Source organism: Cricetulus griseus, chromosome 4 (assembly GCF_003668045.3).
Source record: "Cricetulus griseus strain 17A/GY chromosome 4, alternate assembly CriGri-PICRH-1.0, whole genome shotgun sequence".
Classification (NCBI taxonomy): domain Eukaryota; kingdom Metazoa; phylum Chordata; class Mammalia; order Rodentia; family Cricetidae; genus Cricetulus; species Cricetulus griseus.
The window spans coordinates 93,122,474-93,244,369 of NC_048597.1; the positions used below are offsets into that span (position 1 = coordinate 93,122,474).

At 49.2% G+C, this 121,896-nt stretch overlaps 1 protein-coding gene across 1 annotated transcript; it reads left to right on the top strand.

The window, feature by feature from the left end:
- Positions 1-45,943: 45,943 nt before the first annotated feature.
- On the top strand, positions 45,944-97,910 carry Wscd2 (WSC domain containing 2). The gene is made up of 8 exons (XM_035443545.1): positions 45,944-46,343; positions 55,284-55,398; positions 57,641-57,825; positions 66,260-66,381; positions 67,827-68,001; positions 81,918-82,082; positions 87,229-87,429; positions 97,558-97,910. Exons 1-8 carry the CDS (start codon positions 45,944-45,946, stop codon positions 97,908-97,910), a joined length of 1,716 nt encoding a protein of 571 aa, XP_035299436.1.
- The last annotated feature ends 23,986 nt before the right edge of the window (positions 97,911-121,896 follow it).

The window sequence follows — 121,896 nt, forward strand, 5'->3', positions numbered from 1 at the left end:
GCAGCAGCCGCGGGTCTCCAGCGAGCCCCGCGCTGCGGAGAGGTGACAGGAAGCTCCGGGGAGATGACAAACTTTCCTCCGGCCGCGGACGCGCTTGGGGACATCCCTGGGGCCGTGGGGCTGCTGGAACAGCGGGGGGCCTTGGATCAGACTCACGCACCCCGCTGCCGGGCCAGCTCCCAGCCTGGGGAGAAGGGGCCAGCGGTACCTATGAACCGGCCTTGGGGTGGCGCCCGCACTGGGGAACCAAGCGGCAGCCAGGGTCCCCCGCAGCGAGGGCACTAGAAGCCCACTTTGCAGACTGGCTTCTGTGAGTCCTGAGGGGCGTGTGGAGAGAGAGAGCCACTTGTCCCTCTCAAACCCCAGCAGGCCCAAGTACCCTCCCAGAAGCTCCTCGACTCCTTCTAAGGCTCCCAAAGGGCACACCCCACTCCTTGAGGGGCTACTCCTTTAGGCAGAGAAAGAAAGAAAAAAGAAAGCAAATAGAGAGAGCTGCCAATACTCCTTAATGAGACGTTAAGAGGGGGTCCATGGCCGGGCTGCTGGCCACTTCCTACCCAGCCCGTGTCTGCCCACTTCAGGTCCCTGAGGCTGTCCCAAACCAGATCACCGCTCTGAGTGTGGTCACACACCTTTCTCCCTAGGGAATACACACTTCCAAGAAGCCAGCCCTGTGTGCACATTCTGGACATCACTGTCCTCCATTCCCGCCTGGGGCTGGGGTCACTGGCATACTGATTGGTCGTTGGTAGACTTGATGCTCCCTAGATACAGAGACTGGGCGCTCTTCTGGCCGTGAGCTGTGTTTGGAAATGATCCCTTGGTGGTGGATCAGCCTCCTACTGGGGCTGGGTGCCTGCCTTTGTGGAATGGCATTGCCAGGAGTTCTTGGACAGCTCTTGAGGGGTTAGGTGAGATTTTAAGGACATCCTTAGCTTAGGATTCTAATCTCAGACCAGAAGCCACTTTCCCAGGCTGCCCAAACCCAGGCAATCCTCAGATGTGTCAGAGTCTGTGCCTGAGCTCTTCGGGGGAAACCCAGCCCTGATTCAGGAGGTAGCTTCAAACCTGCCTTTGACTTGCTGTGTGACTTAGGGCAAACTACCAGGCCTCTCTGAGCTCAGCTACCATTTCTCTAAGAATGAAGATATGCCACATATCCTCAGAGATCCCAGTTTGGGTCACTATGCAGCCCTGAGCAATGTGACAGGTGGGGATTTTCAAGATCTCAGTGTGTGTATGTGTGGTGCAGGTTAGTGTTTAGGAACCCAGGTCTCACAGTAGATCTGAGTGGCCCCTGGCCACTCCTCCACTGTAAAGTAAGAGTTTACGGTTTCTACTTCAGAAGGTGCTGGGATCATTGACTGGGATGATGCTGGGAGCACACATCGTAGTCTGGCAGAGTAAGGGAGCAATGGGGATGCCCATTTGGAGGTCTTGTGCATGGATCCTGGGAACCATTCTCCCAGGGAGGCTTTCACAGAGCCCCAAGGATCCTTAGCTGGGGCCAGGGTCCTAGGTGTCTCCAATCACCAGGGACCTACAGTCCCTACCCCTTCTTGCTTCCTTTTAAAACCACTGCTGGACCAGCTGCTCCCAGTGGGGAGCCCAGGGCAGTCTGGGAGGGCTGGATGCACCCAGCTGCTGCGTCGTCATGACAACAGGAGATGGAGGTAAGCTGTCTCCATGGCTTCAACTTTGCAGCTGTCTAGGGACCCAGGGCAGGGACATTCTGTCTGTTCCGGGTCAGGCATCCAGTCTGCCTCGGGGCTGGGCATGGCAGGCTGCTGTTCCCGGCAGGAACAACCAATGCTGGGAGAAACATGCTTTCTGGATTTGTGTTGGGGGTGGGGCAAAGCCAGAGACTGCAGGGAGAGGGGCAGTGGATGGTTTCGTCGTTCCTTTCTGACTGGTTGTGAAGCCTCCCAGGGGATGGCTTGGGATCTTGCTGAGACCAGGGAGGGGGTGGGGCGGGCAGCGTTTGTCCTGTGTAGACTGATGTAGTGGGCACAGATGGGCAGCTTATGGATGGATCCACTATGTACTGGTAGAGTTGGCACAGCTGACTTGCAGGACATTAAGGAATGAACAGTTTGCCCTCCTGGTGGACTGGGGTGCATGGGGCATGTGTGTGCCGGAAGCCTAGTGCAGTCACCGCAGCCGTATGCCTATGTACTCATGAGTGCACCAACCATGTGTGTGTGCACGCGTCTGAATAGCCAGGGGGAACTTGACATCTATTGAGCGTGTGTGCTCATGTGTTTGTGGATGTGCAGGCTGTGTCTGTGTGCCTCTGAGAGGACAACTACCTGTATGGGTGAATGAGGAATGTGAGGTGAGTTGTTGCTGTGCACTTGGGGACACACATATGTGTGGCTCTCAGTACATTTCAGGCCTATCTATACATGCTTAGAGGTGCAGCCTGACATACAGGTTCAACCTTCTCCAGGCACGTGTGCACCCCTGCATTCACGTATCAGCAGGCCTCTGCAAATGAATTCTGAAGCTTGTGAGCTTCATGTATCTGCACAAATGTGTGTTCCTATAGGTCTGTGCCTCTGTGTTGCTGTGCACACTGGTGTGGACACACACACACACATAAGTGAGTGTATGTATGGAACATTGCATGCTTAGTTGTAACATGCCGGTGCATGTGTGTTTCCTAGCGTGGGCATTTACGGTGTCCATTTGAGTGTGCCTGTGTCTAACTTTCACACATATCTCCTACGGTTGAGTGAACCGCTGGGTGTATGTACCCTGGTATCAGCTTGCAACATCTTATATATTACTGTAGTGTGTTCCTGTGTATGGCCGTGTGGCTACTACATGTGCCTCATGTGTGTGATTGGAGGTGTGCACATGTGATGGGGAACAGGGTGAACACACAGCATCGGCCAGCCTGAGCTGCCGTACTTCTTTAGTGTGCTTTGAGCTGGGCACCCTGAGAACGCCCGTCTACCTGTACCACCTCCAAGCTCGTTGGGATAGTGTGTGTGTCCCAGGCACTCCAGAGCACTGTGCGTTCCCAGCCTCCCTCATCGCCCACAAGCACGCCCAAATCTCTCTTGCCAGAAGCCCCACCTAGGACAGTTGCTGCACGCACCCACAGATGCTGGGAGCACAGGTATACATTCAGACAGAATGTCTGAAAGTGGGTAGCTCCGATGTGCCGAGTGTCTCCACGGCGCTTCTAATTAGGAGCAACTTGTTTTCCTTAAATAAACAACTCAAGTGAGGGAAGAAATTGCTGGAGATTAATGGCTCCCCGGAGCAGGTCCAGATGTTTGGAAGGTGGGAACTGGGGTGACGCACGAATTGGGTCTTTGGTCCTGGGGACTGAAAGGGCACATGCTCGGGGTCCTCCTGGTATGGAGGTGGGGTGAAGGTGAGATGCCAGTGAGGGGGGCACAGACCCTTCCCCAGCCTTGCTGATGCAGAGCTGTGGGACACGTGTTTCCGGCCCCTCCTTCTGTATCCATAGCCTTGGCCCTGAGACCTCATTTTGCTGTTTCACTCAAGGGGCAGGCAGTGTTTGCACTCTTGACACATGGTTGGGTTCAGCCCTGTGACTGTCACTGCTCGTTAGAAGAGGTAGGAGTGACAAAGCACATAGGCGTCGTGTGTGTGTGTGTGTGTGTGTGTGTGTGTGTGTGTGTGTGTGTGTGTGTACCTGACTTACTGACAGGGCTTATCTCAGACCACTGCTGCCCCCCAACCCTGGAGCTAGCCTCAGAGAGGAGCAGAGTTCAGCCTGGCCACAAACAGGTAAGCTAGAGAAGCCCCAGGGGCCTGTTTAATATGCACCATCACCGTGGTCCTAGCTGAGGGACACAGTAGCCACTAGGTAGGTTTGCCTTCCTGACTCTGTCTGACCCTGGTGTTCTACGCAGAGCCACACAGTGTGCTGATCATGGTGGCTACCCCAGCCCCACCTGCTCTCTGCTCAGCTCAACTCAATGACACTAGCAGATAACAGAAAGTACGTACTTGACACACATGCCACCTGTCACTCATGGGAGCCCTGTGAGGCAATCTCTATTACAGACCCAGAGAGGTCTGTTGATTTATCTGGGTCACACAGCCCAGAAAAAGGCCTTCCTGGGAATTCACAGAGGCCACCTGATGTCACAGAGTACATTTTAAATATGATATCATATTGCCTCCCCAGTGCCAGAAAGCAAGCCTGACATAATAGATGTCAGAGCTCATGAGACCTTTTCGGATGAGTTTGCCTAAAGGATACATTGATGGGAATGGGTCAAGGCACAGAACAAGCCAGTGTCTGTATGGATGTGGGGGAAATTTCCCAACCATCCATCATCAGTCAGCCCATCCCCCACCCACCTACTAATCTATCCATCTATCCCCATCCATCTGTTGACGCAGCTGTTCATCTACCCATCCATCCATCCACCCATCTGTCTGTCTGTTTACCTGTCTGTCCATCCATAGATACATGTGTTCATCCATCTACCCATTAATCATTCACTCATGTATTCATCCATCTATTTGGTGTCAGGATCCGCTAATCCCAGTGTTTGTTGGGATTCCTCTGGGTGACATGCTCTGTGCTGGTCACAGAAGTTACAGTGATGAGATTCCCAGCTCTGTCCTCAAGGAGCTCATAGTCAGGAGAGGCAGAAGGGCCTGGGCTCTGGGGGCACTTGAGGTACCTGAGGCAGGACTGTTCAGTCCCTCACCCCTCCTGGGCAGAGCTCTGGTCTCACAACACTGGGCTTTTATGATGGAGGTAATGTTCACCAAACCCTTTGCAAGTACCTGGCACACTTCATGCCACACTAAATGTCATCCTCCCCCCCACACACACTTTGTAGAGCAGATAGCCAAATGGCACAGAGCAAAACTGTCCTGGGAGGGTAAACCTTTGTCCTGCTCTGAACTCACTCTTCCTGGATCAGGACTTTCCATACTAAGTCTGAAAAAGCCCCTTCACCTCAGGACACTTTCCTCAGCCCAGTCCCAGAGGAGGGGCCAGACTTTGCTCAGCCAGACCTAAAAGAACAGGGAACTGGTAACTTAGCTCATGACTGTTTTTGTAAATAAAGTTTTATTAGCACACAGCTATGTCCACTCATTTGCATGCCCTCTATGGGGGTTCTGAGCAGTGCCAGGCAGGGCTGGTAGTTGGGGCAGAGAGCAGATAAGCTTCACAGCCCATAGTGTTTACTGTTTGGACCCTGCCAGAAAAAAAAATAAATAAATCACTGATGTCTAAACTCCTTCAGGGCCCCAAGCTATGGCCGGAGAGAGGAGATGAGGTTGGCATTAATGAACTTGGCTGTGTCACTGTGGATCAGGTACTGTGTGAGGTTCCTGCCCTGTACTGGTGAGTCATCCAGAGGCCAGGAAAGGCTGGCCTCTCTTGAAACTATGAGCTACGAGCTTATCAGTTACAGATGGGATCAGGCTTCTCAAGGCCACATGGACAGTGGGAGGCTGTGGCTGTGATGCAGTCATCTGGATATCTGGGAGGGCCTCTGTGTCTCCTCCAGTCCTGGCTCCAACAAATACAACTGGAAACCAAGGGCAGTGGGGTACCCTAGCCTGAAGCTTCCAGGTCTGAATGTCCACATTGCTAGCTCGGCTGTTGAATACTATATCATACTCTGATTCCTGCCCATGCTCGGTGTGGTCCTGTGAGTGAGGGAGCTTTGTCAGGGCAGATGCAGCCACTCTGTGCAGACCCTTTCCTCTGTGTGGGCCCCAGTCACCCCATCTGGAGAAATGGAAGAAGAGAGGGGTGCAGGTACCCAGGAATGGTTCTACAGTTTGCCCTCACAGGGCCCCAGCTCTCTTTCTTCTCAGAATAGCTCTGAAGCCCCCTCTCCTGGAAGCCTTGGATGATGCGGAACACCCTGATAGTTGTATATCAGGATGGAGACACCTCGGAAATCATGGTCACCATTGCCTCTGTGGAAGGGGTTGACAGTGCCTGGTGCCAAAATCCCCTTTCTCCACTTAGCCAACGGGACAGTAAGACTCAGAGAGTGTCTTTCCCTCACTCAGGGTCACAAGTCAGTACTTGAGAGAGCTGAGGCTTAAGTCCATATATATGTCTGAGCCCAGAGTCTCAGCCACTGTTCTTGCTGGAAGGCCCTGTTTTTACAAGTGGAGGTGATGATCATTTAAAGAACCCGTAAGAAGTCTATCTCCCTCCTGTTGTGTGTGTGTGTGTGTGTGTGTGAGTGTATGTGAGAAAGAGTGTGTATGAGTGTGAATGTATATGAGAGAGTTATGTGAGTGTGTGTGAGTGAGTGTGTGTTTGAATGTATGTGAGTTATGTGAGTGTATGTGAGTGAGTGAGTGTGTGTGTGTATGTGAAAGAGTGTGTGTGAGTGTGTGTGTATGTGTGGGGTTGGTGATATAGAAATGACTTGGCCTGACTTGTGTCCCTATAGCTGTCAGCAAAGCTGAAGGCTGGGGAATCATGGGTGACCACAAAGTACACAGAGACCCCAAGGACAGAAAAGAGCAGCATCAAGGGCAGGGCTGGGGCTGGGATGTGCAGCAAGATGTTCAAAGCCAGTGGGGTTCTCCAGATGCCTCCCGGTGGCCTCCACTTTGCTAGAGTGGCCTCAGTGCCCCCATTCAGTGTAGCTTTTTGCAAGACAGCAACCTGGCTCTGTATTTCTGATGCCTGCCTTGGGGGACAAATAATAATAATAATAATAATAATAATAATAATAATAATAATAATAATAACACATACATATGAGAACACATACATGCCTGCATATATACATGCACATATGCACAAATATGTCTGCACACACACATGCACACACTCACCTATGTAATTCAGAACAGACTCCTTCTCCTTTTCACTCTTCATGTGTCCCCATTTGTCCTGGACACTCAACCACACATAGAACAGGGACGATGTCCTGTGTAACTTTGCCAGCACTGTGTGGGAGCAGAGCCTCTATGCACTGTGCTGTGTCTGCTTACTTTCTTTGGCCACCATTTCTAATAAGCTTGGTGACCTGGTTCTCAAGATGACCACGTCTAGAAGGAACAAATGAGGAGTGTGTGGGTTGGTGGAGGAGGCACAGCTGGGCATGACAGCCGGTAGCTCTGGGACATGGGTGGGTGAGGACTTTGAAAAATAAGACACAAGAAAATAAGGCACAATGCCAGAGAAGGCCTCGGGTGGAGAGCAACAGACCCTCCTCAGCAGCCGTTTGTTCTTAGCTTGATATTACTGGACAAGGCTGGTGGCCCTGGTGATGGCCCTGGACACAGCCAAGCCCTGTTTAGCTGTCAGAACAAAGGGCAAAGAATCTGCATGGATGAAGTCACGAAACTGCGGGATTCTGACACCTGGGAAGACACGTCTATACGTGATGCTTTGCTGCCCACCGGGGTAGCTTGGTGACATCTGCCTGTATGTACCCAGAAGAGGAGGGGCTCACACTCCAGCCTCAAGACACCAGCATCCTGTGGCATCAGACATAGTCAGGCTTGGATCTCAGCCCCATCAGAGAAACAAGCAGGTGGCTGTCCAGTCTTTGTGCCCTTCTCTGGACACGAAGTGCAGTTTCAGGGCTGAGCCTGGGGCTCAGTGGTGAAACACTCGCCTAACATGTGCAAAGGCCCTGGGTTCCATCTCAATCATGAAAAGAAACAGAGCAGAGAGAGAGAGAAGAGGAAGGAAGAGAAGAGCATATTTGCTGGTATAGTGATGTTGGCCTCTAATCCTACCTGCTCAGGAGACTAAGGCAGGAAAAATCGCTTCAAGTTCAAGGCCAGCCTGGGCTATAGAGAGTAACAGCAAATAAGCCATAGCTCAAGCCCTGCTATGTCCTGACAAACATTCAGGGAGCAATGCACCATGGGACAGAGGCAGGTGAGCCACTAGCCAGAGAGACCTTGAAGAAAGATGGCAGTATCTCCATGCATGTCCAGCAGCTCAGCGACGAGCAGCTGGGTGCCCACAGCCCCATCCAGCTCTGATCGATTTCAAGGCTGGAGGCCAACTGCCAGGATTCACTATCAACAGCCCTGCCCATAGGCAAGGTGACCTGGACAAGGTGTGTTTAACTGGGGGTGGCTAATGCTGGAGGAACAGTGGCCTGTGACATCTACAGATGTTCTACTCATTTCTCTCTCTAGTTTTTGTTCCTGGAGACCCGAAGCAGGTCTGGAGCCTGCACATAGACTGTCATCCCCACTCAGCTAGGAGTGAGAATGGAGTCCTCCCCAGAGTGAGGGAAAGGGGAGTGTGGACTACGTGGCCCTGCAGAGAGGGAAGTGTAGCCCATTGCACAGCCCGACCATCTCTTGCTAGCTGGCCAGTGTCAGAACGCTGTAACTCAGTCCTGTCTCCTGTAAGTGGGGTGTGCCTTCTCCTGGGGCCACAGGGACACTTAGTAAATCAGTTCTCACAAAACCCCAGCACAATGCTTGGTTCTGATCAAAAGCCCACATAAAGCTCCCAGACTGCCCAAACCGGACACAGCTGGTTTAAAATAGCAGAGATTCATACTGATCGTGGAGAGAAGAAACTTAGATAGCCAGGAAAAAGCTGTGGAGGACACTAGGCTCGGGGTGAGATGACAGCTTGTCAACTGTCCATGACCTTGGACCGGTTTCAGCCTGTTGCCATGTTACCGAGAGGGAGATAATAAGATGTACTTCTCCAAGTGCTCATCACCCCCACCTAGTGTCACAGCAGAGGCAAAGAGGGGTCACATAGCCTGGGCTCAAACCTCTCTTGGATGTGTGACTTTGGGCCCTCTGAGTCTCAGCATTCTCATTCATGAAGTGGAAGAGAAACTTTGATGACAGTCATATGGACACTATGATCCCCATTCCACACCTCAGTTTCCCCATTGTGTTGCTAGGTAATGTCCCCTCTAGGCTGGAAGATGTCCAGCTCAAAGTGCAAGGGCAGAGAAGGGCAGCTTCCCAGCAGCCAGCCCTGGCTCTCTGCTGCCTGTGGGTGACTGTGACGAAGCTACTCTGTGCCTCAGTTTCCTCTTTTGTAAAACAGAGATGATAATGATCAAATCTGCCCAGAGGGCTGGGTGAGAGTTCAGTGTTGAGAGCAGATCTCCCACTGTGTCCCTAGAGCTCAGGAAGTGTGCCCCTGTCACTAGGCCCTAGCATTTTTGCCCATCCCCTGCACTGGGCAGCAGAGGGTACAGAGGACAGGAGAGGGAGGGACTAGGAACTCTTAGTTGGAGGGCTATTCACAGTCATCTGCCTCCAGAAGCTAAGAGGGACTGTGGTTTGTCCCGTGTGTCCCTGTCTTTCATGTCAGCTCTGCCTATCCCCTGCTTTAGGGACCTGGCTCAAGGCTAAGCTGTGGCTTCCTTCTGAATGCCCTGGGAGTAAACAACTGCCTGCCCAGCTCTCAGTACCTACCTGCAGGATCTGCTTTTCAAGGCCACTGCACCTTCAAATTTGAACTTGAGCAGAGCAGTGGAAAAGGAACCTGAGGGCTTCCAGGGTTCACAGGAGTGGCTGCTCAGCCGAGCCATCCCAAAGCATGGGGACACTGGGACTGCCTGTGGTCTTGCAGAGTTGATGACAGGACTGGCACCAGAACTTGGGCCTTCCACAACCTCATCTACAAGGTTTCCTCCAACTGTACACAAACATACGTTTTTCCTGGAGCTTTATAACTAGTGACCGCAGGTGCACAAGCTTACTCAATACTGACTTAGCCTCATCGTCTACAGGCCAAAGTTACAAGCACGCCAGGAGGATGTCACCCTTCTAGAGGCTCCTAAGCAGAGTTCACTTGCCCTGTCCACGTGCCCTTCTTTTCTAGCATGTGGAAACCACCCACATCCCGAGCCTCACAGCCCCACACAGTCCCACTTCCATTTTCCGTCTCCATCTGAATTTCATGCCTCTTCCATGAGAGGATCCTGTGAGAACAGTGCCCGCCTGTGTGACCTAAGCTAAGCTTGCTATCAAGATCCTTGCTCCCAATTTCAGAACCCCTGACGCTGCAGACGTTGGGTACATCCGTTCCACATGATGCCCATGGGGACTCCTCGTCTGCTTTCTGTGATAACCAAGGAAGGTGGCCCCCAGATGGCCTCCTCGGGCACACACTTGTTTACTGTGCACAGGGCATGCTAACTGCGCAGCCTCCATTCTGTTGAGAGCTGTCTGCAGCTGATGGTGGAGCAGGGAACATGCCACGCCTGTGTCCTAGGGAAGGCTCTGAGCTCAGGGCCTGCCCAGAAGCACCCAACAGGGCAGTGACTGGCAGCTCCCAGCCTGCGTCCCTCTCCTTCAGGGCCTTTTCTGCATCCTGAGAACTCCACCATCCTGTCCTGTTTGGCCAAGACAAGGTGATCAACTCCCCCACTGTGGGTGGTCCAGCCAAAGTCAGCACTCAAAGCAACTGTGCTCACAGTATCTGTGGGTGACAGAAAAGCTAAATAAAGTGGGATTGTTGATAAGATCACACACACACACACACACACACACACACACACACACAGAGAGAGAGAGAGAGAGAGAGAGAGAGAGAGAGAGAGAGAGACAGCATGCATACTGTCAAATACATGTATGCAGTCATGATGAAATTTTGACACAGCCAACAACAGACCATGGTTGTGCATTCAACATCCACGAAACACTCTTGGAGTCCACAATGATGACACCTTACTTGGTTTTGTCAGTGGTTCCTATTGGCTTTTCTGTAGCTGTTCTGAGAGGGGCCCAAGGCCTCAAGCCTGCTGGGTAGGTGCTCTGCCTCCCAGCCACACCCCAACCTTCTGGGTATCCATCACAAACAAACTGAAGACATGGCCCGATGGCCAAGGCCCTAGAGGCAGAGCTGGCATTCCAACCTCGATCCACCCCTGTGTTGTGTTCTAATGCAATAAGATCTCACACACACCTACAGGGAAAAACATCTCCAGGAGGTCTGCAGTGGGGACCAGGGGCTCAGGCAGAGCCCATGGAGAGCCCATAAATTTGTGTTGTGGTGTGCCAGACCCTGTAGAGTCCTGCAAGGAAAAACAAGACAGAGCCCTTCATATTATTGTAACTTAAAAGGAGTCTGGGAACATAAACTCCAAGGCAGAAAGTGTGCTCAGCCGGGGGAGTATGTGATGGGGCTGCCAACTTGAAAAGGGAGGTGTGGGAACTGAGACTGGTGGCCAGATAGTGGAAGCAGCAGGTGCAGAGACCCTGAGGTCCTGGTGACTGGCCCACAGACATAGGCTTTAGAGCTATGATTTGGGGGTCAGCTGAAACCTCAGCAGAGTCATCAGGGGCCCTTGGGGGAGAAGGGGGTCTCCACTCTTTATCATCTGGCAGAGGGACAGATCCTGAAGGGTTTGATTAAAGGGGATGAGATGAGTTACTGGCCAGAGCAGCCCTAAGCAAGCTGCCCGGCATGAGGGGAGACCACAGAAATCCCTGTACCAGGGTGCCAGGGTACAGCGGTGACTTCTGCTCATGTTGTGGCCTTGGCCTTGGGGTGGGGGCAGCAGGAGAAAGAGTCCAAACAGTTTCCTAAGCTATTGTCAGTCCCCTGAGCGCCTGCCTGCCATCATTCCCTTGCCAGACAGTGGCCTGTGGGCTGCTCTAACTTCTACTAACGAGGTTTTCTTTTTATGAAAGGAGAGCCCCACCCTCCCGAAAGGCAACCCCCAGCTGTGTTTTGATGGAATTAAAAACAGCAGTGGGGAAGTGCCACTAAGAGCTTTGATTCTTCATGGGGACAGATTCAAAGAAGAACCACGAATCTCATTTCCGAGCAGCCCCCTACCCCCAGCCCGCCTTTCCGCCCACCCTCGCACAGCACAGGGCCCAGTGAACCCTGAACACACACGAATTCTAAGGGCACCATGCCTCTGCTCCTGGAGGCAGAGGACAGCCCCGCCCCACCCCCCAGAAGCCTCAGGTTTCTAACCTAGCTGCCTCTGAGGAAAGTGAGGGAGGGCAGGTCCGGCTCTGCAAGTCAGCTCCCAGCTGGGTGGCAGCCTACCTCAGCCCTCTCCCGTGCAGTGTGGAAATAACTGTGGTATTCACCAGTGATGCACTCTTTGGGTCCTAAGAGATACAAATCTCAACTTCAATATGATTACATTCTTTGACTCTCAGGCAGAATGGGGACTGTATCAGCTTTGTATTAGTCTAGAGCTTCAGACTTGGCTGGATCCAGGAGCTTGAGAGAGCCCCACCCCCACCCCCTTGTCAGCTCCCACAGCTCCCACAGTTCTCTTGCCCTTTGGTTCGTGTTTTCTGTGATGGACTTTCTTCTCAGCCCAGCTCTTCCTTCTGGCACTGAGTCCCGAGCATACCCGTAACCACATCACTGAACCACTTTTAGTAATTCTCAAATTACAGCCAAATTCTCGATCGCCAAATCCCAGGGGACTGAGCGGGGCGGGGATGGGGGCTTGGTGGCGGGGGATCACCAGTCGGGGAGTCACCCTCTGTGGTTTCCTAAGCCACAGGCACTGGCAGATGGGAAGAGTCAAGGCCTCTTCAGCACTGGTCGTATTGAAGTGACAGGCAGGCAAGCTGAGAGCTTTACAGATGAAAGGAGGCCCAGCACACATGGGCTTCCCCTGCCTCGGGCACAAGACAGCTTCAGGCACAGGGCCTGTCACTGGCAGGGTGTCACACAGGCCAGACAGGCAGGCTCTCAGCAAGGACTCAAGAGCAGGGAGAAGAGCCCTCAATCTAGGAGTTTAGCCTGGACTTCACAGCTACCCCATGGCGCCCTGGACTAGTCCTGCCCCTCCACTGTCTGCATACTATTAGGCTGTGTGTGTGTGTGTGTGCATGTGTGCAGGTATGTGTACATGCATGTGAGTGTGTGTGTGTGTGTGTGTGCACGTGTGTGCTCAAGTGTGTGTGCGCACACATATGTGTACCCGGGTGCTGAACACTGGCCTCCACACTGGGAAGTCAGCTAGCTGTACCTCCTCTTGTTAAGAAGGGTCTTGCCAATGTGGTGACTGGGGAGCCCCCCCACCCATGCTGGGAAGGGCCCCAGAAGCTCTCCACTTTCTGAGAGCAGAATCAGACAGTGGTTTCAGGCACCTTTGGAAGCAGCCAGTGTCCACTCAGTTGAGAAGAAGCTGTTTGTTTTGCTGTCTGAGATTATTAATGCTCTCCCTGATTTCCCAGGATAAAACTGCAAAGACCAAGAAGGAAATTGGGCTGCCAAGCCCCCAGGGAAGGGAGGACTCCCTCTTGACTGCTCCACTTTGAGCTATATGCCCAATGGGGTCTCAGTTCTCTCCCCACAGCATGGGGATGCCAGCACATAGTAAGTACTCAATAAAGCAGGTCCTTGCACACCACAGTCCTAGAAGCCCAAGAGAAAAAAGTCAAGCCCAGCCTAGCCCCCTCCATGTGTGTCTCTTGTCCTTTCTCCCCCCACCTTTTATCTCTCCCCCTCTCTTTCTGGCTCTTGTTCTCCCTCTGCCCATCCCCAGGCCCTGAAGTCACAAGCAGCACTTGCAGAACTGAGATTTTAACTCCAGCCTCCCTGAACAGAGAGGCCTTACCTCTTGTGAGGACACCCATGTCCACCTGTGCCCAGTCTCTATGCTGTGAGTGCCAGAAACAGATGGACACAGCTGTGTTTCCACAGTGTCAGGTTTAGAGTCTCGATGATCACAATTTGTCATGTAATCTGCCTGGCTTGGTGGCCTGGCCTGAGTGAATTCAGGCTGTTTTATTGCAATCTTAATTACTAATATTAGTTCTCACAGCACAAGGTAAATGTGGGGGGGTCACATGTACATGTGTGAATGCACATGTGTGTGAATGCATATGTGTGTGCATGCATCTGTGAACACATGTGTGGTTTGTATGTATGTATATTTATGCTCATATGTGTACCTATATGTGTGAATGTATGTGGGTATACTGTATGGGCATGTGTGTGTGAACATATGTGTGTGTAACTGCATGCATAGGAAGGGATACAAGTTGCAGAGGCTGCCACAGAGGTTGCGAGGCTCAGAAGGCTGAGGGATCTGTACAGCCGAGATAATGAGCCAAGGGAGCTACACAGCCATGAAGTACAGAGTCAAGCATCACAGGAAACAGTGGGGTGGGTCCAGGTCCTGATAGACAGACAGGTGGATGGATGGGCAGATGACAGTCTGCATCAATATTGAGGGGCCGAGCTGGGGAGTCCTGGGTCCTTGACACACACAGCAGATATCAGATGACAGATTCCCATGGACCATGCCATCACAGGGGTAGGCATCCATCACTTTATGAGGTCCAGGTGAGGGATTTATTCCTTTTACTTGGTGTCCCATAAGTTCTGGACCCTGTTTCTCTGATAAGATTTTAACACACCCATGTGTCCCCACAGCTTCAGCTTTCCCCCAATAAACTGAGAGGCAGCCCCCTTGCAACCCCTAGGAATAAGTCATTTATCAGCTTTGCTGGCTGGGTGGAGACTGACAGATGTGTGGTTTCTGGCTCAACCCAGGGGCTGGACTTATCCTCCTCCCTCAGAATGGAGTCAAGTCTGCTTGTAAAATGGAGTCTCCTGGGCCGCATGCAGCCTGAAAGACTGTTAGACAATACAGAGTGAATGGGAGTAGGTACAACCTGATGTTAGCATTGTCTTCTCCACTTTCCTAGGTACAGCTGATGTTAGCATTGTCATCTCCACTCTCCCGACCTTTCCAGTTCTGTTTGCTGAGCTTTTTAAACTCAGGCTCCCCTGCCCCAGGACCCTTACACATGCTTTGATATCAGGCCACGGGCTTTCATTTTGTCCAGTTAGTTGCAGTTCCCCCCTTCAGGGTGAAGGGCTCCTTCCAGGCAGTCCAAGGCCCTCCCTGGATCTGGTCACATCTCCTTGGAGATGTCAGTCCCTTAGGGTTCATGTTCATGAGAGCAGTGACTGACTTGTGACCTGGGTCACCTCTTCTGGACTGTCTACCCAGGTTCTAAGAACTGGCTGCCACTGTGTGTAGTCTCCTTCCAGGCTCACACTGGTGCACACAGTTCGGTAGAATGGAAGTTCACAGATAAAGCTGAATGGAGGCCTCAGGACACCCACATGCTGGGGAGTGTGAATCTGAGTGTCCGTGTGAGCAAATGGCAGCATTGGCTAACGCAGCTCAGGCATCTCTACTCCACTGTATCAAGATACACAGTGGACAGGGATGAAATCCTCACCTGTAATAACGACGACAGTGGAACAGACACCATTTAAACATCTCTGGCTCCAGACTGAACAGGAACACAGGACTTGAATAATATGCAGCCACAACAAAGGGCAGACTCCAGCTACACACCACAATCAGATGCCTTGTGCTAAAACAATACCAGCCAGAAAAAGCCCAATTAGCAAAAAGCACACGCTGCAAAATTCTGAGTATAAAAAGCTCAGGATGGAAGCTAAACTACAGTCCTGGGGATGTGTGTTTGCTCAGGTGAAGAGACCATCAATCAAAGAGTCAGGAAGGGATGGCCGTCAGCTGGGAGGGAGAGGGACTAGGTCGGGTGTAGAAGGGTGTTACCTGGCGACAATGTCCAAGCCGCGCTGGTGCCTGCACGGATGTGTGTTCACAGTGCTTGACAGGCTGTCCATGCTGGTTTTCTGTTGTATGTGTATGTGGGTCTCATTTTCCATAGAGGTGCCCGCCCCCCACATTCCCAGATAATTCTCTCTGGGGACAGCTGGCCAGGAAACACCTAAGCCCTAGGCACAGACCCTGGACTCCTGGTTGCTGTGCTGCTAGGGATGGGCTGGGGTGGGAGAGGTTGTATTTTCTGACAAGGTCTCAATAGGTAGTCTATTCTGGCCTTGGTCTAGCTATTCTCCTGACTCAGCCTCCCAGAGCTGAGCGACAGAGGTATAGACACAGATGCCACACCCAGTTCTATACCCTGTTCCAAACCAAGTCATTGTCTTCTGTAGAAAAGTTCCAAGGGTCCGACTTGCATGAAACAATGGCTCTGTGAGCACCCTGCCGTGGCTCAAAAGCCACTAGTCAACTCTCATGCCTAGTCCAGTCCCTTTCCCAAAGTGTGATAAGGCTGAGGGGTGTAGGGGCTACCCTAGAAACAAGTACTATAAAAGAAAGAGAAAAAAATAAAACACTGTGACGTCCCTAGCTTTGGAGGACACCAACACAGGCAAGGAAATAAATACCCTGTGTGGTTCAGGTGATAGCCCCTGCAGAATTGGGGTACAGACAAGGTGCTCCAGGGTGATGTGCCAGGGGCCAGCCCAGAGTGAGGGACCTAAGCAAAGAGCTGCCAATCAGATTTAGGGCAGTCAAATCTCTGCAGCCACTGCTCATCTGGGAACCCCTTCCTTCTGTCCAGGTGGGAGAGTGTAGTACCACACACCTGTAACCCCTGCACTCAGGAAACTGAGGCAGGAAGATGCCATAAGTTCCATGGCAGCCTGAAACAGGAAGCAGTGCCGGAGTTGGTAGCCTGGGAAGAAACAGAGCGGATGGAGAATGACCAGCTCTGTGGCAGAGATGGCAGAGGTGGGCTGAGAACATCTGGAACACCCACCACCACCACCACCACCACCACCAGCATGCCCCATCATTTTACATTTGGGGAAACCGGGGCCAAGAAAGAAGAGGATTAATCCAAGGTGCAAAGCCACTTGGGATCAAAGTCGGGTGCAGATATAGCCTGTGCTGCCTCCTGCCTGCAGCCCTCCCAAGACACCTTATACACCACAGAACCACTAAAACATTGACTGAGCACACAAGCTCAGCGGGTTGCCTCCCTGTAAGTGCGCTCTCAGTCTCTGTCTCTGTCTCTGTCTCTGTCTCTGTCTCTCTCTGTCTCTCTCTCTCTCTCTCTCTCTCTCTCTCTCTCTCTCTCTCTCTCTCTCTCTCTGAGAGCTTTTAGACAAGAAAAACTCCTCCACAGGGGAATGGCCAATTAATTGTTCTCTTTGGTGAGATAACACTCCTCTTTTTCGAGACTGTTTGCCTCCCCTGAGGTCCAACCAGTTCTTTCCAGCAAATCCCTGCCCTCTCTCCTCCCTCCCTCCCTCGCTTGGGCCAAAGGAAAACTGTGCTTGATAAGAAGGCCATGGATCCCTGGAGGACATCACCGCCCTCCTCTGGGGCCTATCTCAAGGCGGCAGGGCTGCTTCGGTTCCTCACAATGAGGGCATTTAGCACAGCTCTCCTCCCCTGGGACCTCGGAGGAAACTGAGGAAGAGGAGAAAGAAGAAACAGAAACCAGACCCAGCAAGCCTCCCCTTTCAAGGGAGACAGACTGGCAACCCAGACCCAGACAGCTCCAGTTTCAGAGCACTTCAGCAAATGTCCCCCATGACTTGGTTTCCCCATGGGCAGCTGATAGGAATGTGGCCAAGAAATGACAAAATTGGAGCCCTGTTTAGCTCCAGGCAAGGCTCCAGCCTGAGTGGGGCAGGGTGGAGAAGCAGGAGAACAAGAGCCTGGAGTGCTCCTGGCACAGGGACATGAGAACCCAAGTGCCAAGCTCCGCAGGCTCCAGCCAGGCTCCAGGAGTCAGCAGAAAGCCACTGAGTGGCCAGAGCCTGAGGCGTGGCAGCCACCAGTGCTGCAGAATACGCCTGGACAGATCATGTGCAGGACAGGCCAACAAGCAAGAATGACATGACCTGTGGCTGATGCCCCAGGGCAAAGAGGACACCAAGAATTAGCCAGGCTCACCATGGAAACCCAACCACAGGGACTTGAGTTTCCTTTGCCTGACAGGGAAAGGTTGCAACCATGAATGGCCCTGGGAACAGCTGAGGTGTATGACATGGGTGGCTGGAAGTGTAAATAGGAGCATCTAGTGGTGTAAGTTGAGGGGCACCAGCATCTGTGTAAAGGGGGGCTCCTGACAGACCTGGACAGTGTCACAGCCTGTACCACTTTCAGGTTTGCAGTCAGACCCCAGTAGTGAGTGCCTCTGACAAGCGACTTAATTCCCACACCTCAGTTTCCCCCTACTGTAAAGGGAATCTGTGCCAATGCTCGACCTGGGGGGTTACCCTGAGGATCAGAAACGAACACACAATGACACACCTAGAGCAGAACTGACTCCACTAGGGTCCAAGAAAAGCAGGTGCTCTACATTTGTGTTGAGAAGCTCTGTCTTGGTATGGGTCAGCAAGGCATTCTAGTGGAAAACCTGAGCTATGCCCCAGATAGCCGCAGCCCACCAGTTCCTGGGCATCTCTAGCTGAGTGTTCCAGGAGAAATTGAGGCAGCAATGGCTCTGTCCCTTCATGCTCTTGATCTTGCACAAGTGACTGAGTGTTGATGTGGTCCCCATGGGCCACCCTGGGGCAGACAGCAGGGCAGAGGACAAGAAAGAGTTCAGGGAAGCAGGACACAGTTGGGTCTGAGAAAGTGTGAGTTTTCTCTCAGCCCGTGCCCTTCTGGAGGCTTCCCTTGTCCCCATACAGCCTGGACATGGAAGGCAGGCTGGCTAGAAACCTGAGAGGAAGGCTGGAGGCATGAGTGTCCCAGAGCATAACCCTGGGTGTCCCCAGAGGGTGTTGGCAGGTATGTCCCTCTCAGTAACATTCACACATTCTGACTTAAAACACCCACACAGACCTGAGGGCCCCAAGGCCAAGATGGATCTTGCTCAGCAAGTCAAGAGCTGGGTCTTCTGGAGACACTAAAAGAAACTGGGCTTCTCCAGCCTCTAGAAGCTGCCCACATCCCTAGGCCTGTTGCCCCTTCCTCGTCCAAAGCTGGCAGTCACCACACCCAGGTCTCAGCTAGTCCTAACACTCTGACGTTCTTGCCTCTCTCTTTCCCTTGTGATGCCACCATGCCCCTGAGTGACCCAGACCAACCTTCCCATCACATCCAGTCATGTAAGGTGACATGTCACCATTCTGGGAAGGAGGACGTGGGAGTGTTTGAAGGTATGGGAAACTCTTGGAAGCTCCCTGAGGGAGACATATTCCACTGTGTGGCCCCAGCACCCCGGCTCCTCTCTGAGGGCATCTGTTTTTGCTATCCTTGATCTGTCTCCCAGGGTGACCCCCCAGACTTCATGCTTTTTAAAAAACGGATCTTTAGTCAAGTCCCATTTCACTCAGTCTCCTCCTGAGTGGTGAATCATGGGAAATGGGGGTGTAGTGTTCACTTGGGGTGTTTCTGAGAATTCCTGTCCCTGTTGTGATAGCCACTGACATAGACACTGACATGATTGAGAAAAGTGGGTTTGGACACCCCCTACATGGCCTTCGGGGAACAGAGAAAATACATCCCTGTGGTAGGGGGAGGCCGTTGCAGCATTGCAGGGGGGGGGGAGTCCTGCATGGGTCCTGAGGGGTGGAGAAACCTTTTTGACCTCTCCAACTACTCAGTCTCTGCTAAGGCTCATTCTTTTCCAGGCCTCAGTCTCCCCACTAGCACAGGTGTGAGGTGACTTTGCTGGTAGCTTATTAGTGTGTCAGTCACAGGGTACCAGGACCAGCCTGAGTGGTGACAATAGCCTTGGAAGAGAGCCAACATGCATGGTGTGCCTCACTCCCAAACCACAAAAGATCCTGGCTCTTAGGAGGAAGCTGGGTTTGTTTTGTTTTTTTATTCAGCCTTGTAGCCACATGCCAACCTTACAGCAAGGATTTAGTTATGATCTGCTTGCTGAATGACTGATGACTGACCAAAGAAAGGGCAGTCTGATTCCCGTGATAGTCTAAGAGATCGATGTTCAGCAATAGCTCCAGCCCTCTTCACACTGGATATCCCAGAGGACTTTAGTGAACGTGCTGGCTCTGTGAGCCTGACAGAACTGGATTCGAATCTCAGCCCTACCCGTTTGCGAGCTGTGTGATCTTGATCGTGTTACCTCACTTCTCTAAGCCTCAGTTGTCCTACTGCCCAATGTAGATAAAAAAAAATACTGAATAGGAGTGTGTGATTTTGCCTAAATGATATGATGCATGCAAAGCCCAGGGTCTGGTGTGAAGCTGCACAGACATTCATAGTTAGAGGCACTTTTATTGTTGATATTGGTCCACCACACTCATTGGCCGAGAAGGCCATTCTGGAGGTGTGAGGAACTGCCAGGGACGCCCTTTGAAGTGGCCCCCACACTCATGCTCCGTTCTGTCCCAGCGGAATATCTGTAGCATCTCTACTGCTCAGATGCTCTGCGTTCAAAGTATTTTCCCCGATGCTTGCCAGAACTAAAAATTTCATGTGAGCAGAAAATAGTCTTTTTTAATTTGGTTTTGTGTCGTGTGGTAGAGTCAGATGGGGAGAAAATGAAGCCAAGCATGTTGGTTTGTCACAGAGAGGAGGGGGCTGGGAAGTCGGGAGTGACACCTCCCCCTCCCACATTCTTCTTATCCACAGGTCGCACTGGGAGGCCGCACCTCTGAGGGATCCCCTGGGTTACAGCAAAGGCTCAACCTGGCCAATGGTGTCAGTCCAGCAGCCAGGAAGCAGGTGTCCAGCCAAGAACAGCTGCCAGTGATTCTAAGGAGGCTTGGGAAGGCAGGGACCCAGTCCCATCCTCAATCTGTTAACTTTCCTGTGAGCTGAACCCTGTACTTTCAGGAATGGCGAGTGGTGGCAGGATTTAAAAAGAGGAACCTTTTGAAGAATGGGTTGGAACCTGGCCCGGTCTCTGTATGAGGGAGCCAGCATTCTGAAGAATAGGGTTAGACAGGCTGAGGAATTGCACAGAAGCAGACGGATGTGGTTGTGCATGGTGTGTGGAATCCATCTCAACCTCCAGACCCAGCTGTCCCAGAGACCCCAGATTTCCTGAACCCACTTGAGTCAAACCTAACATGGAATCCCCACAAAATGCTAGATACTTCGTTCTCCCTCCCACAAGCATGAAGAGTTACCCATAGGGACACACCTGCCCCCAGGGTACTCAGCACCCTCCTTTGGCCATTTCAGCCCAGCCCCCATCTCTGCTATTTCTACACCAAGCTTGGAACAGGGGACCTTCTGCATAGCTAGTGTTTGAGGGGGAAGCACTAAGTATCTGATGTCCCTCCAGGCACTGTAGGGGTTTGAAAACCCATGCCTCCTCCTTGTCTCTCACACCCTGACCCCCTGACCACCTCATCCTAGAGATACCCCCCCAGAAGCCCACCATAAAGTTCTGAGCAGGGTTAACAAATGGAGAAGAGGTAGGTGTCCTGGTTGGTTTGTGTCAACATGACACAAACTAGGGTCACCTGGGAAGAGACGCATCAATAGAGAAAATGCCTCCATCAGATTGGCTCTGTAGGGAAGTCTGTGGAACATCTCATCGATTGATGATTGACAGCTAATGGAGGAGGGTCCAGCCCATTGTGGGTGGGGCCATCCCTGGGCTGGTGGTCCTGGGTGCTATCAGGAAACAGACTGAGCAAGCCATTTGGAGCAAGCCAGTAAGCAGCACCTTCCATGGCCTCTGCATCAGCTCCTGCCTCCAGGCTCCTGCCCCTTCTGAGTTCCCGTCCTGACTTCCCTGGATGATGGATTGTGATTGTGATCTGCCACACCTAAGCCAAGCAAGCCCTTTCGTCCCCAATTTGCTTTTGGTCACAGTGTTCATCACAGCAATAGACTGAGTGAAGCCACATGGTGGGCGGCTCCTTTCTGTTCACTGTGGGTATTTGTTTGCTTTCTACGTGCTGGGCTGGACTTGAGTTAGGGGTAAGTTTTGAGCAGCAAGTGGAGTTCCTTCTGGTCTCCAGGTCCTGTCATCCATCATCCTATCACAATGTCCCTTTTACTCAGGCCCATGGCGTGGCCGAGAGCTCCCTCTTCTTATGCCATATGCAACGGTGACAACTGTTTAGTGAACCTCCACTGGGACACCATGCAGAACTGACTCTGCTGGCCAGATCCTATGTCTCTATTGTTTATTCCCTTCCCTTCCGAGCCCCTGGCAACCACTGAGATTTCTCCCATCTATATGTTGTATCTTTTCTGAATTTTTAAACATTAATTAGCTGGATATATGACTATTATATCCTCAGTCCAAAAACAGACACAGGAGGATCGAAACTTTGAGGTCAGCCCGGGCTACCTAGCAATACACTATCTCAAAAAGATTTTCTTTAAAAAATTAAAGTTAATTTAGTTTCAAAGATTTAAAAACCGGACCATGTCATGAACAAATCCAGAGGCATGGAATCCCTGAGCACATGCTAATGTCCCAGAGGACCCTGGGATGGGACTACCACCCTTCCCCAGGCAGGGTGATGGCTCTCTCCTTTTTCTGCCTATCTGAGATTCCACCCATGCTTCCAGCAGGCTTCTTTTGAAGGTCATTCATGTTCCTGCCCAAATGTCAGAAAGTCTGGCCACCTGCCTGACATTATAAGGAGTAACAGATACAGGGACATCACAGGAATGAGTACCCTGGAATTCAGGGGTGGCGCATCTGAGGCCATTCAACCACACAGCCATGGGGCTGTCCTGGGCTCCCTGTGTTCCCTGACCGATTGTGCTCCAGCTTCCAAGGCAAGTGCCCCACAAAACCCTCCAGCGGCTGCCTGCTGCAGTCTGGGTCAATAATTTATGCTAACGCTGCAACTCACCCCACTGACCCCCTCCCTGGAGTGAGGCAGAGAACCAGACACCCAGAGATTAAATTGCAGGGCTTAGGGGCTACTGCCACAGGGGAGTGAATAGGAGGTTCAGAGCCAGAGTACAAAGGTGGCAGCCCAGTCTATTGCTGCTCAGTCACTGGTATTTTCTCTCTCTTGTTCAGTAACCCACATAGTTACCGAACATCCAAGAGCCAAGTGTTGGAGCTACAGGAAGGAAGGAGACAGGACCCACCCTGCCTGTGGAAACACAAGGCATCAGGAGTCATTCCTTCCTTTCATTTTTGTGTCTATGATGCCTGGACCCTTACCCACAAGCTGCCCTGACCCAATCACCTCTGCTTGCTGCACCAGGCTGTAGCTACCGCCCCCTCTGCTGTTTCTGGAACAAATGAAGCTCTTCTGATTGAATGTTGTCCTCACCCTTGCACCATCCAGCGTGCTTTGCCCATTAGGCTCTCTTCTCTGAACTCCTCCGGTCGGTCCCCTGAGGACTCTTCTACATCCTGGCTCTCCACGTCCCTGGCTCTGTGCTGAGAGCCTGGATCATATTAACTCATTTGGTTGATCACACCACTGTTGGGGAAACCCCCTGCCTGTCTCCATTCTACAGTTGGGAATGGCTAAGCTCGAACTCCCCAGACCTGTGCAGCCCCATGGAGGGTGTACCTATTATAGGTCCCTGCCTCCCCAGCCCACAGGAGAGGAAGCACTCAGCAAACACTGAGCCACAAGGCTGCCCTCCTCAGATCATGTGAGCAGGAGGGGTTGTTCCTACATAGGGAGGACTCCATCTCCAGATCTGGAGGGTCCCTGAAGCATCTTTGCTGGGAAGGCAGCTGTGGGAGCAGGCCTGTTGATGGTGCTGGCTTTTCTCCCTGGTGACATTTTCCATCATAAAATTGCTCAAGGCTAGAAACACAGTCCAAGGGCTGGGCATCACTGGGTGTCACTGGGAGTGTCACAGGCAGGGAGTCCTCCTGTGCTCAGATAAAGACATTTGCCCAGCTAGGCACAGCTGTGTGAGAGTTGAGGCCCCCTCCTTACAGCTTCACTGTTAACATAGGAGTTTGGCCCGTCTGGGTTACTCGCTTGGCCTTTGGAGGCTTTCGTTTGGGGGCCTCTGAGTGTCAGCTGCTTCTGGGACCCAAAATGAAAGTGAGTTATGATGGTGTGTATTGTGGAGGTGGGAACAGGTTGCTGGGCTGGGCTGGCTGCAGGACAGCAGACCCCAGTGGCTAGATGGACAGAGATACTGCTGAATCCCTGCCCTCCAGGGTTATGTATGGCATGATATAAGACATATATGCGGTGTGTTATGACTGACATGTAGCATGATCTGATAAGTATGATGTGCTTTGATTGGTGTCACATGGCACAGTGTGATGTGACATGAATGTGGTAAATGCTTTGGTCTATAATACAAGGCAGTTCCAACACTCCTCAGCTTATGAGGGGGCCACATCCCAATTAACCTCGGCATACGCCAAAATCACAACCGTGGCAACACTTTGAATGCCTAATTTAACAGGACACCCCCAGCTCAGATACATCATTCTTCGTAGCCTGTGGGTTCCCTCTCAGCATCATGGGGCAGACTGGAGTTGTGTCTCACTGACACTGCCCAGTAGCAGGCGAGAAGCCTGTACTACAGGATAGCCACAGCCTAGGGAAAGATCCCCATTAAGAATGCATGGTTTCTATGGATTACATGTAGGTCCTGTCACACCTTCTTAAATCTGCACATTGTCAGTCAAACCACCATGAAGCCACAGCCCTCGGCAGACTACTCTCTGACTCTTCCCATCACAGTGTAAAGTAGCGGCTGGTTCCTTTGGTGCAGACTGAGAGACCTGGGAGATGGTTCAGAGGCCATCCCTGGGAGATACCGGGATGCCCCTCAGCAGCTTGTCCCTTGTCTGAGCTTCAGTTTCCCCATTCATAAAGTGGAAAGAGTAACTCGGGAAGGTGGGGAACCATGCATACCGGGGCAGGCAGTTAGATGGAGTGGAGAATTGCGAAGCCTGACAGCCGGCCTTGGTGAAATCGTGATGTGCGCTGTGTCTGTAGCTTTGGATGAGCTCTTCCCCTCTCTGACCCTCAGTTTATTCACCTGATAAACAGCATAAATGCCAACCTACTTTCCAGAGCCACCATAAAGAAAATGTCACAGTGCTTTTAGGGCTTGTGACAGTTTGGGTCTGTAGTGTTCCCATCCCAGAAAACTTAGAAGTTCTAAGACTGAAGGAACACAGGAAAAGGCATCATAAGGGCCAGAGTTTGGGAGATGTGCACTAAATTGTGTCTCTTGGGCATGACAGACAGAGACTTTTACTTACTGCAGTTGTAGTTACTGCAGAATACCTGCCTGTGTAGACGCCCCGTGTAGACAATTCATAGATGGGAGATGCCATGAGACCTGTCTTAGAGTTTCCATTTACTGCTACAAAACACTACAACCACAAAGCGAGTTGGAGAGGAAAGGGTTTATTTGGCTTCTACTTCCAGATCATAGTCCATTATTGGAGGAAGTCAGAAAAGGAAGTCAAGCAGAGCAAGAACCTGGAGGCAGGAGCGGGTGCAGAGGCCATGGAGGGTGCTGCTTACTGGCTTATTCCTCATGGCTTGTTCAGCCTGCTTTCTTATAGAACCCAGGACCTCCAGCCCAGAGATGGCCCCACCCATAATGTTCTGGGCCCGCCCCTACTGATCACTAATTGAGACAATGCCCTACGGCTGGATCTCATGGAGGCATTTCCTCAACTGAGGCTCCTTCCTCTCTGATGACCCTAGCTTGTGTCACGTTGACACACAAAACCAGCCAGGACACAAGACCCCACCTGTCCTGAGAGACTATTGACAGTTCATGGTTGCTGGGGGAGAAGTGTGGCCATTGGTAAGTTTCCCTACTCTGGTAAAATAACCTCTACTCAAACCTATTCAACCAACCCTGCTTAAAGTCATGGGTATCACCCAAAAAGAAGGCACAGGAAGTAGGATAGACATATTGGGGAAAAAGGGTCCATGGGAGAAGGGGTGGGATGAGCGGGAATGGGGCATGGGAATGACTAAGGTTATATACATGTATGAAACTGTCAATTAAAAAGTTAATTTAAGATGATGGGCAAACAGACAAGGGAGACCAGCATGCATAGATGAAGGCAGGTGTGAGGGGAGAGACTACCAGTCTTCTGATAACACTTGCAAAGTCAGGGCAAGCCTGGCATAGACCCTTCCTCATGCCCTCAGAGGGAACCAACCCCACTGACAGAGCTCATCGATAATAGACTGTAAGCCACTCCGTTTGTGGTGGTTTGTTATCAGCCATAGGGAACAGGCACAGTTTAAGCCTTAACATGGAGCCTGGGATAGAGTGAGGGAAAAGGGGGCAGTCTTCTTGCTGCACCAGCTCCATCATCTCTATGATGGACCCTTCATTGATGAGTTGATGAGACAATAGTTTGGGGATTCTGCTGGGCATGGGATGGAGGGTGGGTTACAGCTTCCCCAGATGAAAGCCGTGAGCACACCACCTTCATGCTTCCTCCCACAGTTGCCTATTTCTCTTCCCACTGATTTACATTTTTTAAACAAACAAATTGTTTATTTGAGAGTTAAGTTGCCTGAAAATATGAAGCCATTACGCCTTTCCCTAAAGAGGCCAATCACCATATATATTCAAAGGCAGCAGAGTGCATCAGCTCCAGCAAACTCTTCGGGCTGGGGCTCTGAGCCTGAGCCTGCGGAGTGTTAAAGATCTGTAGGCAATAAGTCAGGGCTCTCCTGATTAATGGAGGAGATGCAAAGGGAATAATAGTTCCCTGGCTTTGTGAACAGAGGTTTATTCACACTGGGATCAGCCCTACACAGTGACGTCTGTACTTTCTATTGCCCTCTTGCAATCTTTGGCTCTGTGTAGGGTCTGTACTGGAATGCTTGCCTAGCATTTATCTCTAGATTTACCTCTCAGAACCTTGACCCCCATGTTTATACAACAGGGTTGTCCTGGCACCTGCCTCAAGGACACCCAAGGAGTGGCTCTGCCTTGATGTATTTTCAAGTTGCCGTCTCTCATGAGTCCCGTGTCAGGGGTGGATACAGGAGGAGGGTTGAACTCTTGAGCAGGCAGTGTAGCTGTGGCTCTGTCTGTCAAGGCCCCTCCCAGGGGAGTCTTGGCCAAAGTAATTCCCAGGAGTGTTTACTGCCCTTGGGATCCTGCCAAGGTTAGATGAAAGACTGGTGCTGGTGACACTCATACACCTTGCACCTTGCTTGCTGACAGGGCTGTTAAACCTGCGGTGACTGGCAAAACATGATGGAGGTAGGTAATGGCCAAAAAGAGTTGTTGTGATAGTCCTCTCTTGAGGAAGCCATGAGCTGACATAATGCTCTGCAGAGCTGATGTTACCTCTTGGGTATGTGACAATCCTAAATCTTTGTCTCAGAAGGCTCAGAATCAATCCTCAAATTCCATTCTCTCCCATGTCCTGGGTGCTACCCACAGCCCAGACCCAGAGTGTTGAGAAGCCTGGAGGCCGTCTCCAGCACCCCTCACTCAGGCAGGATTTTATGTGCTGAAAGTGGTCTGAAAACAGCTTTCTGAAAAGCAAATCACTTATTTTGACTCATAGACACCAAAATCTACCCAGATCTTGCTTCAGTTGTGACGTGATCCAGGCTCAAATGAAGTCCATCAAGTCTCAGTCTCTCATATTGCCACCATACTTCTCCTAGGCTCTGGCTGCCTGCAGGGAGCCTAGACTCACCTCTCCCAGGTGCCCAAATCCACAAGAAGTTAAAATTCCCAGTCTCCCAGCCCAAGTCTCTAATGGCCATGGTGGCCAGAGGAGATGGGCCATGCTGATTGGCTCAGTCCAGGCAGGGCTCTTTTCCTTGACCCAATTGTAAAGTCAAGTCCTCTTAAGCTCCACTGGCTGGAGATGGTGGGAAGAGAAGAAGGGCAAGAGAGGGGGTCTTGGAGGGCTCCAATCTGAGGTTCTTGAAAAAACCCAGCAACACACACACACACACACACACACACACACACACACACACACTCACACACATACACACACACACATACACACACACACACACACACACACACTCACACACACACACTCACATACACTCCTCATATACACACAGAAACACACATACACGACACACATGGACGTATTCACACACAATGCATACACACACTCACACACATACACACACACACACACACATACACACACACACACATACACACACACACACTCACACACACACACTCACATACACTCCTCATATACACACAGAAACACACATACACGACACACATGGACGTATTCACACACAATGCATACACACACACACACACACACACACACACACACACACACACACACATACACATTCCTCATCCCCAGTGCCGTGTTGCCTGAAAATAACAAGATAGAAGTCAAAGTGATGAATGGGGCAGTGTTCTGCACTAATTTCACCAGGAAGCTGTAACTATTTTGGGTTCTGTTGGAGCCCTGGTTTAGCTCAACTGGCTACAGCGTGCCAGGCTCCTGAGGTAAAGGAATCAGGGATGAGGGATGAGCAGAGGGATGAGGGACATGGACTGGAGGCAGGTGAGACCTCACTCTATGCTACTGAGCTGGAGACCGGTGACATGAAGGTCCCCTTCATAGTCACACCTCTGCATGGGCTCCCACTCCGTCTTGTCCTGCTACACATCTGCCAGGTGTCTCTGTGCATCTCTCAGGTCTCAGCATCCCAGGATGCCAGGAACTCCTTCTATGTGATTCTACATCCTCAGACTCAGTACCCATCTGCCTTCCCCATGTGTTCCTTGAGCAACTCTGAGCCTCTCCTTCCTTGTCTGTCCAATGGGATAACAGGACTAGAATCCATCTTGGGCGGTCTGTGTTAGATAACCATGTAATTGATTGACATGGGGCTGTGCTCAGCACAGGAAGAAATCCGGGCAGCTTAACAAACAGCGAGGCCAGACATCACTGTGTGGGAAAGATGGGCTGTCGGCATGGTGGTGAATGCCAGTAATCCCCCAGCCTGGGAGGATGAGGCAAGAGGATTGCTGGATTACAAAGCAAAACCCCCGTATCAAAAGAAATAACAACAACAAAGACGTGGGGCTAGAGTTTGACTCACACTATCCTTCAGCTCAGTGCCCAGCCTCTGCCTGCCCTGCAGCTTAATACTAGTTGAATAAGGCATCACCAGCTCCACACATGCTGGTGTCCTCAGAGCTGCTGGACACAGACCCAAACAATCTAGTTGTCCACAGGTCTCAGCAGAAAGGTCAAGTTTAGTAGACCAGTGTGAACTGGGAGGAAGCAGCTCCCTGGATGTTGATTCTAGTGTCGCTGGGATTATTTCCCTCTGTGAAAGCCATTTCTCCCAGCCCAAAGCCTTGGGGTGCAGGTAGATCTCTCTCTCTCTCTCTCTCTCTCTCTCTCTCTCTCTCTCTCTCTCATACACACACACACACACACACACACACACACACACACACACCCCTGCTTGTGAACTGTTGCTGGCTCCTGTTGTTGGCTTAAGGAGCTTTATCATGTAAAGGAACAGGACAAGGTAAGGGACTGAGGATGTCATGGAGAGGCAGCCTCCCTGGAAGACAGAACAGGAAGCCAGAGAGCACACCTACGCCTCTGTCCAGAGCTTACCTGCTTCACAGAGACAATTGCACTTGCTATCGGGATGGCTAGAGTGCCATAAACAAGATGCCTCTATGGGAGCCCATTCTACACCCAAGAGAGGTTATTTTAGTCAGAAACTTCTCCAAAGGGGAGCCAATAAGCTAAGGACACAGCACCCCTATGACAGGAAGGGGAAAGCAAACTCCACAGAGCATGTGGGACAGCGTGTTTCCTTGCCCCCAGGGCATTCTCTGTGCTGTGTACCAACTGTTTTTTTCCATCCGAAGAAAACGTGCTGTGTGGGAGGTGTGAGAGTGTCTGTGTGGCTTTCTACCACCTTTCTACCTGGCCTTCATTCCATGTGTGTTAGTGGTTGGGTCAGACACAAAGTTTTGCTTAGTGCTGACAAGCAGCCCTGTGTTTGAGACACACAGGGAGGCAGAAGATGATGGTGATGACAAGGACAATAGACAGGATGAGGGGTGATGAACATGTCAGCATCAATGTTGACAATGACAAGGACAGTGATGGTATGCTAACCGTGATAATAGTGACAGTTGACAATGGCTATGATGGTGTAGACAACATGGTGATGGTGTTGACAGTGACAATAATATTGACAATGACAACAATGGTGGTGGTGATGATGTTGACATTGATGATGGTGTTGACAATGACTATGGTGGTGTTGACAGTGGTGATAATAGTGACAGTTGACAGTGATTATGGTGGCATTAACAATAATGGTGATTGTGCCGACAGAGGTGATGATGTTGTCAATGATGACATTGACAGTGATGATGATGTTGACAATGACTAGGATGGTGTGTACACTGATGTTGATGTTGACAGTGGCACTGATGATGGTGTCAACAGTGATGGTGACAGTGATGGTCAATGATGATGACAGTGATGACAGTGACAATGATGAAATGATGGTAACGACAGTGAAAATGATGATGGTGATGTTAACAATGGTAATGATGTTGACAGTGGTGACAATGATGACATTGGTGATGATGATATCAACAATCATGATGATGATAACAGTAACATCGGTGGTAGTTATAATGATGTCAACAATGATGATGGTGGCAGTTGATGATGATGATGGTTGCGGTTGATGATGATGGTGGCGGTTGACAGTGGTGGCAGTAACAGAGATGTTGACAGTGATGGGGAGAAAGAGCTACTGCCCCTAATTGCTCTAAATGTTTTGGACAAGGTCTACGGTCACTGAATCTATCACTTGCTACTTGCAAGATATTGAATGAGTAGTTTTGCTTCCCAGAGCCTCAGTGTCCCTGTCTGTGAAATGAAGATGAAACAGCAGCTCTGGGCTGCACGTTTTGTTGGTGTCTGACTGTGCAGGCGTTCAGGAGATGCAATGGCTCTTACAGACCTGTGTTGATATTCCTGTTCACCCATGAAAAGGGAGTCTTCATGATTTCATACCCAGGAGACCAGTCCCATGCTGGCCATAGCTAAGCTGGACCTCACCACCATAGCGTCTCTATGGAGCTGTTCCTGACCCACAGGACTTTCTGAACCCAGGCTGGGCTCGCAGCTTCACGCAAGCCCAGAAGGCTTAGTCAGCCCAGCCAAGCCCTGAACTACCACAGGGAGATCAGTTAAAGGTGGGTGGTGGGGATTTGTGCTGGTGAGATGTCACCCAGGTCCTGTGCTAGTCAGGCCAGCAGACACAAGTGGAAGCCTATGATTAGTACCCTCAGTGCTTCTAGACTTGGAGGTAGAAGAATCTAGATCTTCTCCCACTCCACAGACAGCATCCATGTCTCTCAAAGCAGAGAGAGATGGATGCTGGTACAAAATTGGCTTTCTTCTTTTTATATGACCCAGGATCCCACAGGGTGGTTCCACTGTGGCACAATCCAGACTGGTGCCCAGTTGGCTTCATCCAAGGGATTCAGATCCTGCCCATTAACAACTGAGATTAACCATAGCACACAGCTGCTCACATGTGGAGCCAGGCATCCAGTCCAGCTGATGGCTGTCCTAGGGTGCTGGGGGCACTGAAACTGAGCTGAGCTCACAGGAGCCTTCATGGTGAGAGTCATGCATGACTCATAAGGGGAGACCCCCATGGGGAAGATGAGACTCTGGGTCCTCCTGACTAGGGGTGGGAGAGGCTCCTCGAAGGCATCAGGCAAACAGCTTGCTGAACATCCTTCAAGCAAGATGTAGAACGTGCCAGCCCCTCTTTCTCAATGCCTGTGCATGCACACACCACATATAAGCACGCCAGCTCTTGTGCCCTCTACATAGAAGCCCAGGGTTCCTAAACTTCCACTAAGAGCTTACCTGGGCTGCCCCAGTCCAGCAGCCTTCTCCCATCAGCTGCTTCCAGCAGGGTAATCAGGCTGCCCCAGGCTTCATAGGATCCTGGCTGCTGAGGCAAATGGTAAAAACAAAACCCTGTGCAAATGTGTTTTCATGTAAACACGGCAGGGGGTGGAGGCTGCCTGCCGAGAAACAGCTCAGTGACTGGTGCCTTTCGCAGCAAAATAACCCTGAGCATTGCAGCTCTGGAGAAGAGAAGGCAGGAGCTGGGGTCACGTGGGAATCCAGGTGCTCCCTGAAGCACCCCAACCCTCCAGATGAGGCTCTCCGGGGCCCAGATAAGTGAGAAGGCAGATGTTAATCCTGCTTCCTTAGGGAGGCAGCTGGCCAAGTGGGAAACACTCACGGTGGCTTGTTATTGCATTAGGGTTTTTATCAAGTATAATTTGCCTTACAGTAACATCCACCTGGTTTAGTTTGCAGTTCTGAGAGCTTTGGCAAATTCGTGTAACTTAGCACCCTGAGCCAGAATCAAGAAACACAAGAGTTCAGTCCCTTCTGACACTCCACACACTGGCAATCACTAATCTTCACCTTTTCCAGAAATGCCACAGAAACAGGACCCTACAGTCCTCAGACTCCAGTTTCTTTCCTTCTGGGTCATTTTAGCCTGTATGACTCACCAGAGTTGGCTGCTCTGTGTAGCCACAGTTTCTTCAAGGGATGAGTTGTGCTCTCCTGAGGCATGGACTCACCACCTTGGGTCCACTTGCCTGCAGTGAGAGAGTGGCAGGGGGTGAGGAGGGGGGACAAGAACTGCTCTCTGTGTCTGAATTTGGGTTTTGCTGTAAGCATGGCTATCCCTTCTTTCAGGTTAGCAACCAAGGAGGGCGACAGATACCACAGTAAGTGGCCATGTCTAACATCATAAGGAACAAGCTAGCTATGTTCCAGAGGGCCTCTGTTCCCTTAGTTTCCGCCATCGTGATTGGGAGTCCCACTCATTCCACAGCCTCCCCTCACTGAGTTTATTGTGTATGTTTTAGCCATCCAATGTTCTCTCATCATGGTCTTAATTAAAAAACTGACTGCTGCATCCTGCCACCCTGGCATCATTCAGGGAACCTGGTGAGGACAGTAGTCAAGGGCACCTTCCCTGGAGCAGCTGGGCTCCATCTCAGCCCAGTCCTCGATGGTCTCAGGCTTTCCCTGTGCGCCTACTGTCAAAGGGTTCCCATAGGGATGCACTTCTGACCACACAGTGTGGGATCTGCAGTGTCCTCTCTCTGTGTGGCATCCCAAAGGCTTGCTAGGCTTGAGAATCCCCATTCTGCACCTTCCCTGAAGATTCTAAGGGAACTTCATTGGGTTGATTCAAAAGACTAGTTAGAGCCAGGTGAGGTAACATACCCTGTGACCCCTGCCCTTAGAGGCCTAAGCAGCAGGATGAAGAATTCAAGACTAGCTCGGGTCATATAAAGAGACCCTGTCTAAAAAAAAAAAAAAAAGAAGAAGAAGAAGAAGGAAAATCACTAAGTAAGCTCACTCACAAATGGAACCCTGCACTTAGCTAAGACATCTTCCCCTGACAGGGGGCTTTAGGGATCACCTCACTGTGTCAGGCTTCCACTTGGGGACTAGAACTGACACCAGGCTTCCTTTAAGAGATGGTATGTTCACACAGCCCACCAGGATTCCCTAGAGATGTGGCTTCAGGAGTGGGGCCCACCCTGAAGAGTCAAGGGGAGAGGCTTACCTCTGAAGTGCTATTCCTATGGAAATGGGGAGACTGGGTGCTAGGAGACAGAGAAGGTCACACACATGCACATACAACATGCACAGATACCCTCACACAATACACACACACACACACATCATATGCACGCACACTCACACACAAAGACACAGGCTGAAGTCTTGGCTCTGCACTGATGAGCTACATGACCTTGAGCAAGTCCCTTGACCTTTGGGAGCCTCAGTTTCTCACCCGTGCGATGGGGGCAGTACCTGCATTACAGATTCATCTGATGGTTGGAAGTTGTGTGTTTTGAGGCTCTGAAAGCTGAATCATGGTGAGACTAAACCAACACCCACCCCAAGTCTGAAACTATAAAGCCACCAGCTTCTTGGAGGCAGAAGTCATACCCTCTTGAGCTCTGGGTACACAACCTGATGCGAAGCAGGCTCTCAGTCAGTGCTGTGAGGACAAGCCAGTGCATGCTGCACCTGACCAGAGTCGGTGGGAAGGATCCGGGTCTCTGAGTGGACAATAAACTCCCCAGAAGTGAACCAGGTGTTCGGGCCATGAAGTGATGCATGATGAATCCTCCCTGCTGGTAAATCCTCCAGTTCAGGCCCACTTGAGAGGCTGGTACTGAAGGACGTCTATTGGTTGCATGAATGAGAGAGCTGTAGTTTTTTGACTATTGGAGGGGAACAGTAGGTAAGAACTAGAAATATATATGGCAGCTTTTTGTTGTTTGCTAAGAAGGGCCCAGAAGAGCAGAGAAGCCCGTCTACCTGGCCAAAGCCTCAGTCGTAGAATGACCTTGAAGGGGGGCATAGGAAGAGAAGAGGTAGAGGAGGCTACAGCTTGAGGTCCTGCGTGCCCTGCACAGAACCTCCAGCCACCCTTACCACCATTTGTGGGCAGCTGGTATTCCTCAGGAGACGGTGTGAGATGACAATACCCACCCCTTCTTGTAATAAACATTACAAGAAGCTGCAACAGGGAACTGAACCAGACAAGGCTTTTCTGGGTGTGAGCTGGGTAACTGCAAGTTGTGGGCAAGCCTACAGATGTATGTCTGAGACCACTTCCTTTGTAGACAGGAAGTAACTCAGAGATGTAAGCAGCTTCTGCAGCAGAAAATCAGTTCCACCCACTAGCCTTGGCCCATTGGTCTTCCCTTCCATTAGCCCAGCCCTGCAGGGCAGACTCCCGGTCCAGTGCTCCTGGCAGGAACCTTTAGTGCCACCAAAGACCAAGAGGCACTTCCCTGTCCCCAGGTGCCTCCTGCACACTCTGGTTCTCCCTATTCCCTCACCTCCTGGGATGTAACCACACAGACATCTCCCCTTCACCGGGTGGATTTATTCTTGGGGGTGTGTGGGTGGTGAGCATTTATGTGGGGAGATGTGTTTCTAAATTTAAATTTAAAACGTGTTCAGCAGCGGCCTATTAATGCTGGGACTGGAAATGGATGGCTTTTTAAAAAAAATTCAAATAAACTGAGAGATAAGTAGAAGTCACCTCTAGCTTTCACTTCTGACCCAGCCCTACCTCTCTCTGTGCCCATGAGCTATCTGGCCATGGGGTGGCCATGGGCTATATCAAGCTTGGAAAATGGAGGCTCAGAGAGACAAGAGTTCTTGCAGCTGTCTTGCCTTTCTGCCGCAGCTGTCTAGGCTACTTCCTGCAATCCAGGCATAGCATCCAAGTACCTACCAGTCAGTGGTAGTGCCTTGATGTGCCTGTGTAGGGAGACACTGTAGCCCCACCTCCTAGTAGCCCCTACAGGTGTGCCTGGACATGCCCGTGAGGGCGTGGTCAGGAGAGGTCGAAGATGACTCGGAGAGAATTCTTAAGAGGCCTTCTTAAGAGGCCACAAACACGTGGAGGCCCCTTCTCTCTGACCACGCTAGCTTTCGGCCTCTGGGCACGCTCTGGCTTGCATTTGGGCTGGTGTTTATCTGAATAAAGAAATCTTAGCCTTACGGACTACGGATCATCTTTGAGCGCACGCAATAGTTGGCGCCCTGACACCCACGACCCACAGCTACATTGCTCTGAACGGGCCCTTGATCATCTTTGAACTCATGCATTATGCCTGGCCCCTGCTAAGCATTTTGCACCCACTAAGTCAGCTAACCCTCTCAACGACCAGGCTGGTGGGGTGGGGCCAGCATTCTCATCCCATAGCACACACATGAGACCCTGCAGCCCTAGTGCTTTAAACAACCTCCATGTTCTTTGTGCTGCTGAGTATCACAGCCAAGATTCAAACTCCGTTCTAACTGGCAGCAGAGCTCACACAATGGCTGACAAGATGGACTAGCTGCTAAGGGCACTTGATGTCAAACCTCAAGACCTGACTTTGATCCCCAGAGCCCACATGGTGGAAGGAGAGGACTGACTCCTTCAAGATGTCCTGTGACTTCCACTTCTGTGTGTGCTATGACACATACATATACACTAAGTAAATAGATAATATCAAACCACTTTAAAGAGCCCTCACACAGCTCCCCTGTATTTTTCAGAGGACAACTTGGTGTGGAAAAGAAAAACACAACTATAAATTCACTCCTAACCCAGCCTGGCTGGTGAGGTCCCTTCTGTCCAGCTGCGTCTCAACCCTCAGGCCCCCTGTGACTGCTTGTGGTGTTCTGTAATTGCTGAGCAATTTGGAGACGACTGGAAATATATAATTCATGGGTGTGTCTTTCTCCCCAGTCCCTGGAAGGCACTGAGGTGTGACTGTCTCCCAGGGAGCTTCAACCTCCACACAGAAGGACCCAGGATCTAAATGTCCCAATCAGAGAGCCCACTGCCAGTTGGTAGACCCCGGCCACCTCAGAACAAGGTTCTGCAAATATGGACCCTCGAATCGAACCCCAAGATAGAGTCAGTGATCGAAGGCTGCATAAAACCTGAGGTGAAATCTGATCTACAAGCTGTGTGCATTGAGCCCAGGCTCGTTCTCCAGGCCAGGTCACTGTGGACCAGGGTGTGGGTAACATCCTCTAGTGCCTAGAACAGCTCAGAGAACAGCTCAGGTCCTCACCAGCTGCCTCAGAGGAGCAGGAACCTGGCCTGGGGGCTTCAGGCTGCAGCTGGCGTTTCGCTTTCAACTCCCAAGAGCTGGGCAATCTAGTTTGAGGCTTCCAGCACTAACCAGGTTTCTGGGGCAAATGGCAGCAGCTGCTGCTCCTCGTTTGTGAAATAGGGTTCAGGACCCACTGTCTGTGCTGGGAATGAGGAGGTGACAATCCAGGATAGAGTGGCATAGGTCTGTGCTGGGGTGGGGGAAGGGCAGGCATGGAATGTACCATGTGTCTAGGTGATTGACAGAGGAGCCCCTGGACATTCTCTTTCTGCCTGTGGTTGTCATGGGGTGAGGTTAGGAAACTGGAAGAGATACCTTTTCTTTAGGTATCCCAGAGCCCTTCCAGCCACTGAAGGTTATGATGAAGATGTCCACGGGCCTCTATACCTTCTGGGAAGTCCTCATTCCCTTTATGGGCTCTGAACACACGAAGGAGAAAGGCCCCAAGTCTGAGGCACCATGTTCCTCCCTCAGACTGGAAGCCCCAGGTCAGCCCTGGACAGAAGGTTCTGGAGTAGGGCAAACCTGGGTCTGAGAGGCAGCTTGATGCTTATTGGCTCCACCTCCATCAAGTATACTGGCGTTCTCATCTAACAAGGGAGCATAAAACCACTGTGGAGTCCCATAGAGAGGCCATGTTTAGAAAGATGAAGGTCCAGACTGCAGTAGGTTTGCTGTGGGCAGAGTTTGTTATGCTTTCTTCCTGGGGATGCAAGGCCAACAAGAGGCCTTAGAGGAGGTACTAAGGCTTAGGGAATCCAGAACAAAACGACCTCTGTCCCTTCGAGATGTCTGACACAGGCTGGGACAGGACAAGTGTTCAGTGATGTCATCTCTTGTCATCGCTGTCCCAGAGGGCAGGGTACTCTTAGGTTCCAGTTAGGACGGGTAGGATGATTGGAGGACTCAGAAAACCTAACAAAGTGACCCACAGTCACATAGTCAGGCCAGTCCCCAGCTAACACCAGAAACTACCACCCTGTGTCTACACAGCTCTTGGTCAGCTCCTTCTAGCCACAACTACCAGCAAATTGCCACTTGTTGCCACACCCAGTTAGACTCTAATTTGGGAACAGTGGCTACTTCCATTAGAAACCCTTCCCCAGAGAGGAATTTTCCACTCAGGATCATCTCCAGATCAGTCTTGTGTCCCCGCCAGGGAGTGTATACTGGGGAAGGCATTTCTGATCCCCCAGTAGCTCCTCAAGGCCAGGTCTTCCTTCCTCAACAACACCAGCTCAGAGCAAGACTCAGGGACAATCTCACAACCCATCTGCACTAGAGGGAGGGCTACCTGATTCCCCAGGTCAGACGGGGAAACTGACTCCATCCTTCCCTCCCTGCTGCCTCTGGCCTCCAGGTCCTCTCCTTTCCCTTTTCCCTGTTCTGCCACCCCCCCATGGGTCTGGCCCCTGGATAAACATTCTGCCCATGAACAGAACCATCCATTATTCCCCTGACAATTAGCAGCCTATTAAGGATGTCTATGCAAATGAGGACTAATTGACCCGAGACACAGCAGAGCCTGCAGGAAAGCAATGACTCCAGATGGCTTAATGATAGGGGCCCAGGGCCCCACTTTACAAGTCTCTCTCTTGGGGAAGAGAATGATCTGGTCCGCAGAAGGCAGCCAGCTGTCTGGTAGAGAGGACCATAGACGGGGACTGGGCCTCAGCCGGACCATCAGAACCACCGGACAGGATACAGCTTCCTGCCTTGTTTTCCCCATCCCTCCCTTTCTTCGGTTTCTCCTACTTTCCCAGCACAGAGTTGGCAAGCATGTGGCCACCCTTTCCTGGAAAGAAACACATAAACCCATCACAAACACCTTTAACTGCAGCTAAGATAATGGTGTATGTTACGGCACACAAGGTGGTGTTTCTGTCCATGTGTGAGATGTGTGATGAGATGATGGAAGGGGCCAGCCCATCCATCTCCTGAAACATTCCTCACTTCCTTGTGTTAGAACATTGGAACTGCTCTCCTAGCTGTTTGAAATGTGTGGTGAATTACTGCCAACCATGGTTAGCTTAACGGGCAGATGATCGGATTTGTTGAAGCAGCAGTTAGTCGGAAGGCACAGTACCCCCTGCCCACTCTGTCAACACCAATGGGGTTCAAGCCTGTGGCCATCTGCATATGCTTCCTTCACAGGCTCAGAGGCTACTCTGAGTGTCACAGGCTTCCTGGCTATGCTCAGTGTCGCGTGTTCTATGGTTCTGGACATAACGTGACATGTAAGTGCCGTTACAGTATCAGCACGATTGAGTCATCACCCCCAAAATCCTGAGCTGCACCAGCTCATCCCCCGTGCCCCAAGCTGCAGGCGACACCCTTCCTATTGCTATCTTTTCCAGAATAGCTCATGGTTGGAATCCATCAGTGTGCATTCCTTCCTGATTGGCTTCTTTGCTGGGTAGCAGGAGGCACTTATACCTCGCCATTGCCCGACAGCATGTTTGTTTGGAGGTACATCGGATTTTGGCTCCTGTGGGACAGTCCTGAGTACCACAGTGTCAGGTAGCTAGCACACTAGGAGGCCCCAGGACTCTGAGCCATAGTGGGGAGAAATAATTATCCCCTAATGATGTCATGTACTTCTCTGTCCCAGAAGGTCCTCCTGCAGATGCTTGCAAGATTGGCACCCTAACTCAGAAAAGTGAGACTTTGTTTTCCCTCTTTCTACCTTTCAGATACTGGCCAAGAGCCTGGGCCTTCACTCCTGGACATGTTGGGGACATGTTGGGTTTTCTCACTCTTTCACTGAAGCTGTTCCCACCCCTCTTCTGCCATGTGATGCTTGTACTCCATTACTGGACCTGCTGGCTCTCTTGGACCCTAACTTAACAGGACAGGGCTCTCTCTCTCGTCCTCTTTCCCACCCCCTCCTCCAGGCAGCTGCCAAGATTGACAGCTTTCCTGCCCTGCTGTTTTTTTGTTTTTGTTTTTTTTTCTCCCAGATGCTACTATAATTGTCCTTGGGCTTCCTTTTGAGTCTGTTTTAAAATTATTTCATTAGTAAGACTAAGAATCCAAAAGGGCCTGGTTTCCCTGGTAACACACGGCCCAGGGACTCCCCAGTTTCCCCAGTAACGGTGGTTGGATCAGATGGAGGAGAATGTTAGATTTAGGCTGATGCCTCAGTTTCCCTGGTTTCTAAAGCAGCTATGAAACAGAAACTGGCGAAGGGAAATGTATTTATTTGAAGTTTCAGGTGAACAATGAAGAAAATCAAGATTCTCGGTTTCTCTGCACTTCTATCTCAGTGCTACACAGTTTATAGGAAAGACAGGAGAAAGCTGAGCATTACAGGGCACACCTGTAATCCAGTACCCGGGAAAGGAAGCAGGAGGGTCAGGAGTCTGATGCAATAAAAGGGGGGGGGGGAGCATGAGAGCCTGCCCTCAGAGAGAGCCAACCCCAGCCCCATGCACCATCTCTCTGTGATTGACTCACCTTCCAGAGAGAAAAAAATGTAGCCCAGGGATATTTAGACACTGTAACTGCCAAGGGGGGACATCAGTGCGACAGAGTCCCCTGGAGAGATTTGAGTGAATGCAGACAGAAGGAGGAAAGGGCTTTCGGAAGGCAATGCAGGGCTGTGGATACACAGTCTGTGGGCTTGGGGGCCTCAAAGCTTGTGGAGAGAGAGGAATATGTGGGCCTGTTTGTAAGGCCTTTAACACCACACCTGGAATAAAGTAGGTGATCAACCGTTGCGGCTAGCTAATTCTCCTGTCTGCTTTGGAGAGGGATTTCTGTCTGTGAGAGGGAGGGACAGGGAATGAGAGTGGGGGAGGGCTGGCAGCTCCAGGAGGCAGAAATATTTAGGTTCCTCTGAGGACAGGGTGCTGTGACTCAGACTGGCTTCTCCACCTAGACTCCCCCAGTGACAAATAATACTGCTCCCGCAGAGACTCAAATTCACACACACACACACACACACACACACACATATACACACACACATACACACACCACACACATACACACACACATACACACACCACACACACACCACATACACACATATACACATCACACACACACCACGCACACACACATACACACCACACACAACCACACACACACATACACACCACACACACACACCACATACACATACATACACACCACACACACACCACATACACACATATATACACCACTCACACACCACATATACACACACACACCACACACACATACACACCACACACACACCACATACACACACACACACACACACACACCACACATACACACACACATACACACACACACACACCACATACACACACATACACACCATATACCACATACACACACACATACACACACACACAACACACATATACATACACACCACACACACACACCACACATATACACACACCACATACACACACATACATACACACACCACACATATACATACACAGCACACACACACACACCACACATATACACACACACACACACCACATACACACACACACACACACACCACATACACACATATACACACCACACATACACCACATACACACATATACACATATACACACATACACCATACATATACATACACACCACACACATACACACACACACCACATACACACACATATACACCACACACACACCACACATATACATACACACCACACACACACCACATACACACACATACATACCACACACACACCACACACATACATATACTCCACACACATACCACACACACACATACACAACACATGCATCACACACCACACACACACACACACAGACACACACCATACACACATACACACACATCAGACACACATATATATACACACCATATGCCACACACACACACACACACATATCACACACACATACATATACACCACACATAAACATACACACATACACACATGGCCATTACCTGAGCACATCGGCCCTTGTTAAAAAGCCCTGGGGTGAGGGGCAGTCCCTTCTTGTCTTATCCCCTTCATTCCTGGGGTCTACTGTACATCAGGTGCAGGGGCAAAGGTGTGGTGTGTGAGGCTCAGACTCCAGGATGCTCTCCCTCCTAGTCCTGGCAAGAGGGTGTGGGTAGGAAGTTCACATTTGCACCTTCCTGCTGAAGGTGGGGTGGCATAGCCCCTGCTCTCTGTCCTTCGGTCCCCTGCCCACACCATGCCCATCTCTTTCTGCGTCCTGCCAGCTGCTAATGAGTTCAATGTCCCCAAACGCCCACTTGGCAATCACTTAAGGGAAAGATGTGTGGTAATATAAAGGACACTAAGGGAACAACCAAGGAGCCAGCCTTAGAAACAGCATGTCCCTCCCTCACTGATGTGGGAAATGGCTTCCCTGTTGCTCACATGAGCCTGGGGAAGGCGGATGAGTGGGGCAGCCTTCAGCATTTCCATTGCTTCCCACGGTTTCATTCAGTCCTCCAACAGCATAAGCAGGGGGCGGAGAGCTGGGTAACCCAAGGCTGGTGCAAACAGCTTGTCTCTCCAGTCAGTATGAATCCAGGTGGTCAGCTGTCCAGGGCCCACACTTGGATCTAAAGATCCGTGATCCATAGAGCTGAGGGGTACCTCAAAGTACCAGAGTGACTCCTGGCTTCCTCTCTCCATGACATGTAGGTGTGAAGTGTGTGGGCTCCCACAGGGCCCTGGCTTCAAGATGGTCTTCCTAAAGTGTGGCGTGAGCTCAGGACACAGCTTGGTTGATAGAGGCAGCCCTGGGCTCAGTTACCTCACCAGCACTCCTTAAACCAGGTGTGTGGTGCACACCTACAACCCCGGCACTTGAGAGGGGAAGCAGGAAAGATCAGGAGTTCAAGGTCATGTCTGGCTACATGATGAGTTTGAGGCAGCCTGGGCTACATGGAGACACTTCCTCAAAAAAACTTAAAAAGAAATTAAAAGGCTAAAATGTATTGATCATGAAACCTCAGTGAGCTTTGTGTTGGCCGCAGGGCTGTGGCACTCAGAATCTGCTGTTTTTCTGCCCCCTGGCCTGGCTCTTCCGCAGTTGTGTGGAAGGCTGCTCCCTGGGGAAGCCGTCTTTGATCTCTCCCCCCAGGAAGCTCCAGGGCTACAGCTTCCCAGAGTCCAGGGTCAGCGGGGTCCCCAGATTCCCCTGACATTTTAAACCCAAATGGTGCAAGGGCTTTTTCTGCCCATGTGCTTGGACTCCAAAGCAAGAGGCAGTTCCTGAAGTCCTAGGGTCCTCACAGCCCATCCTCCATTTTCCAGCTGTGTGTCTCAGAATGAGTTAATTAACCTCTCTGATACTCAATTCTCAGATCCATAAGAGGACACAGAACTTAACGAAATCGTTGAGAGAATTAAATCAGAGTATATGAGTGTGAATGTAAGTGTACATCTGTGCATGTGTTTGAGTGTGCATGTGAGTGTGTGTGTGCATCTCTGCTTGTGTGAGTGTTCACATGTGAGTTTGCATGTATGGAGTGGCACATGTAAGTGCTTATTAAACACGGTGAATATCATGTTGCTGTTCTGTGTCATGAGATACATACCCCCCCTCCCCTGGGCTTTGTCATTGTCTAGTTGACAAGCAACTGTGAAATTGCTTGCTTTCTTCCTCGGTTGATTAAAAATTCCCTGAAAACAGGGAAATAATATATTATTTATTCTTGTATTCTTATCACATACAGTCAGGATGCCCATATTTTAAATGTTTGAAATCACACCTATTTATTATTTATTTGTGTGGGTGTGTGCATGCATGCACACGTGTGTGTAGGATCATGCCACAGCATACGTGTGGAGGTCAGTGAACAGCTTTCAGGAGTCCATTCTCTCTTTCCATCATGTGGGCTCCTGGAGATTGAACTTGAGTTGTCAGGTTTGGCAGCAATCGCCTTTACCTGCTGAGCCATCTCCCGGGCCCTGTTTTATGTGAATGGAAGAACAGGAAGAGCCAGGGTGAGTGGAGAGATGGACGGAAGGATGGATGCAGGGATGAATGGGTGGGCAGACTGAAGGAAGATGACAGACTGACAGATGAATTCAAAGATGGATGGGTGGGTGGATAAACTAACGGGTGGGTAGATGGTTGAGGGTGATGGATGGACAGATGGATGGATGTTTGGTGCCATAAGTGCATGGATTTTTGTGTTTTGCATGCCTAGGAGGTGGTCGGTGCAGTAAGTGCTTAGTTTCTGAATGAGTGGGGTGGCAGACGCCACTGGAAACCTCAGTGAAATGCTATGTGGCTTGAGGAGCTATCCCAGAACTGCACTTCCACTGGTGAGGAACTGTTGGATCCCCCTCTCAATGGCTGAGAGCATACTGTCGCCCCCTGCTGGTGCTAATATGAAATAGAACTCTATGTCCTGTTTTTTCCTGTTTTTCCTTTGTGAGGAATGAGGTTCTCAATTTTGTGTGCCCATGATCACTTTCTGGTGCCACCTGTGACAAAAGAGATTCTAGTTAGAAAGTCAGAAATTTTCACCAGCTCCCAGGGGAATTTGAATCCCTAACCAGGAGCTCATCATACCCTCCTCGGAGAAGCCCTGGCCAGGGGAAGTCACTGCAGTAGCTGGAAAGAAATGGGCCCTTGCTTTGTGGCTATCTCTGAATTGCCAGGCAGTGTCCAGACTACATGGGAAGAGACAGAGTCCAAAAGGTTAAGAGCTGTGGTTTAGCCAAGCAAGATGGCACTTACCTGTAATACCAGCACTTGGGAGGTAGAAGCAGAAAGAACAAGGAGTTCAGGGCTAGCCCAGCTACAGAACAAATTTGAGTCTAGACTGAGCTACATGAGACCCTGTCTGAAACAAACAAGCAAATACAAAAAGTATGGTTTCAAATTCCAATGCTACCCCAGTCATCCTTGAAGCCTCTACTTCCCTCGCCTGTAAAAGAGGAATAGATGAGGCAATCTATGTTGGAGCTCGGTACAGAGCTGGCCACCTGGAGGCCCTCAGCAAATACTTCCTAAGCAGCTCCCCTCTCTTCCCATTTCCCCCTCAGGCAGAGGACGGCCTGTAGATTCGATTTCTGCATTAGACCTCACGCCCTCAGGAGGTGTGTTTATCTCTGAATCTCAGCTGTGGCTGGGACACAGTTGGTCTCCTTAAATCTTCCTTGGGGAAGTGATAGGAATGAATTTGGGCCCAGAAAGTCTCTGAGCTTTTCTTTGGACTTTAGGGAACCCACAAATCCATGCTTGTTTGACAAATATATACAATGCTTTTTTAGAGAGGGAGGAGCAAGCAGCTTGGGCCTGCCCTGTTGGCAGCTTCTACAGACAGATTCAACCAGCAAGTAAAGGGAAGACAGAAATACCTAGGGCTGGGGAGATGACTTGGTTGGCAAGGAATTGGCCACATAAACATAGGGACCTGAATTCAGAGCCTTGGCACTGGAGGGGGCTGGGACAGAGACAGGAAGATACCAGGAGCAGGCGGTGGGTGTTGCCAGATTAGCTTTTGGTATTGAAAAGACCCTGTCTCAAAACACAAGGGGGGAGGTAACTGGAGGAGCTACTCAACATCAAGCTCTCCACACACACAAATACTATACACTCATAACACACACACACACACACACACACACACACACACACAAACACACACACAGGGCCCATGCTGAATGCATAGAAGACCCCTCCTTTGCCCTTATATTAAGAACTCTATTACAACTCTCTAACATTTGAGTTAGGTATTCTAGGACATGTGAGATGATTTGAAACCCACAGGAGGGTGTATGCAGAGCCTATACAAACCCCACCATTGTACCCAAGATGCTTGAGCCTCTCTGGGACCAATGCACTGTAGATTCTGAGGGACAGATGTATACAAGTAAGGCATAATAACTTGTGGTTGACTGAGGTCAAGATTTTCCCCAGGCTTCAAATCCCATTAAGACTGAAGCACCCCAGTTCCCGTGTATCAGAGAGTATAGGCGAGACTCTGGAACCTTGGAGCCCATGTAGCCATCTCTCAAGGTGCTTCCTTCTGTTGTAGTTGACTTCCGGCCTTCTCGGGTCTCTGCACAGCCCCTTGAGGTTGCCAGAACCTCTTTACATTCCGGGCTTGGGATGGGGGTGGTCCCTCATGCCCATGTCCACTGCTGTTTTGCAGGCGGCAGCCTGGTATCCTGAAGCCTGAACCGATGGAGGCCTTCCAGCACGAGTCCCCAGAAGGTGGCACACAACTCGGTCGCCCATTGAAGCTGGAGGAGGGGCCAGCGTCAAAGCCCACAGGGAACTAACTAACCAGGCTCATCAGCCCAAAAGGGGGCTGAGAAGGGGCCAGAGTGGCTGCAGCTGCTGGGCTCCCTCCTGCATCCCTTGTCACCAGAGTTTTTTAGCCACACTCTGGGGTGGAATGTGGGAAAAGGAGGCGGCATCTTGCATGTCCCCTTTCTTGGCCCCAGGCAGCTCGGCTTGACCTTTGGACTCCAGAACCTCTGCCTTCCTTTCCTCTTGGCCTCAGCCCAGCCTGGGCTTGCTTTCGGGCTACGGTGTCTCCTCTGCGAGGGATCAGAGTACCACTCCCTTGGAGTTGCATCCCTAAGGTGTCCTGGGAAGCCACGCCCTCCACACCCCTTCCCAGTCGTCAAGCCTCGCCATCGAGCCCAGCCAGCCCTGAGCCAGTCCGTAATGATCCGGCTATGGCCAAGCTCTGGTTCAAGTTCCAGCGGTGTTTCCGGTATTTCCGCAGGAAGCCGGTGCGTTTCTTTACCCTGCTGGCTCTGTACCTGACCGCTGGGAGCCTCGTCTTCCTGCACTCGGGCTTCGTGGGCCAGCCCGCTGTGCCCCAGAGCCAGGCCAGCCCTCCAGCGGGGAGCCCAGCAGAAGGAGCCGAGCTGCCTTTCCTGGGTGACTTGCACCTGGGCCGAAGCTTCCGAGACACTGGGGAGGCCTCCAGCATCGCACGCAGGTACGGACCCTCATTCAAGGGCAAGGAGACCAGCGAGAGAGCCAAGCTGGGCGACTACGGAGGAGCCTGGAGCCGAGCCCTCAAGGGGAGAGTTGTCCGGGAGAAGGAAAAGGAAAAGGAAGAGGAGAGAGGTAAGAACCTGGAGGGACTGAGGGGAGAGGGAAAGTACAGGATACGGAACACAAATGCAGAAATAACAGCCAGCAGCTGGTTAAGGAGCTCCAGCCACACGTAGGTTAGGAAATCGGCACTGCCATCCGTAATGAGCCGGTCACTAGCCCCTCAATTGGCAAGTTCCATTCGAGCCCCACACTCACCTAAGTTTGGAATCCTTGTTCCCTTTATCACTGCTTGTTGTCCTGGGATCTGCGGTGAGTGCTTGACACGTGCAAAGTCATCTCCAGGGTACCCTGCCCGTTTTAAAGACAGGGAGACCTCTGGGCAAGGTGGTAAATATATTCATCCCTGCCCTAGGGAGGCTGAGTTGGGAGGAGTCGGAGGCCACCCTGGCCTATGTACTGAGACTGTCTCAAAGGGGAAAAGGCGGCACCAGGAGCCCAGGATTGATGGTAGCAGCTACATAGCAAAATGAAGCTATGGCCATGCCAGAGTCCTCCTGCATCTGCTGAGCTCTGTCATGGCAATGGGGCTCCTGCCACTAACACTGCCCTGGGTAAATTCCAGTTCCTTATTGCATTTTCTCAGCCTTTTACAGCCAAAAGGATTTTGGTTACCGGTACATTTTCACAGACTTGGACAGAGTACAGATGAACTTGTGCCTGTTTAATGGATGTGGAAGGCTGGGGGTGTAGCTCCGTTAATAGAGCATTTCCCCAGCATGCACCATCCCCAGGGGTCGATCCCCAGGCAGGGTAGTGCACACCTGTAATCCCAGAACTAGGGAAGGAGAAGTAGGAGACATGGATATTCAAGGTATTTTTTTTTTAGCTACATAGAGAACTGGGGGCCAGACTAGGCTAGAGACCAGACCCTGTCTCACAAATAAATGTGACTGCAGAGATGGCTCAACAGCTAAGAGCACAATCCCATGCTGCTCTTACAGAGGGCCTTGTTCTCATTCCCAGCACCAATGCTGGTTGCTTCACACCTACCTATACCTCTGGCTCCTCTGGCACAAAACCACCACCACACATACACATGACTAAGAACAAAATAAATTTAAAACAAACAAGAACCAGATGTGGATGCCGAGGTTTGAAAGGTAAAGATGCCAGCTCAGGGCTGCACAGCTACTTTCAGTATAACCTGGATTTTAAGCACCATCTGCCCAGATCCTTGGCATTCTCTGAAGGTATCCCCACTCCATTGGCAGCTACCATAGGTATCCCCCACTCCGCTGGCAGATACGGTGTAACCAGCAGGCTAGGGAAACCTGCCATAACCATAGCTCTTGAGATTAATATGGAAGGATGCACAGGGGACCCACTGAGGATGCGGAGAGAGGATTGGTACCACAAGCCTTTGTGTGCCACTTTAAGAAGCCCTTCTCAACCACTGGAAGGCACCAGATTCACAAAGGGACCCATCCTAAGGACAGGTGCCCCTGCCCCAGTCCCAGCTCTGGAGTTCTCTGGGAGACTCTACCTTCCCACCCTATGAGAGAGCCTAGAGCTCACAGGATGGTGAAGAGACAGAATAGACTGGGGGCCTTGGTCTAGGATTTCAACCCCACCTTAGCCATCTGTGTGGCCCAGGCAATGGCTTGACCTTCCAAGCCTCAGTTTCCATGCCTGTCACATGGACCTGACGATGGGCTCCCTTTCAGGAAGTCCTGAGAATCCAGTGGGACACAGGTCAGGCTAGGATCTGACAACACATCTGGGACAGAACTGGCAGTTAGCAATCAATATGCAGAAAGTACCCCCGCAATCTACTCGGGGAGCAGCCATGTCTTAGCATGGCAAGGCATGAGAGACTTGTCTGTTAGGGAAAGCACTCTTCTTCCCACATTCTCCATGCAAGCTCTACCTCTGGCCACACCAAACACCACCCGATGCTTTGAAAGCCCCTAGTCCTCACCAGTCAGCTTGTCCTCACCAGTCTACTCCTTAAGCTCTCAGGTTTCCTCCCACACTCTACCCCACTGTCCTTCTTACTGTTCATTGAGCGCCATGCTCTCTTTGCCGCAGGATCTCTGCCCTTTCAGCCTATATACTCTTTCCCTACATGTCTGCATAGCTCCCTTCCTTGTAGTCACCACTCAGCCCCTACCTCCCACAGCTGCTTCCCAGAGTGTCCTAACCAGTTCTACTCCATGCCTGGTCACAATCACACTCCCTGGCTTTACTCTGCTCCAGGTGCATCACCATCCAAAGGTGTCTTGCTTGTACAACTGGGTCTTTGCACTCTGCTCCAGATTCCAGTCTTGGCCAGCTGAACCCATCAGCACCTGGGACAGCGCCAGGTGCGCAGCTGTGGCTCCTGGCTGCACCCAGTGGCCCAGTGAGTGACCAAATGGGCAAAGGAACGTGTGGCTCTCCCTCTGCCAAAGGATCTCCGAGTTCCAGCTTTGTTCACCTCCAGAACACTGTTCCTTCTGCTTCGTGGGATGCAGGATCTCCTGTGACAGTGGATCTGTGTGATGATGTTCCTGTGGGTAGTGTTAATGAAATTCAGTCAGCTCTCCATGGCTGAGGGTTCATACCCTGGGATTCAGCCAACCACAAACAAAAATACATTTGTAAGGAGCATACACAGAATCCCCCCATATATTCTCAGTCTTCACACTGCCTAAGAGCCTAAAGTCATTTAGAGATAACTACAGAACACATAAGGGATTTCATCCACGTGCTGAGTCGCAAGGGATGCTGGAACCCCACCACTGTGGGTTACTGAGAGACCAACAGATGGCCACTATGGCTGCCGACAGTAGCAATGCCATTTATTGAGCACCCGAGCCATGCTCAACGCTGTTTGTTTCCTAGTTATGGCTTAGAATGGGGCAGTCTGTGTGTGTGCCTGACACACCCTCTGGTTTGTGACTGTGTATCACTTAGTAGCTGCCCTGTGGAGTGGACCTTGTTGGGTTGATTCAATGCTTTATTTAACTAGCACCAGCCGATGAATTAGAGGCCATTTTGGCCCATTTTGCACACAGTAAGACTGGATTCAGAGAGTCATGGCTTCCCCTGGTTACATAGGTTGTTTGCAGGATAACTGAAGTTTGAAACAAGGGCGATTGACTTCCAAAGCATGGGGCCTTCTTCTGAACGCTGGGCACAGCCCATCATATTGAGCTTATACATATTTTATGAAATGCAAAGAGAGAAAGGAAAGGGTTTAGAAAGGAAGCCCTAAGCTCTGGGCTCTCAGTAGGCAGTGTCATTAGGAAAACACAGATGAAGCCCATCTCTTGATGGGGTTATTAGGAGTTCAGCACCTGAGATCTGCACCACCAAAATCGAAATGCTTCTCAACCTGACACTGAATCCTGGTTCTCTCCCTAGCTGGCAAGGCCCTGCTGGATATGGGCATGCAGGACTAGAACTTCAGAGCCCATGGGGCCACGAAGGGGAGGGGAAGAACTGCATCTGGGTGGAGCTGGCACCAGACAAGAAGGCAGATCCCTGGGTGCAGCTCACGATGGTCAGTTCACTGAGTCTGCTGTCTATCCCAGCCTTGTAAGAGACAGAGAGAGACAAAGAGTTGAGCACCCAGACCAGGGTTCAGATCGCATTGCTGCAAGTTGTTATGCGCAGCCTTGAGCAGGTCACATCACATCTCTGAGCTACAGTTTCCTCTGGGGTACAAAGTGCCTGGCCTCAGATAGCCATGACTCAAATGGAGGGTGCTGAGAGCCAGGCACTGCCTAGAATAGTGTGGACGCATCGTGTACTACGTACAACCCCACAACAGCCTGGGAGTGGCTTCATGACAGTCTAACCAAGAAGGAAGGAAGGAATACAGGAGCAGGGAGATTGAGTGAAGTTGCCCCAGGTTCTGCCCTCAAGGGAGGAAACTGCACAGGACTCACATGATTTGTCTGGGACATACAACTGGTCAGGGAGAACCAGGGAGTGAGACCCAGCTTGACTTCAAAATTTCCTTCAGTTAACAGGGAGGCTTGGACTGAGCATGAAGGAGGGACATGGAGAGGGTTGTGTGGCCCTGTTCAGGAACAGCAGGAGAGCCCAGTCCTCTTCTCCTTTGTGGAAGACACAGACACAGTGACTGCAGCTGATGATCCGCCTGAGTGTCTGAGATTGCATATCATTTCATGCAGAAATTATTGAGTCCCACTTTACAGAGGATCAGAGAAGTTAAACTACTTGCCCAATGTCACATAGCAGCTAAAAGGCAGAGCAGACTCCATCCCAATTCTCTGAATCCAAAGCCTTTATTGCTAACCATAGAATGACAGTATCTCTTTTCTTTTTCTTTTCTTTTCTTTCCTTTCCTTTTCTTTTATTTTCCTTTTGGTTTTTCAAGACAGGGCTTCTCTGTGTAACAGCCCTGGATGTCCTGGAACTCACTCTGTAGTCTAGGCTGGCCTCAAACTCACAGAGATCTGCCTGCCTCTGCTTCCCGAGTGCTGGGATTAAAGACGTGCACCACCACCTCCCAGACAGCCCTCCCTTAAGCTGTATAGCCCAGCTGGGAACACAGCTTTGTTGGTAAACTGAATACAAGCATGAGGACCCGGAGTTCATGGAAGAAAAGCTGGGCTTGTAGTGCACACTTGCAATTCCAGCACTAGGGTGGCAGAGACAGGTGGGTCCCTGGGGCTCATTGGCTAGCCTACTAGGTAAGTTCCTGGCCAATGAAGGACCCTGTCTCAAAAAGCAAGGTGGACAACATCCAAGGAATAACCCCTGATGCTAGTACATGTATATGGAAGTGTTTACCCCTACACAGGTGCACACACACACACACATATACACATATGTAAAGTGGGGTTCTTTGTCCTGGCTGGTCCTGCTGCCTTTCTCAGCTCCAAAGAAGCACACAGACGCTATATTAATTATAAATCTGTTGGCTGATGACTAGGGATTCTTATTGGCTATCTCTGTCTTAATTATTAACCTATAACTACTAATCTATGTATTTCCACGTGGTCTTGGCTTACCGGAGAATGTTGAACCTGTAACTGCATCTCCATAGAGAAGAGAGCGATTTCCTGTTTGTCCCTGCTTGTATCCTGTTTCTGCCTGGCTACATCACTTCCTACCTGGCTGTTCAGACCTCCAGACCTTTATGGTTAGCTAGTGGCAAGCTCTATTCTTGGACCCCCCAGACAGGCTTTATTTGTGCAAGAAAGATATCACCACATACATACATGAATGTTCACCCTACAGACAAATATACACACATGTGCACATATCCCTGTGAACATACACACACTCAAGCAACACATATTGTTTATGTAACTATATATGTACATCTCTCCACTCACTCATTTATTCCATTCATTTATTCCATTCATAGGTGCCACACACTCTGTCCAGCAACCTCTTTTCATCTCCTTTGGTCACATGATCATCAGCTCTGTTGTTTTGGGGCCACCCCCTCCAATTGACCTCCTCACCTAATCCAGGGGCAGTGTGACCGTCTGTCACAAGGCAATATTCTGAGGTAGTGGGCTTGAAAATCAGGTGTCTCTCTTCTTGGGCAGGGGCTGTGTGTAAAACACAGGTCACCTCAAGTCACCCCAGGCAGAATTTCTGATCCCACTTGTCAAGTGGGGAAATTATGTCCTTTGGGAGCCCAACTCTGTGGCTAGGCGCCACAAACTCAGATCTGGCTGGCTATGGCACAGCGGGATACCTCGGAAGCCTGTTCCCAACAGTACAGAAAAAAAAGCATGCCAACCTGCTTGTGCTCAGCCATCCTCTTAGCAGATGGCCTCCATCAGAGAGAGGGAAATCCCATGAAAAGATTAATGAGAGCAGAAGAGAAAGTGTGAAGAGAGAATTCAGTGTGGTGAGAGGGGAGGAGGGGTCCTCACCTGCTGGATTCTGGGCTGGGTTCTACCAGCTGGGCCCCTCAGATATTTCAAGGGTCTCTGGAGATGCTGGTGGGTTGTGTGGACTCTGCCTTTAATCCCCTTCATGTGGTCTGTGACATTGTGTCCCTGTTTCACATATCTGAACTCCCCTGCCTCTGAGACGTGCTGCCACCATGGCGGGGGATTTGAACACAGGCCCCGGGAAGGGCTGAGGAGAGTTCTGGGGTTGTCAGTCACAAGGCTGAGATCAGATTTAGCAGTGCTGTGATGTTCCGGAGATCAGGACCAGATAGGCTGGAGAGAGGAGCCACCTGGTCCTGCCCACGGGAGGCAGGAAAAGTAACTCAACTGTGTATCCTGACACTGACTTCCCTGGGCAAGGCCTGTGTTCAAAGCACAGAGGACCTGGTATCTCCCTTCTGTTGACAGATAAGGAAACAGGCATTCACGTGTTCCTTCAACAGATATGGGACATCTCAATTTAATGCTAGCCTGGGGAGGGCCAGGTAGTGTCATGCAGCATTCAATAGTCCAGATAGACCCCTCCCTGACAAAGGAGTCTTTGCCATAATGAACATACAGTTTTAAACTAAAAGTCCTTATCTGGCGGGAGGGGGGGAGACATGTGACCCTGAATGCCTCGTCCTCTGCCTGGTGTATGAGCAGGGTGGAGAAACCTCCGGGGTCCTGCCTCAGGGTAGTAGACCAGAAATGACAGCTTTGGAGGAGATGAACCTGGGCTGGGCTTATGGGTGGCTTCAGCAAGTTAATGAGCTTCAGCATCAGGGTTCTGGTGAGTGTCTGTCTGTCCTGCCATGCCACTGGGCAGAATGAACGGATCTGACACCTGGGCTTCAACACTTCTTAATTCTCTCCTCCTTTCCTCTTCCTCATTCTGTCTCCTTCCTCCCCATCCCCCCATTGCCCTCTCTTCCCCATTGCTCCCCCCCCCCATTTATGGTTCCCCTGCACAGACTGAACTTGTCCCCTGACAGACAGCCGTTGTCATCTCTGGTCTTACACAATGCCAGTGTCATGAGCCAGGGAAGGCAGGTGCGGCACTGCCGGCTTTAATCTGTAGGAATTCGGGGCATGGGCCTCATGCCATCTTGAGGCTGGTGAGTGGGAAGTGTTACCGACCCTAACTGGGTCAGGGAACCCCTGTAGGGAAGCAGGAGATATCAATCTGTCTGTAATCCCAGCACTCAGGAGGCAGAGGCAAGAGGGTGTTAGTGAAGTCCTAATGATGGGCTTCCCTGTCTATAAAATGGATCCCAGTGGGGCTGGAGAGATGGCTCAGCAATTAAGAGCATATAATGCCCTTGTGTAGGACATGAGAATCGGTCCCAGCACCTGCATCAGGCAGCTCACAACCTCCTGTAACTCCAAGGGATTCAAACCCTCCTCTGGCTTTGCAGGCATCTGTGCATGCACACACACATGCACGTGTGCACGCACGCTCACGAGCACACACACACATACACACACACACACACACACACACACACACACTTTTTTTTAAAAATGGGTTCCCAAGAAGCTTGTGAAATTTGAGTTTCAAGAAGCCAAGAAGGCTGAGAGCATGGTTCCAAGGTAGAGTGCTGACCGAGTGAGTATGTGTCAGGCCCTGGGTTTTACCTGAAACAAAAATAAACAAGCAAAGGCCTATAATGAAGCACGTGGGCGACCCTGCCCTGTGCCCATAGCGCCCTATCAGCCGAGATTCTGTCCTCAGCAGAGCCCATCACCTCTGTCTTTCGAAGAAAGTCCAAGGTGGCAGGACGGAGACTGGTGTGTTCAGCAGAGCTGGCAACAGCCACATGTGGTAGAGGACCGTCTTTCTGCAAGCCCTGCCCCCATACAAGGACAGGGAGATGATCCCTTCCCGTTTAACCTGGTCAGCCTCCTAGGCAGAGAAGTGTCAAATGGCATTGAGGTTTTCCTGGTCACTCCTTGGAATCTGGCTAAATCCTTCTTTCCCAAGGGTAGGGGCAGGAAGAGCCGTTGTGGGTCCTGTAGATCCGAATTCGAATTTTCATCCAGCTCTGAACTCTGAGTCTCTGCTCTCCAGGCCTCTGGGGGGTGTGTGTGGAGAATGCTAGGTCTTTCCAGTGTGCAGGCACATCCCAACCTTCCAGAAGGAGAATCTGGAGCCAGGCTGTGCATGTCCAACTCTAGCTTTCTTTACACCCTAAGCAGATGACAACCTCTCTGGATCACAGCATAGAGATAATATTCTCAGAGTCTTGGTGAGGATTCGGTAATTTGTGCGTTTAAAGCACTTACTGTATCCAGGTGTTGGGAAAAGTGAGAAGAGGTTTTGTACAAACTGTAAAGTGCTGTCTTTGCGTGTGAGTTCCTGGTTGACATAAATAAAGGTGATGTGTTCACAGTGTTAGTAACTGGATGCTTCTTGGATATCATTTGAAGTGATTCTGGGATGGAAGTGTTCCCCCAAGTCCACCAGATATAAACTGTAAAGCGTTGTACCCTGCCCAGGGAGTAGCCAGTTTCTTCGCACCTAGCACATTCAGGACAGTACAATAGGAACATTCGTGAATCGTTCTGCTCCAGCTGATTGATTGGTGGCTTCATCCCCAAGACAAGGAAAACAAGGCCTTGGGGAGATCAGCCCACCTAAGCTCCATAGACCAGAGTTGGGAAGTAACAGAGTGAAGTGAGACCTGAGCCTTGAACTGTCCAAGTGCAGTGAGATGCTTGAGGCAGCCAGTAGAAGCAGGAGAGGGAGGGTTCCAGAACTTCCATGCCACTAAAACAGGCCCTATCCTGGGTGGCATGAGGTTCCTTCTGGGCTAGAGGTATGGCCCCAGGAACCAATGTCACCAGGAGACTTCTGGACTTGTTTGTGGCCCAGAGAGGGCAGTCCCTCCTATGCCCTGCTGTCTTCAGGGTCTGTATCCTCACTCATTAGTGCCCACTGCCCTCCCTGATCAGCCATGGACCAGCATTTTCCTTCTCTTGTTTGTGCCCTGAGGACGAAATCAGGTATTACATACATACTTGGCAAAGCCACACACGCAGGGCTCACAGCGGCCTCCTCCTGCAGCCCTCCGGCTTCATCTCCATTCTTCCTCTTTCCCCATAGCCAAGTACATCGGCTGCTACCTGGACGACACCCAGAGCCGGGCCCTTCGAGGTGTGTCCTTTTTCGACTACAAAAAGATGACAGTCTTCCGTTGCCAGGACAACTGTGCTGAACGGTAGTGACCCCTACCCCGCTACCTCCCCCATGTCCCCAGATATGTCCTTTCTAACCCTTTTCACCCAGGGTTCCGTCCATGTTGTCCTTTGCCTTTCTGTGAAGAGAATGTCAGAGCATGGTGAACAAGGGATCATAGAAACAAAGGATTATAATTATGACCGATGTGTGTGCATGCATGTGTGTTTGTGTATGTGCTTGTGTGTGCACATAGGCATGTGTATACATACATCTATAAATGTATATAAACATGTTTGTGCACATGTGTGTACATATATGCCCACATACATGTGTATGCCCAAAAATATCTATAGATAAATAGATGATAGAGATAGAGATAGAGATAGAGATATATATGAATGTGGTCTGTGGGAGTATGACTGCAACTGTGTGGACTGTGCTGAGGAGCAGGCTTGTAAGGTGTGGTATGCATTGTCAGCTGGTTACCTTGGTGAGCATAGTCCTGACTCTTGACCGTCTCTAAGAAACAGTGTTTGTATGATCTCAAGTCTTTTCAATCCTCTTGCCTCAGGCTCTAGAGTCGCTGGGATTGCAAGCCTGTGCCATCTTGCCTGGTTTTAAACTCCACCGCTTTAAGAGAGCAGTTTGCAAACACCCTGTGGACTTCCAGCTCTCCCAAGCCAGGGGGTCAGCTGGCATACAAGCCTCTTCCCTAGATGGAAGCCATTGAGCCCTCTCTAAAACAACGTCCCCCTTCTTAGCCTTCACCCCTTCTGATTCTGAGCTACAGGCTGTCTCTTATTTCAGAGATAGCCTGTGATATTGATTCTGTCAGTGGGCTCCACTGTAGGAGAGGGGCCCAGGGGATATCAGAAGCAGGCTCAGAGGGACAAGGACATGGAGGTGAGTGAGGTTCCAAGATGTTCAATCATGTCAGCTGCTCTTGCCTCCAAGAAAGAGCAAGTGGACAGGTTAATGCCACCAAGTCACCTGGGCATGTGCACGCACAAATCTGGGTGGCTCTACCCTTTTGTGAAGCACTGAATAGGGTTCCAAGAGACACCCGATGCCACTGACAGCTCCTCTGGGGACATTTTTTTTTTTGCAGGCCGCCCTTTGAGGAGCCCCCATGCCTCTGGAGACTGTCTCTGGGAGCACGGTGGTCAGGGGGCTGGCAGGACTCCCTCTCCCCCCTTCCCTGAATCCTCAGCCACAACCTCCTTCCGTGTGTTTAGACTCGTATCCACTGACTGTCCTTTTTAGGGAAGAATTCCACAGCCAGGAAAAAATACAGCATAACCTCAGAGCTCCTGGAATTTTGTTTTGCTTTGTTTTCGGGGAAGAAATTTTTTTCTTGGCTGTGTATGTGAGCCTGGTTTTATAATCTGCCAAAGGGATAGGAGCACCCTGCCTCCTCCCTTTCCCCAGTGCTCCTCAGGGGACCTGGCAATGAGGTGTCTCCTTGGGTGATTTTTCTTGGAAGGCAGAGGTTGGGTTTTATAGTGGTGAGAGAGGACCAGGGGAGGGACTAGGTGGTGATGTGTGTGTGTGTGTGTGTGTGTGTGTGTGTGTGTGTGTGTGTGTGTGTGTTTGAGAGAGAGGGGGGATGGGTGGAATGTGTGTATGATTGAGTGTGTGTGTGCACGCGCCTGTGAGCACACATGGGTAAGTATCTGTGAAAACGTGAATATGTAAGAGTGAATGTGTGTATGTGTGTGCACATGAGTGAATGTGTATGTATGAATATGTGTGTGGATGTGTGATTGAGGAGTTTGTACGGGCATCTGTGAATGTATGAATATGTGTGTGTTTAAGTGACTGTGTGAAAGTGCATGTGTGTGTACAGAGTGAATGTGTGTGTTATGCATGAGTGTGAGTGTTAATATGGAATGGAGAGTAGTATAGGGAATATAACACATCAGGCAGTAATGAGGGCTGGTGGGTGTCCCCAGGATGTTCTTCCTGTCCCCAGGGTCTCTCCCCACCCCACCCCCAGTGCCTTGGGACCTCTGACTCCCCACCTCTGTGACCCCCAGCAGGTTGTCCTGCCCTTTGGAGTAGTTCTGACCCCCATTTCTCCTCCAAGCTCCCCAACCCTTTTGTCCCCTTTCTGAAGTCTCCTGTGCTCTCATTCCTGGGTCTCCAGGCCTCCTGGAGACTTTGTCCATCTCCTGTACCCCAAAGTCTCCAGGGTCCTGTTTCCTGGGTTTTCTCCCACTGAGTCTTCTGTCCCCTGGGGTCTCACTTTCGGTAGCACCCTGTCTAACAGCAGCTTCCCCCAGGGGCTACCTGTATGCTGGACTGGAGTTTGGTGCTGAGTGCTACTGTGGCCACAAGATCCAGGCGGCCAACGTGAGCGAAGCAGAGTGTGACATGGACTGCAAGGGAGAGCGAGGCAGTGTGTGTGGTGGTGTCAACCGCCTCTCAGTCTACCGGCTACAGCTGGCCCAGGAGTCTGCCCGCAGGTGTACGTGAGTTCACCCCACCCCTCTGCTGTGGCACTAGCCCTCCACTGCCCACTCTGAGGGCCCTGGTGGCCTCACCCTCGGTGTCTGTCCTGCACCTTCTATGAGGCCCCATCACTCCAAAGCCAGCATAGGCTTCACCTCCCACCCCAGCCTTCACTCCAGCCACTCAACATTCCTGTGTCCCTGTTCTCCTCTGCCCCCTGCGTCTGAACCTGATGTTGGCCTGTTTCTTCTGAGACGAAGAAACATCCCTACTGCCTGGACAATGTAGTAGCCAGGACAATGTAAGAGCACGGAGCCGTTGTCCTTGTCTAAGCACTTTGTGTAGACTAGCTCATGTTGTCTTCACAGTGACCTGGGAAATAGGCACAGGGAAAGCCAGACCTCACGGTGCAGGCCTGGCATCCCTGCTACTGGGGAGGCTGGTGGGGAATGATGTCGAGTCAAGGACAGCCTGGGCTACAGAGGAAGTTTGAGGCCAGCCTGGGCAACATACTGAGAACCAGTCTCAAAACAAATTTAAGGGGTGGGAGGGTGTTAGGGTTGTAGCTCAGTGGTAGAGCATTTGCTTGTCATGCACAAGGCCCTGGGTTCAATCCCCAGGACAACAAAATTTTAAAAAAGAGAAGAAGGGGAGAAGAAGGAGGGAGAAAAGGAGAGAGGGAGGGAGGAGAAGCAAGCATGAGGCACTGCTTTTACTTGCTTTCATCTGAGGCCAGAAACCCATCTCAGTGTCACAGCTCGGAGCAGTGGGAGAGTTTCTCCAGCTCAGCAGACTTCTGAGAGTCCCCCTGAGCTTGCTAGTGTTCCCAGCTTGAGTCTTGCTGGAAAAACTCTGCAGTTTGCAAACCAAGGAGAGAAGGTAGTAGGAGAGGCAGGAGACATCTCTGCCTCGGCCATTGCCCCACTGCCCCTTCCTGAGCAGGGAGTGTTGAGTTCCAGTTATTAGCTGTTTGTCAAGAGTCTGCTGGTGACCAGGTGCTAAGCTCAGGTCAGGCCTGATGTATCATGCCTCCTCTCCACAGCCTTTCCCAGGAGTTGCCACTGGCAACCGTCACTGTCTACAGCGAGGGAATGGAGGGTTAATGCATTGAAGTAATTTTGCCAAGGCCCACACAGGCAGGGAAAAAAAAGGCCACAAGGGCTTCGTCTTAGTCAGGGTTTCTATTACTATGATAAACACCATGACAAAAAAAGAAACAAAAACAAAAACAAAAAAGTGAGTTGAGAGGAAAGGGTTAATTAACACTTCCACTTCTACATCACAGTCCCTCATCCAAACGTGTGTGGACTGTTCTCAAGGCAGGAACTGAAGCAGAAGCCATGGAGGAACATGGCTTGCTCCTCATGGCTTGATCGTCTTCTTACAGCACCCAGAATCATCAGACTACGGCTAGGCCCCTCCCACGCCAGCTGTCAGTCAATAAAAGTGCAACACAGGCTTGCTCACAGACCAATGTGGTGGGGACATTTTCTCAACTTAAGTTTCCTCTTCCAAACTGACTTGAGCCTGTGTAAAGTGGACATAAAAGTAGCCAGCCACAGGCTTCTGGGACTCATCAGCCAGGCTCCATGTCAGCATGCTTGATATGCTTGGAGACCTTGTTAAATTGAATACTTCTTGTGCATGTTACTTTTCTCTTGCTGTGGTGAAACGCTATGGCTGAGGCATCATATAGAAGGAAGGGTTTATTTGGCTTTGTGATCCAAGGAAGAGAAGATCCCATCATGACAGGGAGACAGGCGTGGAACCAGGAGCAGAAGACTGAGTGATCACACCTCAGTCGCAAGCATGAAGCAGGGAGCAAGCGGAAGTGGCACAAGGCTTTGAATTCTCAAAGTCCAGGGCTGGGTGTGATGGTGCATGCCTTTAATCCCAGCATGCCTTTAATCCTCTGGTGAGGCAGAGGCAGGTGGATCTCTAAGTTCAATGCCAGCCTGGTGTATAAAGTGAGTTCCAGAACAGCCAGGACTGTAGACTGAGACCCTATCTCAAGAAATAAGCAAACAAACACAAACAAAAAACTCTCTCAAAGTCCACCCCCAGTGACATAATTCCTCAAGCAAGGCTATACCTCCCCAAACAGCATCAACAGGGGAACCAAGTGTTTAATGCCTGAGATGTGATGGAGAACTTTTTTCAAACTACTGTGACCTTGTCTGGTTTTGGTTTTGGCTTTTTCAGTGCCAGAGAATGGAACCTGGAATCTCAAACATGCTAGGTAACCTCTCTCTACACCCCTACCTTCAGCCTTAAACTCAGTCTGTAGCCCAGGCAGTCTTGAACTTGTGAAGCCACTGCCTCAGCCTCAGATGCCTCAGCGAGGATGACAGGTCTAAGCTACCAGGCATAGCTGGGTTCTACATCCCTAAGGTACTCATAAGCTATTCCAGCCTGTTGATCCATAGCCCTCAGCCTTGGTACAGAAAGGCAAGAATGCACAAGTGTGTCCGGTTGTCTGTGGGAACAGGGTGTCTTCTCTGTGGCTCTCTATAACAATCCATCATTTGATACTATGTATAGAGCTTGAGCTCCTGAACTTTGGTAGTCTCGTGCAAGCTCTGCCCTACAGCTAACAGGATTGAGCATGCCTCTGGTTTGCAAATGTGCTAGTTATGCCATCTTCCTGAGTCACCTCAGTTCAGGCCTGAAAACACAGCGGTCAAAGTATAGAGGTGAGAAATCTCAGCTGGAGAAAACCTGTACAGTGGGTTTGAGTCTGACCATTGGAGAAACAAGGTTTTAACTAAGCGGCAGATCCCCCATCTCATGATTGACTTCATGTATTATGATGTGAAGTCGTTAAAATGGTGACACATTGACCATCTGAAAAGATGACCTCAAAATGTTGTGGTCCCTGAGAGAGGCTGCTGCTGCTGCTGGGATGGGTGGAAAAGATTTAGGTTATGTGTCTTGCTAACTAGATAATCTGGAACACCACGACCCCCGGTTCTTTAGTGTGACAATCAAACCAAAAGCTTCTCAATTGGATGAGATGTATGGCACATACATATGATGAGGATCTCTTGTGTGAGGTGGTCCTTACACATGTAGGGAGGACTAGCTAGCCACGGTGCATCCTCCCCACTCAGCCTGCCTATCTCTGTGATAGTGAAAGTGCCCTGCGTGGGGCACCATACTGCCTGAGAAAAGTATCTTTGTGTTGTGTCATGTCCAAAAAAGAGATGCGGTCATTTCTACTGAGAGAAGAGCTCTGTATTCTCTGGCCACCAGAGTGTGGTATTCAAGGTGTGAGGCCTTCCACCGGAGAATTAAAGGAAAGCCCAAGCCTCAAGGCTGCTTCCCTTGAGACTAGAATGGAAGTAGTGTAGGTAAAAAGACAGGCGGTTGACCAGATGTCCAGCCAGGATGCTTACTAGGTTCCCACTCAGCAGCCAGCAGAATGGCATATGGAGAATTTGAAGCAGGGCACTGTGCACTTTTATGTAGATGCAGTGTGGGAGGTGTAGCCTCTTTTCCAAGGAAGCCATAATCCTGGGGTAACAGTTGGATGCCAGTTGGGTTGTTCAGCCATGGGGATTAAGCACATCAGACTTCAGAGGCTGCCTGAAGGAGCCAAGGGGACACTTGAGTACAATACTCTTCTCAAGAGAGTCCAGAATAGCCAGAAGCCAGTGTTCAGCCAAGAGCAACAATCCAGATTCAGCAAGTGTCTTCTTGGAATAATCTTCCTCATCTGTCTCCATCACACACTTGTGGAAACTGATGGATAGACAGCAGAAATGGCTCCACAGAACATCCTGAAAGACACCATAGAAGGGAGCTCATTTGGTGGGGGTCCTCAAACAATGGATACAGTTTTCTCTAGTAGAGAAGGAAAGGGCACTCAGTTTTGAAATACATTGCCAAGGAACCTGGGAAAAATCTAGGCAAAGAGAAATAGACTTGAGACAGCCTGGATGCACATCAGAAGGCATGACAGGCACATCTTTCTGATGGCATGGTGCCTTCTGTGAACTGATAATGACTGGAAACAGATTTCTGACTCCCCTTTGGAGCATCACTTCTACAAGGACTAAGTTTTGTCTAACTCCTTCCTCCTCTGGCCCCTGACCCTCTCCTGTCTCCTGGCTCTAAAATTCATGACATCTCTTTTGCCTTTGCCCTGACTCCAAAGCACCCTTGACTCCCATACCTGGGATCTTCTCTAGCCACAGACAACTCAGAAAGGCGTGTTGTCCAGGTCACTGACTCATGGCCAACTTAGCATGGGTGACACAGGTGAAGAAGTGAGTGATCTTTTCAGGAAATGGAGAGGGCAGAAACAAGACTCGGTTTGAAGAGTCTCTTGAAAAAACATACAGAACACTTCCAATCAGAAGATCCTAAGGGATAATTTAACCCTTGAGCATCACACAGGTGGGCCTGAAGCAGGCAGTGAAGACATACAAAGGTGGGCAGGACCAATCTCTGCAGGTGCCCCACCATTCTGCCTTAACACAGACTCTGGAGTACACAGATTCACTTTTGGTGCAAAAGAACCAAGAAATGAACTATCTTCTTGGCGAGACTACATTTGTCACACCAGTTTGCTAAATGTGCCATCGAGTTAGCTTTCTCCCTGAGGGACAGACCAGCTGCTGATTGGAGAACATTATGATTTTATAGTGGGTCACAAGAGAATGTGCCTGCCTGAAAGATGCTTGCAAGATTTAGATGAAGAGCTGGAGAGCTATGTGCTTCCAGGAGTTCCCAGGGTGCTGTGTGTGGCTGTCCATGGTCCTGACTGCCCTCTGGTGTGATTCAAACCCTGTGACTGCCATTCAGCCTTCCCTGGGCTCAGCCCTTTCCTCTTTCCCCATCTCCCTCTCACTTCTCCTTCTCCACCCCACTCTGGTTCCTACTCTCACCTTTGCCCTCTCTCCTACCTTGATGAGGCATTATGAAATTCACGAATCCCTCCTAGCTTGGGTAGTGAATTCTGTCCTTGATTGTTAGCTCTGGAGATTCCTGTCTTCTAGAGTTAGAAGGAGAATTCTGTGTGGTTTGTGCTTTCCGCTCACTGTGCTTCCTTGCTGCCATTCCTACCTCCGGCTTGTCCAGGAAACTCATGTTTCTTGGATGGACCTTGCCAGCTCCTTCTCTGCCAGACTCTAACATATGGTACTGGTAATTCTCACACTCATGGGAGGCAGTACTGGTCATAACAGGTGGACTCAGCTGGAGCTTCTCTATGCAAAATTTGCAAAGGGGAGTGGGCGAGCAGACCCAGGGAGTGATGTGGATTTTCCACCCCAATTTTTCCTTGCTACACTGACTCTGGCCAGCCTACAGATGCATTCTGAGCCTCTAAGCAGTGTAAATTAGGGACAACCCCAACCATCACTGGGGCCACAAAGCAAGTGAGAGTCTAGACAGTATCAGCATGGTGTGCACTGTTCCTAACAGAGTCCCCAACTTTGCTCTGAGAACTGCCCATTTCAAGCTACTTGGATTTCCAATACCTACAGGACATTCTGGTGAAGTGTAAAAATAGCTGTCTTGAACCCCCATTGGACAGGGAGGTTCTTTGTGTAATTCAGCGTCTCTCTGACTGTAGGTAGCTCATTGGCTGAGAACAGCTTCCAGATAGTAGCATCCCTAGCCAGCATCTTTAATGCAATGGAACTTGGCCTAATTACCCAGGGGATGGTGGCCTCTTTCTGACCAAGAAGGATTCCTCCATGTCTGCCTCTGAGCTGGCCCCCGGTGACATTCACCTCATTTTTTTGTGTGACGCACCAGAACAATGAAGTGACAAGACTTCAGAGACTCTTGCACCTGCCCCCAGCAAAGAATGTCAATGTGCCATTGCTCCACTCAACTCTTTCTAGTAAAAAGTTCAAGCTACCGGGGTCATGCTTCTCCCTGATAGACTGACAATAAGAGCTGACATTGTCAAAATGTGGGGCACAGGCTTCTGCGGCTGCCTCGGGACCCTGCTGAGGAGCCTGAGAAGAATTCTGGGAAATAAGCGTGGCTGGCATGGGGTCTCCAGAGCCCCGCCTCAGCATTGGACACAGCTCATGAAGAGAAGCAGATGTGAGAAAAGCACCATTTGTATGCAAGAAGACCCTGCTGGCTGGGGGACGTGGAGTCAGGGTCCTTCTAAGTCTTGGACTGTCTGCAGAGCAGAGTAATAGTACTGATGACATCATAGGCCATTGTGAAGACAAATGAGACCCTGCATGAAATATGCCTGACACCATGGTGCACATGGAAAGCCACCATTACAATCACCATTACTGCTCTTTGGTAAGGGCTGTGGTGGAACATGACTACTAAGTGTCACTCTATGTATGGCCAGTGAAAGGGTGTGACCCTGGTCTCTGTAAGGGATGCTTCCCTTAAGAGTTCTTAACACTGTTTCTTTAGATACAAGGTGACTGGAGGGTGGTGCCACAGTGCCTCTGCTAGAATAGCAAGACTGGAAGTAGCCAGTGAAGTCTTTTACAGAGCTAGCCACTCATGAAGACTTCCCCTTGGCCCTCAGGAACTGTCTGGAACATGGCACTTGACAGGCTTCAGAGGTGACCTGCCCAACGAACAGAAGAATGGAGTATTTATTCCCTGACTCTTACCCATGTCTGGCTGAGAGTGGCTCCTGGGAAGTCATCGTGTCTGGTCACTCTCATCCTGTCCTGGGATGGGCATGCATATTAAAGGACATTGACAGTAGCTACTGCTTAGTCTCAAGCCTCTATGTGCACAAGTGAAGGAGAGGTCAACCCCATCTGCAGATGAGGAAAACTGAGGCTCAGTGAATAGTGAATATTCCCATATAAATCCACTAACCCAGACAAGTCAAGCATCTGTACCCAGTCCATCTGGGTTATTCCCCTTTGCACTGAACTCCAGAGATTGTTTTTCTTAACATGAAAACATCATCTTAGTCCTGTGGAAATCCAAACATTTTTTATGCCACAAACAGGCCAAAGAGAGCTGCTGACCACCAGTTTTAATTTCAAATCTAAGAGACACTAGGCAGACAGTCTTGTGACTCACATCAAAGACGGGAAAAGACAGACAGTGGGAAGACCCAGGTCCCAACCACCATTGGGGTGCTCGGTGTCCAGTTGACCATGCTGTAGATGACAGCCACTTATCATCCACTGGGCTCTCTGGACTCCTGAGAGTCAGCTGGACCCCTTTCTTGCTGACTTAGAAGGCTCCCCGACCTTCCACAGGGCTTTGCACTCTTTCCCAGGAGCTCAATGGGAACATCCTACATCTGGGAGACTGGCTGCTGCTGGAGCTGACTTCAGCCTGCGTCTGTTCCTGCAGTCATGGTCTCTGTCCCTTTGAGACTCTGCAACCCTCACCTTATCTGAAATTACGGCTTCCTGTTCAACCCTCCTCCCTGGGCTCCAGTCATGAGCAGCTGCTTAAAGGACAAAGTAGATTCCTTTCAGCAACACTGGGCTACATTCTCTCCCTGCCCTTTGCAGTCTGGACTCTTGATGTCCAGGCTGGGACTCCATACCTCTGTCTCCTTGTTTCAGTCTCAGGGCAGCAGGCAAGGAGGCAGACCTGGCTGCTCAAAGGACTGTTGGGAAATGCCAGGCCCCCAGTGTATTCTGTGGGTCATCCCAGTGTGGCAAGTTAACTTCAATTCAGCCTTGTCCTGAGCTAGGTGAAGGGAGCCTGCCATTGCTAACTGGTAGGCAATCCAGAGAAAAACCCTGCACACCATGTGTCTGTTCCTTGAATGGGACAGTCCCGTGATGAGGCACAGGGATGCCAAAAAAGAAAAGGGGGTAAGGTGGCCCACAGAGTACCCATCTCAGTCACCTGCTGACACAAATGACAAGGCAGAGGAGCGTCCCCTGAAATACTGAATTCATTCACTGGGAACAGGCCAGTGAATGAGGCTCTTCCTCTCTGCTTCAGCTTGCTGTGAAACTTCAGGTGAATCCTGCCTTCTCTGGGCAGCCTTCTAGATCTTCCTTCCAGAAGGGGATTTATTGGAGGGACTTACACAGGCTGTGGTCTGAGTCGTCCAACAATCTGTCTTCTGACAGAAAGGCTAAGGATATGGTAGCTGTTCAGTCCGTGAGGCTTGATGCCAGCAGTCACGGTCCAGCTCGTGAGCACCAGGAAATTACTAGAGAACTGCTGGTCTTCAGTCTACACTGGGCTCCTGGAGAAATGGGTTCCAATAACAGCAAGGAAATGCCCAGTGGCAGGATAGGTGAACTCGCCAGTGAGAGTGAGGGCAAGCAGGCCAAAGGCAAAGGCTTCCTTCTTCCGTGTCCTTTTATGGGGGCTGCCCCCAAAGATGTGGCCCAGGTTTAGGGTGGATCTTCCCACCTTACATGATCCAATCAAGAAAATTTTTCGAAAGCTTGCCCAGCTACTTTGGCTCTATTGGTTCCAGGCTAGTGATCAAGATTAGCCATCCCTAGGTCTGACAGCTCTGTCTACTTCTTCAGATGGAAGTGCAGTGTTCAGGGGCTGCTTCCGCCGACCCAACAACCTCTCCCTGGCCTTGCCTGTGACAGCCGCCATGCCAAACATGTCAGTGGACAAGTGCGTGGACCTCTGCACAGAGAAGGTAAGCTGGGCTGTTTGCAGCACTCAGGGTGTGGGGCTGGAGAAGTAGCAGTCACTCAGAACAGATGGGGTCACAGATCATGACCTGTGATGAGGCAGGGGAATGCATTAGTTCATGGATTCAAGGCAGGGGAGCCACACAGGGTGACAGGAGTTGCCTGCTTGTGCCTAATGGTGAGGGAGTGGAAGACTAAGGATTCCCGAGGAAGCATAATAAACACTCCTAGTTAGGTAATGTCATCAGCGGTGGCCCAATGGGACCCAGGTGCATGATACCTTTCTCTCTGCCACTATGCAGTTCCTATAAAATATCTTAGAAGCAAGAACTGTGGGAGCAGAGCTCACTGGATGTGATATGCAGTTTTCTCTCCTGAGTCTTCCTGGACCTATGACTAGGGGGAAATCTGGGCTGTGTCTGGATTAGGAGCCAACTACATAGAGATAACCTGGCAACCAGTGGGGCAAAGGAGACAAACCAAGGCTTCTGTGGGTGTGCACGCCTAAACCCTTTTGGTTTAAAAGCACAGATTTGGGCCAACAAGATGGATCAATGGGTAAAGGCTTACCACTAAATCTGAAGACCCGAGTTTGCTTCCCAAGACTCACATGGTGAAAGGAGAGAACTGGTTTTTGTGTGTTGTCCTCTGTCCTCCACATTTTCATATGGCATGCACAGGGACACACAATCAATTGACAATTTACAGCACAGATTTAGACAGAGCTTCCCAAGATGTGGATTGTGTGGCAATGTCACACAAAAGACAAGTACAAGATCGAAAGAGGCATGCCTACTTGAATCTCACAGGCTCCAGGGGAAAGTGTCAATACAGAACTGACCCTCAACAAATCCCTTTTTCCAGAAAAGATGGCACTGACCCCAGGTTCTCTCTCATGAGGGGAAAGAACCCAGGCAGAATTTACCAACACTATCCATTCAGTGTCCCAGGGGTTGAGCTCCAGCATGCCCTGCACAAACCTGGGTCCTAGGACACTCAAGGGTCTTATTGAGCTGGCAAGGCTCTACAGAGGCCCTGCACATCCTCAGCTGTAGGTGACTTCTAATTCCTAATTTGGTACTAATGCTGTTGCTAAGGGGTTGCTATCGTGATCGCTGAGGGAAAAGAAAGGGTCCAGGTGTTCAATGCCCAGATAGTACTTTTCTGGAATGTTTTTACCTCATTGTGGAGCCAGCAGATGGAGATGGCTGGTACATTCTATAGGTCTCCTCCCTTTGCTGCATGGGAAAGTGTGGGAGTCCACTTCACCACTGATATTCCTGGTTACAGACACTGAGTTTATCCTGAGGTCTTATTTCAAAGAAGGAATCAGATAAACAGTTATCTGACTGGAGGCAACCTGCCAGGGTGAATAGCTGCTGATGTCTGGGAAGGAGGATGGTTGGGCTGGACAAGGACCGGGTGACTCTTCCTCTCCTCTCATGCCCAGGAGTACCCCCTGGCAGCTCTCGCTGGCACCGCCTGCCACTGTGGGTTTCCCACTACCCGATTCCCTCTTCATGACCGGGAGGATGAGCAACTGTGTGCACAGAAGTGCAGTGCTGAAGAGTTTGAGAGTTGCGGGACCCCCAGCTACTTCATTGTGTACCAGACACAGGTCCAAGGTAAGCCAAGCTGCCTCGGCAGAGCCTCCTTCCCAGATGTGCCCTGGACAGTCAGTTTCCTAAAGCCTGTAGTGAGGAAAGAGAATTGATGAGAGGGCAGATGGCTGGGCTGGTGAAGTTGCCTAGGCTTAGGGATCCTGGGTGCAAGATAGAGGAAGTGTCTGAGGGGAGGTTCTAATGACCCTGTGTCTGTCCTCATTACTGGGGGCCTTGGTGGCTCTTTGCTGATAGAAAAGGCAGTGAGATTGAGTGGAAAGAGAGCCCTGAGTCTCCTCTCCTCCCGCACAGACCCAGTGTGTGATCCTGGACAGCTCACACCACCCATCTGGAATTCAGTTTCTCCATCTGGCAAATGAAGCCATAGATGGTTGGCCTCCAAGATCCATTTTAGTTCTGGAATTCTGTCCCCGACTCAATCATCCTTTGCATCACTTTCCTTCCTTGCCAGTAGAGCCCACACTGTTTATCTCTCTACTGCCTATGGGGGATATCAAGTGTAGTGACGATGACGACAGTTAGAATGGTGAGGATGATAGTGATAATGGTTATGGTTGGATGTTGATGAAGACAGTAATGATGATTGTGATGACAAAGATGGTCATGATGGGTGTTGATGATGATAGTGATGATGATGGTGATGACAGTCATGATGCAGTGTTGATAATGATGGTGATGACAGTCATGATGCAGTGTTGATGATGATGGTGATGACAGTCATGATGCAGTGTTGATGATGATGGTGTTGACTGTCATAATGCAGTGTTGATGATGATGGTGTTGACTGTCATGATGCAGTGTTGATGATGATGGTGATGACAGTCATGATGCAGTGTTGATGGTGATGGTGATGACAGTCATGATGTAGTATTGATGATGATGGTATTGACAGTCATGATGCAGTGTTGATGATGATGGTGTTGACAGTCATGGTGCAGTGTTGATGTTGATGGTGTTGACAGTCATGATGCAGTGTTGATGATGGTGATGACAGTCATGATGCAGTGTTGATGATGATGATGGTGTTGACTGTCATGATGCAGTGTTGATGATGATGGTGATGACAGTCATGATGCAGTGTTGATGGTGATGGTGATGACAGTCATGATGCAGTGTTGATGATGATGGTGTTGACTGTCATGATGCAGTGTTGATGATGATGGTGATGACAATCATGAGGCAATGTTGATGATGATGGAGATGACAGTCATGATGCAGTGTTGATGATGATGGTGATGACAGTCATGATGCAGTGTTGATGATGATGGTGATGACAGTCATGATGCAGTGTTGATGGTGATGGTGATGACAGTCATGATGTAGTATTGATGATGATGGTGTTGACAGTCATGATGCAGTGTTGATGATGATGGTGTTGACAGTCATGATGCAGTGTTGATGATGATGGTGATGACAATCATGAGGCAGTGTTGATGATGATGGTGATGACAGTCATGATGTAGTATTGATGATGATGGTGTTGACAGTCATGGTACAGTGTTGATGATGATGGTGATGACAATCATGATGCAGTGTTGATGATGATGGTGATGACAGTCATGATGTAGTATTGATGATGACGGTGTAGACAGTCATGATGCAGTGTTGATGATGATGGTATTGACTCTCATGATGCAGTGTTGATGATGATGGTGTTGACAGTCATGATGCAGTGTTGATGATGATGGTGATGACAATCATGAGGCAGTGTTGATGATGATGGTGATGACAGTCATGATGCAGTGTTGATGATGATGGTGATGACTCTCATGATGCAGTGTTGATGATGATGGTGATGACAGTCATGATGTAGTGTTGATGATGATGGTGTTGACTGTCATGATGCAGTGTTGATGATGATGGTGATGACAGTCATGATGCAGTGTTGATGATGATGGTGATGACTCTCATGATGCAGTGTTGATGATGATGGTGATGACTCTCATGATGCAGTGTTGATGATGATGGTGATGACAGTCATGATGTAGTGTTGATGATGATGGTGTTGACTGTCATGATGCAGTGTTGATGATGATGGTGATGACAGTCATGATGCAGTGTTGATGATGATGGTGATGACTCTCATGATGCAGTGTTGATGATGATGGTGATGACAGTCATGATGTAGTGTTGATGATGATGGTGTTGACTGTCATGATGCAGTGTTGATGATGATGGTGATGACAATCATGAGGCAGTGTTGATGATGATGGTGTTAACTGTCATGATGCAGTGTTGATGATGATGGTGTTGACAGTCATGGTGCAGTGTTGATGATGATGGTGTTGACTGTCATGATGCAGTGTTGATGATGATGATGGTGATGACAGTCATGGTGCAGTGTTGATGATGATGGTTATGACAATCATGAGGCAGTGTTGATGATGATGGTGTTGACTGTCATGATGCAGTGTTGATGATGATGGTGATGACAGTCATGATGCAGTGTTGATGATGATGGTGATGACAGTCATGATGTAGTGTTGATGATGATGGTATTGACTCTCATGATGCAGTGATGATGATGGTGTTGACAGTCATGATGCAGTGTTGATGATGATGGTGATGACAGTCATGATGCAGTGTTGATGATGATGGTGATGACAATCATGAGGCAGTGTTGATGATGATGGTGTTGACAGTCATGATGCAGTGTTGATGATGATGGTGTTGACAGTCATGGTGCAGTGTTGATGTTGATGGTGTTGACAGTCATGATGCAGTGTTGATGATGGTGATGACAGTCATGATGCAGTGTTGATGATGATGATGGTGTTGACTGTCATGATGCAGTGTTGATGATGATGGTGATGACAGTCATGATGCAGTGTTGATGGTGATGGTGATGACAGTCATGATGCAGTGTTGATGATGATGGTGTTGACTGTCATGATGCAGTGTTGATGATGATGGTGATGACAATCATGAGGCAATGTTGATGATGATGGAGATGACAGTCATGATGCAGTGTTGATGATGATGGTGATGACAGTCATGATGCAGTGTTGATGATGATGGTGATGACAGTCATGATGCAGTGTTGATGGTGATGGTGATGACAGTCATGATGTAGTATTGATGATGATGGTGTTGACAGTCATGATGCAGTGTTGATGATGATGGTGTTGACAGTCATGATGCATGATGCATGATGGTGATGACAGTCATGATGATGATGACAATGACATGTCATGATGCTGATGATGATGATGGTGATGACAGTCATGATGCACATGATGCATGATGATGATGTTGACATGATCATGATACTGATGATGCTGTCATGATGCAGTGTTGATGATGATGTGATGACAGTCATGATGCGATGATGCATGACAGTCATGATGCAGTGTTGATGATGATGGTGATGACAGTCATGATGACATGATGATGATGATGATGATGACAGTGATGATGATGATGAGTGTTGTCATGATGCAGTGTTGATGATGATGACAGTCATGATGCAGTGTTGATGATGATGGTGATGATGCAGTCATGATGCATGTCATGATGCAGTGTTGATGATGATGGTGATGACAGTCATGATGCATGATGTCATGATGTGATGATGATGATGAGTCATGATGCAGTGTTGATGATGATGGTGATGTCATGATGCAGTGTTGATGATGATGGTGATGACATGATGCAGTGTTGATGATGATGGTGATGCTGTCATGATGCATGTCATGATGATGATGATGATGATGGTGTTGACTGTCATGATGCAGATGTGATGATGATGATGGTGATGACAGTCATGATGCAGTCATGATGCAGTGTTGATGATGATGTGTGTCATGATGCATGTCATGATGCAGTGTGATGATGATGATGGTGATGACAGTCATGATGCAGTGTTGATGATGATGGTGATGACAGTCATGATGCAGTTGATGATGATGGTGTTGACAGTCATGATGCAGTGTTGATGATGATGGTGATGACAGTCATGATGCATGATGGTGATGTCATGATGTAGTATTGATGATGATGTGTTGACAGTCATGATGCAGTGTTGATGATGATGGTGTTGACAGTCATGATGCAGTGTTGATGATGATGGTGATGACAATCATGAGGCAGTGTTGATGATGATGGTGATGACAGTCATGATGTAGTATTGATGATGATGGTGTTGACAGTCATGGTGCAGTGTTGATGATGATGGTGATGACAATCATGATGCATGGTGATGACAGTCATGATGATGATGGATGATGACAGTCATGATGCAGTGTTGATGATGATGGTGATGACAGTCATGATGTATGATGATGATGGTGTTGACAGTCATGATGCAGTGTTGATGATGATGGTGTCATGATGCAGTGTTGATGATGATGGTGTTGACAGTCATGATGCAGTGTTGATGATGATGGTGATGATGCAGTGTTGATGATGATGGTGATGACAGATGCAGTGTTGATGATGATGGTGATGATCATGATGCAGTGTTGATGATGATGGTGATGTCATGATGAGTGTTGATGATGATGGTGTTGAGTCATGATGCAGTGTTGATGATGATGGTGATGACAGTCATGCAGTGTTGATGATGATGGTGTGTCATGATGCAGTGTTGATGATGATGGTGTTGACAGTCATGGTGCAGTGTTGATGATGATGGTGTTGAGTCATGATGCAGTGTTGATGATGATGATGGTGATGACAGTCAGTGTTGATGATGATGGATGATGAGGCAGTGTTGATGATGATGGTGTTGTGTCATGATGCAGTGTTGATGATGATGGTGATGACAGTCATGATGCATGATGATGGTGATGATTGTTGATGATGGTGTGACAGTCATGATGCAGTGTTGATGATGATGGTGATGTCATGATGCAGTGTTGATGATGATGGTGATGACAGTCATGATGCAGTGTTGATGATGATGACATGATTGATGATGATGGTGATGATGCAGTCATGATGATGATGATGATGTGATGACAGTCATGATGCAGTGTTGATGATGATGGTGATGACAGTCATGATGCAGTGTTGATGATGATGGTGTGTCATGATGTATTGATGATGATGGTGTTGACAGTCATGATGCATGATGCAGTGTTGATGATGATGGTGTTGACAGTCATGATGCAGTGTTGATGATGATGGTGATGATGCAGTGTTGATGATGATGGTGATGACAGTCATGATGCAGTGTTGATGATGATGGTGATGATGCAGTGTTGATGATGATGGTGATGACAGTCATGATGCAGTGTTGATGATGATGGTGTTGACTGTCATGATGCAGTGTTGATGATGATGGTGTTGACTGTCATGATGCAGTGTTGATGATGATGGTGATGACAGTCATGGTGCAGTGTTGATGATGATGGTGATGACAGTCATGATGCATGGTGATGACAGTCATGATGTAGTATTGATGATGATGGTGTTGACAGTCATGATGCAGTGTTGATGATGATGGTGTTGACAGTCATGCTGACAGTCATGATGCAGTGTTGATGATGATGGTGTTGAGTCATGATGCATGATGATGGTGATGATGCAGTGTTGATGATGATGGTGTTGTGTCATGATGCATGATGATGATGTGATGACAGTCATGATGCAGTGTTGATGATGATGGTGATGACATGATGCATGATGATGATGATGCAGATGTTGATGATGATGGTGTTGACAGTCATGATGCATGATGCAGTGTTGATGATGATGGTGATGATGCAGTGTTGATGATGATGGTGATGACATGATGCAGTGTTGATGATGATGGTGATGACAGTCATGTGATTGATGATGATGGTGTTGACAGTCATGATGCAGTGTTGATGATGATGGTGATGATGCAGTGTTGATGATGATGGTGATGACAGTCATGATGCAGTGTTGATGATGATGGTGTTGACAGTCATGATGCAGTGTTGATGATGATGGTGATGACAATCATGCAGTGTTGATGATGATGGTGATGACAGTCATGATGCAGTGTTGATGATGATGGTGATGATGCAGTGTTGATGATGATGGTGATGACAGTCATGATGCTGATGATGGTGATGACAGTCATGATGCATGATGATGGTGATGACAGTCATGATGCATGATGCATGATGTGATTGATGATGATGGTGATGACAGTCATGATGCATGTCATGATGCAGTGTTGATGATGATGGTGATGACAGTCATGATGCAGTGTTGATGATGATGGTGATGACAATCATGAGGCAGTGTTGATGATGATGGTGATGACAGTCATGAGGCAGTGTTGATGATGATGTTGATGACAATCATGAGGCAGTGTTGATGATGATGGTGTTGACTGTCATGATGCAGTGTTGATGATGAAGGTGATGACAGTGCAGTGTTGATGATGATGGTGATGACAGTCTTGATGTAGTATTGATGATGATGGTGATGACAATCATGATGCATGATGATGGTGTTGACTGTCATGATGCAGTGTTGATGATGATGGTGATGACATCATGAGGCAGTGTTGATGATGATGGTGATGACAGATGATGTGATGATGATGGTGTTGACAGTCATGATGCAGTGTTGATGATGATGGTGATGACAATCATGAGGCAGTGTTGATGATGATGGTGATGACAGTCATGATGCAGTGTTGATGATGATGGTGATGATGATGATGATGGTGTTGACAGTCATGATGCAGTGTTGATGATGATGGTGATGACAGTCATGATGCATGATGATGGTGATGACAGTCATGATGCAGTGATGATGATGGTGTTGACAGTCATGATGCAGTGTTGATGATGATGGTGTTGACAGTCATGATGCAGTGTTGATGATGGTGATGACAGTCATGATGCAGTGTGATGATGATGATGGTGTTGACTGTCATGATGCAGATGTTGCATGATGATGGTGATGACAGTCATGATGCATGATGATGATGATGAGTCATGATGCAGTGTTGATGATGATGGTGATGACAATCATGAGGCAGTGTTGATGATGATGGTGTTGACTGTCATGATGCAGTGTTGATGATGATGTGATGACAGTCATGATGCAGTGTTGATGATGATGGTGATGACAGTCATGATGTGAGTTGATGATGATGGTGTTGACAGTCATGATGCAGTGTTGATGATGATGGTGATGACAGTCATGATGCAGTGTTGATGATGATGGTGATGACAATCATGAGGCAGTGTTGATGATGATGGTGATGACAGTCATGATGCAGTGTTGATGATGATGGTGATGACAATCATGAGGCAGTGTTGATGATGATGGTGTTGACAGTCATGATGCAGTGTTGATGATGATGGTGATGACAGTCATGATGCAGTGTTGATGATGATGGTGATGATGCATGATGATGATGGTGTTGACAGTCATGATGCAGTGTTGATGATGATGGTGATGACAGTCATGATGCAGTGTTGATGATGATGGTGTTGACAGTCATGATGCAGTGTTGATGATGATGGTGTTGACAGTCATGATGCAGTGTTGATGATGATGATGGTGTTGACATGATTGTTTATGATGATGGTGATGATGAGGCAGTGTTGATGATGAGACTGTCATGATGCATGATGATGATGTGATGACAGTCATGATGCAGTGTTGATGATGATGGTGATGTCATGATGATGATGGTGTTGACAGTCATGATGCATGATGATGATGGTGATGACAGTCATGATGCAGTGTTGATGATGATGGTGATGACAATCATGAGGCATGATGATGATGGTGATGACAGTCATGATGCAGTGTTGATGATGATGGTGATGATGCATGATGATGGTGTTGACAGTCATGATGCAGTGTTGATGATGATGGTGATGACAGTCATGATGCAGTGTTGATGATGGTGATGATGATGCAGTGTTGATGATGATGGTGTTGACTGTCATGATGCAGTGTTGATGATGATGGTTGACAGATGCAGTGTTGATGATGGTGATGACAGTCATGATGCATGATGGTGTTGCATGATGCATGATGATGATGGTGATGACAGTCATGATGCATGATGGTGATGATGCAGTGTTGATGATGATGATGCTGTTGACTGTCATGATGCAGTGTTGATGATGATGGTGTTGACAGTCATGATGCAGTGTTGATGATGATGGTGATGACAGTCATGATGCAGTGTTGATGATGATGGTGATGATGCAGTGTTGATGATGATGGTGATGACAGTCATGATGCAGTGTTGATGATGATGGTGATGATGCATGTTGTGATGGTGTTGACAGTCATGATGCAGTGTTGATGATGATGGTGATGACAGTCATGATGCATGATGATGGTGATGACAGTCATGATGCAGTGTTGATGATGATGGTGTTGACAGTCATGATGCAGTGATGCATGATGATGGTGATGACAGTCATGATGCAGTGTTGATGATGATGGTGTTGAGTCATGATGCAGTGTTGATGATGATGGTGATGACAGTCATGATGCATGATGATGGTGATGACAGTCATGATGCAGTGTGATGATGATGATGGTGTTGACTGTCATGATGCAGTGTTGATGATGATGGATGATGCAGTGTTGATGCATGATGATGGTGATGACAGTCATGATGCATGGTGATGACAGTCATGATGTAGTATTGATGATGATGGTGTTGACAGTCATGATGCAGTGTTGATGATGATGGTATTGACTCTCATGATGCAGTGTTGATGATGATGTTGTTGACAGTCATGATGCAGTGTTGATGATGATGGTGATGACAGTCATGATGCAGTGTTGATGATGATGGTGATGACAGTCATGACGCAGTGTTGATGATGATGGCATTGACTCTCATGATGCAGTGTTGATGATGATGGTGATGACAATCATGATGTAGTGTTGATGATGATGGTGTTGACTGTCATGATGCAGTGTTGATGATGATGGTGATGACAGTCATGGTGCAGTGATGATGATGATGGTGTTGACTATCATGATGCAGTGTTGATGATGATGTTGTTGACAGTCATGGTGCAGTGTTGATGATGATGGTGTTGACTGTCATGATGCAGTGTTGATGATGATGATGGTGATGACAGTCATGGTGCAGTGTTGATGATGATGGTTATGACAATCATGAGGCAGTGTTGATGATGATGGTATTGACAGTCATTATGCAGTGTTGATGATGGTGATGACAGTCATGATGTAGTATTGATGATGATGGTGTTGACAGTCATGATGCAGTGTTGATGATGATGGTGATGACAATCATGAGGCAGTGTTGATGATGATGGTGATGACAGTCATGATGCAGTGTTGATGATGATGGTGATGACAATCATGAGGCAGTGTTGTTGATGATGGTGTTGACAGTCATGATGCAGTGTTGATGATGATGGTGATGACAGTCATGATGCAGTGTTGATGATGGTGATGACAGTCATGATGCAGTGTTGATGATGATGGTGTTGACAGTCATGATGCAGTGTTGATGATGATGGTGTTGACACTCATGATGCAGTGTTGATGATGGTGATGACAGTCATGATGCAGTGTTGATGATGATGATGGTGTTGACTGTCATGATGCAGTGTTGATGATGATGGTGATGACAGTCATGATGCAATGTTGATGGTGATGGTGATGACAGTCATGATGCAGTGTTGATGATGATGATGGTGTTGACTGTCATGATGCAGTGTTGATGATGATGGTGATGACAGTCATGATGCAGTGTTGATGATGATGGTGATGACAATCATGAGGCAGTGTTGATGATGATGGTGATGACAGTCATGATGCAGTGTTGATGATGATGGTGATGACAATCATGAGGCAGTGTTGAATATGATGGTGTTGACAGTCATGATGCAGTGTTGATGATGATGGTGATGACAGTCATGATGCAGTGTTGATGATGGTGATGACAGTCATGATGCAGTGTTGATGATGATGGTGTTGACAGTCATGATGCAGTGTTGATGATGATGGTATTGACAGTCATTATGCAGTGTTGATGATGGTGATGACAGTCATGATGCAGTGTTGATGATGATGATGGTGTTGACTGTCATGATGCAGTGTTGATGATGATGGTGATGACAGTCATGATGCAGTGTTGATGGTGATGGTGATGACAGTCATGATGCAGTGTTGATGATGATGATGGTGTTGACTGTCATGATGCAGTGTTGATGATGATGGTGATGACAATCATGAGGCAGTGTTGATGATGATGCTGTTGACTGTCATGATGCAGTGTTGATGATGATGTTGATGACAGTCATGATGCAGTGTTGATGATGATGGTGATGACAGTCATGATGTAGTATTGATGATGATGGTGTTGACAGTCATGATGCAGTGTTGATGATGATGGTATTGACTCTCATGATGCAGTGTTGATGATGATGTTGTTGACAGTCATGATGCAGTGTTGATGATGATGGTGATGACAGTCATGATGCAGTGTTGATGATGATGGTGATGACAGTCATGACGCAGTGTTGATGATGATGGCATTGACTCTCATGATGCAGTGTTGATGATGATGGTGATGACAATCATGATGTAGTGTTGATGATGATGGTGTTGACTGTCATGATGCAGTGTTGATGATGATGGTGATGACAGTCATGGTGCAGTGATGATGATGATGGTGTTGACTATCATGATGCAGTGTTGATGATGATGTTGTTGACAGTCATGGTGCAGTGTTGATGATGATGGTGTTGACTGTCATGATGCAGTGTTGATGATGATGATGGTGATGACAGTCATGGTGCAGTGTTGATGATGATGGTTATGACAATCATGAGGCAGTGTTGATGATGATGGTATTGACAGTCATTATGCAGTGTTGATGATGGTGATGACAGTCATGATGTAGTATTGATGATGATGGTGTTGACAGTCATGATGCAGTGTTGATGATGATGGTGATGACAATCATGAGGCAGTGTTGATGATGATGGTGATGACAGTCATGATGCAGTGTTGATGATGATGGTGATGACAATCATGAGGCAGTGTTGTTGATGATGGTGTTGACAGTCATGATGCAGTGTTGATGATGATGGTGATGACAGTCATGATGCAGTGTTGATGATGGTGATGACAGTCATGATGCAGTGTTGATGATGATGGTGTTGACAGTCATGATGCAGTGTTGATGATGATGGTGTTGACACTCATGATGCAGTGTTGATGATGGTGATGACAGTCATGATGCAGTGTTGATGATGATGATGGTGTTGACTGTCATGATGCAGTGTTGATGATGATGGTGATGACAGTCATGATGCAATGTTGATGGTGATGGTGATGACAGTCATGATGCAGTGTTGATGATGATGATGGTGTTGACTGTCATGATGCAGTGTTGATGATGATGGTGATGACAGTCATGATGCAGTGTTGTTGATGATGGTGTTGACTGTCATGATGCAGTGTTGATGATGATGGTATTGACTGTCATGATGCAGTGTTGATGATGATGGTGATGACAGTCATGATGCAGTGTTGATGATGATGGTGATGACAGTCATGGTGCAGTGTTGTTGATGATGGTGATGACAGTCATGGTGCAGTGTTGATGATGATGATGTTGACAGTCATGATGCAGTGTTGATGATGATGGTGATGACAATCATGAGGCAGTGTTGATGATGATGGTGATGACCGTCATGATGCAGTGTTGATGATGATGGTGTTGACAGTCATGATGCATTGTTGATGATGATGATGGTGATGACAGTCATGGTGCAGTGTTGATGATGATGGTGATGACAGTCATGATGCAGTGTTGATGATGATGATGGTGTTGACTGTCATGATGCAGTGTTGATGATGATGGTGATGACAGTCATGGTGCAGTGTTGATGATGATGGTGATGACAGTCAGATGATGATGGTGATGACAGTCAAGATGCAATGTTGATGATGGTATTGATGTAGTTATGATGTGGTATATTGATGGTGATAGTGTTGGTCATGATGGTGATAATGACTACATTTGTACTTGTTAGTTTCTGTCAACTTGACACAACCCCATGTATGTCTGGGAAGAGGGGATCTCAGCTGAGGAATTCTCATCATCAGATTATATATAGGCAAGTCTGTGGTACATTCTATTTATTATTGACTGAGGTGAGAGGCTCTAGGCCACTGTGGGGTGGTACCATACCTGGGCAGATGATCATGGATTGCAAAGGAAAGCAAACTGAGCAAGCCATGGAAAGCTAGTCATTAAATAGTTTTCCTTTATGATTTCTGCCTCTTCCCCTTCTTGAATGCCTGCCTTAACTTCCCTCAGTGATTGGCTCTACTGGGGCTTAAATCCAAATAAACCCTTTCCTTTGGTCAGTGTTACATCACAGCAACTGAGAGGCAAACTAAGATAATGATAATAATGGCAGTGATGCTGGCTGGTGGTCCCTAGCCAGCAATCCCACTTGATCTGATATTGAGTACAAGAGCCCAGTGAGCAAGCACTGCTTGATTACAGTCCACTGAGGAGGGATGAGTATATGCTGGTTTCTGGAATGCATCGGGCATCTGGGCGAAGCTATGTAGCCCTGGCCTGGAGGACAGAGTCTTACATAGATGAATTGCACTGTGACCATGAGTGGCTTTCCTGAGTCCCTGCTGGATGCATCTCTGTGGTCATTCCCAGCACCCCATCCCCAGACTCCCCAAGCCACTCTAGCAGATCCTACACCCTGACAAGAGTTGTGCATCTTAGATTCCATAAACTGACCAAATCTTGGTCCACTGTGGTTTTCCTTTGTTAAGCATCTGCTGCATGATAAGCCCTGATGTTCCTGGTGGGAACTAAACAACTAGCAGCTGTGTGTTGAGCACTGTATGTGCTCTTTACCATCCTGAGCCCATCAAGCCCTCCAGTGGTCAGATGGCATGCATGCTGTGGTGGCCACTTTACAAATGGGTGACTAAACACAGAGAGGTCAAGCAGTATGGCCAGAGCCACACAGCTAGAACAGGACAGAGTTGGGGTCCAGAGCCAGGTGATCAGGATCCCGGACTTCATTCCCAACCACGGCTTCTCAGCAGGTCTGCAGACACTTCTCTCTGAGTGGCGGGTTCACTTCTGTTCCCAAAGTGAGGAGAGTGTGGTCCAAGGAGGTAAAGCCCAGTGTAAAGGCTGGAGAGTCGGGTCTGCTGGTTCCAGGGTCTGGAAAACACAGCCTGTATCTCCTGCCTTGCTTTATGGGGCTTCAGAACCAAACAGACAGAATAAATTTTAACACTGAGAACAACAGCTGGTCTGTGACCTCCCAGGAATGTTTGTGTGGAGAATTCTGTTTGAGGAAAATGAAGGGGTGGGTTCTGTGTCCCACCCCCACAATCAAGTTTCTATTATGAAAAAAAAAATGTGTCAAACTTCAGGGAAGTGAAATATTGCACAGGACACAGCCAGAGGCTCCTACTTGCCCCTTATGCTATTTTCCTGAGTTACACATCTCTCCACTCCTTGTCCCCTGGGCCATTCTGACGAAGAGTGGTCTCCAATCTGAATCATTAATTATAATGCAACGTTTGATTGGGATTTTTTTTTAAGTCCCATTTCCATAGAAAGAGAGGCACCTTTTAAGTGGGTTGGCCCATGATCACTTGATGACCCTTGACCCTCTAAGACCAAAAGAAACCAGAGGAACTTCTGGCTTGGTAGCAGCTGCAGTGGGTGGGGCTGGGTCTCCCGTAGGTGGGACTCTCAGTCCCATCAAGTTGAGGGTCAGTTGAACAATTGCAACAACTCACTGTGAGAAACTTACTGTGCTGGGGGTGGGGGTGGGGTCAGCTGAGAATGGAGAGGAGGCTTGTCCTCCTGCCAGACTTCTGTCAGTCCTCACTGTGCGCTCAGTACATCAGTGTCCCTCCTCTTCTGTATATGACGTTGTCTCCAGCACAGGCACACTGTGCTGACCCTGACCTGTCTGTCTGTCCTCCTGCAGACAATCGCTGCATGGACCGAAGGTTCCTCCCAGCCAAGTCTAAGAAGCTCATCGCTCTCGCCAGCTTCCCCGGTGCTGGCAACACGTGGGCTCGCCATCTCATCGAGCTGGCCACTGGCTTTTACACGGGCAGCTACTACTTTGATGGCTCTCTGTACAACAAAGGTGAGGGGTGGAAGGGGGCGGGACATCCTGCACCACTCAGCATGCCTGGGCTAATTGTTCTCCCTTTAACGTCTGCTACACACATCCTGTGTGTCCTGTCTTGGTACCTCCCCTGAGCCTGCTGACTAATTGACAGCTATTAAGCACCTATGATGTGCTCAGTAACTTTCCTCCAGTTAGGTTGCCACAAGCATTTCTTAAGCACCTACTGTGTGCTAGGCACCTCACCACAGGTATTGACTGACCAACAGCTCTATACTGTCAACAGAAGTGTAATAACTGTGTTTACATCGGGGCACTTATTGAGTACCAACTGTTTACCAAGCATCTTATCTACAGTATTTGCTGCATGCCACGCTTTATTTTGATGCTGTTCACTGTGTTTTACTGAGCACCATTATATTAGAAATATGCAGCCTGGTGGTGGTACACGCCTTTGATCCCACCACTTGGGAGGCAGAGTTCAAGGCCAGCCTGGTCTACAGAGTGATTTCCAGGACAGCTGTTACACAGAGAAACCCTGTCTCAAAAAAAAAAAAAAAAAAAGGTGGAGGGGGGCCGGCTGGAGAGATGGCTCAGAGGTTAAGAGCACTGACTGCTCTTCCAGAGGTCCTGAGTTCAATTCCTAGCAACCACATGGTGGCTCACAACCATCCACTATGAGATCTGGTGCCCTCTTCTGGTGTGCAGATATACATGGAAGTAGAATGTTGTATACATAATAAATAAATAAAATCTAAAAAAAGAAAAAAAACAGAGAGAGAGAGAGAGAGATGTGCTTCCCTCATGTGGTTTTCAAGATTTGGTTATGGAGCACCAACTGTATGTAAGGAATCTCAGGGAAGTTCAGCTACCCAGCTACCCCCAGATACCTTGTTGAGCTAGCTGTGACCCCAGATATGAAAACTGAGACTGAAGAGGGAAATAACTGGCCCCAAAGTCACAGTTTTTTCAAATGGTTGATTAGAGAATGTGCCCAATGTTTCCTGATTTCACTCTCATGTCCTTGTCACTCTTGGGCTTCTTATTATGGAACTAGAAATCTTGGGTGGCACGGGACACAAAGCACTCTCTTCGGTGTGGGTTTTATGTCTATGTGTGGACAGCCCTTGGTTTGTGACTGTGTTTTAATGGAGGAATATAGTGGGAAATTACCAATACGGAGTCAGGTAGAAATATAAGGGTATTTAATAGGGAAAAGCCTTACTTACAGAGCGACCTAGCCAGCCGGCACGGCAGCAGTCTGTACAGCAAGAAGCAAAGAGAAACCGAAAACTCAAACGCAGTCACACTACGTCACTCTGACCACGCCCTCACAAGCGTGGTCAGGCACACCTGTAGCCAGCCCCTAAGTAGGCGTGGCTACAGCTTTCCCTACAGAGGAACACTTCCTGGCTGTGTGGCCTTGGGCATGCTACTGTACCTCTCTGGTCCTGTGATCATGGACCTACTACACACTTGTACCTCGTGAGTGTAATGTAAAAACGGATGAGTAGATGCATGTAATGAGTTCAGCATGCAGGAAATAGACACTGGTATTATGGCTTGGCTGCCAGGCATGGCTGAGAAAAAAATCTTCCAGATGGGAAGCAGGTGGGAGGCAGAGAGTGAATAGGTGAAGAGGATGGGGTGGAAGGTTGGAGCCAGCAGGGGTGCAGCAGGACTTCCTAGCTTGTGTCAGTTGGCTATGATAAACACTGACCAAAACCAACTCAGAGAGAAAGAGGTTTATTTTATCTCACAAGCCCTGGGTCACAATCTGTCAGTCCTGGTAGTCAACTGGGAACTCAAGCAAGGCAGGAACCTGGAGGCAGCAGCTGATGCAGAGGCCAGGGAGGGTGCTGCTTACTGGCTTGCTTCCCATGGCTTGCTCAGCCTGCTTTCTTATAGAACCCAGGACCACCAGCCCAGGGATGGCCCCACCCACAATGGACTGGGTCCTCAACCATCAATTATTAATCAAGACAATGCCCACAGGCTAATCTGATGGAGGGAATTCCTGAGTTGAGGTTCCTTCTTGCAAGTATCTTAAATCTGTGTCAAGTTGACAAATACTAACAAGCACACAGGGCCTGTACCTTCAGATCCCAGTTCTCTGTATTTGGTTTAGGTTTCTGTACTCCGTTACCTTAGCACCTACTATGTATGAAGTACACCTACTATGTGTAAGTAGCACCTGCTATATGTAAGGCACCTGCCAGGATTTGAATCCAGATCCTCAGCAGAACCTGTGCTGTGCTGTTTTTATGAGCTGGTGGCTGGGGACAGGTCTTTCTCAGGTAGGCCCATCCTAACTGCTCTGGCTATACAGACTCCACCCTCAGAGAAGGGGCTTCTGAGATCCCTGAGGCCAGGGACCAAAAGTGGTTTCATCTCCTGTGTTCAGTTCAATGAACCCCACTTTGCCAAGACATATTAAGGAGGATTCTGAAGTTCTGTTTCCCCTCAGTGCTTTGAAGGAAGGAAAGGGCAGCAGCTGCCTAGTCACCCGGTCCTGTTCCTCCTACCAACTCCCTCCTGGCTTCAGAGAGCAATGGGGCCGTCAGTCTGAAAGTTCATGGCACTTTGCAGATGGGACCTGGGCTCAGAATCCCCTCACCTCCTGAGCCTCAGAAATTTTCCAAGAACACAGCCAGATAATGCCAGGAGGGAACCTTGGGGGACACTGTGATACACGGCACACACAATCGGTAATATTGACAGTGTGAAGAAGACAAGAAAACATTACACACACACACACACACACACACACACACACACACACACACACACACACACACACATAATTTTTTTTTTCCTGCAGCTCTGAGCCCATGTCTTGGAACAATTATCTGGTTACTCCTTAGAGCCTGAGGGCCACATGCCTGAGGATCACATGCTCCCCAAATAAGTAGATAACTGTGGTAACTCTGAAAAAGTAATATTTAAATATGCCACATTTGTGTAATGGTGGCACTGGGTGCTGTAGAAAAGAGGGGTTCAGAAGGTGGGCCTCTGGTGGTGGAATTCAGCAGTTCCCTGTGACTTACTGACAAGTGAGCAACACTCCTCAGGAAATCTCAGCCATTGTCTTCCCGAAGCTCCTTTCTAATCAAAAAATTCTTCTGGAATATGTTCTGCTAAATGGAACCATCCCGCCCCAGCCCATCTATGGACCAACTCCCCAGGGACAAAAATTTAGACTCTAGAGTAGGTATTTCTAGACAATTGTGGCTCATCTCATCTGTGTTTATTTTTAGTCTCCACAAATATGGAGCTAAGGTGATGCCATGATGACATCAAAGAGACAGCATCTCAGGTCTCCCAAGATGGGGGTGACTTTCTACACTGTCACTGTTGATGACATCACGAGGCCTGTTTGGGGGATTGGGAAGTTTTGTTACTGTTTTGTTGGTTTTGGTTTCTGGGGATAAGGTCCACACTACAACCAGGATGTCTTCATGGCATCTCAAGGCAATGCCAATCCATCTGCCACGCCTCCTGAGATGGGGACTGCCACTACTGATGGATGCCGTCTTTCCAAGGACCTGTTTGTCATTTTGATTCTTGAATGCCACCTGTGTCTCCCCATTGCTGGGCCTGTGATAAAATGGATTTCAGTGAAGACAAAATGAAACCACAGGTGGGAAGTCCTTGTCCGGGCTGTACAAAGTCCCACCAATGGGATGTGTGGCATGGGGTTGTAGCCAGTTCTGTGTGTGGTGAACTTCCCATACGCTCGCCCGAGCCCCACACCCTCATCCTCAGTGCCCTCAGGATACTGTGCCTCAGAGAACCTAAAAAACTGTTGATAAAGATCTGGCCACAGGGGCTGGAGAGATGGCTCAGTGGTTAAGAGCACTGGCGGCTATTCCACAGCATCCTAAGTTCAATTCCCAGCAACCACGTGGTGGCTCACAACCCTCTATAATGAGATCTGGTGCCCTCTTCTGGCCTTCAGGGTTACATACAGACAAAACACTGTATACATAATAATAAATAAATCTTAAAAAAAAGTCTGGTCGCAGATATGAGCCAGCCCAAATTTGCAAGGTTGGTCTAATCCCAGGACTTGGCCCAAGCAGCCTCAGGATGAAGCAGAATTGAGGAAAAGGCATTCCATTACTGCCTCTTCTGCCCCAGAGGCTCTGCGAGGTGGTCACAGCTCTCTGGACCCCTAGAACAGGATCAGGTGACTCGCCAGCCCTTACCTCCATCCACTGCAAAAGCTATACATAAGCCATTACACATGTGGGCCGTGCAGGAAGACACCACACCCCATGGCTTGGCAAAGTCCCATAACCTCTCAACCCAGGATTTGCTGTGGCTTGTGTTAGTTTCTGTGACAGATCTGTTTTGACTCATCCAGTCCATCATTACAGGGGATGGGCGGCAGGGAGCAGCTGGGTCCCCAGGAGAGACATCCTCTGCCACACTGGTGGATTAGAAGGGTCACCCCTGGCCACCTTAACCCCTTTAATCAGAGTCCTGTTCTGTGTCTCGCCAGTTTCTCACAAAGGCTGTATGAAGAAGGGGCAGATGAGAAATTGAGGCCAAGACGTGACTCAGTGTCGTGGTCACTCGCTGTCCTAGAAACAGCATGAAGACCACCGGGTTTGGTGCCTCTGACTGCATCATATGACTCCCTGGCCCTCCTTAGCTCCGAGTCCTCAGCCACCCATCCTAGGATGTTCACTCTCACTCCACCCCACCAGGATTTTGGTACCTGCTGTCCCTGCCTGTCCTTTCTTGTCTTCAGCGAGCCATTCAGTTCTCAAGATTCAGCATCGCTACCCAGAAGGCCTTCCCACAGGCCACAAGCTCATGAATTGGGCTGGGGCCATGTCTGTACCTCAGAGGGTGGAGGTGTAGCCTAGGTCCAAAACAGAGAGGCACCCATCCAGGTGCCTCTGTTCTACTGCGCTGACAGGAGCTGTGACTTTCAGTTCCTGTGGCGTTGTTTCACAGATGCCACTCTCAGAAGCTGTAAGGCTCTGCTCGGCTTCTATCTTGATGTTCAGTTACTTGGGTGCTCAGAATACACACAGGAAGGAAACGTGTGAGTCAAGAGAGTGAGGAACCCTGAGGTGGAACAAGAGGGGGTGGCATGTGCTTCCTGCCTCCCCGTCTCCCCAGCTTCTTACTTCTTGCCTGGGGTTGGGGACAGGGTTCAAAGGTGAGCGAGACCACTGGCGAAGTGGACGGACCATCTGCATCAAGACCCACGAGAGTGGCCAGAAGGAGATCGAGGCCTTCGACGCAGCTATTCTGCTCATCCGAAACCCCTACAAGGCCCTCATGGCTGAGTTCAACCGCAAGTATGGAGGCCACATAGGCTTCGCGGCCCATGCCCACTGGAAAGGCAAAGGTACAGGAGGGAGAGCCTGAGGTGATGTCGGGTGCAGGGTGGGCCAGCATGGGGCAACAGGAGGGCCTGGAGCAGTGTGGGGTACAAGGTGGCCAGCATGGGGCGATAGGAGGGCCTGGAGCAGTGTGGGGTACAAGGTGGCCAGCATGGGGTGACGGGAGGACCTGGAGCAGTGTGGGGTACAAGGTGGCCAGCATGGGGTGACGGGAGGGCCTGGAGCAGTGTGGGGTACAAGGTGGCCAGCATGGGGTGACGGGAGGGCCTGGAGCAGTGTGGGGTACAGGGTGGCCAGCATGGGGTGACAGGAGGGCCTGGAGCAGTGTGGGGTACAGGGTGGCCAGCATGGGGTGACAGAAGGGAAGGCCTCAGGCAGTATGGGGCGCAGGGTGTCCAGAAGGAATCTCTTCAGAGGGACACAGAACTTGTGCAAGGCTGCATCTCTGGGTGGCTGAGGCACCACAGGGCCACACCCAAAGCACCAGCCATGTAGCCCAGGAGCTAAGGATTCAGACCTTACAGTGAGACTCCTGTAATGGGACCACTAGCCCTTACACTTTCTTGAACAACTCTAATTTTCTGGACTTATGAGGATGAGAAAATAGTAGGGTGCCAGAGGCTAAAAGGTACACTTTCTACTCAGCAGCTATGCTTCTCATTATGGTGACAGTGACACTACTGGTGGCATCCAGATGGCCATGATTTTGTGGGTCCTGTCCTGGGTACCACACGGCCTGTGTCCAGCCCCCGTGTGGTGGTGAGACTCCTACAGCGGTGTGACCATGATCAGTGAACCCACCCAACAGCTCCAACCCACAAGGTTCAGAGGGTTTGGTGATCTGCAGGTGTCACCTCGCTGGGCAGCAAGCATGGCCCAAGGCCGTGGGTTTGACAGCTTTTCCCCAGCTACAGCTATGTGAAAGGCCTGTGCCAGTGAGCAGGGCGAGGCTGGAACACAGACACAGCTTCTGCACTGAGAACCCTGGTTCTCTATTTACTAAGGGAAACTGAGGCCCAGAGAAGTAAAGACCACCAAGGTCCCTGGGATGCCCAGTGGCCAAGCCAGCCAGCTCTCCTCTTCCCAGGCCTTCTGAGGTCTGAGAGAAGTAGAGTGTGGGAGTGTATAGCCACCAACTCATCACTGAGGAACTAGGGAGAAAGTGGTTCCTGTGGCAGGACAAACAGAGCTTGGTTAGCATCCCCCGTGCTGCTGGACTGAGATCCCAACCCACGCACTGATTGACACCCCCACCCCACCCCCGCTCAGCCTCTGAGTCCAGAGACATTCTCTCCGAGCAGTCATTTCATGGCCTGTTTCCTTATTTAAGATACCTGGGCCCTCAAGGTCAGTGCTGAGTCAGGGCAGGATGAACCAACAGAGGGCGTGCATGGGGAATTGGTCCAGGCTCATCTCCTACTGGAGCCAGGTGAGCTCCATCTGCTCCTCCCAGGTCAAGAGCTTCAGAGGAGAGTGCTCCCCTGAGAACAGAGTCCCCACTCTCCACCCCTACCCACCCAATTCTCTCCTTTGACACCTTAGACACCATGATAACTGGGGGACTCATTAGTAGTGCAGTTACCAGGCTCTGCCCCTGACCTGCCCAACCAGAAATCTTGCATTTTCACCAGCCTTGGAGGGCCTTCCTGATACACACTCCAACTTAAGTGTCACTGCCTTAAACCCTTACTACTCGAGTGTGGCTGGGGACGAACGGCGGCACAAGTGTCACCTGGGATATTTCAGAGTCTGTGTCCAGCCATATTCTTCAGGGGCTCCGATCCTCACACTAGTCTTGAGGGATGCTCTGGGACACCCTTGATGTACAGGGGGAGGGTATCCTGGGAGGGGAGGCCCCACAGCCGCTGAGTCCAGTCACCGTAGCTCTGCTCCCCTCCTGATTAGACTGAGATAAGCCTCCCCACCCCACCCCCACAACTTTGGTTCCATAACATTAATTTTACAACCCCTCTGGAGCTGGACTGAGGCAAAATTTTATGTGATATGATTACACAAGGTGAATTGTCCTGGATCTGTTTAATGAAACAGATCCTGTGTTTAATGATTCCGTGGGGAACTGGCACCAAGAAACCATTAATCAGGGCCTGGTTCCTCCTGACAAGAAGTAGAAGACCTCCATGCTGTGTGCAGCCAGGCACACCTCCATGGCCTTGGCTCCCTGGGGTGCCTTTGTTTCTGGATTTATGGGTGCTGATCAATTACCAGGAGCCCTGAGCTAGGGGAAGGTTTTTGTTTCCATTTCTATTCTTCTTTGCAATGGAGTCCTTTAGGAGCTTTGAGAGGTGAGGGGTTGGAGTGTGTGGGCAAACATCTGATATGGAAGAGCTCAGAACAGCTCAGGGTACTGCTGAGCTTTGAAAGGGAAACTTGGGCCGTCTGGATGGGGTGCGTTGGCATCTCAGGAAAAGCCCCCCACACACACATCAGCAAGGCAGCATTTAGTCTTCTGTACTTTGTACCTCGTCGGGATCTTTGCAAAGTTTATTATCCTAAAAGGTCAGGGATGCCACTGAAGGAGAGCCAACAGCACCTCCAAGGTCACCCACTGCTGTGGAGAAGAGCAGGGTTTCCAGCCCCAGCCACACCTGGCTGGAAAGTCATCTATGGACAGCCCTGTGTCTCAGCCAGCAGTCATAGGTAAAGGACACAGCAGGTAGACAGAGATGCAGCTGCTTCAGAATAAAAGGTACAGGTGGTGGGATCAGAAGACACACCAGGCAAGTGTCTTCAAGATGGTCACACATGACCACACCTGAAGTCTAGACTTGTGTGGCACTAGATGACAAGGGCCAGCCTCATCTGAGTTTTTCCTGGGACAACAGTAGCTGTCCTGAGTCACCAAGAATGCTGAGGGGTAACTCAGAAGTGGGCAGAGACTGACAAAGGAAAGGAGCCCCTGTGCCTTCTTAAAGTTTCGAAATCATCCAGATACATCTGGTCCCAGCCCATTATAACAGTGCGGGCCCAATTAGTCAGCTGCCTTGTGAATAATCTATTTTAAGAATAAAAAATAACCTGTCGCCAGCATAAATATTTCTCAAGTAGCCATGGGGTTCCAGGAGGGGACCGGGAGAGAGGCATCTCAGGACAGCTCCGATGAGTTCTGTGTGTTCTGTCAAGAAAAGCAGCCTTTTATCACGGTGCAATTTAGCAGTTGGAATTTCAATTTAGTTCAGCGGCAGTTCCCCCTATCTCCTGCTGGGTACCAGGCTGTGAGAGGAATTGGGGGCGAGGCTGCTGGTGTCTGGAGAGGATCTGGGCCAGAGTGAGGCAGGCTAGATCGGATGGTGTTCCCCAGCTGTGTGACCTTGACCAAGTCATTTCAGCTGTCTGAGTCTTGGGCTCCTGGTGACAAGGTGCAGAACAGTCTTTTCTTCTTGGAGTATCAAGAAGAACTAAGTGAGACAGTAGGGGTTAGTTAGGATTGGGGAGGATTTTAAGGTTCCCAGCCTAACTTGAGAGACTCACTGGTCTGTCTTGCACTGTGGGTTCTGGAGCGGGTGCCACACACCATCAACCGCTGACCCTACAGTGCCTCCTTGGAATTGATTCCCTAGATGAGCTGGAGCTGATGCTGTTCCTATCATTCCAGTGCCCACCTTGGGCAGTCTCCTGGCTTCCCTCCCACCCGAGCCTTGGCAACTCTCCTTGAGATTTGCTTGTTCTACAACTACCCAAAGAGTGCTCTGTGTGTAACCTGCCTCTCAAGTCAGGTAGCTCCAAAGGCACCCTCCCAGTTGCTGATGAGCACCCCCCCCAAAAGAGACAGTTCATGACAGTTTGAACAGAGTAGAGAGACCACACGAACAAGGTTAATGATCCTGTTTAAACCACCCCCGTGGGCTCAGCCAGCGGTGGAGACATGCATAAGCAGGGTGACCACACAGTAATGACTCACTGTATGGTCAGAAGGAATACTTACTTGGGCCTGCAGAGCCCACAGGAGGCCCCTGCCTGAGCCCAGGGAGCCAGTGAAAGGACTTCTTGAGCCACAGCAAGGACGACAGTAGCCATGCTTATTGAATAACTGCAGGGCTCAGGCCAACACGCTGACAGTCCACCCCCGCCCCCCACACACACACCCTCATCCCCAGGGCTCAGGCCAGCATGTTGACAGTCTGACCCCACCCCTCACCCCACCCCGTGCTCTAGCCACACTCTGTACACAGCCCACCACTGCCTGTAATTATGCTGTCATTGCTTACAACACCTTGGTAGCAAAAGGTCCACAGGGTGCAGCCAGGGTCTCCCAAGTCCTGCCCTATCACTCATCCTGAGTGACCTTGAACAGTGGCCACTCTCTGCCTCAGTCTCCTCTTCTGTTAAATGATGACCACGATGACACGGAGCTCCGAGGATTGAGTGGAGCTAACTCCTGCCTACATCCACATAGTGAGAACACAATTATAGCCCAGCAGCACACCTTCATAATCACCATATTAATGGGAATTACTGACCTATGGCATGAACATATTTACATAAATTATATGTAATATAAATCTATTTTTATAAGGACAGGCATGGTGGTTCACATCTTTAATCCCAGCACTCGGGAGGCAGAGGCAGATGGATCTCTGTGAGTTTGAGGCCAGCCTGGTCTACAGAGTCAGTTCCAGGACAGCCAGGACTACACAGAGAAATGCTGCCCTCAGAAAAACAAAACAACAACAAAAACCTCTCTTATATAAATTTTATATGATGTGCAGTGTGTAGTGTCTAGGAGGGAGCAGGCAGTCCCTGAACATAAAATGGAATCTTTTCTGTGACGTCTTTTTTTTCTTCTTTCAGTTGATGAAATTATATAATTGTCTTTTTTGTTTTGGTTTGGTTTGGGTTGGGTTTTCAAGACAGGGTTTCTCTGTGTAGCTTTGGAGCCTGTCTTGGAACTCACTCTGTAGACCAGACTGGCCTTGAATTAAGAGATCCACCTGCCTCTGCCTCCCTAGTGCTGAGATTAATGGCGTGCGCCACCACACCCAGCTTAGAAAACAATTTTTATGTATCAGTACTCTATCTGCATGTATGACTTTATGCCAGAAGAGGGCACCAGATCTCATTGTAGATGGTTGTGGGCCACCATGTGGTTGCTGGGAATTGAACTCAGGACCTCCGGAAGAGCAAGTGCTCTTAACAGCTGAGCCATCTCACCAGCCCCGAAAACAATTTTAATGAAGTAATTTTAAAAGAAAGTTCAGGAGACCATAATATAAAACATTGAAAATGTGGTATTTTAGCTATCCAAACATTATAAATACAGGTAAAGTACATTAGTAGTTTTTGTTCACTTAGCCAAATTTAAATTAAGTATCTGTTAAAGAGTTAAGCCACTATATCAAGTAACTTGAAGTGTTTTGCTTTTATGTGTGTGTGTGGTTTTTGTTGTCATTGTTGGAAAAGCATTTCCTTTTATCATAGTCTTTACCAGACACCAAAAGTATATAAGGCATACAGAGTCGGACAGAGTTTAGCACTCATGACTTTATTAATTAGAAACAGAGTTGAATAATTCTGGTGAATTTTTAACTATGGTGTAACACATTAAGATGATCTGTAAACTCAAAGATGTCTGTGCAAACCTCAAAGTAAGTTTTTAAAATGACAATTTAAAAGATATAGGTCTAGGGTTTTCTCTTACATTGGCCTTGCCAAAATACGGATCTTAAACCCCTGCTTGTTCATTCATTTGTTTTTAAAGAGTCACTGGTGCTCAAAAATATCCTTCAGTCCAGTAGGGGTGGCACACGTCTTGAATCCCAGGACTCAGGAAGCAGAGGCAGGCGGATCTCTGTGAGTTCGAGGCCAGGCTGAGTTCCAGGACAGTGACACAGAGAAACCCTGTCTCAAAAAACAAACAAACAAAAGTCCTTGAAATGTTGGTATGCACATAAACACTCACATGTAAACAAGAAATACCTAAAGCACAGATACGAGTGGGCCTGTTAATCTGTGGGAAAGAGTTCAGTGTGGCAGGGGTGGCAATTGTCACTAGGAAGAACATGCTAGAGATGAAGCAAGCATACCTTATACCCTCAAGGGATAGGGACCATGTTGTAAACCAGAAGGGGATAAGGATCATCAGGAGATGACGTCTTCATCAGAATTTTATCTTGTTCTTAAAAGCAGATTTTTTTTTCATCTAAAAGCTCATGTTAGTCGTCCCAAAGAAAGATTGGGGACCATTAAAAGAGCCAAGTGAAAAGGGGAACGAACAAAACGGAGATTTGGCCAATACGGCCACACCAGGAAGGAAGACAAGGAGATCCAACAAACTCCTCACGTTTGTCTTTGGGGACCTGAAGTGAGATCAGAGTTTAGAAGGCAGGGGATATGCAACAGTGATCAGTCCTGGTAGAGGTGGAATCATCTCCTGGGCTTTACTCTTGTCCTCTAAGGTAGTTGACAAGTTGCTAGAACTGTTTGAAATCTCTTTCAGGGAGACAAGGTCCCCCTTGAGCTGGCTCCCTTCCCTCTCCCAGCATGAGATTCCTGGGAGAACTCCTATATCTTGAGGGTCCATTGCTTCAACAGTCTGATAGTCGAACTGAGACACACATGTGTCTCTTGAGAATACCTTCCTGTCTGCCAGGGGATCAGTTTTTATGATGATGTTCCCCAGAAAAGCCACGAGCTACTACATATGACCCAGGAACAGAGCTGGATGGATCTGGGAAATGCTACTGTTAGTGTCAATGGCACTCAGACATCTAGAGAGCTTCTTGTTAGATAAAAGGAATGCAGAACCCTGTGTGTCAGAGGATCAACAGGTCAGGATAGCAGACAGGGAATCTCCCCAAGATGCTTGAAGAGGGGTCTAGGCATAAGTGCCCAGGAACCCTGGAGAGGGGACATGGACAGATTCGTTCGGTTATCTTTAATAGCCTGAGGAGTTCCCCTAAACTTAGGCCAAGCTGAGATTTGGGGGTTTTAAAGCTGAAAGGAATTTTTGAGCTGTTAAGACACTTTAATGTAAGAGTGAGAGTTAAAGAGAAACAAGCTGCTGTTTTTTAAAAAAGGTAAGACAAGAAGCAACACACAAGCAGGCCAGAGAGAAAAGGGGAGGGAGGAGGAGGGAGAGCTATCTTAGATTTTACCTTTATTTTGACATAAACCTCCCAAAAGTTTTTATTAATTTTTTTTTAAATTTTACCACCTAATTTAACTCATGTGGCTTTAAGAGCTCTTTGTTATAAATCAACAATTTGATCAATTTGGGGAGATCATTTTACATCTTAGTTGAAGCCAGCTGCCTGTTTGTGTTTTTTGCCTAGCACTTTATTGCCCCACTACTTTGGAGATGGTAACTGTCTGGGTTATCTTTAGTGTATGTTTTTCCAAACACTAGCATGTTAGTCAGCAATTATCACTCCCAGAACCAGATGGCCGTTTACCTCCAAGCAGTTCCTCCTGTTTGGAAACCTCCTTGCCTGTATTTTTATATATTTTTTCCTCTTTCTTTTTCCTATTCTCCTGAAAAGTTACCTGTCTATGCTAGCTAGGGGATATATAGCTAGGTGATTAGTGGTTTTTGGTCAGTTTTATATGCTGCTTCTGGAATCGACTTTCTCCGTATTCTCCTACTGGGTCTTTGGTTATCCTTACATGTTTGCACAAACATGAGGGAGCTCAAGACATTGGGTGAACAAACCTGAATAAGTGTCTTCGCAGAGGGAGGAGACAATGAAGTACCTTCTGACCCCAGAATGGGGTATGTTAGGCCATTGCACACAGCGAGGCATCCCCCCTGACACCGCCACACCTTGGGGTGGTTGGGGTGAGAGGGAACAAGTACCTCTTGTCTTCAGCATCTTTATCATCAGAGGATCATAAAATTCCTAAGCAGGAAAAGCAGAAGGAAAAAAAAAAAGCAGAATCAAGCATTTGAGGAGCAGCAAGAAGCAAAGGTCAAATGTCAGAAAGCAAAGGTCAAATGCTAATAAGTAAAAACGTTTCAAAGAAAAGGAAAACCAAGACAAAGCAGAACCCAAAATGCTTTCAAAGTCCCTGAAGCAACCAACCAATGACTGAAAACAAGTGAAATAGCGGAATCTAGCTGCCTTTAGAGTTCTGGATGCAAGCAGGCAAACCAAACCAAATGTTACAACAAATTGCTTTCAAACAAATTGATAACCTTAAAACAAATACTTTGAAAGCAGAAGAAAAGAGATTCCTATAAAAGGAGATCTGTTAGCCAGCTCAGAATAAAAAAATGGCCAGCTCAAAATAGACAAATCCAAGGGAGGTTCAGAGCCCCGACAAGGGCTCACCAACAATCCACCTGAGGAAATAACACCACACGGTGGTGTTTGGTAGTCCCATGCAGGTACCTGGCTTCCATTCAAGTCATTCCCCTGGTGAAAAGTGAGAGTTTTTGGAAGCCCACACACATTGTAAGACCCCCGGAAAGCTCAGGCTTCCAGGATCTTAGCCCAGGACTGCAGCCACCCCAATCACAGAATGGAGGCGAAAGCTTGATGCAAACTGCATGAGGCTTTATTGTTGTTTACCGAGCTAACCCCGTGTTAGCTCGGGTCTTTGATCCACCCGCCATGTCCGATGGCTAGCAAAGACAGTTCGAAGCCCGCTTCGTACAGATCTTTATAGGGCAGCGTAAGGGGAGTGTCTAGGGGTACGCCCAGGTTCAGGATTGGTGTGCCTCCAGGCTTGGAGGGCTTGCCCTGTGTTGATTGGTCAACTGGTTGTTATGGCCCACAGGCCCTCCCAGGATGGTTGCTATGCTCTCTGCGTCATTGCTGTGAGCTTGTCAGTAAAGCACACCCAGAGCCATAAAGCATAGCACAACCAGCTAACTTCTGATTGGTTCCTTGCCACAAGGCAGGCATCTGACCTCTAAGAGACCAAGGCAAGGTTATGGCAAGCACATGTTCGGCTGTTATGGCTGCCAAAATGGGGAGCTGGACCCTTCAACATCACCATATCTGTTGACACACACACACACACACACACACACACACACAAAAAAAAAAAAAAAAAAAAAAAAAAAAAAAAAAAAAAAAAAAACCACAGCTCTCTTCTTAGAGGGAATATGAGATAGTTTACTTGGGAGCCATTTTGAGTGACCATGGCTGGGAAACTCAGGTTTAGATTACCCCAGGTTCCATGTTCCAATGTGGAAGCAGTTTCATGAACTTTTTGTAGTTTTACAAGACAGAGAACGTCATAAACCAAGGCAAAGTTAAAATACATTGGCAGGTACATCAGAGAGAAAGATACAGCGAGATGGGTGTTATTATTTTGCTTAAATTAGAAGTTTGAGAGAGATGAGACTCGAACTATAGGGAGCACATTAGCCAGTTTATTATAGGGCGTAAGAGCGAGAGAGGGGAGAGAGAAATGGAAAAACAAAGCAGAGTAGAGTAAGAGAGAAGAGAGAGAGAGGTCGACCACCGGAAACAGAGAGAGAGAGAGAGAGAGGAAAATAATGCTGTGGGTTTAAAAGGGGGAGCTCTGAGTCCCTACACAGCCCCATAATGAGTGATGTAGCCATGACATGGCCCTTTAAGCTGCCTAGGTATCTGCCTGAACCTTTCAATGGGGGAAACTTTTCTATAGGCCCAAGAAGCTGAAAGCAGTCTTAGCTCTTGGATGGATGGAAGCTAGTGATCTGCTAATAGATAGATTCCAAAGGCTTTCCATCTACTAGTCAGGGGATGTTAGTTCCGACACAGAGGTGGGCAAGGAATGGGGGTTCCAAAGGGCTAGAACTAGCCCAAGGTAAATTTGCCCCTGGACATGCAACATCCCAACCTCTCCATGGTACTGCAGTTCTAATCAGTCTGTGTCTGCAGGCACAGCTTCTCTCCAAGAGTTTTGCTTCCCAAGATCAAACCTGGGGCTTCCAGCATTCTAGGCAAGCAAGCGCCTACTCCCCAGCCCTTCCTGTGTAATGCTGCATCTTTTATTATTTCTGTACCTTCACATAGTGGTAGCATTTATTTATATGCTGTGGTTATTTGTGTGTAGGGCTGTGCCTGGATTGATCCAAGCACCAGCCAGGTGTGTGTGATCCCCAGAGAGCACAGGTAGGTTCAGAAGCCTGGAAGGTGTGTTATCTGCCCATCTGGTGCTGTGCTGACCCCCTGCTATCTCCACAGAGTGGCCTGAGTTCGTGAGGAACTATGCTCCATGGTGGGCCACGCACACGCTGGACTGGCTCAAGTTTGGCAAGACAGTACTGGTGGTGCACTTTGAGGATCTGAAGCAGGACCTCTTTGCACAGCTGGGCCGAATGGTCAGCCTGCTGGGCGTGGCGGTCAGGGAAGACCGGCTACTGTGCGTGGAGAGCCAGAAGGATGGCAACTTCAAGCGCTCAGGGCTCCGCAAGCTGGAGTACGACCCTTACACAGCCGAGATGCGCAGGACCATCGCTGCCTACATCAGGATGGTGGACACAGCGCTGCGCAGTCGAAACCTCACTGGGGTGCCCGATGCCTATGGCCCAAGATGATGGGTGGCCAGGGAGGGATCCAGCACCCCCTGTGGATCCAAAGAGCTGACTTCCCTCTGGCATGAAGGCAACCCAAGGCTTCTGCCTGCCTTCAGAGAGGCTCCTCCAAGGCTTGGGGAGGAGACATCCAGGCACCTTCCCCTGGCTGCCTGGTTTGGGGAGTCCCTGTCCCTGTGTTGGGGGGGAAGGAGAGATGTTTATCATGGAGATGGCAGCGGTTGTGAGGTTCTGGATATGACAGCTGATGGACAGTTATAAGCAGTGACCCTGCAGCTGACTGTGTGGGCCCCTGTCTCTTCCCCTGAGCAAGCACCAGCTTTCTGATCTCTGTCAGGCCACTGCTGTGTGACAGACAGATGGCTGGGACCTGTCTCTGTGGCCTTAGGAGTCTGGCTTCTGAGGTGGTGCTTTGGCACCACCGTGGGAGCTGTCCCCAGGCTAAACCACATGTGAGATCCAAGCTGGGTGCTGTTCTATCTCTAGGGCTGGAATTCTGTCCTTTCTACCCATGCTGTGTCTTGGGGGTGACTTTGGGGTTCTTGATCCTTCTTCCAAAGTCCCTTAGGTACCAAAACCAACCCAACAGGTTGGCCATGTGCCACATACAGAGTCCCAATGACTCATCTTTTCAGGGTGGGGTCCAACATGACTATCTCACACTGCCCTCCTGAGCCCTTAACCAGGGAATCCTTTACTATCCAGGGGAGGGAACTAAAGTGCTCCAACTCAGAGGCAGCCACACTCAAAACAATCCCCCTACCTGCCAAGACATCAGCCCCGCTTCCCTTGCTTATAGCCCAACAGAGCCAGTTCCCTCTGGGGACTCCTTAGAAATGGGGTAATGAATGGCTCTCTCCACTTCCATCGCACCACTGCCCTCTCTCGACGCCGAGACACCAAACCAAAGGATTTCTGACTTGAGTCCCCAATCATGTTTTCAGAAGCATGCATCCAGGGTCTCGTCTCCCCACCTTGGATCCCTGTGGCTTCCTCTTTAGCCCACACCTTCACCATTCCCATTGCATAAACACGAAAGCCATAGTCACAGCCCCCTCGCTCTTCTGTCCAGAGCAGCCCCCGAAGCCTTGGGGGGAGGGAGCAGGCAAGCAAACACTCCTTCCCACCTAGCCAAGGAACCCCGGAGAAGGTTCGTGAAAAGAGATTATATTTTTTTAAGAGGAATATGACCAAGACATTCTGCCCGTTGGACACTGGCCATGCAAAAAGAAAGGCCAGAAACTGTACCTGATTCCCTTCTCCGATGCCCTCATCTAGAGGGTTTGAACCACCCAGGGCTCAGCCAGGGGCCTCTGAATGTATTTTGTACGGTGTTTCTTCCCCCCAGGCTAATTTCTAGTTTTCTTTCACTGGGTAGTAGATGATTGGGTCTCCCCTCCTGTTTGGAGGTCAGTTCTCTCTGGGTCCAGAACCCGGGCCAGTTCCTTGCTCGTGGCCACCTCTGGTCACGAACTTTCAGTCCGAAGATTCCTCAGGTCAACACTATCATTAAAAAGAGTTTTGTTGCTAATTCTACCACGTGGCCCTGTTGTAGATGGTGAGTTCTCAAAGGGGGTGTTTTTTGGGGGTGTGAGAGAAATAGAAAGAGAGAGAAGAGAAGAGAAGAGAAGAGAAGAGAAGAGAAGAGAAGAGAAGAGAAGAGAAGAGAAGAGAAGAGAAGAGAATGTCCAGGGGAGGGCTGAGGTATGGAATTCTCTGGGTGTATGCACAGATGTGGAAGAGGGCGTCCATGGGAGATGTCTCTTCTGTGTACATGAATGGCAGAGACCCTCTGTGGCTGCTGTACAATGTCTCTTCACTAGGGGAGCCCTGACACCCAGGGGCCCTGTGGTTGCCCAGATAGTCTCTAAACCTCTACCCTGGCTTCTCACACACCAGACTGCAGCTCTGTGGGGAGAACTGTGATCAGAGACTTTCCCAGCCAGAGGGAAAAAGGGCTTCAATGTTGCTTTGTTGGCAGTGAAGGGGAGGGGCAGCTGAGAAAGGCAGGGAGGGGCTTCACCCCATCAGAGTCCTGGGCCACCAACACAGGAACAAGAAGGACTCCAGTGGTAGAGTCATCAGGGGAGGGAACGCTGCCCATGAAAATCATGCTGGTGGCTGAGTTCATCGGGGCCAGGGATAACTCAGATCTCAGTCTTCAATCAACTCTGACCTGTCACAGGTGCACTCAGTCCTAGACCCTTGAACCTGGGTCACCCAGTCCTAGACCCTTGAACCTGGGTCATGGCTAAATCCTGATACAGCTCATATGACCATATTCATATTCAGATCCATGATCAGTTTTAGACTAGCCCTAATCCTTATCCTAAGTCCACAATAACCAAGGCTGGTCCTATGCATACTGAGCCCTGTTTCTAGCTATTTCATCGCCCTATGTTCCCAGGCTGATTCCTGGCCTACCCCAAAGCAGATGTCATTGATGTCTCTTGACGGGTCCTTAATCTGTACCCTGACTGACTAGGTGCTGACTAAGCCAGTCATGGCTTGGGAGGAGTCTTAATCTTAGTCATGTGCGCCCTGATGTGATCAAGGCTTGACTAGTCCTGTCTGCCTAGTCCTGAACCAGTATATTGGCTTGCTTTGAACCTAAGTCCCATCTATGTCCCTGAGGCCACCTCCACACACCCACTCCCAGTGAGGGAAGCCATGTGGCATCTAGCTGACCTGGATTCTTGTCTCAGAATCACAAGGAATCTGCTGCACCCATCTCCTGATCCTCCATGATGCTCCAGGCCATAGCCAGGGGTGAAGCTTGGCTGAAGCACCTAATCACAGCCCGTGCCGGCCCTTCCTGTGGCCATTTGTAGTCAAATCTTTAATTTCAGACTTAGGAGAAACTAAAGTAGCATTCTTTTAACCACTCACTCACACATACTTTGTAAGCATGTATTGTCAGTGTGAAAGACCCTGTACCCTGTTTTGGAGTCTAAAAAAGGATTCAAAAAGTCCCTGTTCTTTCAGAGTTCACATCTTACCAGATACCCAGAAGACATTTCAGGAATCAGAAAGCATTTGGGGAAGAGGATAGTAAGGCCCCTGGTGACCCCTGTGAGCTGCAGACACTGCTGAGCCCCAACACAGAGATTAATTTCAGAGCCAAGGCTCTCACTGTGGAAAATAACATGAAAAACAGTTGTGGGCCCCAGTGATCCCCAGTGCAGGGAGAACAAGGAGCATCCAAGCTGGATCCTGCTGTCTTCCCATAGTAGCTCCCAGACGCAAGTAGAATAAGGCTGATTATTGGAATCAATTCCAGGTTTTCCCAGGCGCCCTGGAGGCGGCTGGCTGGCCGCATCCAGTGTGGGAGGGAAGAGGAAAGGCAAGGGGATGCAGGCAGGTCCTCCAGGGAGGACTTGGCCCAGGTCCAGCCTTTCTGCCCTTGTGTCTCTCTTTTGTTTTCTTTCTCCTCATCCCTCCTCCTCCTCATTGTTTTTCTTACAGCCATGGTTTTCCTCTTTGAGGTCTGATTTCCTCCAGCTGCCCAGGGTGCCTCTTTCTTCTCTGCCTACCCCTTACTGTCCCTCTGCCTTTCTCTGTCCCTCTCACCATCAGCTTGTCTTGGTCCCTGCATTGTTGTTGCAAGTGTCTCTCCATCTCTACCCCCTTGATCTTGGAGCTCTCAAGTCCTCTCTCCTTCCCTTCCTGCTTCTCTCCCACCCCATCTCATCCTGCAGAGTGGGGGTGGCTCTGTGGGATCCAGGCATCATGAGAGAAATGTACCCAGGCTAGTAACCAAGGAAGTGGTTTCCTTAGCAACAGGATCTGCAGGCAAGGGCTGCACTGCCCTGTCCTAGCTCTGCTATTACAGTAATAGGATAAAGGAAGAGAGAAGGAGGGAGGAAACGAGTGAGCTAGGGAAAGAGAGAGAACAAATGTCAGGCTGAGTGCCTCAGTGTGACCACGGCTGGTTGTGGACCCTCCAGGAGGGGACAATGCTCCACAGCACCAGTGCAGTGTTGGATTCTTTGAGAACACTCAAACTTCGAGGCACAGAGTGGTTGAGGGCTGAGAGAGGCAAAGTGGAGGGTGTTGGGGTAAGTACCTGAAGGACTAGACCACAGATCAGATATGTAGAAAAGACAAACAGGGTCTGAAGCTCCCAGGCTCAGCATTCCATAATTTCCTGTCCCTCGGGAGTTCCCCTTAGCAGGGATGAGGGTAGGAGGGTATAAAGAAGGGTGCAGAGACCTCCCATTCCATCCTCCCCTTCTGAACTGCCAAGGAGAAGCAGGGAGGTGGGAACCATCCAGGGCGTGACCAAGGCATGAGATGCTCGAAGAAGTTAAGTAACTCACTCTGGGACAATGCTTGGGTTGGTGACAATGCTTGGGTTGGAACCAGAGACCATCAGAGTCTGTTTGGAAGGTGAAAGAGGCAGAGGGTGTACTGGGAGAGTGGAGGGGGGCGGAGAGAGAGATAGAGGATGGAGGGAGGAAGGGATGGAGGGAGGGAGGGAGGGAGGGAGGGAGGGAGGGAAGGAAGGAGCATTATATCATTGCTCTAGCATTGTTTTTACACACCTGAATGCATGAGTACCTGTGCAGCTGTAAATGAGAGTCTCCAAGAACACATCTGTCCAGGTGTGTTCCATTCCAGAGAGATGGACTGGGACCCCCTTCTAGGCTGGTGTTCAGAGGGATGTAGGGGGCATAGGGAGGAGGCACAGAGAGCTGTTTGTGGAGACAAGGAAACATGTAGAACCTCTTTCCAAAAAGCACAGACACACGGGGTGAGGTGCACACAGCATTTATCTAGTCCTCGTCTTTGCCAGCATACTGCTTCCTTCAGATTTGCAGCCTGTGATCTGCCAGCATTTGGGGAAGACACCTGGAGAGAGGAGGCTGCCCCTTGGAACATGGAGGAGGGAATGGTGAGGTGTTTCCCAGCCCACCCCTGCCTTGGCCCTCATCTCAAAAGTGGTCACATATTCCAGCAGGCCCCACAGCCCTGCCTCTGGTTGAAATGATCAGGCCTTGAGGGGAGGTGGCTCACTGATGCAAATGACTTTGGGGCGTTCAGAGGCGTGGGCTGCTAGACTGCAGGGAATGAACAATCAGAAGAGTGGCAGAACAGAGCACGCACTGCACCAGTGACCTTCATGAGTCCCCAAGTAAAGGGCTGGAGAGAGATGTCTCCAGTGAGGCCTGAGGTAGGCACTCATTATGGTCACCCAGACTTCCTGATCATGGCATGACTGCTGATCAGATCTTCTGAAGCCAATTTTCCAAAAGACTGGGCCCAAGGTCCCAAAGTTTCCTGCTATAAGGAACACAGCAGTAAGAGCACGGGGCAGCTCCTATAAGCATGCCAATGTTGTGTATGAAAGAGCACGTGGATGCCTAGAACACTCATTCCAAGGGCATGGCACTGACAACTATGGCCGTCACCCCACTTGGTGTCCAGCACATAGTAGGTGCCCAGGAACTCCCAAAGGAGTGTTGTTCGATAAAACTGAGAGAAGCTATAGTCCAGCTAGGGCAGGTCTGAGTTAGTTAGCCCTTGGCTGCCTGATATCTGTCCCCCATAAACACTGAGATATCTCTTGCTATCACACCCACCTGAACCCCCAAAGCTAAGTGTAGTGTAGCCCCCCATTCTGGTCCCCAAGAGTCAGCGAGCATATCTCCCAAGTCCACAGGCAGTGATGTCACACAGAAATTTGTCGATGCTTCAGGATAGATGTGGGAGGGGTTGCTGACCACCTCCCACTCCTCCAGGGGAGTGGCTAATGGCTAACTGTCTGTAGGACTCCATTCAGGCTTCTTCTCCCAGGCAGCCTGACCACATAGACCACATTCAGCTTCTCCCAGACACGCTGATCATGCCTTTGGATGTGACAGTGTGTGTGTGTGTGTGTGTGTGTGTGTGTGTGTGTGTGTGTGTGTGTGTGTGTTGTGCATGAGATGTTCTGGAAGGCTGTGTCTGCAAAGGTAGGTTGACTCACAGGAACAGCAGCAGTGTGGGGGAGGTTGGAATGTTGCAGGTACAGAGCCAGACCACAGTTTACTTTGGGCTATCTTCAGGCCCTTGAACAGCCAGCATTCCTTAGCTGCCTCTGTTGGCCCTAAAGTTCTATGACTAACAGGTGACACTTTCTGGAATGATTTAGCTCTGCAGACCCCCAGCTTCCACCAACCAGGAAGCTGAGTGTCATCAAGGCAACGGAGGCCTCCAACCAAGTGAATTTAAAGTGTCTTCATTTGTGATTAACTTTTTCTGTTACTATAAAAACTCCATGATATGGCTTCCATGTGAGGGCATGGAATTTGGGGAGACCTAAACACAGCCACTCCTGGTTGTCTCCAGAATAAACTCTCTCTTCTTTTTGGGGTGAGGGCTGTGTTTTTGCATTGGCAATGTGTATGTGTGTATATGTGTGTTTGCATGTATGAGGTGTGTGCATGGGGGTATGTGCGCCAGTGCTCATATGTATGCATAAGGCTGTCTCTGTGTTTGTGTGTGTATGTGCATTATCACGTGCCTCCCCAAACTGTGATCTCCATGAGTCTGAAAACACAGCCTTCCTCCTTCATTTATAGGTGTCTCCTGATGCACAAGCAAGCACTCACCTGACAAAGAACCATGTGCCTACCGTGTCACATCCAGTGCCCCCAGGGGCTCCAGGAAAGATCCACACTGGCCAGGGAAGGGGAACAGAGGGAGATAATGATGCCCATGGTGACCGAAGTTTCTGGTTACTAAGCACCAATCATGTTCTGACAGATGCTAACACCCAGAAGTCACTCACAGACTCCTGTAAGGAAGGAACTTGTATTATCCCCATTTTATGTCAGGATACCAAGGCTCGGAGAGGGAAGCTAATTTGGCCAAGGTTGCACAGCTTGAAGAAGGTGGGAAAAGACTTTGAACCTCAGGAAGTCTAGTGTGGTGGTTAGAATGAAAATGGCCCCCATAGACTCATATATTTTAATGCTTAGTCACGAGGTGGGGGTGGCACTGTTTGAAAAGATTAGAAGGATTCAGAGGTGTGGCCTTGTTGGAAGAAATATGTCACTGTGGGGTGGGCTTTGAGCTTTCAAAATCCCAAGCCAGGCCTAGTGTCTTTTTCTGTTTGTGGATGTAACTCTCTGCCCGCTGAAATGCTTCCCACCAAGATGATAACATACTAACCTTCTGAAACTGTAAGCAAGCTCCCAGCTAAATGTTTTCTTTTGTACAAGTTGCTTTGGTCATGGTATCTCTTCACAGCAACAGAACACTGAGACATCTGGTCTGAGAACTGACTTATATAATCATGGGTCAGGCATGAGGTCAAGATGAAGAAGGAAGCTGTGGATCCACAAGACACTGGAGACGGGTGCGGAGGGTGGCTGTCTACCAAGGAGGAGAGGAGACATGGGGCACACGGCTGGGCTTTCCCGGGTTACCTAGGACTCAGATTGGGAAATGAGAAGCCACTCAAAGCTGTGGTTTCCAAATTCACACAATGAAACCCCAACTTCTCATACAGGGGTGTTTAGCAACATCTGGAGGCGTTGTTGGGTTTTTCCACAGCTGGGGATGTCACTGGCATGTTAGTGCGTAGAGACAAGAAATGTTGCATCTCAACCCACAGTGCACAGAACGTACCGTGAAGTGACAGAGACAAGCCACTCAGAGTGCAGTGGGCTCAGGGGTGCCCCATGCAGACACTTCCCAGTTCTTAGCTGTACAGGTGACTTACAGGTTCCCATGACAACCGCCAGACAAGGAAGGATTCTTGGATCCATAGGTTTTCTGCATCTCTTTCTCCTGCTGGAACTACTCCCACCCCTCCCCACAGCCCATAGAGAACAATGTGCCAGAAAGGAAGGCGTGGTCCAAGAGTTTTTTCTGATGATAAATGAGGGTACAGGACTAATTTTGGGTGGGGTGTAAAAAAAGGAAGAGTGTAAAACCACAAACACCCAAATAGCATATGTGGAGGGAGGTGTTGAGTCACAGCCATGAATTGTCTTTCCAAAAAAACAAAACAAAACAAAAAACTGTGTGTAGTCTCCCAATCCACTAAGGGGCTGAAGGTATAGCTCAGTTGGTAGAGTGTGTGGTTCCATCCCCAGCACCACATAAACCAGGTTGATGGGGGATGACTTCTATATATATTTCTCTATTGGTTGATGAATAAAACACTGATTGGCCAGTAGAGGCAGAAAGATAGGCAAGATTAGGAGATGAGAATGCTGGGGAGAAGAGGCAGAGAGAGGTCGCCAGGGAGAGATGCCATGTAGAGTACAGGAAGATAGGACATGTCAGGCGTTCTCTGGTAAGATAAGGCCATGTAGAAATACATAGATTAGTAGTCACAGTTAATAGTTAACACAGAGCTGGCCAATAAGAAGCCCTAGCTATCGGCCAACATTTTTATAATTAATATAGTGTCCGTGTGTTTGTTGGGGCTAAGAGGCTGTGGGGCCAGGCGGGACAGAAACATCCATCTTCACCAGGTGTGGTGGTACACATCTGTAATCCTGGCATCCAGGAGGTGGAGGCAGAGGAATCAGGAATTCAAGGACATCCTGAGCTGTTGTTATTTCAAAGCTAGCCTGAGCTACATGAAACCCTGTCTCAACAAACCAAAAATGAACAAATTCATTCCTTGAGGCCTCAATTAGAAAATCAGACTCTCCATGTTAAAACAGCAGTAACCTGTTTTCCGTGTTGACCGTGGCCTCTATTATAGAGCTCTCCACCCTGGGGCGCACCCAGGAGATGTTTAAGCAAGCAGAGGGAAGGGAGGTGTGCCTGGCATCTAGTGGGTTTGTATAAAACTCCACCTTACAAATTTATCATTTGTAGCTTTATTTCCTATGTGTCTTGCCTAGCTTTATGTCAACTTGACAAAAGTTAGAATTATCTGTGAGGAGGGAACCTCCTTTGAGAAAATGCCTCCATAGGATCCAGCTGTAGGGTATTTTCTTAATTAATGATTGATGGGGGAGGTCCAAGACCATTGGAGGAGGGGCCATCCCTGGACTGGTGGCCCTGGGTTCTATAAGAAAGCTGGCTGAGCAAGCCATGAGGAACAAGCCAGTAAGCAGCACTCTCCATTGCCTCTGTATCAGCTCCTGCATCCAGGTTCCTGTGCTGTTTGAGCTGCTGTCCTGACTTCCTTCAGTGATGAACAGTGGTGTGGAAGTGTAATCAAATAAACCCTTTCCTCCCCGGCTTGTGTTGGTCATGGTGTTTCATCACAGCAATAGAAACCCTGACTAGAACATGCTCTTCACCTACTCAGACCTGATCATTCATGTTTAAGATGAATCTTGATTTAAGACTCTGAGTAGGGAGCTGGAATCTGATGAGGGTTCAATGACCCCCCTCAACCTTTGCTTCTGTGAGGGAACACCAACAGGCTGAATCACAGCTCCTTTGGTTAAGAAGGTGATACCCAGTGGGCAGGGTCCACCACACTAAGTGTGGGCAGGAACTTCACCGGGATCCATGACAAAGCATATGATTGAAAGGTTCAGGCATTAATGCTGACCTGCCCGTCCCTCTTTAAGAGACAGACCCCGCCCCTGACAACGGGCAGGGCACAGCAGTACGGACCTTCGTGAGGACTCTGCACATACATGAAGCCTCAGCGCGCATGTGTGGGCTTCCCTTTTTAAAGCTCGTACCTCTCTCCTTCTTCTCTCTCTTCTGTTTCCGATGGTCGACCACTCACGCCCCCTCTTTCCTCTCTGCCCTGTTCTTGTCTCTTATTGTCTCCTCTCCTCTCACCTGAACTAAACCTTGTGTTTAATGTACCATCCACGGTTCATGTTCCATTGCACCGGCCCCATCTCGTGGCTTCTACTTTTCTAATTTTCAACCTTTTATAAAATCACTACAATGATAGTTGCAAAGATAGTTTGAAACAGTCGCTCAACAGCTGCAATCCTCAGAAACCAACAACAGGAAATCTGGGAATTGTGGGAAATCCAAGCAAACCAGTTGTACAGGTTTGCACGCTGCCACGTGCAAAACACCTGGCTTCATAGGATGTGCATAGGAGGGGACAGAACATTCAGAGGGGAAGATGTCACCTCTTAAGATGCTGTCCGGTCATTCATCCATCTGCCCATCCATTCATTCATTCATCTACAAGTCATTCAATTCTTCATTTGCTGATTCATACACTTCTTGGCAATTCGCTGGTTCGTCTGTGCATTCATCTCTACCATCCTGCTCACCCCTCACCAGGAAGCTTCATTTTCCCAGTGCACCCTACAAATGCTTCCAGCCCCATATTAGTTGCTTTTTCATTGCTGTGACCGAGGGAACTTACAGATGAGTTTATTTGGGCTTATGATTCCAGAGGGTTAAGAGTCCATCCTTACAGGGAAGTATGGCAGCAGGTGGCAGACATGGCAGCCAGAGCAGAAGGCTGAGAGCTCATGTCCTCCACCACAAAGCAGAGAAAGCAAGCTGGAAGTGGAGCAAGGTTTTTCATCTCAAAGTCCACTGTCTCAGTTAGGTTTTTATTGCTGTGATAAACACCATGACTAAAGCAACCAAGGAAGGAAAGGGCTAATTCAGCTTACAGTTCCTCATCACAGTCCATCAAAGGAAGTCAGAAGAGGAACTCAGATAGGGCAGGAACCTGGAGGTCGGAACTTGGAAGTCATGGAAGGGGAGCTGCTTACTGGCTTGCTCCTCATGGCTTGCTCAGCCTGCTTTCTTATAGAACCCAGGACCACCAGCCCAGGGATGATGGTACCACCCACACTGAGCTGGGCCCTTCCCCATCATCACTAATTAAGAAAATGCCCTACAGGCTTGCCTACAGGAAGAGCTGATGGGAGGCATTTTCTCAAGTAAGATTCCTTCCCAGATTTGTGTAGGTTAGAGTCCAAGTTGACAAAAATCCCAACAGCACACCTGCCCCGGGGTGACTACTTCCGCCAGCAAGACTGTATTACCTACAACTCTCCAAACAGCACCACCAACTGGGAACCTAGGCTTCAAATGCCTGAGATTATGGGGGACATTTCTCAGATGCTCAGTTCCAGGCTGCCCTGCAAGACCTGAACCTGTGTCTTTCCAGCTACTGACTTCATCCTTAGTTCATTTCTCCCACCCTCTCTCATCAGGGGCACTGTAATTCAGAAATATCACAAGACCCTGCAGTCTCCTGAGCTCAGTTCCCCTCTCTGCAAATCCAGGGTGTTGAACTAGGTGAGCCCCTAAGGACTAGGTATATTCATAGACTAAGAAGGGGCCATGTGTCAGCCTGGAGTCACAGAAACCAACCACAGATAGGGGAAGCGCTGGTTGTACCTACTTCCTTTAAAACACCAGCCCCAACTCACCCCCTTCTCTGCAAGTCTATGAGCTGAATGACCAGAGGCTGGAGAAGCCTGGAGAAGGCAGAGAAATCCACACCCACTTCCTGGCCTTCCTAGGCTGCCCTGGAGCAATAACCAGCCCATCCCTTGCCTTTCCCAGGCAGTGGAAAGTGTCTAATTAATAAACACGTCTATAATGCAAGTTGTTGTTAAACAGCGACATTTAAATGCTAATTATTGTTATCAGGGGCTGTTTTCTGCCTAATTAAATGCATGGATTCTGTAATTATTAAGCTAATTCCCAAAGAGAAGTCAGACCCTCAGGTGTTACAACTTTCTCTCAGCCATTAACCTGATTCTCAAAGCTTTGGATGGTAAGCCCAATGGGCTTGGGGCTTGGAAGGGGGTTAAGTGGGATCCCGGGGAAGAAAATGGACTCTGCTGTCACTTTGCTGGTGTGACCAACAGGACCCAGCTGTCAGTTCCCTGTGGCTCGACCTTAGGAATATGACCCCAATGTCTTGAAAATGAGAGACATTGTGGGGCTGTGGTAGCACATACCTTTAATTCCAGCACTTGGGAGGCAGAGGCAGGGGGATCTCTGTGAGTTCGAGACCAGCCTGGCCTACAAGAGCTAGTTCCAGGACAGCCTCCAAAGCCACAGAGAAATCTTGTCTCGAAAACAAAAAAACAAAAAAACAAAAAAACAAAAGATAGAAAGAAAGAAAAAGAAAATGAGAGACAGGTAAGGGACTTGACCCTCTGAAACATTGGTGGCTGCTGCAGCCACTATGCGACTGCCACCTCCACCCCAGTTTCATTTTCTGCCAACTGTTTTGAGAGGTATTTTAAACACAGTTGTCTTAGCTTTGCAATGCTACAATAAACACCTGAGCTGCTTAATTTATAAAATTAAAAGGTTTCTTTGGCTCCGGGTTCTAGGAGTTCCAGCCTAGGATTAAGCAGCCCCATGGGCTTTGAACTTCTGGCCATGGTGGCATCAATGCAGGAGGGCTTGGCAGAGAAATCCACTTATATATTTTTGTCTTTTCTAGACCTTCACATCAACAGAACCGTTCAAGGAGCCTGGCTTCTTCATTGTGTATTAGTATTCCCTTCCTTTATAACTGCTGGGTAGTAGTGTTCCCATGTGTAAGAAACGTTTTATTTCTATCAGAGGTAGCCAGCAGCCAAGGGCTAATATTTCATGTGTCTCCTCCCCACCTCGTAAAACTTTAATGCATGTCTTTTCATATCTCCACCTGGGTGAAACTTTTCTTTAAGCAAAGGATTCCCCTCCCTGCATTCCCAAAACTTCCTGGCTGCAGCAGATGGCTACTCCCCCTTTACTTCACTTTCTTTGTGGCTATTCTTTTAAAACTAGCCAATAACAGAGCTGGAGATATGACTCAGTGATGAAGGATGCTTAGTGTTTTTGCAGAGGACTCAGGTTCAGTTCCCAGCACCCATGTGGTGACTCACAACCAACCATCTGCAATTCGGGTTTCAGGGTATCTGATGCCCTCTTCTGAGCTCATCATTGATGCACATAGTGCGCACAAATATATACAGGCAAAGCACATAGCAACATAAAATAAAATAAACCTAAAAAAAAAAAAAAAAAAAAAAAACGACCTAGCCAGCCAGTCAGACGTTGGTGGCGCACACCTTTAATCCCAGCACTCGGGGTGGGGGGGGGGCAGAAGCAGGCAGATCACTGTGAGCTCCAGGCCAGCCAGGGCCACATAGTGAGACTGTCTCAAAAATACAAAAACTGATACAGTGTAAATGAAATGAACCTCCTACGGGTCATGGCTTGCTCTTTCTTTACAAAAAGAAATTGCCTTGTTGAGTTACTTTCACTTTGTTCTCAGATTTTTTGGTGCAACCCGGAAAACACATGTTTCCACACATGTATGGGCGGACCACAGCTTGAACTTGCACCACTTGGTGGTTTGAGTTCTTTCCAGTGTGGGATTTTGGGGGTTTTGTTTGTTTCAATCATTAAAAACCTACATAAGCACACACCTGTACTTTGTATAAACAGACAGTTTCGCCCTCTTAAGCGTCCAGGAGAACTGCTGGGTCACAGTTCAGTATAAGTTACCTATGAAAGTTGCCGCCAAGCTTCTCCCAAGAGGCGGCAGCGTTTGTGTTCCCATCTGCCCTGTCAGTCTCTCCCTTCTAGACACGTGTGTGTGTGTGTGTGTGTGTGTGTGTGTGTGTGTGTGTGTGTGTGTGTGTGGTGTGATGTGTGTGGTATGTTTGTGTGTGATGATGTGTGTGGTGTGATGTGTGGATGGTGTGATGGATGTGTAGTGTGATATGGTGTGTGGTGTATGTGTGGTGTGATGTGTGTGTAGTGTGTGTATGTTTGTGAGATGTGATGTGTGTGGTGTGTGTGTGTGGTGTGTGTGGTATGATGTGTGTGTGGTGTAATGTGTGTAGTGTGAAGTGTGTGGTGTGATGTGTGTCTCTTTCAGATGTCTCTGTTTTTGTGAACCTAGCCACACAGGGGCCTCCTCCCCAGGGAACTACTGCTCAGCTTCTCACACTGGTGCTGGTGCAGTCCCTAAATGTCCTCAAATGCTAAAATCCATTTCTCTAGCTTCCAACCTACAACAGGTAGACAATCAAAGGGTCCCCCATGTCCACCATTAAAAACTAGCTAGAGCCTGGGAGGTGTGGCATATGGTTAAGAGCGCTAGCTGCTCTTGCTGGGGACCTGGGTTTGGGTCCCAGCATCGGCATGGTGGCTCACAAACATCTCTATCCCCAATTTCAGGGGATCTGATGCCCTCTTCTAGCCTCTGCAAACACTGCACACACATGGAAGAGGGTTTCCAGAGCCGCTAAAAGTGCCATCCCCAGGAAGGGACTGAGCATCCAACATGGAAATCTCTGAGCCATTTCACACTGGACCACAGCACAGGGCACCTTTGGGATGGAGTTGGGGGTGGTGATTTTGCCCTCCTGTAAAATGTCTGCTTTGCATCTCTCTCTCTCTCTCTCTCTCTCTCTCTCTCTCTCTCTCTTCCCCTCCTCCCTCTCTTCCTCTCCCCACTCTCTCTCCATCTCTTCTTCCCTCCCTCTCTGTCAACCTGCTATTGCTCTGCCCAGACCCTCAGAAACTGTGAGCCAGAACAGAGCCTCCTCCTTCATGCTGTTTCCATTACCCTGGCCACCTGACAACCACCTGCTCCAGATCCTGCTGGGGTCTTCAGGGACAGAGCACAGAAAAAAGGGCAGATGCCTGACCTCAGGTCAGCCCTAGGTCAGCAACATGGCTTAGTAGGTAAAGGTACTTGCCACCAAGCCTGACAACCTCAGTTCAGTTCTCAGGAGCCACAAGGCTGGAGGAGAAAACTGACTCCTGCAAAATTGTTCTCCCACATTTGGGGATAACACCAAATCAACTCCAAAAATCCATCTCTGGTCCTTCAGGCTGAAGGCTGGACTAGGCGACTCCCCCTCCATGAAAGAGAGTATAGGTCACACCTGCTAGGGTCAGCCTCTTCACTGGGTCTCCAGCTAGCATTGGGCATCCACCCTCCCTCCACTTTTCCTAAGGCCAGGGCCACGGTGGTAATGAACCTATCACATGGAGGGCGACTTGCCAGCAGGTATTCCCACATTAACCCTACTGGGTGGAAGCCACAGTCATCCTTTCCTCCACAAAGGACACTGAAGTCCAGAGGCTGGAGCGAGATTTCTGTGAGCAGGAAGGAGATGAGGCCAGGACACAGACCTTTAGTCTGAGTCCAAAGCCAATGGGTTGAGCCATTTATCAAGTAGCACAGAACAGAACAACTGGGGAAGGAGACATTTGAGGGAACTGCCAGCCCACACTCCTCCAAAACTCTGAGGGAACACAGCATGTAATGGGCTCAGCAGGAAGCCAGTGCTGGGTGCAGGAGGCTTGTGGGGTGGGGGGGTGCACATGGAAAGGCTGAAGTCTCCAACAGCCCTTCCTTTTCAGCTCCTTTTCGGTTTAAAGTCCACAAGCCAACCCTCCCCTTAATCCAATTAAAATGGGCTTGTTTGTGCTTATTAGGTCTTTATTTTGGTTTGTTAAAAACAAGCAAATTACCTAGAGGTCTCTACAGCCCCTGAACCAAAAGGCATCTGTAATTCCATTCTGATAAATCTAATTAAAGGCAACTGCTGGAAGCTGACTCTGCTGGAGTGGAACAGATTAGGGAAGAAAAGATGGGGCTCTAAGGACAGGAGGGACAAGATCAGGATCCCGAAGGGAACCACCCTGTCTTGTGCTGACCGGAGGAGCCTTAGTGTGGTGGGATTTTGTTCTGTTTTGTTGTTTTTGTGATATGGTCTCACACAACCGAGGCTAGCCTAGCCTAAGACTCTCTGGGTAGCCAAGGATGACCGTGACCTCCTGATCCCCCTGCAGCCATTTCCCAAGCTCTAGGATTGCAAACATGCATGGCCACGCCCTGTTTGTATGTGTGCTAGGCACAGGAACCCATGCCTGAGCATGTCAGGAAGCACTCTGCTCTCTCTGACCCACCCCCAACCCCACAGTGTGTCTTTATGTCAGCAGCTCCACCAGGCAGCCATGACAAGGGCCACTGAGGCTCAGTGCAGGGAAGCAGTCTGCTCAGGCTGGACTTCGAGCAGGATGTGACCCTCTGCCTGAAACCTGGGAGTGTCAGAATGGAAAGGAGGGTGTCAAGACAACATGAAGCCAAGAGTAATGCTCTGGTCTCTATGCCCAGCGAGTCCTGCCTCCCAGTGTCAGAAGATGTGGCTCCAGTGTAAAACAGAAGTACCCTGAACACAGTAGGTCTGCATAAGTGCTACACCCTGATGACCTCTCTGTCTTCCCTTCCCTGCTCTCTTTTCCATGCCAGAAGGTCGAGGCCAGAGAAAGAGGAGGGTGATCTCAAAGAGGTTGCAGTGTTCCTTGTCTGTGTTGCTTGGGCATGAGGCTGGGCCCTCTTTGAGCACTTACTTGGCTTTAATCTGGGGCTCAGCTGGGGCTCATTGCTTCCACTCACAGCTGAAGTCTGAAGTGGGCTGAGGATAGACAGGTGAGGCCCAAAGTGGTCCAGGAAGCAGGTTGGAGAAACACTGGCTAGGGCCCAAACCCACCCCCATAGCCCCCACTCCCTGCTGAAGACACCTGCAGCAGCAGGCGCCAACCAGGGTATCTTTTCAAGGCTCCAAAGGCCCAGGGGATAGGTTCTTAATTCCTCTCAACCCTCAGCCGAGGCCCTCGGGAGCAGCAGAGGAGCCCAGACTCCAGGCAGTGTTAATCCCATTACATTAAGAACTCACTGCACCACTCCACCCTTTCAATGGATCTCTGCCAGCCACCAGCCCATCCCCAGGTTCCTAGAAATCTGTAGAGTTCCCTGTGAATAGCAGAAAATCGAGTGTGACTGCACACAGGAGCCCTGTACACAGGGCAGGGGAGCCCTCCGGGGAGAAGCCCTTTGCTGTCACCATCCGCAGTTGGCCCTGAGTGAGACTGGATGTCACCAGATGCCATTTTCTGGCTAGTTCTATCCTTTGTGGAATGTGGAAAATGTAAGCATGATAATAGAAGAGTTGTCCTAATGACCACTGGGGCTTTTCATTCTGACTTTAGGACTTCTGGGTCTGTGGTTGAAGTGTTGGTGTCCTGTACATAGTTCATGATCATTCTTAACCTCGAATGTGACAATGTTAAGAGGTGGAACCTGTAGCTGGTATGTTATGTTAGCAACTCTGTGGCCATGACACCTGGCAGGAACAACTGAGGGTGAAAAGGATTGATTCAGGTTCACAGTCTGAGGGTTCAGTCCATCCAAGTGGGGAAGGAGAGGTGAGATCATTACAGAGGCAGGGGCTGCTCTAATCGCAGTGGGCCAGGCAGCAGAGAATGTGTGCCAGACACCAGAGGCAATAACCCTCAGGAGTCCATCCCAGGCATCTCCCTGCCACAAACAGCACTGACAGCTGCTCATGGGGAGCATGCCACATCTGAAGTGTAGCACACACTGCTGTCTTGAAGGAGGATGCCCCAACTTCTGTTTTTATTCATCTAGTTTATGGTGCTGGGGTTGAAACCCAGGGCCTCGTGGCTTCAAGGCAAGTGCTCTTCCATTGAGCTGCAGCCCAGACATCTTTTGTCATTTTCAACACTCAAAGGATAAGCCTGGAAGAGCCAAGCCCTGGATCTGCTTCTCCAGGCTCCTCTGGGTGTATGAGAAGGGTGTTGTTGTTCTTATTGCTATGGCACAAAAGCACCTTAAGGAAGGGTTTGGTTTATTCTGGCTCAACAGTTCAAGGGTACAGTCCACCTTGATGGAGAGAGTATGGTGCCGAGAGCCTGTCACACTGCATCGACAGTCAGGAAGAGAGAGAGGAAGACTAGAGCTTGGCTCAGTGTTTCAGTTTTTCAGCCCAGAACTTCAGCCCATGGGACGGTGCTGCCTGGATTCAGGGTGCGTCTTCCTCTCTGGTTAAACCTTTCTGGAAACACCTTTTAGACTTGCAGCTGGAGGTGAGTCTCCATAGGGATTCTAGATCCCATCAAGCTATCTATGTATACTAACCCTCACAACGGGAGAATTAAAAGGGGAAGGAGGAAATCAGAGGCAGGTGTGGAGGAAGGAGAAGCAGAGGCAGGCATGGAGGAAGGAGAGGAGAGAGAGTTGGGAGCAGCAAACCCTTCAAGCCTGGGCTTGGCTCCTCCAAGAGCTGGAAGGTTCTCTGGAGTTCAGCCCACCACCTCCCACCACTGGATCAACAAGGCCTGAACGAGTGTTGGGAGCCAGTGAGCCAGTCCTGAGGGAAGGCGGGGAAAAATCCAGACAGACCTGTGTGCAGCATTCTCACAAAAGCCAGATGAGGTATGAGGCCAAACTCACATTTGGGGGACCCCAGGCTAGTCTACCATGTCAGAAAAGGCTCCTCCCACCCACTCCCATGTGCCCACAGTGCTGGGCACACCCCAAGGAGAGTAAACCCACAACTCACACGCTTCCTGAGGAGTGTCAGACTGTACCCACCACCACCCTCCACAGCCCTAGAAAACATAGAGGCGATAGTGACATCCACAGTAAGGAGCCTGTGGTCCCAGAGAATGGTGTGATCATCCAGAGAAAGCACCTTGGGGACATCCAGACGTCACTCAGACTGAAATTTTACCACTGGGCTGGATGACAGAGCTCAACGAGATACCATGAGCCTTGGGCAACGCAGGCTGTGCTCATAGTGTTGGAGGCTGGAAATCCACTCGCCTCCTGTCTGCTGAATGGGTTCCTTCTTCTGTAAGGTGTCCTCTCTCCCCGCCTACAGTTAAACAGTCATTTTATCTAGTTTCCTCTGCTTCCTCTTCCCTCTGGAACTGTGTTCAAATTCTTCCCTTCTCAGGGGGCATTAGTCACATTGGATTAGGGCCCACTCCAAGGACCTCCTTTAACTTGATTATTTCTATTAAAAAAACTATCAAAGGACTACAGAACCTGAAAAAGCTGTTGCTGCTATTGATGCATAACATATTGCCATTATTGCTCTTTTTATATAAATATAAATATATACATATATATAAGCTAAAAAAATAAAAACAAAAATAAACCTAAAAAAAAAAAAAGACTACCTGCTAGACTGAAAACCCTCAGAGAAAACTACAGGGTAATATTCCCATTAAGGAAACACACTGTTGTCCTTGCTTCTCCAAGAAAGGCATGCTACAAAATACAAAGACAAATAGGAGCAGAATTAAAATGGTCAATATTCTACCCCCTCAAAAAAAAAAAAAAAAACTATCTGCAGAGAGATGCTGAACTGCTGAAATTAAGGATGTCAACATGTGGGTTTGAGATAGGACCCCAATGAACCCATGATGGGCCTGACTCCTGCTCATGATATATTCTCTCCCTTCACTTGTTTTGTGCCACTCATGGTGGGGAACAGGGTCCACTATAGACAGAGACTATCATATTTTCTTCTCTCTCCTCCCTGAAGAAGCCTGACTCCTGTGAGCTTCATACAAACTGTAAGCAGATGTGTGCAACTTCCCAAATCAGCATCCTAGATTATGAGTGCGGCCTCAGAGACCGCACAGCAAATGCAGCTAAGCAAAAGGCCCAAGCCATCACAAGAGCAAGAGAAATTGTCCAGACATAACAGGAATGTCCTTGAGACCACATATCTCCAGAGAAACCAGGGATGTTAAGCACAGAGGATTGCCTTCCCAATGGCAAAGGTGAAAAAACCTGTTCTTCCATCCAGAAAACTGAGCATTGGAGGTGATTGATAGCCTGGTGATCTGTGTTATTTGTTGGGCCAGGTCATACCAAGCTCTTACAATCAGGACCAGAGGTGACTAGTAATCTAAATGACCCTGGTAACCAGAGGCTCCCCCAAGTTCCCACAACCAGGATCAGAGGTGGCTAACAGCCCAAATGGCCTCTATGCTATCTGTGTGACTTGGACTAGGCCCTCAAGAATGTACAGGTATCCTATCTCTAGGACCCATCTTTTTGGGAGAAATGACTTATACCCTGAGTTGAGTTTCAATGTATTTACGATTCCTTGTGCAACGGGGATTGTATTACATCCGGAAACTTTTTCCAAATTGTACTGGCTTAAATATACTGGGAATAAACCACCTGTTATTCTGATCCAGGTTGACAAAGTCAGTCTGCAGTTGGTTTTCATTCTTATCTCTTTTCGTGGTCAGTTTCCCTATATGACACCCGCAGGGATCCCCTAGAGTAAGCAGGCTTCCGAGCACGTCAACAGTCTTGTGTCTCATGACAGATGAGGCCCATGACTTCTTTTTGCTGAATGTGCATGAAATCCTACAAGGCTTTTTGGACTCCCAATCTTACAGGCAGAGAGAGAGCTGAGGCTTGGACTGTTGTTCGGCTCATCCGATGGGCCAGACTCCAGACACCGTGTGATCAATTCCTCCTTGGCAGCCCGGCAGCCCCGCCCCCCCCCCCCCCCGCACATTTCCAAGTTGCTTACCTCCAAAAGCTTCTAAAGCGCTCTTCAGTCTGCCCCATCCCCACCCCCAAAAGTGGAGCGGGGACCCAGAGACAAGCTGGCAGCCAAAAGCTAGGTGACCTGGACCTGCTGGTGTCTTTGATGTCAACTTGACTAGATAGATATGGAATCTCCTGAGAGATTCTGCGGGTGTCTGTGAGGGAGTTTCCAGAGAACCTTAACCTTGGGGAAACCCTGAATGTGGGCATTGGCATCTCATGGGATGGGGTCCCAGAATGACCGAGAAGCAGGGGGAATGAACTGTGCATCTGAGATATGCCCCACTGCTTCCTGAGCGCAGATAACGGCAACATTGGCTGCCTCAGGCTCCCTCCACCATGCTTTCCCACCATGATGGACCGGACCCTCAAACCATGAACTGAAATAAACCCCTGCTGTCTAAAGTTTCTTTGTCAGGTATTGACAAAGCACAGAGACAGCTTACTGCAGAGGGTACTGATATGGGCTTGGCCAGTTCAGAGCTACTGCAGTGGGGATATGCTGTCAGGGTAAAATCATCACTATAGAATTGTGTAGAAAACAAAAGACCTTGATGGAGAAAACCACAGAGACAGCTGACCCAAGCTAGTGGGAGCTCATGGACCATGGACTGACAGCTATGGAACCTGCATGAGATGAAACTAGGCCCTCTGAATGTGGGTGACAGTTATATGGCTTGATCTGTTGGGGGCGTGGCTGGCAGTGGCACCAGGACTTATTCGGTGTGCATGAACTGGCTTTCTGGACCCATTTCCTATGGTGGGATACCTTGCTCAGCCTTGATATTGGGGGAGGAGGCTTGGTGCTGCCTCAACTTCATAAGCCAGACTTTGTTGATTCCCCAAGGAAGGCCCTACCCCCTCTGAGGAGTGGATAGGGAGTGGGAAGGGGGCCTAAAAGGGAGGACAGGGGGCAGGAGAAGGGGAGGTAGGGGAACTGGTGTTGGTATGTAAAATAAATTAACAAAAAAGATATTTAATTTATTAAATGAAACTAGATGTTACAAAAAAAAAAAAGACCTAAATATCCACCAATAGAACACTGGCTACACTCCCATTAGGTCTGTTAAGAAACCACTTGGATTATCAGTGATGAGCAGAATATTTGTGGGCCAGATTTTAAAAAATGACTACAAATGCTGTACCACAGAATCTACATACATTTTTAAAGAGATTTTATTTATTTATTATGTATACAACATTCTACTTCCATATATATCTGCACACCAGAAGAGGGCACCAGATCTCATAACAGATGGTTGTGAGCTACCATGTGGTTGCTGAGAATTGAACTCAGGACCTTCGGAAGAGCAGTCAGTGCTCTTAACCTCTGAGCCATCTCTCCAGCCCTCTATATACATTTTTTAAAGCAGCAAGATACTGAAACACAACAGACATGTAGACTGGACTGTAAAACATCCGTGAAAATCAATAGAGCTCACCCATGGTTGAGGGGATAATAGGAGATCTTGCTTTGCTTTGAGATTTTTTGCTTATTCATACATTCTAACTTTTAAAGATTTATTTATCTTTATTTTGTACGGGTGAGTGTTTTGCCTCTGTGTGTGTGTGTGTGTGTGTGTGTGTGTGTGTGTGTGTGTGTACCATGTGTATGCAGCAGAGGCCAGAAGAGAGCCCCAGATCCCCTGGAATTGGAGTTACAAAGGTTGTGGGTGCTGGGAATCTAACCCCAGTCTCTAAAAAAGCAGGAGGTGCTCTTAACTGCTGAGCCATCTCTCCTGCCCTGCATAAATTCTTAATATTTGGACAAAGATCCTACATTATTTAATATGAAGAAGGGGAGCCTTGCTGTCAAGGAGGAAAGCGTTCTGAGAAGCAAACATTTTTTAGGAGTCGGGTCTGTCTCCTGGCACCACCTGAGAGTTGTGTCTTCAAAATGCTGGTGGTTTTCAGAGCCTGGCTCCCTTCTCTAAAGGATATCACTGGGTGATCGGGGCTGACCTAGCTCCCTTCTTCCCTGTGAATGGAAGCCTGGTCTTGCCTTTCACATGTGATGCTGTGGATAGGCCCAGGGCAAAACTTTCCTTTCCCTGGAAGTGATTGGTTTAGCAGCAGCCACGTAATCTGGTTCTAGCTCGAATTGTGCTAGGAGGGGTCTCGAGAGAGCTTCCTGAAGACCCGTTTCCTCTTCTATTTGATGGGAGTCAGCTTGTGACCAGGACAGTCACACCTTGGGGACAGAGCCTTGTCATCTGAAGGTAACAGAGGGGTGAAAAGGAAGCACTCCTAGGCTCACCTGATGAAATCTCAGCCTCCAGGCGTTCTGAGCATGCAGATGCTTGCCGAGTTGATGTGAGCTAATATGCCCTAGCAGATTCAATCTTAGTTCTTAGTCCATGTCAAACTGTGACTCCCAAGATAGATGCCAACAAGAGGGAGGCTATCTTCCTTCTGAGATCAGCTGGGTGGTGATGGCACACACTTTTAATCCCAACACTCAGGAGGCAAAAGCAGACGAGCTCTGATCCAGGTCTACAATGTGAGTTCCAGGACAGCCAGGGCCACACAGAGAAACCCTGTGTCCAAAAGCCAAGAAATCTACTGATATTCTTTGTCTGCTTCTCAGTTTCACAGGAGTGTGTTATGGTTAATCTTTGGGTGTCAACGTGATAGGATCTAGAATCAGCTTGGAGACAAAGCCACCAGCTTCCTAAGAAGGAGAAATGAAGTTAGGCTGAACACCAGTGCTTCTTGACTGGAAGGCAGTGTGACTCGATGCCACAGTGGATTATACCTTCCTTGTCAGGGATTTGCTCACAGCTAACACAGACACATCTGTCGTAGCCAAAATACAAGGAAAAGGCTGAGCCATTCAAACAATGAACTGGCATGTCTCATCTCAGTACTGATGGGTTGTAGGACCAATTGAGTATAGAGGATGTAGGCAGAGCTGGACCAGACAGACCATAAAACTTCCACATAGTTGAAATTTGTTGTAGAACAAACTGTTCACAGAGATGTTTACACCCAGGAAGAGACTAGGGAAATAACATGAGATTTATAACAGGGTCACTGGCTGAACAGAAACCAGTGATTTTTTTTTAATTCTATGTAAATGAATGTTTTTTTGCTCACACGCACATCTCTTCGCCCCATGTGTCTGGTACCTGTGGAAGTCAGAGTAGATCCTAAGTGGGAGGTAGCCAGGAGATGAGAAGATAAAGTTTGGGTTCAGGATGTTCACACAAGCTTGTAGCTCACGCAAGCAAGTTTATTAAGAAGTATAGCACCTCATATACTATTTCCAGGGGAGAAATGGGACAGAGCCATCAGAAACTATCATACAATGGGACAAAGCCAGCAGGAAGCTAATCCTGCTGGCAATATTGCACAAGGAGAATACGTTATCTCTAGGACATTATAGACCGAGCACACAGAAGCCTTGGGACTGATACCGTAGCCCCATATTACAGGAAAGTTGAATTCTCCGGGTCAGAAGCCGAAGCCCTTGCAAGGGCATTACCAATTCTGTCAAGCATATTCCTGGTTTCTCTATACATGAGGGCCTTGGGGGAAAGCCTTGGATTTGCCCCAACCCTCAGCAGGATTCCCTGGAACTGGAGTTATGGACAGCTGTGACTCACCATGTGGATGCCTGGAATTGAACCTGGGTCCTCTAAAAGAACATCAAGTGTTCTTAACCACTGAGCCAGCTCTCCAGCCTATAGAAACCAG

Coding starts and splice junctions, on each gene's coding strand:
- Wscd2 (XM_035443545.1), top strand. CDS start 45,944: ATGGCCAAGCTCTGGTTCAAGTTCCAGCGGTGTTTCCGGTATTTCCGC. Junction 55,399..57,640: donor CAGGACAACTGTGCTGAACG/GTAGTGACCCCT, acceptor AGCTTCCCCCAG/GGGCTACCTGTATGCTGGAC. Junction 82,083..87,228: donor TGGCTCTCTGTACAACAAAG/GTGAGGGGTGGA, acceptor GGTTGGGGACAG/GGTTCAAAGGTGAGCGAGAC.